This window comes from Bombyx mori, chromosome 13 (assembly GCF_030269925.1).
Source record: "Bombyx mori chromosome 13, ASM3026992v2".
In the NCBI taxonomy this organism is placed as follows: domain Eukaryota; kingdom Metazoa; phylum Arthropoda; class Insecta; order Lepidoptera; family Bombycidae; genus Bombyx; species Bombyx mori.
Genome location: NC_085119.1, coordinates 9,613,646 through 9,755,853, shown reverse-complemented (window position 1 = coordinate 9,755,853; position 142,208 = coordinate 9,613,646). Strand labels below are relative to the sequence as shown.

Below are 142,208 nucleotides of genomic sequence, written 5' to 3'. Positions count from 1 at the left end.
GCTGGAGTCCCGCAAGGCTCTGTCCTCTCACCCCTCCTATTTAGCTTATTCGTCAACGATATTCCCCGGTCGCCGCCGACCCATTTAGCTTTATTCGCCGACGACACGACTGTTTACTATTCCAGTAGAAACAAGTCCCTAATCGCGAAGAAGCTTCAGAGCGCAGCCCTAGCCCTAGGACAGTGGTTCCGAAAATGGCGCATAGACATCAACCCAGCGAAAAGTACTGCGGTGCTATTTCAGAGGGGAAGCTCCACACGGATTTCCTCCCGTATTAGGAGGAGGAATCTCACACCCCCGATTACTCTCTTTAGTCAATCCATACCCTGGGCCAGGAAGGTCAAGTACCTGGGCGTTACCCTGGATGCATCGATGACATTCCGCCCGCATATAAAATCAGTCCGTGACCGTGCCGCGTTTATTCTCGGTAGACTCTACCCCATGATTTGTAAGCGGAGTAAAATGTCCCTTCGGAACAAGGTGACACTTTACAAAACTTGCATAAGGCCCGTCATGACTTACGCGAGTGTGGTGTTCGCTCACGCGGCCCGCACACACATAGACACCCTTCAATCTCTACAATCCCGATTTTGCAGGTTAGCCGTCGGAGCTCCGTGGTTCGTGAGGAACGTTGACCTACACGACGACCTGGGCCTCGAATCTATACAGAAATACATGAAGTCAGCGTCGGAACGGTACTTCGATAAGGCTGTGCGTCATGATAATCGCCTTATCGTAGCCGCCGCTGACTACTCCCCGAATCCTGATCATGCAGGAGCCAGTCACCGTCGACGCCCTAGACACGTCCTTACGGATCCATCAGATCCAATAACCTTCGCACTAGACGCCTTCAGCTCTAGGAGCAGGCTTAGGGACCTCGGTAACCGTACTCGTCGAACTCGACAAAGAGTTCGCCGTGCAACCTAACCCATGAATCAGCTCGCTGAGTTTCTCGCCGGATCTTCTCAGCGGGTCGCGATTCCGATCCGGTAGTAAATTCATTCGCGAAGCAGCTACTCTTGAGTTGTTAGGTCTCTTTCGGAGGCGCTCGGGTAGCTGTTAGCAAATCCCACCCCTCCTGGCTGAGCCTTTGCTCGCCCACCTGTCCTGGTGAAACTGGAAAGGCCTCCGGGCCACCAGTAATCCTTCAATCATAAAAAAAAAAAAGAGAATTATAACATTTACAAATAGCTTATTAATTTTTATAATTGATATGTAGATAAATAAAATCACATTACATGGTTGTAATGTTTTGATTTTCATCGGAATTAGATACGGCGTTGGTGAGTTAAATAGATTCGAATATTTTTTAGATTTTTCGATTAGGTATTCGTAAACCATTTTAATTCAGTCAATGATGATCGACATAGCTTTACAACTGTCACTCTAAAGTTGGCTGATCTAAAGGCACTCTAAAGTTGGCTGATCTAAAAGCACCCTAAAGTTAGCTTGCATCAGTGATGGTGCGGCTGGTACCACTGGTTTTATTTGCCGAGGAAGTGCCCTAGGTCCACACGTTTGCAGTAGTTCCTTCACCAACTGCAGTCGAAACTCACGATTTCCAATGACTTGAGTGCGGTTGTGGTTGAACCTAACAAATGAATTACAACACATTGACCAATCGGCGGAAAAGTTTTTTATACCATATGGTATTTCTCACTCTCTCCATGGGGTAGGCTTGCAGCATTTGATCTTTATGATCTATAGAGAGAGGTTGTAGCCGATTTGTACTTGGTGGAATGTGGAGATCATTGCCATTACGTTCTTGTCCATCCACACAACTATACTCAAGTCCTTGGTCGTGCTGAAAGCCACCTCTCCCGCTTTCATGCTTTTTTTTTGGCCTTTTTCCTTAAGCCGTCTGGAACAAACTCCCTGGTGTGTCGGAGAGTGCCTATCGAATCCGTTTTGTGCTTCACTTTGAGGATCCGAGATAAAAGTGGCGCGTTATAAAAATTGTCCATGACTACTGTATGGCCTCTATTAAATAAGGGTCTCATTAAAGTGAGCACAATTTTGGAAGTGGCACTATCTAGCTCATCCCCTTCCTCATGCTCTTCAACCGGTTCCTGCACACCCACCTGCGCAGCATGAACGTGCCCCTTACCCGAGTAAACCTCCATCCTCCACAAATAGCCGGTCCTCGACTCGCACAACTCATAGCTCTTTATATGTGCTCTCGCTTTTTTAGTGGCAATTTTTTGGGAAAAACTGAGTCGCCCCTTCCATAAAAGGAGTGACTCATCAATTGCCACATTTTGCTCAAGTATGTATAGAGAGCTAAATTTTTTATTTAGGTGCTCAATGATGGGAATAATTTTGTCGAGTCTGTTGGAAGGCACGGGCAAGGAGGCGTTGTCTACAAAATGTAGACAATATTTCATCACCAAAAACCGGTTGTAGGGCATGATGTCCCCGAAATTGCCAATTCGGAGTTCATCCAATTTGGGATACCAATACTCCCGCTCCACGTTGTTGGTTACTAACGAATGCAACATAATTATAGAGAAAAAAAATTGATAACGTCATCGGTGACCTCCTTATATCGTTTCAGCCTGGAGATAGGCTTCTGGTTACCCCTTAACATTTCTCCACTATAACGATTAGTCTCACGGACTATGTGGGCGATAATATCGGCATCCCAAATTTTCAGAAAGACTCCCAAGGGAGTTAGCTCCGCGCTTTCAACGGTTGGGCCAGTAGACGGAACAGTAAATACCTCCCTGACTCCCTCAAAATTCTCCGGATCGCATCGCCAATCAAAGCTGAGCAAATCTTGATCGGGTCCGGGATCTATAACGGTCCGAAGGGCTGAGTCGGCTTCAGCATCGATACTGTTTATCGCCTCAACTAGCGAAAGGGCCGCTAAGCTGTCACCGTCCACCGGAAATTCATCGACTTTCCTTGGTACCACGTTAATATTTGCAGGATATTCTTCAGGCTCAACATCGCTGCCTTCGCCAGGCTCTTTGAAGTCGCGCTCGGTATCTACGTCAACATCTGGGGTAAGCAGGTGAAGAAATTTTAATGAAATCATCTTTTAGAGGCGACACATTCAATGCAAATCATAGTCTAACTTACCCAACTCGTAAGCGCTCCTCCCAGAGCCAGGTGCCGTTGTTGAAGTGGTAGAAGCTGAAAAATTCATAAATTTTAGTGAAATTAGTCAAGTCCAAAAAAAAGAACTTTTAATATGATACTAACAAGGTGAACCCCAGAAGTTCTATCTCGGCCACCAAAGGATTTTCAGGTAATACAGTACTCTTTATGATCCCCGTCGATGGCGTGAACTGGATTTTGCGATTTCTGGGAATAATAAATGGTGGAAACAATAAATTTTGTTTACATTTTTTAGAATCGTCCTCATAAACACATTCTCCAGTCGGTGAAATAGAATATCCTACTTCTTTTGAGGCGGGGTTCTCACAGGACGTACGGTCTCTGACTCCGCCGTTAAAGACCCCGGGATTATAACGAGGGGAGGGCACATCTCCTTGGTAACATCGATGACATCTGGAATAAATAAATAAAAGAACTTAAAGTATTGCGTAAGTCAGAGCAAAAAACTGATTACTGTTATAGTAGGAACTGTTAATCTTACCCATGACAGGTTTTCTGAGCGGTCCGTGCAGGCGTGCCAGCAGACAGCGTGCAAGAAAACAGACATCCGATGAATTAATGCTGTTTGAACAATTTAATATAATAAAGGGTAATTATCTTGAATTTTACCGCGATTGTTCTACGGACGGGCCTGGAGTAGGCTCCACAGCCACCGCGTTTCCACTCGCAGAACCAAAAATGAAAACGAAATATAATGACAATCGAAAGAAACAAAAAAAAAAAAGTAAAAAAGCTTACGTCGAAAAAGACAAATAGCGTGCACAACGTGGCTTACAGACTCGAACACCTCCCCGAACAGCTCCCCGACCACCTCCTCGACCAGCTTCGCAACTTACTCTTCCTCTTGCCATTTTTACAGCACTTGCTACATGCAATACAAATAAACAATAAAGCGAAGAGTGAAAGACTATTTGGTTTAAGCGACATTTTTGCCACTATACAGGAGATCCAATCGAAGTTTAAATTTTGGAAAAAATATCATAACAAAAAAACATATTCAGCTATTTGATTGGGGTAAACTTAATTGAAGTTCAAATAAAAATATCGAATTGTTGATGCTAAAATAAAACCAACAGTAAAAAAAAAAAACTAAAGTCCAAAAAAATTTTACTCTTTTTGAAATTCTTAAATACTTTATCTGCTTTTAACTCTGTTTCTATGCATCGGAAGCAAAAAAATACTGGGGCGATTTTTATGGCTGCAATGAGATCTACAGGCTCAGCCCAAAAAAAAAAGAAAAAAAAAAAAAAACGATTTATATAAAACCACCAAAAAAATACACTCATACGCAGTTTTCATAGCCAAACGTAACATTTAAAAACGCGTACAAAAAATTCGGTTCGAAAAACAGATCTCTCAGAGTGCCCCAGCCTTAAACTGCACCAACAGACACTTCAAATTTGAAATTCAACATTCTTAAAAGTTAGTTGACATATTTTTTACTATTCCGGCTGATAATTAGTTGATCTAACATATTAATCGCATTTAGTATGATAAAACAGGCAAAAAATAACAAAAAATGAGAGTAAAATTATGGCGTCAGCAAAAAAAGCAACCGCCAAAATGTATCAGGTTTAGAAAAGGCTACATTTTATGTCTCATGCTGAAACCTTTATTTCTATGTACTATTAGTAGATAACTTACCTTATAAATAACAAAACACCACGTAAATAAACTCACCAAAAGTATTAAAATTATTTGAATTAAGTCACAATACGCACGCTACTCTCAAATATATTAAGTGTATAATCTATGCACGCTACCACTCACTGCCGCGATTCGACACCGCAGAACACTATTACTTCTAGTTCGACACAGACTAAAAATTTCAACATCTGTTTCCTTTTTTTTGGCGCGGAAAGGAATAATGTTTTTGCGTAGTTTGGTAGATAATTTAACAGAGAAGCAAGATAGTTAAATACAAATAGACCCTAGACAAACAAAGACAGGCAAATTTCAATAAAATAGAGGGTGGGGGAGCAAACGGCCCATGTCAACTGGTAGTTGACACGGGCATTTGTAGTATAAAATCCATGTCAAGTGGTAGTTGACACGGACATATGAGCGGATCCATTCCAATTCCAGTACCCTTTAGATGAATAAAATAAATCGTTCACCTCCATGCAATACATAATAATTTTGTACCACAGCTTTTTCTGTATTTTTTTGTTGCGAAGATGAGCGAACGACCTCATGGCTCACATGATTTTATCATCAGCTGGAGCCCATAGACATCACGACACAAATGCCCCTTGATTGTAGTTCCTACCCATGTGCACTCACTATATGCACTACATACCGCCCCCCAAATTACTCAAATTATAATTTTTATTGCACTGAATACAGATCCATGACACGATAAGTGCAGGACGATTTTGAAGTGATTTTGCGGAACGAGACTTGGCGAACGAGCTGACTAATGTTAACGATCTTACCCAAGTCTAAATACATTGCTGTGTGGTGTGTATTACACCGGCCGACATATGAAAATTTTTTGAAAGTTGTTTGTATTTGAGCCACAAATATCACCAATTTATACTATTTTAAACACAAAAACACCTACATATTTGCCCTATCACATCAGATTTTTTTATAAAAAGGAAAAAGCATTTTTTTCAAAATTTAACAAAAAAATCAATAATCATATTACAAAAACATATATTTGAACATTTACAAAGAAAACAATGAGTCTAAACAATGCTGCAGGACTATTTAGAGTGACATCTTTTACGTTTCGTGACAAAATTACGTCTGGGTGTAGTTTTTTTGTGAGTTTTTTTGTGAGTATCTTCAGTAATATCACGTGTCAGTGACCAGCAGTAATCAGCCATAATATTCACATTCCATCGACATTGGTACCTTGTCTCCATAGTTTTTATGTCCTGGTGAAACCTTTCTCCCTGCTCTTTACTGTAATCACCAAGATTATCAGGAAAAAAGTCCACATGTGAATCTAGAAAGTGGAGTTTTATGTTCATATTACACCCCAATTTTTGATACTTATCCAATAAGTTTGCAACCTTATTTTTATAGTCGGGATGTTTATTATTTCCTAGAAAATTGTTGACAACATCTCACGCCAGCCAAGCATCTGATTCAGTGTTATTCATTGTGGCATCAAATTTTTCATCAGCCATCAAAGATCTGATTTGCGGTCCATCGAACACTCCTTTAATTTTTGCATCAGATAATCTTGGATTTTTTTTACACAGGTATTCAAAACTAGCATTGTTTTTATCCAATGCTTTAACAAACTGTTTCATCATACCGAGTTTGATATGAAGCGGAGGTAGTAAAATTTTTTCAGGACTAATTAAATTTTTTTGTATAACGTTTTTTGTTTCTACTTTGAGATTTTTACGAGGATTCCATTATTTTTGAACGTAGTGCTTGTCTCGTGCTATACTGTCCCACACGCACAAGAAGCATGGAAATTTTGTATATAAGTAAAAAAAATTAAAAAAATATATATAAGTACGAAACGTAACGTAACGTAAATAAACACACTAATTTCAGTAAAAAGTTTATGAACAAAGGTTTATTTGCATGTAACCTGTTTCGAATGGGTGTGTCGTTGTTGCAACTAATATATTTCCTCACGAGAGGTCGCACGATTCGAGAAAAGAGCGCCAAAATCTAAAATTTAATTTATTTTAATCAAAAAATTTAAAATAGCCAATGTCTTAATTTTTTTTAAAACCTGATGTGATACGATAAAATGAGGTATAATTTCGTGATCAGCACTACCAAATTAGTGGAAAAAAGTAATCAGAACTTGAACAAGGAAAATGATGTCGGCCGGTGTTATTATTGCTTGTGACAATGGCATTGACAAACTTGTATATAATATCAAGTGTATTATATATGCTACTCAGCGTTCGTTTAATTTTTAAAATCGACTTTTTGGCGGGAACGCAAGGAGTGAAATTGTGTGATTTGTTTTATTTTGTCTATTTAGTGTTTCTTCAGATTTAAATGTGTGTAATGAATGATTGAATGTCAATCTGTCATAATATGACAGATTGACATTCAATCATTCATTACATGTGTAGTAATGGTGGTTTATTAACTGTTTAGTATCTGTGAAAATGCACAAATGTAGGAAAATAAAATAAAGCCACTAGACGTAACTTCTCGGGATCCTCCAAAAAGTCCACTGAAAAATGACCACCATTTTACGGAGATTATATTTCATCCCATATGATCTCATCTCATTTCATTTCATTTCATGCCATGTTTCATATTAATCGACTTCATTATATTTCACTTCATATTGTCATTTTTCATATAAAATATATATTTAAACTAGCGACCCGCCCTCGCTTCGCTTCGGAAACATTAAATTTTATTATTGACAGGCGAGTCCCGCCATGTTACGCGCGGTACGACAATAACTGCGGGTGACACCGCGGGGCGATCCTAGTCTAAAAAAAGTAGCCTAAATTACTCCTTATATCATCAGCTACCTATTAATGAAAGTCTCATCAAAATCGGTCCCGCCGTTCCAGAGATTAGCCGGAACAAACAGACAGACAGACAGACAGACAGACAGACAGACAGAAAGACAGACAAAAATTGTAAAAAATGTTATTTTGGTGTATGTACCGTATATATGTATATTTCATATGCATGTAGTAAAAGCGGTTATTTCAATATTACAAACAGACACTCTAATTTTATTTTTTGTATAGATATATAAAATTAGGCGTTATGGTATGACATCCTTGCCTTTCCAGTTGGAAAAATAATCTTACCTACTCTATAAAGTTTTCTGACTTCTGCTTTCCTGTCATTTATATACTTTAGTTAGTTGTTGATTATTTACAATTTTTAATACCCAGTTTGTTTAATATTTTTAATTCGTCGGTCTCAATTATATTTATTTAAAATGAAATCTAAATCAGGTTTAACTCGTTTTCACAATTGTTACATTCTTCGTGATCGTAAAATTATCAAAGAAGATTTATGGATACGAGATGGAAAAATCGAAAATCCTGAACGTGTTTTTTATGTGGAACAACTTGAATCAGACATCACAGTTGATTGCGAGGACCTACTTATTGCTCCCGGGTTCATTGACATTCAGATAAACGGTAAAAACTCAAAACTATGTCGTAAACTTATATTTACTAGAACTCTAATGTCGAAGGCTTTAAAAAATGTTATAATGAGAAGTAAAATGATCAATCAATAGGCTTACAGAAGTTATAAGTTAATGAAGCTATAATTAAATGTTGTATAATAACACATATTACGAAGAAAAAATTAGTTTTTTAACTTATAACTTTGAATTTTGAAATCTAATTATTTTATTTATTATTTATTTGCTGGTCACGTATATATTATTATGTTTGTCTATTGTATAAATAATATTAGATACACATTACAAAATTACACTACATTTTAAATATTTTTTTAGAAAATAATTAATTGCCTTCTAGCCAAGTCTTCAGTTTTGCATGAATAATATTCAAGTCTATATCACCTTAAATCTGATGAGGTTAAGGGCAGATATTTTCCTCAAAATGATTTTAATGATACATTTTATAAAGCCTCCAAAATTATTTAGTTTAACCATTAATTTGGGATGAATACCTTAGTAATTTTTTTATTGCCCGTGTAGGCTGACGTGCATACGGCCCACCTGATGGTAAGTGGTTACCGTTGACTATGGACTTCAGCAATGCCAGGGGCAGAGCCAAGCTGCTGCCTACCAAAATCATTGTGTTGTTGAAAGAGTAATTTGAAGAATGTCAACAGACTTGTGATCCTGGTGTAGGTTTAAGAGGCCCCTATCAATTTGCATTACGCTCATCTCCATTCTCCACATTCCTCTCCCTGCCTAGCCAAATTTAATAGGGACCTGCTAGTCATTTTGATCAAGTATAAAATTGTATATGGAAGTTCTTGACAAGCCAAGGACTTTTAGTAGGTTATAAAGAGATTTTGCTGTTAACATCTCACCTCCACTATGGCAGCATATAAACTAACCACAAATTCAATTATGATTAGGTCATGCGTGAAATTATAGTATTTGTTACTTTTTTACTGTATTGTTTTAATTTTATTCTTTCTGAAGTCACAAATATTTTTATACAATTAGAGAATAGTTAAATAAATAATAAATATTTACTAACAATCACGCCACGTTAACTGGTCCCGTGATAAGTTCGTAAAGAACTTCTGTTACAGGTACCAAATAACGGAAATAAATGTAAGATTTTTATTATACACATACATATATATAAGATACATCCATAACCCTGGAAAAGACATTTATGTTTATCATACAAATATCTTCCCTTGGCGGGATTCGAACCCGCGACCCCCTTGTGTAGTGACCATGTCACTTACCACTACACCAGACGGCCGTTAGTACAATTGATGATAAATAACACCTTATCTGTGCTAAAAAAATTAAAATAATAAACATGAGATGTCTTTTAATTATATCTATGACCCACAAAAATAAATAAATTACTTTAGTTTACATTTTTTGCAATATATGTATAGTCATACAATTCATATTATCTGACATTTTACAAAAAAAAAAACCTTATTGAGTATAGCTTATATAGATGCTTAGACTATTATGTATTCCTTTATTTATACAATTTGCAAAAGCGGATACCAAATAACATTTTAATTTCTTAGACATTATCTAAGAAATTAAATTTAGTTACATAGTTACATATATTAAACTATAAGTCAAGAATTCTTCGGAGACAATTAGGTAATTGAAACATATTTTTTCATGAGCCTTCACATAACACCGTAGCTTAGTGACATTCCAACTCCAACAAATTCCAACATATCATATGAACATACTACAGCACACCTGATCACATATTCAAACTATGCACATTACACAAATAAATACTCCCTGCCATCTTATTAATTAATAGTCATTAGCTGTAGGGTCTTTGAGATCCTTTATGCTTAAAAATAATGTTATTATTTTTATCTGGAAATATGCTATGTATGCAATTGTAGGCTTTTGACCAGATGTACCAAGGCTATGACAGTACAATGAATGCAAAAAAATCAATCTTACCAGATTTACAATGCACTATGCAAAAGTCTATCTATACATTTCATCTTTAACCACTAGCTCCAAGGACAACTTTTACTAACAAAACAAAATGACAATTTGGCCAAATTTAAACTTATTGAAAATGACTGCTTAATAGAAGAGGCTAGATTTGTTGGTAGTTGCAAATGGTCTACTACTAAAACAAAAACAACTTCATTAATTTTCAGGTGGATGGGGTGTTGACTTCTCTAGAGATTCTGATAACATTGAAGAAGGCGTGGCTAAAGTTGCAAAGAATTTGTTAGCTCATGGAGTAACAGCATTTTGTCCTACGATGATTACATCAGATCAAGAAATTTATAGGCAAATATTACCAAGAATTAAGAAAACCCAAGGAAACAAAAATGGTGCTACAGTACTTGGAGTACATTTAGAAGGCCCATTTATAAGCCCTACCAAAAAGGGAGCTCATGTTGAGTCCTATATAAAAAATCCTCATAGGGTAAATATAATTTACATTTTACGATTACACATATAAAATCATAATATACGAATATGACATTGTTCATGATCAATACTCAACTTGAGTTTCGTTAGTTCAAGTTCTATAAAAGAAAATAATTTAATCTTCCGTCCTTTAACGTCAAGCCATCATTAAGATCAAAAATATCATTCATCATAATATATGTACTTAAAATAATATTTTTTGCATATATTTATTTAGTATTTCATTGGTAAAATGTATAATTACATCCACCAAACACTTGGTGTAAATTCCATACAAGGGCCTGCAGCAATTCATGTAATATCATAAACATTGAAGTCGTCGTGGCCTAAAGGATAAGACTTCCGGTGCATTCGTGTTGAGCGATGCAACGGTGTTCGAAACCAATTTTTCTTCTACGTACTTAACAAATATTCACGATTGACTTCCACGGTGAAAGAATAACATCGTGTACAAAATTATAATTTGCGTAATTACTGGTGGTAGGGCCTCTTGTGATTCCGCACGGGTAGGTACCTCCACCCTGCCTATTTCTGCCGTGAAGCAGTAATGCGTTTCGGTTTGAAGGGTGGGGCAGTCGTAACTATACTGAGACCTTAGAACTCATATCTCAAGGTGGATGGCGGCATTAACGTTGTAGATGTCTATGTACATCGGTAACCACATAATACCAAGTGGGCTGTGAGCTAGCCCACACATTAAAGCAATAAAAAATATTAAAAAACAGGCAGTCCTTCATAAACCAATATAAACCCATAGACAACTAAATATGAAATAAATGAATAATATTGCTAATTCTATTTTTTTAAACATTTACGAATTGAAATTTGTCATTCATTAGTGGAATGGAGATAGTTGTGAAATCCAATAACACAGCATATAAAAGTACTGAAAAAATGGGTATATAAATTAATGTATAAAATGATAATTCATATCATGTTTACGCATATCTGACGTTTAAGTGTATGTTACACAAAGGCCAATAAATATCATTATCACTAACACACTTTGAATGCTATTGAACTTTTACTAGAGCTATTGAACTTATTACATCCAATCCTATTTATTTATGAAATAATAAATAATATTATGTAAAACTCATACATGTATTAAACATAGAAATAAATCTTTAAAGATGCCATCATTACTTGAAGAATGAGGTGCCTGTGTTATTAAGCCAAGGTGCCAAGTTATGCTATTTATATTGGTATTCAGCTTTCAAGATATTTTCCAAAGAAATGTGCACTTAACAGTTGATAATAAACGAGTTCCTTAATAATACCACTGAATAAAAATCAAAATGCCAAATAAAAAAGAACAATTTGTCTCAAAATGGACTATTCCTTTATTCAAGGACAAAAATAATATTAACATTTGGATTTTAGGGTATAGATACTATTAGAGAAGTATACGGTTCTTTGGATAATGTGGTAATAATCACACTAGCTCCAGAACTTCCAGGTTGTTTTGAAGCAATCAAGGATCTCACGAATCTTGGTATCAAAGTTGCTCTTGGACATTCCATTGCCAGTTTGGCAGAAGGCGAAAAGGCTGTCGAGTGCGGTGCTAATTTAATAACTCATCTCTTTAATGCAATGCTACCAGTAAGTCATTTAATTAAACATAACCTTTTTATAGATGAGTCGACTATTATCAAAGGCGGCAATCTGACTTTTGGACAATGATTGGTAAATCAGAAAAACGAATTATTGACTTTGTATTCCATTGGCAGTCACAAAACTCTTCGGAACGACATCTTAGATAAATAACAGGTTATAGTGAGGGGTAGATCTCAGGGGTATTTAAAACTATGGGTTAGTCACCAATATCGAATTTCGAATTTTAATCTTCCTTTATCACAAACAATTTTCAATTTTAAACAATAATTACATTTAGACGCGGGCGCACGCTATTCACACTCAAAACGGAAGCGCCCGGAACATAGATTATACACTGTTACAAGATTGACATAGATACTAACTATGTATAGCGAGCGGGCATACGGCCGCGAGAGTGACGTACCGGTCGGTTTGCTACATACTCCCCCTCTAGTCCTGGAGGACGCCCTCGCTCCTGGACTAGCATCTCATTACTACTGGGCTGAGGGACAGGCGCAAGACCAACCATACCACCAGCTGCGGGAGAAAGACGTGGAGCTTCAGCACATGGTTCAGCATGCCGTGTCGTCATATGCCCTGGAACTCGAGAATCTGTTTTAACATTATTTGGGGGACGACCACGTTTCTTTTTAGGCATCACCGGCCGCGGAAGAGCATCACTCTGATTCTCACGGTATAGAGTGAGATCGTTCACATGATATTTCCCTAAAACTTCATCAGGTTTGTCAACATGCGCGACGTGGTAAGTAGTAGGGCTGACCTTTTTAACGATGCGATACGGACCATCGCGTTTTGGAACAAACTTAGAAGCAAGGCCATTAGCGCTCTTACTGAGGACATGTGATTTGATGAGAACCATGTCACCTTCGTTGAATGTTTCAATGGGCCGTCTCGAACGATCAGCATACCCTTTAGCTTTATCTTGAAGCGTCTCTACACGTTCGCGCACCGCTGAAAAGGAGTTAACAAATTTCCTGAGATAGGGAGTTATTTGGGGAACAAAGTTATCTTTGTCTAGAACAGCACGAAGGTCATGGGTGACTTCTGTGGGGGACCTCATCTCTCTGCCAAATGACAAGTAAGCAGGTGACATACCTGTGGTGCGACATTTAGCGTTATTAAGAGCGAATCGAATCACTGGTAACATGTTTGGCCAGGAAGTGTGGTCACATTCCACGAGTTGTGCTAATAAAGTCTTAAGATCTCTGTTTTTACGTTCGGCGGGGTTTGCTTCTGGGTGATAGAGAGGGATAAGGTTTTGCTTTATCCCCAGGATGGACATGCATTGACGCATGACTGCCGAAATAAATTGTACGCCATTATCAGAAACTAGTCGGCGTGGAAGACCAAACCTCATAAAATACTCCTCTATGAGGACATGTGCACACGCCTCAGCAGTAGCTTCCTTTAATGGGAAAAGTTCTGTCCACCTCGTAGCAGTATCTTCTATAAGCAAGATCCAACGCTCCCCCTGTTTTCCAGGTGGCAACGGGCCGAAAAGATCAACTGCCAAGACTTCGTTGCGCTGGTTCATCACCGGCGTCTGCAATAGACCTGGAGGCTTGGTATTAGCAGCCTTATAGCGTTGACAATGGATACATGCCTTTACATAGTCGGTTATGATTCTTCTTATTCCTGTGAAGTAGAACAGACGTGAGACTTGTTGGTAAGTCCGGTCAATTCCTGCATGTCCAGCGGTAGGGGCATCGTGAAGCTCTTTGAGAACGTCGGTCACTTGATGGGCAGGAATGACTAATTGTGGGGCCTCGGCATCAGAATCCGGATTAAGTCGATATAAAACACCTTGTTCCATTAGAAATCCTCTTTCTGACCATCTTTTAGCAGCAAGTTCATCCACTCCTTCCAGTTCTGTGACGATCTTCTGTATTTCCGGATCAGTCAACTGGTCTTGACGTAACTGGGTAGGTGACTTGGTGGGCAGGTCGCAAATGACAGAACAGATGCCGCAGTTATTTTGTGTTTCGTTGGAACAGATCGGTCTACTTAACGTGTCAGCGACAACGTTAGCTTTTCCTGGGGTGTACTCGAATCTGATGTCAAATTCTTGGAGTTTAAGCGCCCAACGGACCAACCTACCAGCAGGAGACTTTAAAGAAAGCAACCAACGCAAGGGTTGGTGATCACTGCCTATAATAATTGGTTGGCCGTCGAGGTATGGCCTGAAACGCTCCACGGCCCAGACTACAGCAAGCGCTTCCCGTTCTGTAGTAGAGTAGTTGCGCTCCGCTGCGGTGAGTAGGCGGCTAGCATACTCGATAGGCCTTTCGTCCTTGCCTTCCCCTTGAGCTAAAACTGCGCCAAGTGCATAGTTGCTCGCGTCGGTACGCAGTACTAAGGGTTGTTTAAAATTCGCTTGAACAAGTACGGGCGCCGTGGTCAGCAGACGCTTCAATTCTTTGAATGCCTGTGTTTGTTCAGGTCCCCAGCTCCATGTGTAATTCTTCTTGGTCAGTCGAGTAAGCGGTTCTGCTATCTTTGAAAAGTTTGGAATAAACTTCCTGAACCAAGAGCATGTTTGGAGAAAAGTTTTTAAATGTTTTAGGTTAGATGGTTCCAGCATATTAAGGACAGCACTGACCTTCTCAGGGTCAGGAGACACACCGTCTGGAGTGATGACGTGGCCCAGATAACGGACCCTTTCTTTGGCAAAAGTGCACTTCTCTCTGTTTACGTGAAGTTTAAATTCAGACAAACGACTAAAAACAGCTTCCAGATCTTGTAGGTGTTGCTGGAATCCTTCTGAAATAATTAACAAATCGTCTAGATAAGCAAGTACTGTAACATCCTTCAAAGCAGCACAGGAGCGTAGACGATCAATAAGCCTTTGGAAAGTCGCCGGCGCATTCTTCAAGCCGAACGGCATTCTTTTAAAACGGTAAGTGCCTAGGGGGCAGACAAAAGCTGTTTTGTCTCTGTCTGCTTCTCGGACCATAACTTGCCAATATGAAGAACGAAGGTCTATTGTGGTCATGTAACAATTCTTCTTCGTACTCTGGAGAAGATCATCAATGCGTGGGAGTGGGTAAGTATCCGATTTGGTTACTTCATTTAAGCGCCTGTAATCCACGCAGAATCTTACATTACCATTGGACTTCGGTATCATCAATGCAGGAGAGCACCAGGCGGATTCGCACTCTTCAATGATGTCATCTGCCAGCATCTTCTCTATTCCATTCTTCATCGTCTCCTTCTTGGAAGGGTTAAGGCGATAGGGCGGCACAGCTATCGGGGGGTGATCTCCGGTGTCTATGCAATGTTCTATGAATGGTGTCGGACCTCCCCCTGCTGTAAAAATACTTTCATGCCGAATAAGGAACTCAGACAATGCTTGGCGCTCAGCTGATTGCAAGTGCATGCCTTCATCATCCCGAAGCATGTTAGTAGAAGCTATGCACACACCACGAGACATAGGTTCAAAAAGTAATTTATAATGCACCTTAGCATCAGTACTAAAATACCATTCATGACGATGAAAATCAATAATAACTTTGGCAGCATTAATAAAATCAATACCCAGTAAAGTTTCATTATCATTAGAATCAGGGAAGATTATAAATGGAATATTAATCACTATGTGTTCTAACCTCACTGGTAATATGGTTGTCAATACATCCATATTCCGAACATGCCCATCAGCAAGTTTGACTCGCCTAGTGGAGGGAGTAAGAGGGTGACCCTTATGCAGAAGGAGAGCATACAGCGTGTGACCAGCAATACAATGCTTAGCTGCTGTATCTATAAGTGCAGTACCCTGTTTACCGAGAACTTGAATTTTGAAAATAGGCCGTAAATGCAAATACCTATCATCACTCTCACGGTCGTACACGGACGCTACAACACTTCCCTCACATGTACAATAATTAAAATTCAGACAATTATCAATTTCCACACATTCGTTAATTTTTCCAAAATTACACTTACTGCCTTTTGTGTCACAGTCATGGTTAGTTGAAAATTTTAAATTATTACAATTTGGTTCAATTATTTGATTATAAGGTAAAAATGAGTTCTTACATTTAGGTCTAATTCCCTGGTTAAAACAAATATTTAAATTTTTACACTTTGTCCGAACATCCTGATTATATAAAACATGAGAATCACAAAAGGTTGGCATCTCATTATTACTAGTGCAATTACAGTTAATATTCTTTGACACAGAATCATTACAGTCATGAAAATAAGATTTTCTGGAAGTAGGGCCTCTGTTAATGGTAGCATAATTAATATTTGCATCCCGGTTACAAAAATTTTGACATTCAAAATTACTCAGAAAATTATTTTTGTCATGCTGCTTAACATCATACATTGCATTCTGAACAGGTAAATTAGAACTAATTGTGTTAGTATTATTAACATTACACTGAACACTGTAAAACGCATTATTGTCATTTTGCACACCCTCGGAAAAGTTAGATTGACTTTGCTCACCTCGGTTGTTTAACTTACGGCACTGTTCCCGTGCATGTCCAAACCGTTTGCAGTAGGAGCACACTGGACGCTGTTTCTTCGTGGTCACGAATCGCTCTGCAGAACCTGGCACAGCAGCGGCAGGCGTGGCAACGGTAGGCTGGGCGACAGCGACAGGCACAGCGGTAGCGGGCACGACGGCCGCGGCGGAGTTTGGAAAGCGCGCGCGCGGCGCCGGGGCACTCGCACGAGCGGCGCACGGTTCAGGCAGACTCGCAGCCTGGGCCGGCTGGGCACGGATCGAACGCACACCACTAGTGGACGACACTGGTCTCGATTGAGTCTCCTCTATCGAATCTTCTATATTCCGAGCATGGTTTAATAATGAATTGAAAGATGTGATTTCTTCACGGCGCAATCTTGTGCGTATTCTATTATGAAGCAACCCGTATATCATATCAAGTTGTACTTTTTCAGTAATATCATCCCGCGGTAGCTTTGCCATAAGCGCACGAATACGAGCAACAAACTTGTCTGTGTTTTCGTTATCCTGCGGGGAAGCAAATATTTCCAAATATATTCTATGTGGTGGAAGGCGGGTGCCATATGCATATATTAAATTTTCTTTGGCTTCGTTCCAAGTGGAGATGTGATGCTTTAATCCTAGCCACCACGTAGCTGCGTCAGCAGACAAAAGCATGGCTAGGCCTCGTATGATGTTAGCGTCAGATACTTGAACGCATTCTGTATAGCTTTCAATTGCATCTATAAAGGCCTCAACAGATTCACCAGGTGCACCGCTGAAAGAAGCTCTGCAACGCGCCAAGGTACCATCTACGTTCACTGGGGGCATCGGCGGAGGTGCCGGAGTCGACGATCTTTGTTCCATCACGTACGACATAATGTTCTTAAATGTTTCGGCCTGCGAACGTTGCAGCGAGGCCATCAACGCTGAAACATCATCCAAGTTGAACGTAGAATTGTTGCTACGTGATTCGGCGTGGAGGCGATCATGGGGGCTGTCATGCTCCTCGTGATTTTCGTTGGCATTTGCATCTGCAGCAGGAATAACATCGTCTTCGCGACGTTGCTGGCGATCTTGATTTCTAGTTAAAGGCATTCTTTACAATTAAGCACCAACAGCATACAATAGTTAGCAAATTTTTCACAAAAGCGTGCGCGCCATTTTGTTAGTCCAAGCAAGAAAAAAATTAGGAAACGTTGGGCAGCCAGATATAGTGAGGGGTAGATCTCAGGGGTATTTAAAACTATGGGTTAGTCACCAATATCGAATTTCGAATTTTAATCTTCCTTTATCACAAACAATTTTCAATTTTAAACAATAATTACATTTAGACGCGGGCGCACGCTATTCACACTCAAAACGGAAGCGCCCGGAACATAGATTATACACTGTTACAAGATTGACATAGATACTAACTATGTATAGCGAGCGGGCATACGGCCGCGAGAGTGACGTACCGGTCGGTTTGCTACAAGGTTAACTATTAACCTTTATTTAATGCAGGTTTTGAACCGTATTCTTTGAAGGAGACGATTATATTCAAATAAATCTGTATTGACATATCAATAAAAAATTTTTGTCCAAAGGTACAGATTGCCACCTTTGATAATAGACGACTCAGATATTAATCAAACTTTTTTTATTAAAATATGTATTATCAATATTTTTTTTATAGTTCCATCATCGTGATCCAGGATTAGTAGGGTTACTAGCTTCTACGATGAAAAAACAAGTATATTATGGTATAATAGCTGATGGTATCCACACTCATCCAGCAGCGCTCAGAATAGCAAACAGAACTAATCCCGAAGGTAATCCCCTGCTTCGCTGAATAGCCTAGTAGAGCGTGATCAATTATGCTTACGCAATGTAAGCACCAGTTATTTTCTGGTGTTATGCCTTCAAAAGTAGCACGAGCATGCGAGCTATCAGATAGGTTCTTATTTATTTATTGCATACAAAAATACTTTCTTAAATATATGCGTAATAGTAATTCTTCTAGGTCTGCGGATTACTCTTACTGCTAAAACCAGATTTTCTTGACTCACCACCCTGCCTATTTCTGCCGTGAAGCAGTAATGCGTTTCGGTTTGAAGGGTGGGGCAGCCGTTATAACTTTACTTGAGACCTTAGAACTTATAGCTCAAGATGGGTGGCGCATTTACGTTGTATATGTCTATTGGCTCCAGTAACCACTTAACACCAGGTGGGCTGTAAGCTCGTCCACCCATCTAAGCAATAAAAAAAATTTAAAAAACTAATATTAATCATTTTGATGTCAGGTTTAGTACTAGTAAGTGATGCAGTGCCAGCGCAGGGACTACCGGATGGTAACCATCGCATTGGACCGCAAATCGTGACGGTAGAAGACGGTTGCGCTTACGTCACTGGAACGAAAACCCTCTGTGGAAGCACTACTGCCCTGGACTCCTGTATTGTGAAATTTAAAGACTCGATTGGTAATTTAACTTTCATTATTAATACACCGCTGATCCGACTAAGTCGCGGCCTATAGAGTATTAAGAGATCATTAGAGTTATTCTAAATTTTTTGTGAATTTGAATGAAGATTATAGTCATCTAGGGTTACGATGAGTCCCTCGGTCCGGGGATCTAGGGCGACCCGCGTCTCATAACAAAGGATAGTGCAACCGGGACGCAAAGTTATTTTAAATATTGTAGTTGTAGAATTCGTAGAACAAATTAAATCTCACGATACCAGCTTACAACGTTGTGCAATCGCGAAACAATACTAGTTATAATTTACAGAGTAATTTTTAGAGGTGAATCGAAACCACGTGTTCCATTGAACACGGCTGCCCCATGCTTCAAACCGAAACACATTACTGCTTTACGGCAGAAATAAGCAGAGTAGTGATACCTACCCGTGCGGACTCACAAGACGTCCTGCCGCCAGTAAATACGAAAATTCAATGACAGGACAATATATTACGAAAATCTACGAAATTAAGAATATAAAATATGGAGTAAAAATTCACTTGTAATTCCAACTCGCCAAACCTAAAGACCGCAACCACGTTTATATTTTTTTCAGAATGTAGCTTGGAATATGCATTGGAAGCAGCCTCATTACATCCGGCTAAGGCTTTAGGAATTGATGACAAGAAAGGGAATTTAAACTTTGACAGTGACGCTGACTTCGTAATACTTCACCCTAAAACATTGAAAGTTCAATCCACCTGGATAGCTGGAGAATGTGTATATAAATGCCAGAACTAAGACATGAACAAAACCAATATATTATATTTTAAAAATAATATCAGTACAATTGGGACGATGATAATTTTGAGAAACGTATTTCTCGACATTATACGAATGATATCATATATACGTAATAACATTTAAGTTCTGAATAAAATTCCCAATTGTGCTTCGTTTCAATATTTTCAGTGTAAAATTTCTTTAAATGTTCTATCGTCGATAGTCGGTGGCTAAAATGTCTTACGAACTATGAAGCTGGCGAAATTTCTGAACGTTAGAAGGCTAATTCTAATTATCCTTGTAATTTTTTACCGAACGCTGGTAAATCATAAGGCATTATTATTTAAAATTTAATCTCATTGGAAAAAATGTTATAAAATGTCAAAAATTGGATTTTACGAATAATGTATTTTTATTGCTGCGTATATAATTATTTACAATACAAGCAAACAGTAACCTTAAGTTGAAACGCACACATAGTAGCGTTTAATGAAATATTAATAAAAAAAAATGAATATGCCATGTTTTAATATTTTGAAAAGTAAACATTCCCAGTACAAGTACTGTATTATCACTCAGCACTTGCAATTTGTTAATAATTAAGTGTGTAAAACTATCCATAGTTACATTAGTATGGTAGGCAACGGCTTGGCTGTGCCCCTGGCATTGCTGAAGTCCATGGGCGACGGTAACCACTCACCATCAGGTGGGCCGTATGCTCGTCTGCCTACAAGGGCAATAAAAAAAATGAACATACTAGTTAGGAGGAAATGTTACTTAAGTTTTTAACTTACAATATTGTGATAATCTGATATACATACATTATAAAATTGTGATAGTTAGTGATACTGAACGAGACAATTACTACCATTAATTATATAATTAAATGTGATTTTTTTATTTACAAAAATTATCTTTTGAAATAAATATCATCGTTATATTTTGTTTTTCTGTCATTTTCCTAACATTAATTTCATAAGTCAGATTTCAAGCTTCACTGCATAGCTAACGGCGCCTTTAGAGGTGAATGTTGCCGCCCACCTTTAAGTTTAACTTAGATCTTTCAATTCTTTTAATAAGAGGTCCCACTTAAACCAGAACAGCTGCTTCGCTACCAAACTAGAAAGGAAGATAGTGGCTATTTAACCGTGCACATTAATCTGATAAGAGGTTGGACCTGCTTCAATCCTCTTACTCGAAATTTAAGTTTGTACTTAATACAAATTTGACGTATTGAAAAATTAGTATAATGGAATGAACCACGGTCTACATAACTTTTAGAAAATTCCAAAAAGACAGATTGTATATGAAAATTAAATAAAAACCAATGATAGTGGCATGGAAAATCTTTATTGAAGTAAATATATTTATAAAGTCAGTACAATTTAAGTTCAATAGTTTCCAAAAATATTAAAGTGCAGGTTGCTGATCACCTGGCAATGTTAAATATGATTATTTCTTAATTAAAATACAAGCTAATATTGAGAAAACTGTAATATGTGAATAATAACATGTATATACCTAAATAAAATCATGACAAAAATATATTTTAGGCAGGCTCTGAATTACACTGCTGTGTGTTGTTGTTCTCCTGGCCACAGTTTGCATTATATAAACTTAGAAATACTTATAAACCGCCAAAGTTACATGGATACTGCACCCAACTAAAACTAAGAGTGCACTGAGACAAATGTCTTTCTTCAAGTAACTTCAGAGGTCATTTAATTTGGTCAAAGTAAGATGTACAACCAGTTAAAAAATTTAAATAGCATTTAATTTTCGTCCACTAATAAAACTTGTAGTTTGTGTTTAAGACTACAACTAACCGGTGTAATACTCAATCGACGGCGCCTGAATTCCTTCAAAAAGCGCCGGTACGTGGACAAACCAGTTGGGCATCTTAACTTTACAATAAAATTAACACCAAATTACAAACCACGCGATGTATATTATGTATACAATATTACTAAGTGTATGTATATAATGTAAATACATTTTCATGAACAACAAAAATAATATCGTGGAATATTCAAAGAGCCAAAACATTTGAGATTAACTCTACCTTGATACCATTAACTTCTAAGATCTAGGCACAATGCAGCAGAGACTCCTGTATGGATTACATAACAATTTTCGTTGACTGTGGGGCAACATTATCCGAATGGCGCAGTCAACATCACCACACTAGGAATACTGAAGACATTATCTAAACTGCACTTTGAATCGAGTATTAACGTATTACCTACATCAAATCTATTTCTATCAGTTAAACTGGACCAGTGTGCAAAGCTTTAATTTGTGGTGATATCGAAAACTCTTAATATAAAAACCGCAGTATAGTATAATGGTTTCAGAGCCAAACTATCCTCTGTGCTGATGCTGCTGGAGCCCCGTGCAGCTTGCAAACTTTAGCAAACTGCCATAAAGGCGAACAACTACATCTAATAAAACTTCAACTTTTACAATTTATATATTCAAATATTTACGGAGGGTATTGTCTGTTAGATATAATTTCATGTTTGCAGTCCACATTTTTACTAAACACGCGGACTACTCCTAAGTTTTAAAATACTTTTAACAGAATTAAATCATTGAGCAATATATTCTTCAGAGAATATAGTAGAGACTGCTCGGCTGCACCAACTCTACAGAATAAATTCTTTTAATTCTAGGTTCGACTATCGAATACCGATGCATACACACTCCACAAAATGTCATTTTCGAGTACTGGTGATACGATATAATTAGTATTATTAAATAATAAAGGAATTATTGAAATCTTTGGATCAAAAATTATAATACGTTTTTGGAACTTGCACCTTTCACACTAAACATTACAATTTAAATTTCAAATTTGAACATAAATTGACAAAAAAAAAACAAAAAAGAACATTGAAACTTAAAAATATACTTAAAATCTAATTTGAAACAAAAAATAGCCATTTTACCACACACTTAAAAAAGAAGAAAAGTACAGGAGTTGCATTCTAAGTGAAATAAATTGATTCGTATGATATGTTTTGTTATCTATACTGAAAAATTTGTGGGGTAGGAATCGTCGAAATGGCCGCTTAAAATGAAAAAATTATGCTTATAGTTATAGAAATTAATTAAAAATAAGATCACTACAATACGTACCCAAGAATTGTATATTAAAATATTTGTACTTTTACTGACTAAAGGAAAAAACATTGGCAACTGCTAATAATCCTATAATTGTAAAAAAAATAACTTGTATAATGTAGACTGAAAACGGTTATCTCAAATTCGTTCACTCTAAGACGTGGAATGCAATTAGAATTCTTTAACAATATTAAAAGGTATAATAATATATTAAATTTTAATCAGCTCAACAATGTATAATATAATCTATAATAATTTAAAAGCCTAGATCCAAACTGTGATATTATTGCACAAGCACACATGTGGCTTTAAATTCCAATGGGAATAGAGCTCACAACCTTTTTATTCTTATTTTTGTTGTTTCGGAACAGTGGAGACTAAAAATAAGAAGTATTAATTAAAAAAAAAACTTTGAGCACATTGTCACAAGGACACTTACAATTTAATGGAATAATCAATTAATAAAATGTTGAAATTCACCCACAGTCAATATTATGTGTTAATTAATAATTGCGAATAATAATATGAATGCCAGAAATAATAAGTACTCCACTTGAACCCAACATCCTGTGCTTGGTGCCACTAATAGGCAAAACGCCCACCTCCAATAGGGAGAGTTAACATTAGAGCTCACCTTGTGCGCTGCGAACCCTACAATTATCACAATACTTGGCATCAAGATTGTGAACTGCCTGAATGTATTCCAACAACTCCCCCTCTTCAATTTCCTAACAATTCACAAAACGAGCTCTAACATACAGGGAATTCACAAGCGCTAATACCACGTAATGTGACACTACACAACTACAGAAGTAATTTATTGCTGGATACATAGGAAATATAGATTCAAGAGAAATATATATTTACCAAAATTGCTTTTAAAGTGTATATAGGTAACTTTTACGATCCCCGAAAAAGGCTACAGTAATGTACTCTAATGATACAATTATTATCGAATAATGTCGATGGACAAAATACCTTCTGATCTGCTGTTAATCCACCACCACACCGCGACAAGGGCTACGGCAAATTAAACAGCCAAGCAGACGTGACGAATACGCGCCACGATCCGCGCCAACCGCTAATAAACATCTCTAAACAACATCACCATACAGGCAAACTTGTGATACTGTTATTTGTGTGTGTATATATATATATTGTAATAATATCAATTGAAAAAGACTAATTTCTACAAAACCTTCTATGCTGATCTCTAGATAAGATGTATGGCAAGAACAGAGGATTTTTTTCGATGAATATACCACCAAAATAAATATAAGAGATATATAGTACAGAAGAATAATACTTTCAATTATAATATATAATTACGAATGTCATTGCAATTTCAATAAATAATAATATGAGTAGATAATTTATTGACATTTTCAAATTTTAATATTGGAAATGACACAAAATAGTATAATTTGTAAAATTATCCAAAACTTATCACACCACTTTTTATTTTATGCAATTCTAAAGCATCAATATTAATAGCGTTAGACGCTCCCTTTGGGGCAATAATAAGTTCTATTTCGGTTAATTTCACTTCACTAACACTCAATAATTTTGATCAATGACAACGAATAAAATTGAACATCATAATATTAAAACCCTGAATATTAAAACAAAAATTGGCAACAATTATTAACTAATTTTATACATATCATATAGTAAAATAATAATTACTATGTGCATGCACAAATATCGTAAGAAAATAATTTGGCAGTAAAATTCGTAAATCTAAAGGCCTTAAACACACTGGCCAAATACTATTAATACAATAGGCCCCGAAATATAATAAAACAAAACAATAAAACGATGAGAGTATTAATCACACGTGCTCTGCTCCGAACAGCGTGTAAGACTCATTTATACCTAGCTAAAATAAACAAAATAAAATTCCCTAATACTATGGGGACAAAAATCCTGAAACAAATAACTTAAAAACAATATGAAAAATAAACCCAAAAGTTACTCACTAATCAATAAAGGATTCAGACTCAAAAGTCAAATTGAACTTATCACTGGCATCCCTCAGGCCATTATAGCAACAAATACACTCATGTCTTTAAAAATATCGAGTCATGCAAGTCTTAGATTGTTGGATAATATAATGTCTCTCTATTATTGCTCATATCACATTAAATTTCGCATATCGAATAATGTAAAACTGTTCCAATACACAACAAATACATAAAGTAAACACCTATTGCTAATTAAGTACAAACATTAGTGTATATAATAATGTTTTAATATAGATAATTTTTATCTTTAATAAGTAAATGACTCAGCAAATATACGAGGTGAAATTGCTTTTATTTATATAATATATTTATTTAAGTGTAATATTTTTAATTTATATTGCTTTACATGCACCACACAACTTACATCAATTTTTCAAAATATAAATGAAATTGAATCCCAAAAATAGAGAGCAACACATTTTAAACCAAATTTTAAATAAAATATCACACTAAAAGGTGGATGTTATTAAGTACCGATTCGTTTTAGAATATTGATATTGACAACACAAATGTAATAGCCATACTACATAGAAACCATACTACAATATTAGTCACAGTTACCACTGCTTAATGAGATGGTGAGTCAAAAATTTGAACTGCCAAATCAAAAACAAATGGTGCAATTGTAGTTGCTATTCATATTATAAGTGCAAAATAATGGGTCATTACATTTGGTAAATTACAATTCAAACATCTTTTACTAAAAGGGCTTACTTAGTCCCATTACTCAATATAAAACAATTTACTGTATTGGACAAAATCTAACTTCCTAAGATCTAAAGAGTTTATAAACTGCAAAATTGGTTATTATTAAGAACAATACTACCATTATTATTATTTTAAGAAGGTAGACTCTAATTTTAGTATGCTGCATACCAATAACATACCATTTGTATATTATGAAGGAGCATTATTGATTAACTTGAAATGATTTTATGGGTTTCACTGTTAACAATCGTGTTAATGTAGTAAGCGTGTACATGTGTTAATAGTGTAATAGGTAGTTTTTAAGCGAAAGACTAAAATAACTATTAAACATACACTATTAGCTATAATTTTTATGGCGGTCAAAAAAGCTAAAACGGTCAAATAATTATATAAAAAATTAAAATTCACTGTTTTCAATATATAATATTGATGTATATATATTTATTTATTTTTAATTTATTGAGATTGCTTTATATCTATGCATTGCTTCTTGAATCAATTCACATTAGTTTCATAAAATTTTAAGTTTTCTCAACAATTATTACTATTAACCAAGACATGTGAATTTTTAAATGTTTTCTCAATTTCTTTCAAATACGTAAATAGTTTGCTCTCAAAACAAGAGTACGTGAAAACACTTTGTATAGACACAAGAATTCTGTAAATGGTAAATATATTATGTTCAACGGACAATATATAATATTGTATACGAGATTAACCTAAACTAGATGGCACGTTAGTTTAGTGTCGTCCCCTCGGTCATAATATTATACAATTTTCAATTTTTTTCAAACTCAATTGTGCGTAATATTTGTTCAAGCAAACACTAATCTCACTAATAATTTTAGTATCCTTTAAAACGTACGTATATTGTTTCTAATAAAATATCTTTTTCGTATATATTAATTTTCGGGACGACACTCACGCAATCCCCTAATTGACATTTTTTTTTATCTTCACTCGAACTAGGAACCATACCAGCTGCTAAATTTAGAAACGAAATATAGCCCTGCCGATGGGAACTCGTTACGTTAAATTTGGTTATGGTATTAAAAGTTTCACAGGGGTCTTATTAACTCAACATTAAATTCACCTAGATCTAAATATTTGAAGTCTTCACTTTTTGTGATGATGGCGAATGAAATATTATATTGCGACTTCAATCCTAGTTCAGATTCAATGATGATGAAAACAGACCTTCCATGACCAAATATAACTAAACTTGAAAAAAATCGACTTATTTAAAAATATATAATATTATACTAACCTTTGGATTTCTGTTACTATAACTAAATGCAATCATAAAATAATATTAGGACTTGAATCAACCCAAACACGCAAGAAAATATTACTTTGAATCAACTCAAACACGCACGAAAACATTACTTTGGAAATATATGACTTGTCTCCACAGCAGTGAAAGAAACATCGAAAATTAATACATTGCGAAAACTGTAATAATTATACATTATCGAAACATCTTTTTCGTACTCGTTCACTGCATGTGGTCAGTGTTAAATGATACTAACATGAAATTTAACATAAAATAACAAAGTAGTCAAATACTGGTTTAGCAAAAAAATTTAAGCTTTGTAAAACAGCAATTATTATAAAATATAGGGAATAAATGTGAGATCTTGTAGTATGCAGACTTACAGCCAACGACTTTCTCCTCAAACAATGTAAAGGGTGTTGAGGACCAGAACGTGATGATTATTCTTAGCCAGAGTAACAATGTATCCTTCAGAAGTTATTTTCAAACCGCAGCAACGCGAAACCTTCGAACGAAAACAGATGTCTCTTTAGTACATACTTTAGAATACACTTACTCCCTAAATATGTTTGAAAACGAAAGTTTTTTTCATTTCCTTATTTATTAAATGCAATTTCAAACTTTATAATAATTAACAGGTGAGACATCTTATATTATTTACTAGCTGACCCGGCACACTTCGTAGTGCTTCAATCGACAAATAATAAAAGAGCAAAAAATTTGAATAAAATAAACATAAAACAAACAAAAGGAATCCGTCCGACGAGGGACACATCAAAGGAAAAACAAAATTGTTATTTTTATTTCATTCCGAGGATTTTCATATTTATCTACCTTTTAAACCTTCTCTGGACTTCCACAAATAATTCAAGATCAAAATTAGCCAAATCGGTCCAGCCGTTCTCGAGGTTTAGCGAGACTAACGAACAGCAATTCATTTTTATATATATAAATTACCTTTACATAAGGGCATTCAAATTCAGTGACGAGCACGCCAACACGAGAAAATACAGCAACGTGGAACTTATTGCCGTGCGAGTCTCCGATCAGTACATCTCCTGCGTCCGAAACGTCGATGCCGTTCGGGAAATTGGTCACGTTCTCGCAACCGATACGACGTAGGAAACGACCATCCTCGTCGAATACAACAACGCAGTGACCTTTGAAATCGCAGACGTAAAATTCCTTGCCTAGAACAGATTGCATCACCATTTATATATTTTAACATACATATTATATCACCACTCACTGGTGGTAGAACCTCTTGTGAGTCCGCACGGGTAGGCACCACCACCCCGCCTATTTCTGCCGCGAAGCAGTAATGCGTTTCGGTTTGAAGGGTGAGGTAGCCGTTGTAACTATACTGAGACCTTAGAACTTATATCTCAAGGTGGGTGGCGCATTTACGTTGTAGATGTCTATGAGCTCCAGTAACCACTTACCACCAGGTAAGCTGTGAGTTCGTCCACCCATTTAAGCAATGAAAAAAAAAATCTGTAGTCAAGTTATCATGTCTTGTGTTGATGAGGTCACAGTTTAAGTTACTTTACTACACAACTATGTTAAAATGTTAAATGTCATTCTATTAAAACCGGGACAGAGAACTGTTTAGCGGCACAAATAGGCCGGCTGGTGACGACCTACCTACCTATGGATGCTTTTAATACGCACCAAACCCAAAGATAATTTAAGGATATCATTACCACAGATGATCAATGGAAAAACTCTAATGGAAACTTTATAATGCCAAGATGGCAAATCCACATCTCATCAGATTATTTTGACCAGAAACAAAATATTCATAGGCATTTTGTTGCCTATATTGATATGCTATTATTTGTATAACAAATATCTTCTCATATAATATGAAATGCACATTGTCTTGTCTGTTCATAAATATAATTATATATTCATGTACCTAAATGATAACAAATAATTGTTTTAAATAAATGTTTACAAACATACCACTGATGGCAATATCAGATGGTTCTCGCATGCACTCACTGCAATCAAACCAACTCATGAGTTCACCCTCTTCAGAAAGTATAAATACAGTTGGTGTGACACTGTCAACCGCGACAATCAATCCTTCAGCAGTAACGGCCAAACCAGCGACGATATCGATGAACCGCACCTACACAAAATCAATAGATGAAATGATACCAAACTATCTATCGATCTTAATTTTTGTACTCGCAAAATTATTAAGACATACCGCTATTTTCTTCAGGAAATGTCCATTTTTGGTGAAAATTTGCATTCGCGACCTTTCATTACCGCGATCGCACACAACGAATTTTCCAGTTGCGCGAACAACTGCTACTTTTCGGGGATACCATAATTGACCCTCTTCCTTGCCCGCATTGCCAAAGTTAAACTTGTGAGTGCCCGACTTATCGAAGACCTAAAAAGATAAAGAGAATCGAATTTATTAAAAAGCCTTAGGAATTTATGTCATTGTTCCTTGTGTTAGACCTGATTGCAGATATACTAATTTAAACATTAGGAAGCTTTTATTTGCTCTTTCTTTGACAACTTGAAATGCATACAATAATTTCTATACAGCACGTAATATACCGTAAACTACACATAACAGAATCATTTTGTCAAGTATAACCATAAGTGCGTAGATGTTTATCTATATGTATAAAAATGAATTTCTGTTCGATAGTGTCACTAAAACTCGAGAACGGCTGTACCGATTTGGCTAATTTTGGTCTTGAATTATTTGTGGAAGTCCAGGGAAGGTTTAAAAGGTAGATAAATATGAAAATTCGGATTCCTTTTGTTTGTTTGAAGTTTATTTTATACAAAAGTTTCAGTATTTTATTTATCGATTGAGGCACTACGAAGTCTACCGGGTCAGCTAGTTTAAGATTTTTTTTTCTGGTTTTATGTCTCATAAACATCTGTATAACATTAACGACCATCCTACGCATTAAAACGATACACATGACTTCTCTATGGTTTAGATAAAATCTACAATTAACAGCTATACTGTTCTCATAAATATGAAATTTTCTAAATTATTTCAGTGCATCGTTTAGCGGTTCATGAGGCAAAGATACCCGTGAAAATAGACAGATTGATTACCAACTCTTCCCCAAGGTCCAGCAATATGTCTACCTAACTTCGGTAGATCTACCATAAGTGGACAAGTAAAAAATGTAAAGTATATTCTGTACAAAACAATAAATAATAGTTAAACTAACTATGTTTTTATTTATAAAATTAGAACACGCTCCCCCAATTTCACAAAATACTATTAACAAAACAAAAAAGATGAATTATTTTCTTACTGTTATGCGGTGATTGTTAGTGTCGGCAACAATAATATCTTCATCGTTTCCGAGACAGAAGCCATGAGGCGAATTAAATTGTCCTTTGCCACCTCCGAGTTGTCCAAATTTAAATCTGATATGCATAGGTGTAGCTTTGGTAGCACGAACTAGGGGTGCCGGGGGCGCTACAAGTGCAGCTTCCTCAGCAGGTGTCAGCAGTGGTCTTCCCGGCGATACGCCTCGAGGTCCTACGCCACCCATTCCACCGACCCCACCGACTCCGCCTACACCCCCGAAGCCATTAACTTCTAAAACAATTAACGCCAAATATACCATTTGCTGAACACATTTAATATTTACATTAAAAATACTTACCAGTGTTCAAACCCAGTTTAGCAAGAGCTTGAAGATTGTTATATGCTTGAGAAGAGTTCAGATCGCCAGCTAATAACTCGGCCAATGTAAAAGAAGGAGCAGGTGATGTGTGCTGAGGGGGTGGTACGTCTTTTTCAGCTATACTAGCCAACTGTTGCAAATTGTACTCAACCATAGAAGTGAGAGGAGGAACACCACCAACGCCTGCAACGTTGTTGAGATTAACGCCTCCAGGAATGACGCTTGTGTTAGTGACACCCACTCCAGGCACTGGTCCCACGCCCATGCCGCCCACTCCAACTCCGGGAACGCCAACCATGCTACCGACGCCAGACACTCCAGTCACGCGTCGGACGCCAATGGGAGGGAAATCATCGAAAACGGGCGCGTTCGTTACAGATACAGCAGGTGAATGTGAATTTGACGGTATGGATGCAATGGCAGAAGATTCACTGGCACGTTTTCTTTCTTCAGCTATAGTTGCTTCGGTACGGAATGTGCCAAAAGTGTCATTGACATTCGCATCAAAGCTATCCATTTTGCTAATGAACTCCACTGAATAATTAACATCAAACTCAGGTGCGCCTTCCAATAATCGTGCAAATTGACTGGTTACAGTTTTTTTCAACATAACAATTTCAGTGCCATCTCCACAATGCAAAAGTCTAGCTGTGAATTTACATGCACAATCAATTCGTTGCACAGTTTTGTCTACACGATCAAAGAGATCCATTACTTTCAACTCTCTCTCTTTGTGTAGACGTTCAAGCTCTTCGAGAGCTTTATCTCTTCTTCTTTCAAGAGCTGTTTGATAAGCACGGAAAGCCTCGTTGATAACACTCTCGGCATCATCACGCTGACGTTGCAAGTCCCCTAATGCATCATCAAGTTTAGCAGATGCACTACCAGCTGTGGCAGCGCGAGTGTTAGCTTCGACGATGAAATTTCTTAATTCTGCGCGAATATTTTGTTCCGCGTCGACAATACGTTCGCAGCGATGTTCTCCCACTTTATGGTCCACTGTTAAACATTCAGTGCAAGCACCTACTTCACACTCACAGCAATAAAATTTAAGACTTTCTCCAGCATGTCGGGTACAGAAAATAGGCTTGTGAACAGCCGTTTTCTCCTTAGAAGATCTTAGGGCATCAAATGGCACAACACGATGGTTTTCAAAGCATCTCATAAATTCATGGGCAGAATTACAATTCGAGCAGAGAAAATGCGAACAATCAGTACACCTGGCAACTGCTGGTTCCTTACTCTTGCAACAAGTACAGACGACCGATTGATCCATGGTAGAAACATCCAATATGTTTGTGAGGACATAGTCTGAAGGAAGTGAAGCAGCTCCACCACCCAACATCTGATCAGAAATAAGGGTTATTAAACAATATGCCAACTTGATTCAAAACCACAAACAATATGTCAAGAAACATAAAAACCTTTGTTTCCTGTTTACATATTGGACATTCTACAGCCAAATCAAATTTAAGTGAATCACCAGCTTCATTAACCATCAACTTGTCAATGCAGGCTTCACAGAATACATGAAGGCAAGACAATACACGTGGACTGCACAACTTATTGCTGCAAAAACATACAAAATTCTTGGTTAATTAATTACTAATTTGTTTTGTCAAGCAACTGTAGTATACAAATATAAAGTTCTCAAAATATGAGGGCCTAAAGTTCTACAAACAAAAGACATTACTCTTGTTCAGGTTTAAAAAAATCAGTAACATTTATGGGTTTCTTAAAATGTTACTGTTTTAAACAGAAAGCTTGTAAGTGGATAATCATAAAAAAAAATTATTTATTTATTTATTTGAGGGTAGTTGTCGATCTGTTACTGTGAAATTTATTTATATAATTTCATAATAAACAGTGTCATGTCAAATCTCATTAAATCTGAAATTAACTCATAGCACTGACTAGCCAGATACAGACTTGAATTTAAGTACCGAACATTACCTAGTGGGATCAATTAAAAAGAGGTATCACAGACAGTAAAATTCCCAAAAAAAAAAAAAATCCAAAATATCTTATTTTGTTTTGCATAATTAATTTATTAATGAATGTCATTTTATCACCGGCAGGATAAGCAAATTGACTTTTGACATTAATTCTGTTACAAGTTTTTAAATTAAGGACTGTAGTTTTGTTATTAATGTTATAGTTAGTATCTAGTCATTCACTTTGACCCCAAATGACGTCTAATATAGTGGAAGTTTCAATCAGTTTTGAAGTTTACATAAAATAGCAGGGATCTATCTGCCTTTGTGCTCGCATCACACAAAATGATAGTTTTCGAACTTTTTGTCAAATCACGAATCAGTAATTTAGTATTCGATTTATTTATTGTACTGTGTGGGCGAGCTGAAGGCCTGTTCCGAGTTTATTTATAAGACCGCACAAAAATCAACTATGTATATGATATAACAGGAGAGGGTAAGCAGGGGGAGGGGTCACTGGAGTCATGAAAAACAAAAATCCGAATTAGTGATCTAAACCTTATGTTTTGGACACTGGCAATTTGGTTATCATCTTTCTTATTTTTGAATCAAATTTAGATGAATTAAGAAATTACATAGTTTTTTTTTTATTACTGTCACTAATATCCTCTTTGCTTTCTTGATGATTTTACTAGACAACTATTCGTGGCCTTAATCTCAATGTGATCAAGGGCCAATTAGGCTTTGGTGTGATTAATGTAAGCTCCCACTACGGTAGCAAGGTGATGAGTTTCGCGAAAAGCATATCTCTCCCTGCAACCCTACTTTGTTGACAGAGACACCGTAGTCGCCGGCGCCAAGACGACCGATATTTTTGATCGGTGAGCTAAATATCCGAATCCAGTTTAGAAAATGTCGCCAGCTACTATTCTCGAGAACTGATGGATCAGAACCAGCGTGGAAGCAGAAATTGCGTTAAATAATCATACAGCTTAATACCCTGGCTAGGTGAGGCATATACTTGTCATCATAAACGGTCATCATAAGCTTGTAAAGTTATTAAATATTTTTGGTAGGTGGTAGATGGATGGACGAGCTCACAGCCCACCTGGTGTTAAGTGGTAACTGGAGCCCATAGACATCTACGACGTAAATGCGGCACCCACCTTGAGATATAAGTTGTAAGTCCGTGCGTTGTAATGCGTTTCGGTTTGAAGGGTGGGGCAGCCGTTGTAATTGTACTGAGACCTTAGAACTGATATCTCAAGGTGGGTGGCGCATTTACGTTGTAGATGTCTATGGGCTTCAGTAGCCACTTAACACCAGGTGGGCTGTGAGCTCGGCCACCTATCTAAGCAACAAAAAAAAAAAAGATATAAGTTCTATAGTCGGATTTTTAATTAGACGAAGCCAGCTGACAGTAGCTAATGTCACTTTGTGAAATAATGTTGCTATATTTAAAGTAATAGTGATGCGTTCAGTTCTCGTTCAATCACATGAATGAACAATGAGTGTGAAGAGTTAATCATTAATTTCAAACTATAAAAGAATATTATTTATATTTTACAATAAAATTGTATTAAAGTGCTCCAATATATGTTACTAGTAGTACGTAACTACAATCAGTTTTTTTATTTTCATTACCTACCCATAATTGTTATATTTTATACGTCTATAATTTCACCTATTGCGTTATTTTTGTATAATTTCAACTGTATTGGAAATAGGACAGTCTTACAAGCTTCCTCGCAATGTTTTTCTTAATGTTTAAAACACTCGGTATTCAGTACAGGTAGATACTATAGGAACATAATATTTCGTCGAAAACTCGTTGGTATGTACAAAGCACGCCTAAAATTCGAACCCCGTACCCGATATCGGCAATTCGGCACACCAACTATTCACTAGACAATCCAGGCAATTTCATTAATTCAGGAGTTTTTTAAATCGTTCACTTTGTCACAGCACTATTTTTATTTCATCAAAAACTGACAACACAGTAAACGTCAGTTGACTTCGTCTAATAAAAAATCCGACTATAAGGTCTCAGTATAGTTACAATGGCTGCCCCACCCTTCAAACCGAAACGCATTACTGCTTCACGACAGAAAATAGACAGGGTGGTACCTACCCGTGCGGACTAACAAGAGGTCCCACCACCAGTAATACTAGGAGCATGTTATTTGGTTGTCGCTACTCATAAGAGACATCAAAACCTGAATTTAGCCATTCACCTTGAAAATGAAATCGAAGTTTTTATTGTATTGTATGCAGGCTTTCCCACCCTTACGCTCAAAAAAGATATGACTGCTTCGCGGTAAAACTAGTTTTTGGTCCATCTTTTTTTCATTCCGTGGTAATCTTGACTTTGTTTGTTGTTAGTTTTTTTCATTTTTTTTGGTGATAAACGGTCTTGATACAGTATATTTATTTATTTTCATTTGATTTAAAAATAAGAATACATTTTAAAAAAAATCCCAAATTCTGGTTTCTGAGGTTTTAAAAAAATATAGACACAAAAATACTTACTCGCAAATTTTGCAATCCTGCTCATGTTTACCGTTATCATTGGATTCCAAAGAGCCCTCATCTCCAAGACTAACTAAACCATCACCATAAAGCTCCCCGTTCATTTCCTCCATTTCTACTATGAGAATGGATCAGGATTTGGTTTTTTCTTCAGTTTACAACAACCTGAAATAATAATTCATATCATGTTGAGTGTTGTATTATTGATTTTGTTTTAAATTTGTTATTTTTATAATACAACTGCTTTTTTTTACGACCTATTTTGGTAACCTCAAGGGGTTATGCCATCTTCACATAGCGAGTACATGAGCTCACTGGGTTCTAACCTGACGAATTTACTATCTAGTCCTAGCGAGAGCAGTGCTTCGTAGAATCTACCACCAAATCGAAAACGCGACCCACAGAGAAGATCCGGCGACAAACTCAGTGGGCTGTGTCTGAGGGTCAATTTGTTGCCCAAGCCCTTCGTCGCAAGCGACGGGTTCGACGAGAACGATGACCAGTGCTTGGGGTACCTAAAAACACCGATAATGGATTAAGAGGATCCGAAATGACGTGTGCACAATTGCATAATCTGTTGATACCAAGGTACTATTAATGAAGTTGTGATTTACGAGAGACTAATAACTATCACTACAGACCAAGTTTCTTCCATTTTTTTTATGCATTAACCAGTGAACGAACTCGCACCCCATCTAGTGTTAAATGGTACTGGAGCCCATAGAAATCACAACATAAATTATAAAACATTCTTAATGATATGTTTTATCCAAAAACTTACGAATATGACTAAATGCATTCTCAAACATAATTTCTGAGTGATAGTATTTATAAAATATATAAAGAGCAAGAAGGTACAATTTGAAAATGAGTTTTATTCTTTATTATTTTATTATTAATATTAGTGAGTATCGAAGATGTCTTTGATAACAATTTAAAAAAAACCGTAGAAATGTAGTAGCAACGCCCATTGCTACTTTCAAGTTTACTTCGCTTCTGTGTTCCGTCTAACACATAAAATAAAATTTTCAAAGCATGAAGGAAAATTTTTAATGAAGAGCAACATCTCAATTTTTAAGTCTATGAAAATATCACTTTTAAACTAGAGATTTTTTAGAATTTTGTTGAGAGTACATGCTCTATGTGCTTAGTGCGAGTTTTTTAAAGTTCTCAATATTGTAAAAGTTAACTCAAATTTGTATGCCGTTGAAACAGCACTCCGAATAGCAAACATAACTCCATACAAATTTGAGTTAACTTTTACGTTATCAAAAACATAAGAAAACTCACACTAAGCCCAGTGATGTCAAATCCCTTATAGTTTGCGCCTTTAGAGGATGCCTTTCCTTTTATTTGAAAAAAAAAAAGAAATTGCGTTTATTCTATTTGCGATTTCTTTTAATTGCATTTCATTAAAATCAAGTTATTCCTTTGTAAGGGGATGTCCTTTACACTTGACCGCTAGTTCCACTTCTAAGGAATTAAAAAAAATTAATTATTCTATTTGGCACTTGTAATGAGCGCAATTATTCTCTTTGAGAGGAAGATTAGGGTCTCTGTTGGGTATTACGGTACTTCCTAAAACTACTTTGAATTAGAAACCAACATTAGGAACTTCATGCCCTATAGAAAAATCCGTGGTGTGGTAGAAATGTGGTGCCTAGACCACTGCCACTATCATAACCAGACAGATTCCAACGGAATTCCCTTTGAAATTCTAAACATTAAATTATACAGTTGTGTTCAAAACTCATACGTATTCTGTAAGGCATGTGCAGACTTGAAGTCTACTTTATGCAAAGAAAGTTGCTATGATGTGAAGAAATAGTCAAAATGCCAGAAAAAGATTCCCAACAGAATCCTTTACTCAGGATCTCAAGTAGATAATTCATAAACTTGCTGTAAATAAAATAAAATTTACAAGAAATACTACTTGGTTCTTCTTTTATAAAATATCTACAGGTAAGAACTAGGATGTATCACACTGGATAGGAAGTGAAGAGCTTGTTGACAGTATAGTATATGCTAATATGTTCAATATGTTCGGATAGTCTCAACCAATGAGGATGTTGACTTTTTCTGACCTTTATATTATCCAAAAATCTAAAGTGAGATTGCAAATAATATTTTATATCTTGGTGGTCATTTTAGAGAGATTATGAAATGGTAACAGTAGTCACCTTTTTACCCAATTTAAAAATAATAATTGGCACATGATTTTACTAATATCATAATTTTAATATTATTTTCATAAAAAGGTATAAAGTGATTAATGACATTCACTGTTTAATATAAAATGCATAACAAAACACAGTCATAAGCATCATTCATTGTTGCATCATAAAAGGTATGCTTATATTACTAGCACATGACAGAATCCTCAAGTTGTATTCACTATGCTTGATATAGGACATAAAGTGGTGGCTCTTCAAACTACTAATGCTACTGACCCATTATTATCAATAATAGTATAAGCAGTTTATTATGTAACCCTTAATTTCATTCTTTGTTCATTATTGATCCTACTACACATGTATGATTTAAAAGTAGCAAATCCTTTACTAGTGCAACACAAATTTTATTTTTAGGTAAGCTTGTTGAGGTTTTTTAACAACTATGTACTTTATGTATTTTAACAACTATAAACTTTTAGAATCTGTGGAAAGTACTGAGGTGATTTTATAGAATTTAAAACTCCACTCAACCATAAACTTATTTTCTATTTTTTTTTGTTATATCTACAAGACCATTAATAATTATTTTTTGGATCAGCCACAATAGAAACAGGCAAAACAGTACAATATAAAAATTAAGTATCAATCTCTAATCTTAAGGAGGCTAAAGGGTTAGCAGTTTTGAACTATTGGATATTAAACTTGAAATTTACAATAAGGTTAGAATTTAAATGCGAATTAAATTTGTTTTATTTCAAACCTTAATAAAAAGGTAATTCTCTTTTTTATGTTTGCTTTTAACTTTTTGAAATTACCAAATTACTAAATTATTACAACTAAAGTATTCATTTTCCTAATTTAGTAATAAAGTTATTTTCCACTTCCAAATCAATATTCTAAAATATCTTAATTGACTATGATTGGAGGTTGATCAAATTACTGCATTATTACAGATACATAGCTATATATAATCAGTTTTCAAGGCAACATGAAACTAAATTAAAATTCAAACAGTAAAACCTCTTACAGAAACCCAAAATATATAACATTCAAATTGTACTTACGTATGTTACATACCTACTTTAATTTTATAACAAACGCAATGCACCATGCAGACAATGGCGAAGGTCGATAGTTCATTTACACCCGATTATTTTAATAAAGCCCCAAATGTATAATGAGTATGCGGAAAAAATAAATTAGATTAAAATGAGCGTAATTACTAACCTTTAACAGCTTATAATTTGCAGCAAATCTGATAAATACACGCGCAAGTTGTTTTACCACGCCGTAACTATGAGAATACTCATCACTTTGTAAATAAATAAAAAATGAGCATCAAATCCCAACAGATATTTTTTCAAACAAAAATGGTTTCTTCGGTGAATTAAATAATGTTTTGTCACGTTCTCATTTTAAAAAGAGGAATACATCTCGGTTTATTGATTTTCTGCGTAGCGGTTGCGCTGTTTTAACAATGTTGCCAATTATCAAAGAGAATCAAACATTCGGTAGGCAGCGGCTTGGCTCTGCCCCTGGCATTGCTGAAGTCCATGGGCGACGGTAACCACTCACCATCAGGTGGGCCGTATGCCCGTCTGCCTACAAAGGCAATAAAAAAAAAAAAAAAAAAAAAAAAATTCGAAGAGAATGTTTTTGGTTTTGGCGAATACGGAATATTTGAACTTTGAAATAGGAACAGTACATAAATGGAGCATTATAGTTTAGCTTTAAGGTCAATTGAAAAATGAAGTGATTTTTAACAAATCTGAAATTTTAAAGCAAATGGAAAACTTTCCCATGAAATAATTTTACTCGATCTCTACAATGATTAATGTTTCTGATTTATTAACGACTGCCGTATTTATCTTCCAAGTATAATAAAAAAATATTATATTGAAATAAACGAAATAAGGTAATCCAATAAAAAGCTTATAATAATATAAATTCAAAATTGTTTGAAATGATTCCATTAGCTCGTTTTTACCATCGCACCGCCTGCCACCGGAGTAGAGTTCATCAATACTACCTGGAGCCGCTGCGTTTATCTACAGCGAGTTTCCAAAGATCTGTTTTGGCACGTACCATCCGGTTTTGGAATGAGCTCCTCTCCACAACGTTTCCCGAGCGCTATGACATGTCCTTCTTCAAACGGAGCTTATGGAAAGTACTTAACGGGAGGCAGCGTCTCTGCCCCTGGAATTGCTGAAGTTCATTAGCGACGGTAACCACTCACCATCAGGTGGGCCGTATGCTCGTCTGCCAACAAGGGCAATAAAAAATAAAAATAAAAATAAAATCCTCGGATATTGCTGATAATGCGGCAATAAAAAAAGTCGCAACTGTTTCTTGACTATTTGGACTCTTTCGGGAGCGCTCGGACAGTGGTAAACAAACCCTCTCCTCTTGCCCAATGCCTTGAGAGCAATTCGTAATATTCACATGCCAGGTAATGGTACGTCCTATTTTTATGCGATGCGGATCTTATCCGCAGTATATACAGGGTATGGTTATTTTATGCATAAAATAACAAATCGTAGAAAATTAATTGCAAAAAAAAAGACCCGAAAAGTCTTCCAATTTAAAAACAAAAATTTTTAAGTGGACCAGGGCGAAAATTTTCGAAATCTTAGAAAAAAAATCATAACTCGAAAATCGCGGAACATACATGGGGGTGATTCGGATACCCTACGACACAAGAGACCTAAATTTTTTTTTGGACCTCAATGTTCCGGCCACCCTGTATATTTAAAACAGCATATTATTTGTATTCTTGTAGAGTTTTTTTTACATTTTAATTTAGGTGATATTTTTTATGGTGGAAGTAATTGTGGGAATTCTTTTTTATTTTTTATTTACCGTTCCTTCTAGTGTATGTAAATGAGTAGCAAGGGTTACTTATTAAACGTAGGAAAAATATTAAAATTCTTTCAAAAAGCCCGCTAAAATGGCAATAAAATTTCCACCATTGTACTGAGGCATTATTACATCTGATCTCGTCTTCTCATCTGATATTCAATTTTGCTTAATAACCTTTATAAATTACAGGTTATGTGTGCATCTAGCAACAGTGGCATTGCAAGAAACCAATTGCCTTTTTGGCGGGAACCGTAGGAGCAAAGCTTTGTGAATTATTTTATTTTATTGAAGTTTTTTTCAGATTTAAATGTATTAAAATGATGGTTTATTAACTGTTTATCAAAAACAAAGTTACTAAAATCAACTTCGTCTCATTTTACAACATATCATATCATTATCAGAATACAGTAGAAATTATGTTCAAGCTAGGTTTTAAGATCTTGTGACCGTTAGCCATAAGTAAATTCTAACGAAAGAAGCAGGCTATCATACCTACTGAAAAAAGAAGATTAATCCAAAGTCAATGCTCGGTCTACTGCGCGTATTGTCAGTGTACTACCTAGGTACAGTCCGCGCGCGAGCTCCGAGGATTTTTAAGGAATGTTGACGTAATGAGCTAGTGTTGTAATTAGTCGATATTGCGCTATCGATACTAACACATCTTAAGCCTCCGTGCGAGTGTAAATTATAAAATAGTTTTATGAGGGTATTATGTACTTGAAATAAAATAAAAAATACAACTGATCACGTATGAATTTAATTTAATGAACTGATACTTATTGAACAAAATGAACGTGAAATCTTATTAATTACTCTCGCAATCAGATTAATCAGTAGTTGAAGAATTTGATGTACACTCCTCTTGATGTCACTCTCCTCACGTACTTCAATAATAAATGATTCGACAACATCCGCCATTAAGCCATCCTTTTGCTAGTAATATTCCTCTAATGCTAAGACATGGTTATTATGCTAGTGCTCGCCATTCCTTTCTCATCAAATCATATAGCTATTTGTGCAAACAAAAATACTTAGAAGTGTAAGACTATTTATACTAAAAACACACGTTATTAACATTGCTATCGCAAAATTAAAAACGAGTCAGTAAGCGCACTCTTATGTTAAGGTCGACACTAGTAGTGGGAGAGTGCGGGGTATGAAGCGACGGTCGGGCGCGGTGCACGCCCGCCCGCTTCCTCAGCTCCCGAATCCTCGGAGCTCGCGCGCGGACTGTACATACCTAGGTACCACTCTAGGTACCTATTCAATTGCGAATATTTCTTTGAATATTTTTTGGCCTGATAATAAGACCTTTGAGTCAAAGCAATTATGATGCTATTCTCAAATATCAAGGTTATTATGGCAATGTGATCCGGATTTAAAAGAAATCGATATTTTTTTTCAATTTTATCTTTTTAATTATGTAGTATTAAGCACTAATTTTGTTTTGTGGTCAAATTGAAAAATACTAAATTTCTCTAATCATATTAGAAGTAATCACAAACCAATAATGATAATTCAAAATTTTATATTGAGGATTTTTGGAGATGATCATGGATATCTTTTTAACTATATCACTACCAGCCACCGAAACAAATGCTATTCTTTCTATGTGTAATCACTGTATGTGGTTGCTAATGGAAGTTATCCATGGAAGTCAGCAATGCCAGGCGCAGAGCCAAATCGCTGCCTACCATTTTTTTACCACCAAGTGAATTCGTCTGACTTCTATAACAAGAAATTTCAGAAATCGTCATTGTTCATAAAGAAATCTCCTACTCCTGATTTTTGTTGTAGTCGCCATTAGTAAATTTTATGGAATTGCTAATTGTCGTCACTATGAACATCATCGCTGCAAACTTTATGTTTTCCTCGAGTAAATAGCTTAATTTAATTTGTTAAAGTTAGATAGTGGTTGCTAAAGAAATGAGGGCTCAGTATATGCATTAGTTTTTTAAAATCGATTCTTTTAATATTGCAAATCGATTCTTTTGATATTACAAATCGATTTATATACATTTTGGTTAATTTCACCTCTACGTAATAGTTTTAACGTGTTCATCTGAGCAGGTCATTGAATAAATAAATAAAAAGAGTACATACATAAGTACATAATTAAAATTCCCTAATTATAATTTAAGCGTATATCCAATCTGTAATTAGTGTGTGCGCCGTGCGTATATAGCGTATTGTTCAGTACCTACATATTCGGGGACTATTTTTAAAAACATTCCTAGGTAAAATATGTTTAATGCTATTTTAATTATTTAAGTACACGTACAGAAAATATCCTTCAAATATGTTGTTTCTTTTACAAATTAATATATTCAAAACATAAAAATAAATCTTTTTCCAGAGTTTAGGTTATATACAAATTAAAAAACACTGGAACGTTTACTAACTTTTATTAGTATCTTATTTCAGTGAATAGTCAATAATTGGCCGTAATGACTTTTGTTCCAAATTGGGAAGAGTTTGAGAAAGCCGCGGAAATGTTATATCTACAGGATCCAATAAATACTCGGTACAGTGTTAAATATTCACATTCAAAAGGTGCATTTAATGTCAAAATTACTGACAATAAAAAGGTTAGTGCCTACTTAGTAATTTAAAACTTAAGCATTTATCACATGATACAAAATCACAATGAATACATAATTATTTCACTTTAATTAAATGATTGTTCCATTAAAATACTAATGGTTTATTTAAAATATAAAATTTAATGAGAACCTTTTAAACTTTATACTTTTGTTAAACTCATCTGACAAGCTGGCAAGGGCAAATTATTTCATATTATATCAAGAGGCTGATTTTTATTGTACAGCAAGCTTAGTTAGCATAACTTAGTTTAGTAAAATATTTAAGGAACTAACTTGTATGTTAGCTAAGAATCTTAAAGTTGCAGTGTATCAGTAATTTAAAAACAAACAAAAAAAATGTATTAATTTATAAAAAATATATATATTAATAACCAAACTAAGAATTAACAAAATATTTAAATTTTTTTTATACTTTTGATACTATTTTTTTTTTGTCAGGATATAACAGAGAAGTAATCAAATCATAATGTTGAGATTGATTCCTGATATGTGTGCAATTTTTCAAGTGAGTCAGACATCTTGCGGTCTGAAAATGATGTTCGAAGATTCCATTATATTATTATACAAACATATACATTCCAAGCTAAAAAAGCATATTAAACACGTGTGTCTATTCTTTGCATGAAATTGAACTTTCAAGAAAGTGCTAGAATTATTGTCTATATATTTTTGTTCAGAATGTTGTTTTGCTTCAAATTTTTGGGTACTGTATAATTTTGTAATAAGGATGTAGTACAAAATAACTGAAATTATTGAATTCCATTATTTAATTTAATAATGTTATTTATTTTTTTCTAGTGCCTTCAATACAAAACAGAAGTACAGCAAGATGTTAGGAAAATAGATAAATTTATGTCAAATTTATTAAGACACATGGCATCAAATGATAACTAAATAAATGTATTTATAAATTTACTAAGTTTTTTAATTACTTATTTGTTGTATTGTTTTTTTTCAAGAATAAATTCTTTGAATTCAGATCAAAGTAGGTTATATCATCATATCTGGATAATGCCTACCTGATTATATGGCTGTATAAAGTCCTTGAAAAGAAATAATGAAAACTACACTTTCCGCCACGTGCTAAAAAATGTCTTCCATTCAAATATTGAATTATAATTACATATATGAAGCAGGTTTTTAAAACTCATTTATATAAATATATTGTGTTCATGTTCTCTTTTTTTATTCACATTTACACAAAACATACGGCTGATTCTTACTTTTAGATCTTGATTAAAGTTGATTTAAATTTCCATTTCATTTTGTTAACCGCAAATAACATGCAGTTATAATTAACGCCATCTAACGACTATATACAAGATTTATTACAATCAGCATAGGGGATAGAGACATTAAGGTGAGTCTAGACCAGCGGCTCCCAACGTGGGGCCCATGCCCCAGAAGGTGGTAATTTGCTAATTAAACGGGGGCAATCACACTAAATATAGAAAATTTGTATTATAATTATTTTGAATCTTAATTTCAGTTCTTTATTATGTTTTGAAATATTACTGTGTTTTGATAACAATTTCATAGTGATTTCTTCTTAAAACCTATAATTTATGTTTCTTAAGTGGCACAAAAAAGCTGGGGAAACACTGTATTAGACCATGTGAATCCTAAATTTGTTGAAGTGGTACCTACTTTAATGTTTCAACCATACCATCTAGTATCTATTTCAAGTACACCCCCAATCCCATCATGAAAATAGCACATGATCATCTAATTTAAAATACACAGATCAAACCCCAGCGACCAAAACAAGAATCATCGTAATATTTTACTTACAGGCACTGAAATAAGGACATACATATTAATACATACATACATATTATATGTATATAATTTAATTGCAGTACAATGAGGAGTAAAGATAGGTATGTTCTGAGCCACGCCGAAGTGCCACTGCAGTGTAACGAGGACACGGCGGAGCACACACTCGCGTACTGCCCGGCTTTCGCAGAGCAGCGCCGCGTACTTCGGCTCTCTCGCAAAAATAGGTTCGAACTTGTCGCTTCCGCGCGTCATGCGACAGGCCATGCTCGACTTCTGCGAGCTCACCATCTCACAGAAGGAGGCGACGGAAAGGAGCGGGAGAGCTCTTCTTCCCTCACGGCGCCGTGCCTTCGCCGTCGAGCCGGGGGTCGGAGGAGGGCGTTCGTACAGCTCTGGCCCCTGTGCGGAGGCAGTCTCCTCCCGGTGATGGTCACGGGTCGACCTGAGAGGGTTGAGGCTGCACCGCACGCTATCGTCACCTTAGGCGCGCTGGCACCAGGAGGACGAGACGACACGTCGGCAGCTGCGGCCTGCGATGCGGTCCGCATTGTCGTCGTCGCTGTCGTCGCCGAAAATACAATGGAAGAGCAACCCGGTCGACGGTGTATCGCGTTCCAACCCGGCAGGCTGGTTCTGGCCCAGCGGGGTATCCCGGAACACCAGCGGCATCGCCCGGGCGGCCTGGTATGGCTGCCGTACCGCGGAGACCGGCGTCGTTGGTCGTCGACTATCGCCTCTATTTATATCAGTATTATATCAGTATTTTTTTCCTTTGTTTTTCTTTGATATTAATTCAAGTTACACCTTTTGAGCGTGGTGACCGATAAGAAAACATTTTTTTTCTTTTATTAAATAAATGAGAAGTTAATATTGTTCAAAATATTTTTATTATCTTACAATACATGTAGGTTATTCAGGAGTATTTATCATTGAAACTATAAGTTTATGGTAACTGAAATAAGAAACATAAGTTTGAGATTTGATATCTTCTAAATATCTGGAAAATACCGCGTCAATGGTGGTGCCATATTTTGTTGTGGATTCTTGTGGATCATTATTCATTTTCAAAGTCAATATTTTCGAAAGAAAAGTTGTCAACCGCTCTGATTTTTTATCAGCGAAGTTGATATTGAAATCGCCAGCCAAGATAAGTGGAAATTTATTACCATTTGTATCAAGTATTTTCGACCCTTCTTCAGTGTACTCCAGTAAAGTGCGATGAATAAAATGCTCTACCTCGTCTAATTTTGGATTCGGAGAAATGTCAATTGCTACCATGACTATGTGTAGGCCATTTCTAAGTTTGCATAAGTCAACATATACAATTATTATCATAATATTTTTGTTATAAAAAAAATTCATTAAATTGTTCGTTTATGTCTCCAAGTTAAGGCTGAGAAAGGTTTTGTTTGTTGTCAATAGATGGCGCTGTATGTATTTCTAAAATATCTAAAGACATGTGACAAAGAAAAATACAAAAACGTTTCGTCACATTTACGAAGATATTCGTGAACACAAATGTGTTAGGTACATGTTACTTAGAAGGTTTTGGCGGTTCGCATGGCGAGGCTCAATAAAATAATACAAATCATGCTGCGCATGCAGTGTGACATCACGCCACGCGCTTATTCACAAACACTACACAAGCGCAACGTGTGAATGTGTTGAACGCAAGCTACATGGTAGGCGGAGTGAGGGGTGGAAGGTTTTTTTCGTTACGGAATTTCATGATTCCGCTCTCAAGCCGCGCTCAAGGCCTGCGATAAAATCTATGCAATAGCTTAAAAACTTTATGACTGGAACTTTACTGGTGGCCCGAAGGCCTTTCCAGTTTCACCAGAACAGGTGGGCGAGCAAAGGCTCAGCCAAGAGGGGGGGGATTTGCTAACAACTGCCCGAGCGTCTCCGAAGGAGACCTAACAACTCAAGAGTATCTGCTTCGCAAATGAATCTACTACCGGATCGGAATCGCGACCCACTGAGAAGATCCGGCGAGAAACTCAGCGGGCTGATGCATGGGTTAGGTTGCACGTCGACCTCTTTGTCGAGTTCGACGAGTACGGTTACCGGGGTCCCTAAGCCTGCTCCTAGTATTAGAGCTGAAGGCATCTAATGCAAAGGTTATTGGATCTGATGGATCCGTAAGGACGTGTCTAGGGCGTCGACGGTGACTGGCTCCTGCATGATCAGGATTCGGGAAGTAGTCAGCGGCGGCAACGATAAGGCGATTATCATGACGCATAGCCTTATCGAAGTATCGTTCCGACGCTGACTTCATGTATTTCCGAATTGATTCGAGGCCCAGGTCGTCGTGTAGGTCAACGTTCCTCACGAACCACGGAGCCCCGACAGCTAACCTGCAAAAGCGGGATTGTAGGGATTGGAGGGTGTCTATGTGTGTGTGGGCCGCGTGAGCGAACACCACACTCGCGTAAGTCATGACGGGCCTTATGCAAGTTTTGTAGTGTCACCTTGTTCCGAAGGGACATTTTACTCCGCTTACAGATCATGGGGTAGAGTCTACCGAGAATAAACGCGGCACGGTCACGGACTGTTTTTATATGCGGGCGGAATGTCATCGATGCATCCAGGGTAACGCCCAGGTACTTGACCTTCCTGGCCCAGGGTATGGGTTGTCTAAAGAGAGTAATCGGGGGTGTGAGATTCCTCCTCCTAATCCGGGAGGAAATCCGTGAGCCTAACGCTTTCTTAAGGTACTTGCGTATAGGTTTTAGATTTAGGTCGTCGTGAAGATCTACATTCCTCACTTACCACGGTGCTCCGATGGCTATCCCGCAGAAACGGAGTAGGATGACCTGGACAGAGTTGATGTGGGTACGGCGCTTTCTTAAGGTACTTGCGTATAGGTTTTAGATTTAGGTCGTCGTGAAGATCTACATTCCTCACTTACCACGGTGCTCCGATGGCTATCCCGCAGAAACGGAGTAGGATGACCTGGACAGAGTTGATGTGGGTACGGTCCGCGTGAGCGATCTTTACACTTGCATAGGTCATAACGGAACTTATGCAAGTTTTGTATGGTGTCACCTTGTTATGAAGGCAAAACTTTTTTTTATTTTTATTTTTTATTTGCTTAGATGGGTGAACGCGCTCACAGCCCACCTGATGTTAAGTGCGCCACCCACCTTGAGATACAAGTTCTAAGGTCTCAAGTATAGTAACAACGGCTGCCCCACCCTTCAAACCGAAACGCATTACTGCTTCACGGCAGAAATAGGCAGGGTGGTGGTACCCACCCGCGCGGACTCACAAGAGGTCCTACCACCAGTAATGACGCAAATTATAATTTTGCGGGTTTCATTTTTATTACACGATGTTATTCCTTCACCGTGGAAGTCAATCGTGAACATTTGTTGAGTACTTATTTCATTTGAAAAATTGGTACCCGCCTGCGGGATTCGAACACCGGTGCATCGCTCAACACGAATGCACCGGACGTCTTATCCGTTAGGCCACGACGACTACTGAAACTGACTTCGCTTGGAAATTATGGGGTAGAGTCGCCCGACTAGGAACTCGGCTCAGTAGCATACTGACTTAATTAGGGGCCCGAATGTCATCCCTCTGTCGAGGTCTTGGCCTTCGAGGCCCACCGTCTTGACTGGCGAAAGATTTTGATGGCAGGAATACAGTTACCGCGCATAATTCTGAATGATATAGGTACTATTAATAGTGTCGGGAGGTATCTACTATAGTAGAATTATTTTGTCCATGCAGTTTGGGTCATAAAAAATCGGAGCGGTGAAGCGAGTATTTCGCTCTTTCTTCCACTCACGAGCCTCATGGACGGGCATAGTGATGCGCATTATTGTTGTCGATAAGCGTTGTCGATAGTGTATTTAATTTTGTCATTTTGTGGGTTAGTGATAAAAATCAAAGAAAAAATCACTAACACCACATATTGCAACAAGTTAACGTGAACGGCAGACATTAACACTTTGTTACTTTTCGGGAACTATTCTTATTTCAGTGAAAATTTTTAACAAATTGTTGATAACAACACGTGCAAATATTATTTTGAATAAATTCTGCCGTTTTGATACAAAACAAAGGAGTAGCCACTGTGTCACTAAAAAAATTCAGAGAACGAATGCATAAAAGCACATTTCTCTTCGACATAATGTACTATAATTTGCAGGCAATATGACAAATGAGTCATAACATAACAATGTCTCACCACCCTTCGTATACCACCCCGCCGCCGCACAGTGGGTCGATACTATGATTTTAGTGACTTAGGGACCAATTTTGTTTTTTAAGATTTTTCTTTACGTAGATAGATAGAGCTCGTTAATCTCAATAATAATTGTTTTGGGCAAAAATTACAAAAACTTTATAGTTTGGTCAGAAAAATGTGTTTTGTGATTTTTTTGTATGGAGCGGGTCACATTAAATTAAATTCCTGCTAAGTACCGTGAGGTCCCGCTTTGAAACTTTATTTTTCTTACACCTTGTCTAGTCTACTATCATTTAATGCTTTGAACATGTGCATAAAGTTGCAACTCTGCCAAATAAATGGATCGAAAAAAATTTTTAAATACATAGAATAAAAACCTTTATTTTTATTTTCGTAAGTGTTTTTAAGTTAAATTTGATATGGATTAGTAAGTACAAGCACGCAACAATACCCATAATTACATAATACCTAACAAAAATACATTTAGTAGGTCTCTAATTAATCAATCTCTGTAATTATTAGGATAGTTAACATTAGTTACTGAGGATAATTAGTTAAGCAGCCATTACTGGGTAGTAGAAAATAAAGTAAACATTTGTGTCTCTCTGGAAGTATAAAGTAATATTTATTATATACTAACTAATGTTCGTTTATTCGTACTACTACTAACATCTTGTGATTGTCGTCGTGATCTTCCTTTTTCCGTTATAATTGATAATTTTATTAACAATTTAGGATTATTTATGATTTTAAGAGAGCAACTACAGTCACTGTCTGATAATAAAAAACTTTCAATTCCTACAAAATCAAATGAACGTGACCGAAGAGAAAAGTGTTGAGCCCAAAAATTCTGTACGCACTTTTGTTCAAATATAAGTGCAATATGGAAACGAAGTAGTCGCATGTTAGCACAGTTTATAAGAAAAAAATGTGATTAGTTCGAATGTGCAATAAACTGGCCCGAAGGCATGATACCTGAAGATATCAACACTGTACAGGAAAAGCTCGAGATTTCTAATACTGAAGATGTTGAAAATGTACCACGCTCTAATGTACAGGGTGGCCCATAAGTCCTTTGATATGAAAAAAATTTATTAAAATAAAACTAATTACATTATGAATTAAATTTTTATTTACATAAAAAGCTTAAAAAACGGGAATTATTTTTTGAAAATAACATCTCCTAAATGTAATCCGTTGCGATCACGGCACTCTTGCAAACGACGTCTAAAATTGTCGATGACTGCGCGGCACGTCACTGCTGAAATGCTTGTCATTTCTCTGCGGATGTTTTCTTTTAGGGCCTCAATTGACCGCGGGTTTGTGTCGTATACTTTAGCCTTAAGGTAGCCCCACAAAAAAAATCCATCGGGGTCAGATCTGGACTACGTGGAGGCCAGGAAATGTCTCCTCTCTTAGAGATAACTTTGCCAGGAAAAAGTTGACGGATAACGGGCATAGCAGTGTTAGAGGTGTGAGAAGTGGCCCCATCCTGTTGAAACCACGTCCTGGCATTAAAGCATATGTAAATCTTTCTTCAAAATCCGTTGTAACGATGTCTTGGATACGTTTAATGCTCTGGCGCGCTTACGAGTTGACTGTGTCGGATTTTCGCGAATAGACTGTGTCACTGTGTCTATGTTTTGTTCCGTACGTGACGTCCTTGGGCGACCCAACCGCGGTTTATCTAACGTCGAACCGGTCTCCTCGAACTTAGCAACCCAGTTCTTAATCGTTTGAAGAGTTGGAGTGTCGTCAAAGTTGTGTAAACCTTTGTGTTCTCGAAATTTACGCCGCGCAACGGTTGCCGAATTGTCGTTTTTATAAAACTCGCGCACACAAAACGCACGGTCCGCTCCGGTAAAACGCTCCATCGCGACTAAATTCCCAGAAACCGAAGTTACTCCCCCCGCTTCCCCTGCACCGCTCACGCGCGCCCTGTTCGTTTTATTCAAATTTTACTTTTCAAAGGACTTATGGGCCACCCTGTACTACAGAAGCCTCGACATCTACTTTTACACCTCGAAAACCTTTTGAAGAATTGGGATCCAGGCACATTGAACAAATTTACCAATCGCTTTCGTTATCTCCGGATTAAATGAAAGCTATTACAGTTGCTAGTTTGAGAAACACTGGAAATGAAGATGTAGGAGAAATAATGAACCATTTGTCAAATCACCCCGAAGATCTAGAAAAAGATAAGGAGTGTTTAAGTACAAGTAAAGTGAAAAGTAGTATATATTCTCCCGATAAGGCACTACTAGTTTCACTTAAATTAAGTAAGGGGCAGTATATAAATCTAAGAGAAGCAGCAAGTGAAAATGGGTCTGATTTATACCCTTCTTAATATAAAATTAAGCAAGAAAAAACCAAATGTTATCCAGGAAAAGACGAGGTAATTATTAATGAAGAAGGAGCTGCTATTAAAATGCAAGCATTACTAAGCTTGGCAGTATATAGGCTTTTAAATGTGATTACTTCGGATTTGGACTCGGCAAGAGAGCTACTGCTTATAAGCAAATAGGCTTTGATAGAGCCCCAGGTCAAAGTAATTATAAACAAAAGACTGAAACAGAGTTTGATGATTCATCTATTTTCTTGACCAGTCTAGTTCCTATAAGGTTTCAGAAATTTGATGGAACAATTGTTTGGGAAAACGACCTACCCTCATCAACTTTTTGTTGCCGTCCAATAATGTTAAAATTTATAAAAGAAACGCAGTCAACAGTGGCAATTATAAAAGCTAGCATAACAGAAGAAATAGAAAGACTTCAGCCATAAAAAATCAAACAAGTTAAAGTTAAGCATCAATTGCACATGACGATGATAGACGGCAAAATAACCTCATATTTTTCAGAAACATTTTCTGCTGTCTGTGATATTTGCAAAGCAAAACCGTCAGACTTTTTTGGAGTCACTTGCTTATCAAAGAGAAAATAATGAAGAAATATTCCAGTATGGAATGCCATCTTTACATGCCTGGATAAGACGCATGGAGTGTTTACTTCATATCGGTAAATATAATTTTATTACTTCACAATTTTTTCATCCTATGTAGTTTCCTGTGAGATTATTTTTTAAAAGACATTTTTTTGTTTGCGTATAATCGTTTGGACTTCAAGAAATGGAGTTGCAAGGGGCGCTGACTAAGAAAAAATATCAATCAGAAAGAGCGCTATACCTTAAGCGTTTAAAAAGGAATACAGTTTACTTATAGATGTTGTCAAGCAAGAAGTAGGAACAACCAATGATGGCAATACTGCCAGAAGATTTTTCAGGAATGCAGAAGGAACAGCCCGCATAACAGGAATACGTAAAGATTTAATAGAGAGGTTTCACGTGATTCTTCAGACTGTTGCATCTGGAGAGCGCGTGGGCCTTTCCAATTTTTCCGAGTTTTGTAGATATACTGCAGAATTGTATATTAATTTATATCCCTGGTATTATATGCCTTCCAGTATTCATAAATTGTTGGCACATGGCAGTGATATACAATAATAAAAAGCTTTGCCTTTCGTGCCATTCCTATAGGTAAACTGTCGGAAGAGGCAGCGGAAGCTCGCAATAAAGATTTTCGGAAATATACAGAGAGTTGTTATTTTAGAAAGATAAGTAGACTGCCGACTAATGAGGATATTTTACACAATCTTCTTTTGGCTTCTTATCTAAAGATCGAATGGTGAAGCAAAATATATAATACTTAGAGAGATTGATTAATTAAGATCTACTAAATGTATTTTTGTTAGGTATTATGTAATTATGGGTATTGTTGCGTGCTTGTACTTACTAATCCATATCAAATTTAACTTAAAAGCACTTACGAAAATAAAAATAAAGGTTTTTATTCTATGTATTTATTAATTTTTTTCGATCCATTTATTTGGCAGAGTTGCAACTTTATGCACATGTTCAAAGCATTAAATGATAGTAGACTAGACAAGGTGTAAGAAAAATAAAGTTTCAAAGCGGGACCTCACGGTACTTAGCAGGAAATTAATTTAATGTGACCCGCTCCATACAAAAAAATCACAAAACACATTTTTCTGACCAAACTATAAAGTTTTTGTAATTTTTGCCCAAAACAATTATTATTGAGATTAACGAGCTCTATCTATCTACGTAAAAAAACTTGTTAAAAAACAAAGTTGGTCCCTAAGTCACTCAAATCATAGTATCGACCCACTGTGCGCCGTGTACCTGCCTTCGATGACTCATTTGTTTTTATCGACAATGGCGTTGCGCTCGCGCAACATGCTCACCGCCCTAGCCGGGCTATGTTTTATGACCCAAACTGCACGGACAAAATAATTCTACTATAGATATCATTTTATGTCAATGTGGACGTAAAAATAAAAGAAGGTAATTAATTTAATTGTAATTATTATGCTATAAAATAAGCTTTACGACAAGAATAAGATTTAGGAGTTATTTTGATGTAATGGTTTAGGGCGTTATCGGAAGTGAGATAGTTAAATAACACAATTGGCATGCTCGCAGCATTTATTCACAACTGAAATTAAAAAGTAAAAAGCAACGGAGCTTGCGGGCGCAGCCGCTTGTTATGACTACGAACAATTTTGTTTACATAACAAACTGTGTCCCTACAAATAAATATAATAGAAGATAATATATTAGAAAACATAAAAATACATTCATCGACACATTTAGACAAAAGCAAAATATTGGCTTACGAGCAATTAATACGAGTGACAAATATAACTTTTTATTATTATTACCCTTGTAGACAAACGAGCTTACAACCCACCTGATAGCGAGGGGTTACCGGCGCTCGTGGATGTCACCAATGGGGGGAGCTAATTCTAAAGTCGGAAGGTACGTGGCAAAATCTAGAAATACTCTGGATGGACACAGTGGTTCTAGGTAGTATGGATGAATGTTACTCCGATGGCAAACGGTGTTATGATAAAAACGAAATGATGTTATCATCCTAAATAATTCTGCGGAGCAATCTTCATGGAACACGCGGTACAAAATAACGAGAGAGCTGAAGTAGTTGGTATTTGGGAGCCTCGGCCCATAGGTAGGAGCAATAATCCACCCGAAGCCAGACTTGTGTTTTGTAAAGCAAAACTCTTTGTCCCGGTGTGACGTATCGCTTCATTCTTGAGGACTCCCTGCATTTTAGATGCCATCTTGGTTTTGTCCTCTCAATTATTCATATACTGGACATTGTTCGAAACGTCGACTGCACATTTTTAGGCATTCCAAGCACCGGTCATCGTTTTCGTGGAACCCATTGAATGACCCATGTTCGTTGTGAAAATTAACCCGCAGACACAGTCCTCAGTGGTTTCTCGCCGGATCTCTCAGTTGATCGCGATTCCAATCCAGTGGTACATTCAGCGAAATATTGTCCTTGCTAGGGCTAGTGTTAGCTAGTTTGATAGGCTGAAACCCGTGAGTTCACCTACACGTTCGGTGAAGCTAGTATAACCACTCAAGGCTACCAGCAAAGGTAGGTAAAAGAAATTATTTACTTTAATCCTGATTTATTAAGCCTGATTTATTATTTACTTTAATCTTTTTCCGATTTTAGTCCGCATTATGACAAATTCAAAATATAAATATATAATCCTTCGATCAACAATAGTAACTAGATAAAGGGATACGTACAAAATTAAAGCAAAAACTGTCCGCGTGAATGTATACTTATATAGCTACATTCGTTTACTAACAAACGGAGAAAAAAGTTTTAAAACACTTTTACGTTCAAACTAATTACAGCTATGGCACCTAGTAATAAAGTCACAAATCTCCAAAACATTATCTAATACTTACGATCATTCGTCACATAAAACGAGCAAAGCAATAAATTACTCCTGTCACTTACCAATAAAAAGACATATTTTAAACAACTTTTAATGTTAAATCAATCTTAAACAACAATAAATAAAGTAACTTTTCCCTTAATTGCTCTGAGAACTAACATCGTTTTGCTTTATTTATTTTTGCTTCTTGAAATGCCGATTTCTATTTACTACAGGAAGTAAGGGAGTCGCGCTTAAAACTAAAATAATTTATTAATGAATTAAAGTAAAACTTTAGTTGTTTACTTTTTATGTTTTGGAAATGTATGTTTGTTAGTATCTATACATTACTTATTATTTTATTAGCGTTACGTTTTTGTGTAATATTTATTTTTAAGTTTTCGCGACCAGTGCACATAATAAAACAACGTTTAAACGGTTTCAAGCGCGGTATTTTTATAACAAAGTTTCGGCCACGTTTCAGTAGCCGTGAGCACGGAAGGCAAAGATGTCCAGTGTCAATAAGCAGAGATCTTAGCTGGCTTATAAAAGTCATCTCTTGTTTCTCTGGCGACAATCGAGATCCATTCTGCACACGTGATTGCTAGGAAAGCTAAAATAAAAATGGAAAGCTAAGTATCTAATGAGAGTCCAACAAACAGACACAAAAGCAGCATTAAACAATTTTAACCAACTAATTTTGAAGTACTGCTAACAAATTTTAAAAAATTATTACAACACAAATCTACTCCATGCATTTACTGTTCTGTTAAGCAAAAGTTTGTCCATGAGTTGGCCGAGCCTTGGCCAACATTTGTAGCGGTGGCTAAAAATCGGTAATTTTCTTCAAAATTTAATATTATTTATTAGTTTAAAGCCTAAAATATAGTTTATACTTCATGTACTTACCGAAAGTAAGATACTTCAGCCGTTAAATTGCTTTTTCGGGCATTATTTTTGCAACTTTTGAATACACACTGCGGCATTGTGAGACGGGTTGACAGTGGCTGTGTTTGAAGTGAACTAAACAAAATAGCAGCTCACATTTCAAGTGAGCTGTTATTTGACGAGACGGATTTTCTGCACCGACCGTGTATGTAGTTACTATTGTTGATCGAAGATATAATCATTAGAATTAGCAAAGACAACACACAATTAAAAGTTTACTATTTTCTTGACTAGTTTGCTTTAGATTTCATTATCTACAAAAGTAAGAAAAGTAAAAATGGAAGACAAGAACTGTCAAAAATGTTGATGGACATTGGACATGTTATTTTACTGTCATGCAGTGTGAAACATAAATAAAGCATATTAGTTTTTCGAAAAATCATGACTTAATACTCAGGCCTAATCTACTATTATGAAATAATTTAATTAATTACATTACTGCCACTTCTATATGTGTTTTAATTAATGACATTATGGATGGTTTAATTCACGCGGCATTGGAAGCTGAGGTATTTCGTTGCTTTCTTTTATTTACCATGCTTACTTTTAATTATAAACTGTATTGTTAATTAATTCTACTTATTCGTATTGCAGGTAATTCTTAACCGGGCAAAACATGTGAATTCAAATTTATCACAATTTGGCAGTGGTGTCACAGAGCATAAAATGACTTGGACCCATGATAAGATGCATCTTGCAGAATCAGTGGACGATACTAGAATGAAATTTCAGAGAAATTCGGTTGGTTCAGCATCTAAAGCTACTGAAAAATTTGACCTGTTCAAAAAGCTCCATGAACTTCACAATGAGTTAAGCAGAGATGAATCTTTGCAGGCCAACTATGTAAGTTTGTAGGGTTTCTAATTTTTCATTCACAGCATTCTTCTGTAAATTAAGTAGCAGAAATTCAAATGTATACCTATTTACTTAAATCCGTGATGGTTTCATTTTAATGGGTTTGTGATAAATAGAAAATTTGGCATTAGATATAAGCTTGCATGCCTGTTTTATTTCACATTTGTGTATCAGTAAAACTGATTTTTTTTAAACTATACAACGATTTACATTTCATTTATGTTTTTCAGTATAATATTTTTGTAATTAATTTTTATACTAAATTATCTTTGAACTAAATGTATTTCATTATATTTTGACTCTGTGGTGCAGTAGTTAGCACCCCTGACTGTTGTGTTGAGAGTTGTTGGTTCGATTCCCACATCAGGCAAACATTAGTGTGATGGGCAGGTTTGTTAGCTCTTTATCTGGGTGTTTATTATTTATGTATGTATACTGGGTGTTAGGAGACTCTTTCCGAAAACAAAGAAAGACGATAGTACTAATGACATCTTTGATGATGGGATGGAAAAAAAATCAATTCCGGTTTAAAAAAAATCATATTTTTAAAACATTTTATTAGCATTATTTACGCTCCATCATATTAGTACAGCTAAATGAAACAATAGTTTCATAAAAAATACATTACTTTACTTAAAAAAAACCAGCAATGAAACACAAAATCGAAAACAGCTGATGCTCGGATCAATGAACGCCCGGGTGCGGCGTTTCTATTACACCCACATCGGTGCGGCGCGGCGGGGGTGCTGCGCTCATACCGCAATTCCGAAAATTTACAACATTGTAGGTACAAAATTTTGGTTTTCGGAAGCGGTCTTCGAACACCCAGTATATTTAAACATATGACAACATATACACGTTTATCAGTCTCTGATACCCATAACACAGGGAGTCTTAATTTGGGGCTGGATGACCACACATTTGTTTCCAATTATTTATTTATTAAATTTATTGATTAAATGAGTTATTCTAAACTAATAATGTCAAAACATACTTATTTAAGATATTTTAATTCCACAGCAAGGTCTTAAGACAACATCTTATCTATTGGAAAAATTATTAGCCAATTACAATTTAAATACACTAATAATCAATTTATACCCTGGTAATAAAGGGTATTCATTATCTCTGAAAGTTAATGGAAATATGCAGTGTTTGAACCCACCAGATGGCCATGTAAGTAAATACATTATTACCATATACCCAACTATTTGTAGCAGATATGTGTATAATATATATTGAGGCGTAAAAGGCTATTTCATTTCAGTTACATTTTTTCTAGTTTTAGTACTAGAAGATGCTTTGAATAACCCTTGACAGCTTCCATTCTTTGAGTGTCTGCACATGCAAATACAGTTCAGAATAAAAACTGTTGTTTTAGTGTATAATCCATTTACGTAACTAGCCATGGGGCTCATACCATCTGCTTTAGTATCACCTTCTTCCATATATCTAACTTGAACAATCATAGAGCAGACGAAAGTTATGATGAAACCAAATATTTCAAGGTTGACATTCACTATGGTGCTCATGGATTTTGCTTACTGTTAAAAATCAGGTGGGCAGTGATCTTGCCTGCACATTCACATTCCAGTATGATAGACATTCTATGCAAATGAACTTAATCACCCATTACAACCCTGGGGGGGTTCAGCAGGGTTTTTGGGAATTAAATGTTTTTGTTATTCTTATATGGTGTATTGAATATAGTGCTCTTTTCGGATTCATCTTGCATTCATGTTGTTGTTGTGTAATCCACAAATTGGTGAACGGTCATTATTCATCTGCTAGTTGACAAACATTATCTTTTATACAAAGATCCTATTTTATTGAATTGTATCAATTTTTAGTCAAAGGTGTCTGATGTCATATTGTGACAGTGTAATTAATGTAAATTAAAAATAAAACATTGATTTAAATATTATTTTTTTTAAATTTCATAGCATATCAGATAAATTTTTTTAAATTTCATAGCATATCAGATCAAAATAACGTAATAAAATTCAATAATTGTGAATGTGAATGCACTCAAATAAAAAAAGGGTGCGTGTACTTATGTACGCGCGTAAGAAGTTAGTTATACTTTATGTTTTTTTTGTTTTTTTCAATATTAAATAATTAATAATAAATATTTTACGTTCATAATTTAATAATATTTGGTTTGAATTATATTAAATAATAATTTTGTCATTTATATTACTAAAAAATTAATGCTAATAACACTTTTTTTTACGAGTGTACATGCGCGAAAGTTCACTTGCGGCTATATTCAGACACGCCAAGTTACGTCGGTCGTTTTGTAATGAGCGATTTAGTGGGCAACTTCATTCTGTTAATTTTGTGTCACGGTGCCCGCGCATCGTAAAATTTCACTCTCATAAATTTTTCATAACGCGCCTAAAGAAGTATAACTTCAAAAAGTTTTTATTTATTTTTTCATTCTCACATGACCAGACTTCAGCGACTCAAGATGAAACTTTAATAGAAACTCCTCGATGGCCATATGAAGAGGAAGAGCTGTTAAGTTATATAGACAATGAAGAGTTACCTGTTATGCTGTTGGACTTGCTGGAATCAGAACACTCCTGTCTCTTTTATTCGGGATGTATCATAGCGCAGATTAGAGATTACAGACAAGCATATCCCAGTTTTCTTTGTGATACACATCATGTACTTTTAAGGCCCACCAACCAGGTAACTTGTGCTTTGTGTTTTCAATTCGTTTATTTTAAGCTGGTACTTTTAAAAATAAAGATCGCTGTTGTCCTTTGAAGCTTCTACAGTACGAGAGCTTGATTTTTGTTTGTGTCCTTTGGGTTTTACAATACTGCAACAGTAAACAATAATAACCGAAGTTTCAAGATTTTAATTATATCAAAATAATGGCTTCACAAATTATCAATGTTACTAGCTGACCCGGCAGACTTCATAGTGCCTCAATCGATAAATAAAATACCTAAACTTTTGAATAAAATAAACTTAAAACAAACAAAAGGAATCCGTCCGACGGGGGACATATCAAAGGGAAAACAAATATGTTATTTTTATTTAATTCCGAGCATTTTCATATTTATCTACCTTTTAAACCTTCTCTGGATTTCCACAAATAATTCAAGACCAACATTAGCCAAATCGGTCCAGCCGTTCTCGAGTTTTAGCGAGACTAACGAACAGCAATTAATTTTTATATATATAATAATATGTATAGATAAGAGCTAATCTAACTTTTTTCTCATTGAGATTCTGTTCATAGTTTCTATGTTTTGAATTTAAATGCATTTTTTTTCTAGAGCATTATAACTGATGCTATGTGCATCGGAGGTCGATGTGGCTGGTCAGGTGAAGAGCGGAGTGCATTAGAGGCAGTAGAGGCGGCCTTGGTGCACGCGGCCGCGCCCCCCTTGTGCCTCGACCCGCGCCCCGCTGTCGGCTTGCTCGCCGCTCGGCTCCACGCTGCCCCTAGATTATTTAATACGCCTCGAATAAGGAGACAAGCTAAAAAATTCTCACAGGTTCATATCAATCTTTACTAAGTTATGCTGATGTATTTTTTAAGAGCAACGTAACTATACTTGAGACCTTAGAACTTATATCTCAAGGTGGGTGGCGTATTTACGTTGTAGATGTTTATGGGCTCCAGTAACCACTTAACACCAGGTGGGCTGTGAGCTCGTCCACCCATCTAAGCAATAAAAAAGAAAAAGAAAAAAAAGAGCAAAAGATAAAAGTCTACAGTTCGATTTTGAAATCTGTTTATGTAATTCCACAACATAAAAGTCGAAACAAATCTTTTGTAATAATTAATTTGTTTTATCTATAAGTTCACAGATTACTAAATTAGCGTATCTTCAATGATATTCTATTTACAGGTAGCAGTAAATAGGAAAAGAAAATTAGATCAATTTACACATTACCATGGATTAGAATTATTAGATTTAATACATCGGCAAAGAGCGAAAAGCAGTAGACAATCAGTACCTCACACGCGACTTACATCCAAATATCCTAAGAAACCACCAGAGGTACAAATCAAAGTGAATCTTTTGACATTGGTCCTAATTTAGAATTAATAATAATAATTTTCCATGTATTCCAGGTGTTCAAGCCAATAGAGCCTCCAAAGATGGAGCCTTTACCTTTAGCGCTGCCATCAGAACCTAGTAGTCCGCTTCGTCTTGCTCGTGCTTACGAAAGACCTCGGGCGATACCTGACTGCCAACCTCAGCTAGTCGAAGAATATATCCTGGAGACTGAAAAGACATCACCCCATGCAGGCGCTGGGTACTTCCACATAAAACTCTCTATACTACAAAGGCCGTCCGACCAAGAGTTCCTAGGAGAGCTATACGTGGACAGAGACCACGTTGAAGGAGAGAGAAACGGCGCAGCCTGCCGATTTACTTTAGGTACTTAATTATTTTATACTAGGACTAGCTGTACCCGTCTTTTAAAATTAAATTAACATTTAAAATTAACATTCTTATTTCTCACCCCCACAAAGATTCTCATCATTAACGCCCCCGCAACTGGTGTAGGGAGTCCAACACTCATATAAATATTAGCCTATCCATTAAGTACATGTATTTTCTACATGGAAACCAAGTTTCAAGTCAATCGGATGCATGGTTCAGTAGTTATAACGGAACATCCGTAAAAACCACTGTAGATTTATATATTAGTATAGATTTAATGTGGGGTGACATGTACCTAAAATCGTCATTACTTTGAAATGATGCTGTAAAATCATTTCCTTTTTACAGGATCCAGAGTACAAGCGAATAAGTATATACAACAGTTTACGGAGATATTTACGGAAGAAGGTCGAAAATCTGTTAGAATAAAACATATTGTTCCAGGACAGTTACCGAGAGTTTCTTTCACTGGAGGCATGAGAGAATTGGTAAAAAAAAGAAATTTATTCTTGCATAAGCGAATAACACAATTATAATACATTGAAAATGAACATGAACTATTATGAAGCTGATCAATCGGCTCACAAAACCGTCATTATTTAATGTCGTATCAAGTCGTCGTAATATCAAGTCGTCGTAGCCTAAAGGATAAGACGCCCGGTGCATCCGTGTCAAGTGATGCGACTATGCCGGTGTTCGAATCCCGCAAGTAGGTACCAATTTGTCTAATGAAGTAAGTACTTAACAAATGTTCACGAACAATTTCCACGATTAAGGAATAACATCATGTAATAAAATCCAAACCCGCCAATATTATAACTTGTCGGATCGTTAGTTCCAGTGATACGAATCGGTCGGTATACGATACGGTTTCGATCGTAACCGTTTTGTTAGCTTGCTCCCATCTAGATGGAGTTAGTTGTACTTACTGGTGGTAGGACCTCTTGTGAGTCCGCACGAGTAGGTACCATCACCCTGCCTATGTATGCCGTGAAGCAGTAATGCGTTTCGGTTTGAAAGGTGGAGCAGCCGTTGTAACTATACTTGAGACCTTAGAACTTATATCTCAAGTTGGGTGGCGCATTTATTTCGTAGATGTCTATGGGCTCCAGTAACCACTTAACCCAAGGTGGGCTGTGAGATCGTCCACCATTCGAAGCAAAAAAAAAAGTTGTTATTGTTGCGTGCTATTCGTTAGTGCCACTATTCCCCAAACTATGGCTGTCGTTGTTTTCGATATCATCTTATATAATATTATGTAATCGTGAAATATTATAAATCATCAATGAATGTTAATAAACATAGCTTGAAAGGTAATTATGAATTAACAAGATTAAACATCATTTCATGTCGCTTGGGAATATTTTGTGTGATATATTTTGTATTGTTCTCCAACTGACCCGATATTTGAATTTACGATTTCAGTGTTAAAATCACATAATATATATAGAGATCAATATACAGAATCAGTAGGAGTTCGCTATCCCAAAATATATACCTAAAAACTTACAGTACTATAAAAGGATCGATATATAAATTTTAATCTAATGGGATTTTTTTTTAAATGATTAATAAAATAATTATAGCAAAGAAACGCAGCCGCCGCAGCTGCAGCCGCTGCAAACAACGCCACCGTGCAAACGCACACCGCAATTGTTCCGGTCGTGTAAGTCGACACATATTTTTTTTCTCCAGTGTGCTTAGTGCGAGTTTTTTAACGTTCTCGATAGCGTAAAAGTTAGCTCATATTTGTATGGAAGCGCCCCTAGGGGCGCTGTTCCAACTGCATACAAAATTGGGTTAACTTTTACGCTATCGAGAACGTTAAAAAACTCGCACTAAGCACACTGATCTACTCAGCGGGTCGCGATTCTGATAGTATATTTATTTGCGAAGCAGCTGCCCAGGAGTTGCTAGGTCTCCTTCGGAGAGGCCCGGGCAGCTGTTAGCAAGTCCCATTCCTTCTGGCTAAGCCCATGTCCGTCCACCTGTTCCGGTGAAAAAAAAACAACATTTTTTTTGTATTATTAGCCACGGTGCAATAAGATGGACCATACAGTAGAAAGTGTATTTGAGTTTCTCATACAAAGATGGCAACATTTTAAAACAACTAACTAATTAATGTATCTTCATAATAATTATAATTATATTATATTAATATATTTTTATAATGTGAAGACGTTTTTGGAACTGATTATAATAAATAGATAACGAATTGGCACGAAAAAGTTAGAATTAAAACGAAGATTATAATTAAAAGATATAATTGAATGGATTAAAGTGGTTGCAACATTGTATGCGGTCTGATAATGTAACTCGCGGGCTAAAGGTTGTTTCGTGTTAATCGAATATTTGTTAATAATTTGCAGTCTCTTTTTAAATTGTTCAAACAACCTTATTTCTAGTACAAGTATCATCGTTTTTTATTATAAAAATTTCTCTAATTTCTGTAATGTCCATCAAATTATTTTTGATATTGAAAACGTAGTGTAGTATACTTACCTAAATAGAGTTATACTATATTTATTTATTATTTTATGACAGAACCACAGCTGCGTCCGCAACTACAAATACTCACAGCAATGCCCGAGCTCTTCCTATACTGGTGAGTCGCGGATTGATCACACCGATTATTTCGTTTTATCGTCATACGTATAATAATATGTCTGGCATATGTGATATTCAGTTTGAAATGCACTAAAATTAATAAATTAAAAGGTCGTAAGCTGCTGTTCGCAATTACTTTAGTTTTTATCTACCTATATGTATTGTATTGTATATACGTATGTATAGTTATCACTGTTAACCTTATATTTTGACAGCAGGCACAGTTACAGCAAGCTGCCACCGTAAGCGGAGTAGGAAACGTCGTGGCCAGTGTGGGCACGATAGGAAACGTGGGCAGCGTTGGCAGCGTGGGCAACGTTGGCAATGTTGGCGGAGTTGTGACCAACGTGGGCACGGTTAGCGGCGTCGTCGGTAACGTCGTCGGCTCCGTGAACACGAATACAGATACCGCATTAAAACAACAACCATCTCCTACAACGCCCCGTTTGTCACCACAGGTTAGATAGAAAATACATAGTATTAATAATGTAATCTTTCCGTGATTAGTATAGATTAGATTAGTGCGTAGTAAAATGTGAAGTCGTCGTGGCCTAAAAGATAAGGCGCCTGGTGCTTTCGTTTCAAACGATGCGGCTGTGCCGGTGTTCGAATCCTGCAGGCAGGTGCCAATTTTTCTAACGTAATATGTACTTAACGCGTATTTGCGATTGACTTCCACGATGAAGGAGTAGCATAGTGTATTCAAAATCAAATTATAATTTACAGAATAAGCTCATTGTTCGCGCTTCCTTCATTGTTGTTTTTACAATTTGCGGATTATACAATTGAGACCCAATTTCTATATTCGCGACTAAAAAAAAACAAAAATCCTTTGTAAATGCGTCGTCAAATGGACTAAAAAAAGGAGAAAAAAAACCTTATTACAACCACGCCTAAAGTATGTTGTTAAATGACATCGCCGCTGTATTTGTTCCGCCTTTGACACAAACCACCATCGCCGCCATCGGCGTTTTTGGGAATGTAAACAAACCGAACGAAATCACCCTTATTACTCAATACGTATCTCTTATAATCCCATATATGTATGTATAATACCATTCCTATGTACGGTTTTTGTATTCGCATATTTACGGAACGTACACCCTGCGAATAAAGAGCTTTTACTGTACATAATTACTGGAACTTACTGTATATAATTATTGGAACTTGCACGGGTAGCTACCACCGCCCTGCCAATTTCTGCCTTGAAGCAGTAATGCGTTTCGGCTTGTAGGGTGAGTCAGACGTTACAGAATTTGTTTCACAAGATGAATAGTGGCTTTACGTTGCTACATCAAAGAAAAAGATTGTGATTTGCGTATTTCATTTGTCAGCAGGCATCAACGAATCAGCTATTAGCGCAACAGCTAACGAACCCCCCTCAGCCGCTCAACACGCCCAAGATGCAGTCAGCAATAATACACATACAGCACCCTCTGATGTCAACGGCGAGCGCTACTCAGGTGCCGAACTAAACCAGCGAACCGAACGAAGCTATTCTCGTTCTGTGGGCTTAGTGCGAGTTTTTTAACTTCTCGATCGCGTAAAAGTTAACCCAAATTTGTATGGAGTGGGACCCATAGACACAGCCTACTGAGTTTCTCGCCGGATCTTCTCAGTGGGTCGCGATTCCGATCCGGTGGTAGATTCTGTTTAGCACTGCTCTTGCTAGTGTTAGCCCGTGAGCTCAACTACCCGTCCGGGCGTATTGGAATAACCTCATAGGTCAGGGAATAGGTAGGGAAAAAAATTGAGTTAGAACAGCGCCCCTAGCGGCAAACGTAGGGAAGCTGTTCAAACTCCATACAAATTTGAGTTAACTTTTACGCGATAGTGAAGTTAAAAAACTCGCACTAAGCACACTGTTTACAGAATGTTTAATTACCAAGAAATGCTTAGCGAGAGTAGCTTAGCTGGTTTTAAATGTAGCGTTAAGTTTCGACGTTAGTGACATAGATAAATTCTAGATTTTAATCTTTCTAAGTCAACCTTGATTCTAATCTTAAGTATAGATTTCATTAAGTAATGTATACAGAGACATATATATAGCCGAGACTCCTAGAAAAATACTCGTATCTGTATAGAAGTTGGGCTTTCGATAAGTAGAACCGATTTATCGATAACCGATTGTCGTGCGTGTCTGTCACGCTAATGGTTCCATACTTAACGCAAATCACTTTTTTTTTTAGTTTTTGTATAAGGGCTATTCTATATAGTAGTAACCTAATAGTAATTTTGTTTTATTGTGTTTGAAACGAATAGTGAGTGATCATCGATTCCGGGACACAGCGAAGCCGCTGTTTACTCCTATTTTCATTCGCCATTTTTTGGTCAGATTAATTAAATAACTTCATTATTATGTATTCAATTTTAACAAATATAAACACGTTCAATACGAGTTTTTTTTAGTAGCGTAGTCCATTTTTTTACAGGTACAAAATATTCAATACACGAACACATCGACGACACAACAGAAGACGACCGCCGCTAAACCAAGAACAACGAATCCGGCGATAACCGCTCTCGTAACTAGTCTAATGAATTCAGCACAACAGTACTGCAACCAACAAGGTATTCTAATGTTTCTATTGGTTAGTATCTTACGGTATTGCGTTATAAATCTCATTGAAGTTATATGCGAGTTCATTTCGACGATTCCATTATACAATTCATGGTCATTCGAGTAACTTAATTTTTTTTTATATCAAGGCAGTAGTTTATTACGGCTTCGGAAACTGGTCCCTTGCGCTATAATAATAATCGTGCATTTCATTCATGAGATTTAAATTTATAAATCTCACTTTGCCGTCTACTTGTGCTCTACGGTTAGCTGATAGATAATATCTCTTCCTTAAAATCCTTTAGGTTGTGTTTACCTATAGTTTATTTGTGCACTGACGAGTAATTTATTTATCAATAAAATGAGAAGCTAATGAGAAGCTTAATCGATCAACGATTATCGATTAACGATATTACCTCTATACGAGCCTCTCCATTTAGTTATAAATTTTAATAAAATGCGCGGACGACTAAGGTTATTCTTACTGCGAGCCTACCACGATTAGTCGATAAAGTGTTATATGAAAGTGACGAAACTTGTTCGATTGTTTTCAGCGGCAGCCAACCAGAACGCGGCTAAATCAGTTGTGAGCACGGCGAGCAGTAACCCGACGATACTGAACCTACTCAACAGTGCCCCGGCGGCCATGACCCACGTCACGTCCAGCACCGAGAACTCGATAGACGCCCACAAGCTGCTCGGCAGGGTCTCCCTAGCCGGGGCCAGGCTGATAGCCGCCACCACTGCCTCGCACACCATACCTACTTACACTCAGCAGGTCAGCCTCTATTGGTTTGGAAGGAACTGACCTTATGGTTTTTTTTTATTGCTTAGATGGGTGGACGAGCTCACAGTCCACCCGGTGTTAAGTGGTTACTAGAGCCTCTACAACGTAAATGCGCCACCTACCTTGAGATATAAGTTCTAAGGTCTCAGTATAGTTACAACGGCTGCCCCACCCTTCAAACCGAAACGCATTACTGCTTCGCGGCAGAAATAGGCAAGGTTGTGGTATCTACCGGCGCGAACTCATAAGAGGTCCTCCCACCAGTAAAAGTGGCAGTTGAACATTGAATAAAAAGCGCTCAGTGAATCAAGGTTCGCTCGTTTGTATAGAAATTCGATATCGCGTGTAACTTTAAAATCATTGGTGGTTTGGCGAGATAAAATTTCGTAATCTAAACGGGGTCAGTACATTTCTGATTACATTTTGTTTATTGATATTTTTTGGCAAAATTTGCCCAAAAAATGACTACGTCGATTTTACTAATGTGTTTTGCTTATTTACTGATATAACCTTTTGGAATACCGTAAGTGTCCGCACCGTGTAATCACCTACCGAACTTGAGCTGCGGTTTCTACGTCACGCTTCAAGATCTACACACATAGTGGTGAAGCTTACGTAATTTAGCCGGAACATCAAATATAAGTTTGTACACAATAAAAAAATAATTTTTCAAAATATACATAATGTTACAGGGAGTCGGCGTTCAAGTAATGAGTGGGTATACCCGGGACAGCGAAGCAATTAACGTGTCGAGTAGTGAAAGCGCGTTATTAGAACGGTTGATAGGATCAGATGCACCCAACGCGTCAGCCTCACAACCTCAACCTGTTTGTCATTTGCAGGTCGGTAATACTCATATATAAAACTCATTTATAAATTACGATTTGATCAAACATTGGCGTTGGCTAAGTTAAACGTTGGCTAAAGTTCGATGGGTTCTTAGGACGGTATGGAGATATATGGAAATTATAAGGAGATTTAGTTCAGTATTCGGTTATAAAATACCTCCAAAATATACTCATAGTGTTAGATACATGCAACCTCACGTTGCTGCCCATTTAACCCCAATGAACATTGTACGAACGTTGGCAAATATCGCTCAACACGAGTTCTGGTAACCAAAGAGACAAAGAACAAAACGTTGCGCGTGCAAATTGATGCACATGAAAGAAGTGAAACTTCTTATGCGCTATGTAGTATTATGGTTTTCTTCATTTTTCATTATTAAATCAACCAATCGAATTGTACTTTTCCTCTCCACGTTCGAGTTGTTCGTGAGACATATATTTTCTCGTTCTCGCTCGTCCTAAATTGTATCTTTTCTCTCTAGCCATAAACGAATCTGTCGCGATTTAAATTTTACTCTCGACTCGCCTAAAGAAGTTGCACTTCAAAAAACAATCGTCTTCATTTTCAGGGTTTAAGTTTAGCGTCCTTACAAGGCTTACAAGGAATTCAAGGTCTACAGAACGTTCAGGTTCAGATCCCGGGTCTCTCGGCGCCGATATCGTTGTCATTGAACGTGTCCGGGGCACCCAGCGGCCTGCTCGTCTCCGTACCGCCCACCACTTCGGTCGTGCTAACGAATCAACCGTCGGTACTGTCGCTGCCAATCGGTGAGTATTGTCAGAGTGTTAGTACCATTGGAAAAATGCGCTTTTTTTGCCTACCTATCTGTCAGAAGCCTTGAGGGGTTATTCTAGTTTCACATTGAAAGAATTTGTTTGAAGCAGTGCTTCGCTGGAGTTATTATCACCGGAAACTAAGCGGGTTAAGTTGCCGTCGAATTGGTCACCGTATTCGATGAGTGACCAAAAATCACTTGGAGGGGATGGAGGGGTTCCGAAATGACATGTCTAAGGCAATGGCAAAACTCAGTGGGTTATGTCTGTGGAAGAATTGCTTAAAGTACCGTACTGTAGTAGTATAAATTATTAGCCAGTAAATTAGTTGTGTGTCTGGGGTTATTAATGAGGGTAGTTTTTCAAATACACCATAGACCTATATAGTAGGGACACGACATATTGTTCTACACGTACAATTGCTTATATAAATAGCACCCATTTTGAAGGCACATACATAAACATATATCTATCTCGTTCTTACTCAGCACTTTAACTCGCAGGAAAACAATATAACAGTATTTCAGTGCGTACATAAAATGAAACATGAATATACGTAAATATCTCCGTCTCCGTCTAATGAGGCCGAAAATCCGCCATGTTTAGCGCGCCAAATGTCATTGTCACGTCAGTTCGGCCGTCTGTTTTGGGTTGTACATTATTTATTGACTTTGATATCGATTTAATATGATTGATTATATAAAATTTCATAATTTATCATGCTTAAAACATACAAAAATAATAATTAAAACGTATTTTATAGGATCTCAAGAAAGTCGATGCCCTAAAACTATTATCTATATGTATTTAAATTCATTATGGAGCCCTCATCCGAAAAATCCATTTTTCGGTCGGAATCTATTGATCATGACACTAATCATAAATACCACTTTAAAATATGTCATCAAAACATATTTAGACATTCTGTTTAGATATTTCGGGAAAAAGGCTACCGACAAAATCTCTTCGGAACTATTTAAATAAAATAGTTTTATTCCGCAGTGAGTAAAACACTATTGTAAATTTGTTAAATATTTAATAATTAAGTGATTTTAGAGAGGAAGTCACAAGGAATGACGTTTGTAATTAATGAATAAATGTTCTGTAGGTGTTTTTTTTCACGCGGTCCCTTGATAAGTTTAAAATTTGAATCACTCTCAAGCGAAAGTGATTCAAATGGTGCGGCGCACCTTCCTTGGGGTGCGCTACGGTAGTATGTTACGGACTTTAGAGTCAGGAAAACAATTAAAATAGATTGTAATAGTCTAAGAAAAACACGTACTCAAAATACGATAACATTTAGCATGCTAGAAATGGGCTGATGGCTTTGAACTACGCCATATCTTTATGTTTTGCGACAAACGACAACTTTATAAAATCAGTGTAGCAACTTTTAAAAATCATCATATCGTTTACTTGGCAAATTCGAAGGACGAACTTGTCTTAGATTTCACCCATCTAAATCATATCATATTTGCACATAACAATATACCTACTTACTTCCCATTAAAGTATAAATTCTACAAATAAATAATACTCAACAATATTTAAAATAAAATGAGCCAAGAACGTTTATCGATAAAACCTGATAACATTGAAATCTTTTGTACAGCACTAAAGCCGCCATGTTTTGTGGCCAGATGACGTCACACTGGCACGAAATTTTGGTTGACGTTTCATTTCCATAGGTTTCCTACTTCATTGAAATACACCCGATATGAAATTAAATGACTTAAATGCGTCATTACGTCACTGAATCGTATTGTAATACTTTAAAAAGCATCTTTTTCGAAACTGTAACTGAAATTTTCGTATAATGTAAGGAAAGCATTATCTACTACTGTCCCGGCAGTTTTGTACTGAAAAACAATTCGTGAAACTTCAAAAAGCTCTACTTATCTATTTTTGATTCAAACAAATTTATCGGTTTAATCCTGCTTGGTCTGTCTTTTGTAACGTCACATGTTCGTGAACAGACTGACTCTCTTATAGCAGACTTCTAGACATCTTGTGATTCAAACGAACTGTTTTTCAATTAATTTAAAATTTTAATACCTACTACTGCAATTGTATGTGCATGTAAATAGTATATTTTAAAAAGTATGATTTAAACTTAAATTATAAACAAGGAGAAATAAAATGTTACAATTATGGAGGATAATCATTACGTAATCAAATAAATAGGTAACACTTTCTTCATACGTCAATCTTAATAACTAAGCAGAGCAAAATAATATATTTAAAACGAGGTTTAACATTGTGGTATGCTTATTGTTAATGCTTATTTTTCCCAAGCAATAAAATACGCATCTATTATTTAGCTATAAGAAGGTGTACTATGGGTTTTTTGGCGGGAACGCGAGGAGTGAAGCTGTGTGATTTGTTTTATTTTGTCTATTTATTTAGCGTTTCTTCAGATTTAAATGTGTAATAACAGTGGTTTATTAACTGTTTAGTATCTGTGAAAGTGCACAAATGTGGAAAAAACAAACAATGCCGCTGGACGTATCTTCTCGGGATCCTCCAAGAATTCCACTGAGAAAGTCTCAGTAAATGACCACCATTTTACTGAGATTATATTTCACCCCATATCATTTCATCTCATTTAATTTCATGCCATGTTTCATGATATTAATCAACTTCATTTCATTTCACTTCATATTATCATTTGCAGAGTTTTACTACATTAATCAAATTACTTTTCCAACCTAATTTAATAATATAACGTCCCCCACTGCTAATTTAATTCATACTTACACTGATATTATGGCCAACATGGACAATTTCCTTCGTTTTTTTTATTATTATTTATTATTTATTTATTGCTTAGATGGGGGGAAGACCTCACAGCCCACCTGATATTAAGTAGTTACTGGAGCCCATATACATCCACAACGTAATGCGCCACCCACCTTGAGATATGAGCTCTAAGGTCTCAAGTATAGTTACAACGGCTGCCCCACCCTTCAAACCGAAACGCATTATTGCTTCACGGCAGAAATAGGCAGGGTGGTGGTACCTAACCTCGCGGACTCACAAGAGGTCCTACCACCAGTAAACCAGTATTAATCATAAACTGTAAATAATTAAGACGCCGAATTATAAAAATCTTATTACTTGACACTGGCTAATGCACAAATCGTGCCGGAGCCGAATAAAGTAAAAAAAAAAGTACTATGTATGTATGTATGTATGTATGTTGCAGCTCAGCTAATGCAAGGCGGCGTGAAGAGTGCAGTCCGCGGCGGCACCGTGCAGGTGGTGCGTGCCGCCCGCCCCGCGCCCCGCCCCGCCCACACCCCTGCGCACACGCCCGCGCACACGCCCACGCACACGCCCTCACACACGCCCACGCACACGCCAGCAGGTAAACATACCAACATAGTACATACTTTTGAACTGTATATCGAATAGAGTACGAGCGCCATCGTTAGAAATTTTCTCTGGGTTCATTAATAAAGAGTATTCAAGCGGAAACTGGCGTTAGTAACCATAAAATTAAAACTTTCGATCTCGACATTTAAACAAAACATACAGACACGGTCAAAGAACAAGGAAATACGATGTAGATTTCGAATTTTTCCTTAAGTTTTTTCAGTCCGAACCGCAGTGCTCTCTTCGGGGACGTTTGACAAATCAGACCAATGTAATTCGAATTCCTCCTCAATATCTTTCGGTACCCAGTTTCCTCTTCAGCGTGGAATTTCAGTGAGAGTTAGGGTGATGACTTATAGATATACCTTTTAATTACATACGAATGATAAATTTTGTAATATTGTTGCAGGAACCGCTCAGTTCATAACGCAGGCGCAAGCGCAAACATTAACGGCTCAGCAGGTCCGAAGAAAATCGAACGCAGACAGTTCATAGTAGTGAATGCGGACTTTCGGACTTTATGCCCTAGTGAAATAAAATGTTTACCTAATTAATAGATAAATTATTGAAAAAAAAAGCGAAAATTCGCTTCGGACTAGTATCTCACGCACGTACCTATCGACTGCGGACTGTAATCCACCAACTACTTAGGTAAATTTATCCCGAGGATAAATAAAACGTAGGCTTGTCAAAATGTTTATACGTAGGCGACTGAATAAAAAAAGTTAAGGTTTCAATATGTAACTAATTATATTATGTGTATCGGAATACACAACATCAATAGATTTTGTGCGTCGAACGCATGCGTTTGTAGATCGTAATGACTGACATTCTTTTAATTTAAATAATATCGAAATAGCTTTTTTTTTCATTTTGATATACCAGTATGACGTCACTTCGAAATAAGGTAAATATATTTATTTGATCTTCGTAATAGCGCAATTACATATAGTCTGGAATGTTCTTCATGAAAAAAAAAACAGATTTGTTTGAAATTGAATTTAGAACGTAATTGGCGCGAAAAAAAATATATTAATTCTAAATTTTAAAATTGTTGCACAACCATGAATTCGTATCGTAATCACAAGACAGATGTATCGTTTCTACATTAACTAATATCAATCATGTGTATGTATTTATTGTTTTTAAAAGTCACAAATAGTTATTTATGTATGTAAATATATATATATCGGTTGCGTAAAGATTTTTAACATAACATTGACACTGAAGGAATTTTATCATGACATGAAATGTGTTTGATGCGAGCCCGCGTTGGATGTGGTAATAAATTAAGGGTCGAAACTTATGTTATTATTGGCGTTGTTCGTCGTTGTTTATGTGTAGTTGATTTTTGTTGGTTAGTCTTCGGAATTTGTTATAAACTGTTCGTTTTTAAAAACATTAATAATAAGGTGACTAAAAGTTCATAATATGATCGGGGAACAGAAAATCATGCTCTGCATTAATAGACATTCGTGATCAGTATTAAATCATTGCACGCAGAGTATACCGCAACTGAACAATGAAGTACAATAATAATTCAGTGATCAAAGAATCTACGTTAATTATATTTTGTAAATACTGTAACATATACTAACTACTAATATGCATCACATTTACGTTGAGTGAGTATGTGTGAATGGAATACGTGTTGTTTGTTTTGCTATTACAGGGCGTAGGTATCGAAGGAATCCGTCTTTTTAAAAGTACTAGTAGACTTCATTCGGAGAATACAAAATTTGAGATGCACACATAAATATATCGACGCTTGAAAGGCAAACGTGACTAAGCGACAATGCGTGAACTTTACAGCAGACTAATTTAATGTTGAAATACCTGAAAAAAAAAAAATTTTAACGAATCTAGCTGCAGGATTGAAATGATTTTAATAGACCTAGAAATTTTTTTTTTTGCGCGTCGAATATGGTTATTGCCCATCATTTATGTATAAAGCAGTTATTATCGCTTAGTCACGTGCCTTTCAAGCGTCGATATGCAGTGTAATACAGTTCGACAACGAATAAAAACAAGTTCCTGACTACAATAGTACAGTTACTATTTATTGTTTTATATTGTAATAGTGTTGTTGTATCATCGACATCGGAGCCGAAAGGTCGGATTGCAATCTCTATTTCAGTTTGTATTGTGGACTGGAAATGACTCAATAGGGATTATATTAAATATTGTAATATTTTAAATGAAAATAGAACATACAGTTGAATTAAACAAAATGTCGTAGTATTTTTTTGCCTAATTCAATGAGCATGAGTTAATAGGAAAAGTGGAGCATAGGAAATATATCTGGCCATCTCTCATGTACGCACTCAATCTAATTGAAATGACGATTTTGGCTTTTTTTCTGTTATACAACTTTTAATCACTCTGACCACCAGATTAATAAAGATCTTTAATTTAAGATCTAAAAGGATTTAATAAGTTGTAACTTATCTTTTTTATACGATAATTTTACGTCATTCAAATATACAGTAGAAAATCGATTCGGTCAGATAGGCACGGGCGTTATCATATCTATCGATAAATTGGGATGTGTACCAAAAATGTAATTTTCATAGTCTTCAGGTAATTAAGTATATGATACGCTATATTACCCATGTATGAAAGCATCACATAATAAATAGATCCGTAGAAGATATATTCATGTTTTTAGTCACTGCTAAACATTGAATAAATTTGACCAGTACGCGGTATGGTTAGCTAAATGACGTATGCAATAACACATTTTACCCCTAAACATTTTTTATATAGCAAAGCGATGACAAACTAAAGTATGTTTTAGTACAACAGGTCCTTATTCTGGTCGGATTTAGGTTCATTTTACTAAAAAAAAGGATTTAGTGGTTTGTAGCGTTCAGTTTGAAATCCTGAAATCGACCTTTTGGCTTTTCAGCCGAAGTTATTATTTTACTACAATTCTGTACGTATCGAATGACGTTTGAATAGATGGATATATTGTCATGTCTGTGGAGTTTCCGTAGCGAAACTAAAGACCTTATGAGATGATTGGGATCAATGAATAGTTCACAATTTATGCTGAAGGCGTTTCAACGCTATTTAGTTGTAAGGTACGGCGTATTCCATGCTCGACGAAGAAACGATTTTGTTTTAAACGTATTCAGTTCTAGAAGGTTCTTGTAAAAAAAAATGACTTGATGTTAAACATTACTTTTCATATTTCCTTTTGAAAAATAGTCATTGCTTTCATTAGGAACTTCGTCCGTTTTGTCGTCTCTACGATTTGCACAAAGTTTTAGTTTAAATGTCTATTAATTAATAATAAAATAAAACTATTAGTAAATTTTAACACATCGATATGTTAAAAACAACGTTACCCGATGTAATAACAGCAATATAAATACCGATCGTTCAATGTGCACTTAGATATTTAATTTCGAGTTAGAGCATCAATGTGTTTTTAATATATTTTTATTTAATCGATGAGATGTGTTCATAATGGCATCTACGAAATGCCTAGTGTTAGTGGTAGATGAACGATACTCTACTACTACTCTATACTCTAGGTGTGCGATAGGACGCGCGAACGTAGAGCCTCGGATCTATTTATCGAAGGGCACATCGTCGCGGAATGCGTTGTGGCAGTCCGTAGACACGGTCTGCGGTGAGAGCGGGGGAGCACACGATGCTTTGCGGAGCCGCAACGCAAAGATTTCACCGTATCGGTGGGCACATGAGCGGTGCGGCGTCGCAACGTTGCTATGTCGGCGCCCCAGCAACTCTGGACAGTCTGTTAATAATAATAATAATAGACGATGACCGAGCATTGCCCGGTTTTTTTGTATAATGCCATCTTGTTGTGTCTTTAAAGCGGTTCGTTGCCCTCAATTAAGAAAAATAGTATTATTATTCGCCAATAGATGTCGGGAAGAGTTGATTATTGAAAACACGAATAAAACAACATTTTCTGAAAATAAATCGTAGCTAGATCCATTTATCGCCCCCGAAATCCCCTGTATACAAAATTTTATGAAAATCGTTGGAGCCGTTTCAGAATTGCTCGTTTAAAGTTATAAGAAAGATAATAGGCGGTGTCACTCCAACGTCGCAACGCATTCACCCCTCCCCAGCTTGTCTCGGTAATTGCAAGGCCGTAGCGCCGCCGCAGCGCATCGTGTGACCTCGCTGTGAGATACGCAGCACGACGCGGCGCTGTGCGTTTCCTTCGACAGGTCGAAGCATAGCTTTGGTGTGCACCTCACGTCGGTATGTAGGTGAATTGTGCGAATTGTTGATCTCATTTGTTTATGGACGTTTAGCTCAATGTGTAGATGTTTTTTTTTTTTTTTTTGTAAATAAAAACTTTATTTGAAAATACGCGAATGTACCTATATTTTAAGAGATAATAAAATTATTACTGTATATATTTTGGAATGGAGATTTTTATACATAACCGATATTATTATTATTATTAATATTATTTTCAATGGTTGTAATGTTTCAGTGTCAACTTCTTGCGTGTAACATAGTTTGTAAATATTAATTTAATTGAGATGTGATATGCATTCTGACGTTTATAATATTAGGTGTACAATAAAATTTATATGATTGCGTTGACATGGAATTTGTGTATAAAATTGATATTGTAAAAAAATAACATGTGTACGTTGTTCAGAGATTGAAGTTTCGAACATAAATAAATAAATTTTACACGAATCGATTGTTTTTGAGATTGACTGCGAGCGTGATTATTGTGTTTCCATGTCTGTAGTTTAACTTATTACTTTCATTTCCCTGGACCACTCTAACTTAAATGCCAACACTTACCTCGAGACATATCGTATAAGGTTGAAGTTCTTTCTATATTGATTGGTAATCGGAAATTCTAACTGACTGATCACAAGTATTTCATCTTATTTCTTATCTGTTTCTTCTCTTTATTTCTTTTTATATTAGACCTACCTTGAGAAATGTGATAGTGCCCGTTGCAAGCACACACGGGCTTTAGTACCGCTAAACTATTTCAATTACGTTCTGGTCTGTACAGCGTTTTGTTAACACTATATGTGTCTATGGATTTCGGTATGTCCACCTATGTGAATTAAAAAGTATTTTTCCAATTCAAATCTGAACGTCAGTTTGAAACTCAACGACTGTAAGTGTATTGTCCTTGCGTATATTTGAATATCTTAGTTTTCTTAGAAGATTGTTCATTTATGAAGGGATTAAAACAACACCTTGGTTAAAAAAGTATGCCTTTTTATTCTTCAAATAGTTTCATCATCTAATTTTATTATAAGAACATTGGACACAATCGAAGCTTTTTACGATAAATAAGTATAAATAATTTTTATATTCACATAAATCGTCTTATTTATACATACATTACATTTATTTTTAATATCAGTCCTCTCAAAAGGTCCATTCTCTCCCTGCAAATTAAATATATTATTTACACAGCGATAGGGATTCGCGTCTACCGTACATACATCAACAAATAACAATTAATAGAGACTATTTACAAAATACATTTACACAGGTACCCGCGCGGTCATTCTTCACCGTTCACTCACACGTTTTGTTCACAATCACGCTAACATCATTTGGCATATGGATGGCGGCACATCACTAGCAGAGATCGTCCCAGGCGAGCCACCAGGGCGCTCGACAATCCTCGCGCTTCCGTCGACGGCGTTCGGCTCGGTCTGATCGTTTCTTGACGAATCTAATATTGTAGGGGTCCTCGGCTAATTCTGGATATCTTGCAACGTCGTGGACGTATTCTCCCTCGTAGCCAGATACTGAACCAGATTTCTGGATCTCATCCAGTTCGGCAGCAGACCATTCAAAGGAGCCGCCCATTCCGCTTCGTAGGGCTTCACGCTCACGATGCCACGCCTTGCGCACCGCGGCCGCCCGAGCGTGATGCAGCAACCGCTGTCTCTCCCTCTCGGCGCTCGTTCCATAACGAAGATTTACAATACTGGTTTGTCCGTGAATCTTAACGTCTGCATATGAGCGTCCTCCTTCAGATACCTCGTGGAATGTAACATTTAACTTGCCCTGCATACGTTTCAGTTGTTGTTTGTCGTCAGCGGCACGCCACGTTTCTTCCTTTACAAAGTAAAATACGTCCTGTTGGTCGCCATGAACGACAAAAGAGAACGGTAAAAGATGTGATCGATTGAAAACAGATGTATAAACATCGCGATAGATGGCGTTGGCGGATGGAACGGCGGTGACGACAGCCCTTCCTCGGGAGTTTCGAGACACCAGAATGCCTCTTCCGAAGGGTGGTTCAGAATCGGAGCCGATGCGTTTTGGAGCCAGATCGAGCGCATCTGTTTTCAAGGCAGACATAGCTGGAATCGATAAACTTCTGAAGTCTGCTATTCTTTTATTTGACATGTGAGATAGGAATCCAGATTCAATTGTCACACTAGGAAGCAACGACATTCCAAATGGAAGACCAGGACTGCTTGCAGTAGGCGCAGTACCCCAGACAGGTCGTCCTTGAGGGATGCTGGGTAGTACCGATCCACCGGGAAGTTCATCAGGATACAATTGAGGAGCCAAGCTTTTAGTCTCATAGCCCAGTAGTTTTAACCATGCCAAGTGATCTGAAACAAGTGAAAGTTATATAATTGAAGTTAAAGACTCACCGACATGGTGTAAGAAAGAGAACAATAAATAACATAATATGATGCCTTCAGTTCCCATTTGAAGTACTGGGGGTAGAATTTTTTATACGTTATATGCTGTACATAGCGGCAGGCGCGTTTTGGTATCTATGGTCCCCAGTAACCGTTTCACATCATCCTTCAAACGCTGCTGCTATACTGCTGTATAGACCCCCAATTAATTTCGACATAATGAACTCTAACGCGCTGCTATCTAGCTGATTCCTGCCTTTTTCAACAGACCGTTTCCATTATTCAAACTACATCACTGAATATTGTTTCAAAGGTACCAATAGCAGTTTATGAAAAATTTGAAGCTGCTAAACTCACCTGTTGGCTTCTTAAATTGTGGCCTAACGTTGATTGGGTCATTTCCATTAAATCTGTACAAATGTAGTTCAGTTGGGTTATGAATCCTTTCTATTAAATTTTCCCACAGCGGAGACATCCACTGCCCAATAAGCGGATCGTATACTTTTCCGTTGGCCATGTGTACTAATGAAGTTACTTGATCTAACAACCCTCCACAAAAGTCAACGGGTAAATATAGATAAGGATTAGAATCGTAAACTATGTGCCCGTATGGTGATCTCATTATTTCTCTTATTCCTTCGCCGTACTGATTGAATACCATTACTGGTGTTCCACATTGGTCAGTTGCAATGTAATATTTATGACGCGCAACCTGCAAAAGTTTTTTTTTTGTAATTGTGTTTTGTCAATTTTATTCTTAGATCTATTTATCATTATGTTACAAAATAAATAGGGATTGATTAATAGTAATTATAATATATTAAGAAGTTTACCTGTGTATAGATTAAATGTCCTCTGTCATCGTAAACCAATGTCATAAAACGATTTTCTCTCGGAGAGTAAATATGGCTGACTTCGTGAGGTTTTTCTTTGTTCGTGTAGAAGAATTGTGTAACATTACCGAAGTTGTCTTTTCTTGTTGAAAGTCTGTAATTTAATAAATATGTTTACATCATAACGGGTCAAAACGGTATACAAAACTTCGTCATAACAAATGAATGAATTACCTATCCAAATGATCATAGTAATATCGAACATCAAATCTTCCTCGCTTCGTTGCCCTAATCAACAAACCCTTTGAATTGTATTGGAAGCGTTCCTCCCTGGCGTTTTGAGATACGAGGCCACGACTGTCATATCTGTATTGTCCCTCGCCGAATTTGATAATACGGTCCATGTCGTTGTATTCCATAGGGATAGTGTTTCCTCTGTACGTCAAAGATAACATATTTCCATTATCATCGTATCTGAATCCCCAAGGTTCCTGGGCTTCAACTCCAGTTAGTTGACCATCACAGTCCCATGTATAGTTCTTAACGTTGGTGTATGTATTAACTCCTACGTTTCTAGTGTGAGTACGCGTTTGAGAAATTCGTCCATGTCTATCATATGAAAATTCCATTCTGAACACTTCCATTCTATGAATATTAACAGATACTTCCTTTTCTAAGAATTGGTCATTTAAAACTCGTGAGAACATCGCTATCCCGTCATACACTGACGTCTCGTTCCATCTTTGTTTAGAAACAGTAAATTGACCTAATATTTCTGGAGCACCGGTTTTGCTGTTGTATACAATATGATACGGTATTAATGTTTGACCGCCAATGCGTCCTTGCACAGAAGTTATTCTATAGTTACTGTCATACTCATAAATTATTTTTGCATTGCTGAGACCGGTTTTCGCTCCATAATCTAATCTTTCTTCTGTCAGTAGTCCTCCTATGTAAGTAAATTCCCAACGATAATCTACGTCACGATCAACATGTAAAATTTCTGATGGAAGACCACTGTTTTCCGAATAATGTATTTGAGTTTGTCCGTCACCGTGAATAACTTCAGAAACTTTGTTTGTAGTGAAATAACGATATACAACTCTGGCTCCGTCACCCGGGAAAACAGTTTGTAGGAGTTCGCCTGTGTGTGAATAATGCTGCAAATATTTCTTTGATGAACCAGAAGGTGTATATGTTACTCTCAGAAATCCTATAGAGGGTTGTACGCTAAATGTGTGGTTGCTTCCAGAAGGTAAGATCACGTGAGTGAGTCCGCCCTCCTTATCGTATGTGTACTTAAAACTGCGTTGACTGGCCAGAGTTATTTTGGAGACAAGATTGCCTTCGTTATAATAAATAAATTTGGTACCATCTTGCGGGCTCGATATTTCTGAGAGCATTCCATGAGGATCATAGCTATAAGTTTCTTCACTTTCACCCCACTTCCATCCGTTGATTCTATAAAATCGATCATATGAAATATTTAGAGGCATACCAGCGCCATGGGGATTAAATGATAATGGCAATCCGGCGACATCGTACGAGATAGTAAAAAGCAGGTTTCTGTCTGTATTGAAAAATGTTTCTTTGCTCTTGAATTGATCAAATTCGATTATTAAAACTCGAGAGTCATTTACCCAAATCTCTCGATTCAATGTCTGTTGTGGATTACGTACATCGCCAACTAATGTATAGAGAGAATACATGTTATTAGTTAGTCCATCACCGAAGGTAGTGGTTTGATGTGACCACATATGAAGCATTTCTGCTTCGATAGGCAAAGCAGCTTCCAATAAAGGATGTTTGGCTGCTGCGATACTCTCAAGTTTACCAGACCACGGCGTATCAAGGACTAAAGTATTGTTCGTGAAAATGCGCCCTTCGGTTATTTGTTTGCCGTTATTGATTGTGATTTGTTTAAAGGATTGACCATGTAAGATATATTCGCATTTCTTAGCAACGCCAATAGGTATTGAGCTAGCGGGATTAGATACAGTAACCGCTAATCCATAATTCTTTGCTAGTCCCGAAGTTATAAGAACTTGTTCACCAGAAGGCATTATTATTTTAGTTACTCTTCCAAGTTCGTCGTAGTTATAAATAACAGTTTCTCCAGCCTAAAAATATAAATTAGGTATTACTATAAATTGTGACACTTTAACGGAAACACCTGATTGACTGAAAACTTACCCCCGATCTGCTGTTGAGTAGTCCCGTACTAGTATCATAATCAAATTCCATATCTGAAGTGCCCTTTTCGGCTATTTTGGTGAGATACCCGATTCCAGATATCTTTAGTTCAAGTTTGTGGTCTTGTGTGTTCTCTATAGAACTAACAACGTTGCTATAATCGCGGAGTAATTGTATTTTATTTCCTGAAGCATCTGTTACCGTTGATAGTTTACCGAAACTAGTGTTTTTCGAATATAAAAATGAGTATCTTGTTTTACTCGATGTTAGGTCTTTAGTTGTAATGTGTTGTCCATAACGATTAAACACATAAATTTCAGAAGTCGGTGGATAGGGAATTCGAAATTCACCATTCTCGTCATGAGAAGGTAGATAATGTCTTAGTGCTAGAATATGAAGAGAGCCTGGAAGAATTATTAGTTATTATAAATTTATGGTACAGTATTGTGCTTTATTCGGGAGAGAATATTGTTTAGTGATGCCAATCGCTTAGTTGTATGTACTCGTAATTAAATAGATCATAGCTAGCCGTAACACCTTTCTATGAATACAAAATTAACATTGAACTAAGTTTATTTATCTTTCAATTGTATAAGACCTATGATCGAATTCATAATGTAACACACGCAGGTCTTAAAGGGTTTTTGTGAAATGTGTGGAAACTAAACTTTTTTGACAAAAATAAAAAATGTTTTAATACATAATAAACCTCATAACGATTATGAGTAAATGTAATATTTGTTAAAGCGTTTTCTGTATCAATGCTTTTTTAAGACCTCTTCACAGTAACAAAACAAACACAACTATTTGGATTTTTTAACTTGATAATAGTATACTTGGTCCTCGTATAATATTTACCTTGATCAACGACGTTAAGAACTCCATCAGGGGTAACAGCTAAAGCCGATATTGTTTGGAATTTTGCATTAGAAGATAGTAGTGTTTCAGTGCTCGTCGGGGGTTCGTCTCCAGCAGCAACACTTAAACGACAAGGGCAACCAGCCCCTTCGTCTCTATTGTTCAATGGAACAGCGGTAGCTGACATCGTCATATTGCACTCACAACTTAATTCCTTCAGATTTTCCGGTAATTTTCCCGCAAAGTGCATTATTTTACCGGACGGATCAATCGTTTTTATAGTATTTGTTTTCTTGGAGTCAGATTCCGCAACATATAAAATTCCACTAGGTGCAAAAGCAATAGCTAAAATTGTACCGAGATTGGAGTCTTCCTTAAATTCAGTGTTCGTTTTATTCGTTGCTTTAGTTATTGGTTTGCCATCACTTGTTAAACGACAATGAGATGGTTGACCAGCTATTACTTTGATTTTCATATCAACGGTCAATTTCAATATTATTCTATCATCAATAAAGTATAAAGATCCGTCCAGTGGAGATAAGGCCACACCAGTTGGCCATTGTAATTGTGCTTCATAGGGTGGTATAGCTCCTCGACATGGAACAGGAGACCAATGGTTGTGATGACCGTGGTGGCCGACTAGTGTGTGAATGATGCCATTTGGATCTACAGCTCTTATGTTGGTTCCATCCGCGATGTACATTGTTCTATCAGCCGCTATCGCTAGCCCTTAAAAAATTGAAAAATTAAAAAATTTAAAACTAATTTCACGTTCTGGATAACGTGCTCTTAATTTCAAAGACGAACAACAATTTTATATTATTATACTACCTTTAGGATGCGCCAGCTTTGCCTTTATAGCAGGTCCTTCATCACCACAATTAGAATCATCGCCTGGTACACATCTATCACCATTGCCAACAACTGGTTCGGAATTAACGGATGGATCTCGAACTTTTTCTAATGCAAGAACCCTTCGGACTTGGTGTCTTTCTGAGTCTGATATGTATAGGTAACCATCAGCTGGTGATATACAGATATAGTATTGGTAAGCCATTTGGGTGGTTCTGAAACAAGTGACGATTTAAAAATATAAGAGATTTTTATTTGACTTGTAGTTATTTTAATTTATAATGTATTACTATGTACTTACTCTAACTTAAGAACAGTTATAACAACACCTTCAGGGGTGATGCGTCGTACAAGGTTAAAATCACCAACGTACAAGGAACCATCAGGTCCAGACGTTAGAGCCGTTGGAGTCAGTAAACGCGAATCAGCCGCTTTACCGTTACAGTGATCTGGACAATCTAAAGCACGTTGCAGTCCAGTGCCCATTACCACCTTTAAAAAAGAAGTATATTGAAAGAAAAAAAAACAGAACGTTAATTGCCAGTGCATACTTTAGATTTGCCAATTATTACCTGTACAGTTCTAGGGTATTGCTTTAAGTGGAGTAAGGCACCGTCTCCCTTTTGTAGTATACCCTCGTGGAAGTTATAATGGTGATGTATGTCTAGACCCCATCCTCCAATATCCGAAATATCAACACCAAATCCAGCAAGAGTAGCCGTTTGTGTTTCCCACACTATCGAGGCGCAAGATGAATATTCATAGCCGATTGAAATCTTGGCTTGTGCCTGACCATACACCTATTGTACAAGAGATGCATTGTTAAATAATAAAATGATTAAATTAAAAAAAAAAAACTTGTGTGAAGTGTTCACAAGAGTTATGATTTTCATTTTCTTTGTAAAGTTGTTCTTAGTAACATATATTACATAAAATATAAATGTGAGGGTTTCTATGCGCTCGTCACTCAAGCATAAAAAGTTCATAATTTAACGCAGATGAAGCCGCGAGGTCACGTCTGGTTTGTCATAACTCTAGGTATTTTCTTAGATTTTTTAGTTTACCTTTTGCTTATAAACATTTCTTTTGCTCCAAGCGAAAACATGAGTTAGGTCCGGATCCGCTTCATAAGTCTGCGTGTGTAAAGATCCTTCGATTTCAACTCTGACGTGTACTCTTGAGAGAGCCGCAGGTACTATTCGGCGAGTTAGTTGGATATGGACACAAGATAGATAGCCCGCAGCTTGAGAAGATCTGTATGTCAATTTAACTGATGAACCAGGAATTCCAATAGACTCGCTCACGATCTGTAGAAAAATATTAATTGAGTAAAATAATTATTGGTTATTTAATAATACTGCTGCACGTTTCTTTTAGATATAGTTAGATTTTTATCTCAAGAATTGAATCCGGCTTGAGAATATTATTAATTATCTATTTGAAAATTAACTTTCAGTGTAAATGTGAATAACGATGAAAAGCAAATCTATTAATTGCTAACAAAAAGTGGATGAAATAAAAGGAACACCAAAAGAAGTAAGTTACTCCATACGGTACGTTGCAACGGATACCACTAAGGATATAAACCAAGGAAGTTCACTGACGTTAGGCAGGCGGCTGGCCGTATATCTTATGACAAACCTCTGTGCAGCGTGATGAGAGGACATGCTGTATCGACCCGACATAATGTGGGAGAAGGGCGAGAAGAAGGAGATGAATAACGTATTTAATTCATTCTTATTTCGACAAATAACTACCGAGTCATTATTAAGTTAAGACTAACTCTAATACCACATCTCCATGGAAAGACGATGACGGAATAAGAAGTTTTATGAAAATGACATGGTATAAAATTTATATGTAAATGAAACATAAAATGTGACATTTGTATTGCATGTATTATGTACTCGTAGTTCAGCTCATTATGACCTGACGCAGGTAGATGTAATCAAACTACTCGCTTCTTTGTGTCGAAAAACTTATTCTTTCTGGTTTGAAGGGTATTATTAAGTATTATTTATGACAATAAAATTCAATTTTTTACCCCGTTTCTCGGGACGGTCGGACGGGTGGATGCTACAAACATTTTTTTGAATCTTTTAACACCAGATGGGCATGACTTCATTTGCCATCTATAGGAATAATGAATAGCGGTCTTACCTGCGCCTCCGGATAAATAACGGTGGTAGTCGTTGCTGAAGATGCAGCTGGTGCTGCCAGTGGTGGTACGGCTACCACTTCAGGTCTGAGTCGCTCGTGGTCATGTGCTGCACACGGTGGTGACTCGACTTCCCACCATTGAGGACTTGGAGACCAGTCGATACGCGGAGGAGCCCTAAATACGGGTATGTTCGTAGATATCATGATCATATTTTTTCTTTTATCTGAATGAATATTGATTAATTAAGTTTCAACACAGTAGCAATTATTACATGCTGAAATGTAAATTGTTATGATATAAAAATAAGATAAAAATAGTTTTACATCAGCATACTTTACCTTCAGCACTAGCAAATGTACAGTAGGTAATGTTAGTGACAAAAATGTCGGTAAATTTCTATATTACTCTTTTAAATGTAATGAATATGTTTGCATTAATGAAGAATTTTATTTTAATGGGACATGAGCAAACCTTGGAGTCGGCACTTTGACATTGTCGTCACTTAGTTCCATTTGCACTGGTGGCAATACGACTATTTGGTTCCATGGAACGAATACAGTCTTCCGAAGAGGCTTGAAAGGAGATCGCTGGAACTGCAGGGTCACTGCTCCTCCCCCGTTCACAAGTACGTCGAACCTGTTTTGTGGAGTCACGTTTAAAGTCATTTAACGATCCTCGACAAATCGATCTATTATAATTCCAATACAAAAAAGTTTTCTATCTAATTCAAAACGCTTTGTATCTTTATAGTAATCAATTCACTTATTGTTAGATATACAGTTAGTCCACATTTTTTGAGTTACGATAATTATTAAAACGTAAGCACATAAATAAAAGTAACTAAAAAAGATTAATTAAAAATTATGAAGCATTCATTTTTAAATTTTGCTAATTTGCGTTCTATCGTTGGCAGTTGTTTTATTTGACTATTGGACTCGATTAATTCCTTAAGAGGTATTAACGGTCAAATAGAAAGGTGAAAGAAAATGTCAATTATTTTTTAATACGCCAGGCGCATGCTCCAAGCAGGTGCATTGTAAGCACGCGAATGCGACTCGAGGTCATATGCCCTATCCCGGTATTATTTTGAATGAGTCGTTGCGATTGTATTTTAAAAGAGTTATTGTCTATAAACTATTGCTTAATTCCAGAATTTTACCGTTATCATGTATAGCGTGATTGTTATTGACAATGAAAGTTTCCCGTGTGCTACTTTGAAGTCGGATGGCCTTTTCATAAAATCACGACCAAATAAAAACCATACGTCTTCACAACTATAATAGATCTTAATGTTAATCGCATCATAGTTACTGCATATTTCAAATTAGTTACTTATCTTAAATGTATATAAGAAAACGCATTATGATATCAATTATGATTCATTGAAGATTTTAATCTTCACAATGCATTATTTCCTTAGAGTGATCGGCGTATTTACAAAGAATAAAGTGGTCCGTTTGTTTAATGATATCTTGTAGGCGATATTTTGAGTAGGCACGCGTAGGCCTACAGTATCATGGATTTATGGTAATCGATATTTAAATGCTTAAACGTGACATGTTATTTGATTACTTGTTCACATGATACTGGTTCCGTTCCGCCGTCGAGTAATTCGATTTCATACTTGATGCTTTTACGGTATACGTGCGTTGAATTCACGTAGACCGTGGCCGAAGCTTAATGACGATTGTATGTTAAATCAAACATTTTTTTTTGTATCGGCTGTTAAATTTTTCGTTCGAACATTTTCCGTAGTCACGCGATTTCGGATGTTTTTCTTTCGGTAAGCTTTTGATACGCATGCTTGTACTATTAAATAATAATTTTAGTGTTTACATAATACATACCGTTGAAATTTATTTTCTACGGTGTTTTTACGTTTTTATTTTCGAGTTTGCGTTAGTGAGTTGATGGTTTTGTTAGTTTATTTCTGAAGGAAGGTGACATGTTTTTGAAATTTATAATTAAAATTTTAGTGATAATGCATTTTGTATCTTGATAACAAAAATTGTTGTTTTTCCATGAGAAATACTATATTATATTTTAGTTTACAATTTAGGGGTTGACTACATCAAAATTTTTTATTTAATAAATAAATATCATTTGATCATTTGCTGAATTTTATATTTGCAAATAAACAACAGAAAATTGCTAAAAATTATACGTACCATCCGCCCTGTCTTGTGAGGGTAAATCCGAAGCGAGCCTCTCGATCCACGGAGACCCTGATGCCAATTATGCCGAGTCCTTGAGGTGACACCACCTGCCCTCGCATCACCGACACTCGGCTGCGCAGACCAGCTCACGTGAGCACGACACTCAGTGCTTAGTGCCATAACACGACATCCGGCGATAACGTTCCATTACACGACATTTCGAATGATCAACTTCATTTTAATATGACATGAATAAACTTTGTGATGTAGGTATGTGAAAAATTATCATTTTAAAATATAATAAATATTGAAAAAAATAAATTTAATTTATGTGATCGTGTGAAACATATCGCCCGATGACACCGAAGTCATGGAGTTTGAACCATGGTGTGCTTTGTTATATTTGATAGAATGAAAGTGAAATTATGAACATAACAATTTTGAAAAAAAAAAATGAAGTTTTTAGCATTGCACATTCTCGAATTAGGATCAGCTAATAAATTCAGGATAAATTTCAGTTTTACTTTAATTCTAGACATTAAATTGTATATGACAATTCGAATTCAAAACTGATATTTACCCAGTAATGTATGTATGCATGTAACAGCTGCCACATGGATCATATCCAATCAACGTTTTTATAAGTTTGAATGTTTAGTTAATATCGTATATTTTGTTGAGAAATTGGTGCAATTCCGATGTTATTTTGATTATCAATTTGTTTTAGTTTTAAGTTGAATTCTACATAAATAAAAACTAATTTCAAAACCGACTCCGGCTTTACATGACACATTTCATTTGACAAAATTTGTTGTTTGACTTATTGCAAGTTAGTAATCACATCATCACTTAAAACGGCTGATCTGATTGTCCGATAATTTGTAATCTTCGTAATTTTCCAATTTTTTTCGGAAAACAAAATTGGAAAGGTTCTTCGGGAAATTGTAATATTCACAAAACGATCTTAAAATTAATTTACATTCGGACTAGGCAATTTCTGTCGGTTCAGTTATTATTTTGTTAAGAGTCATTATCTAAATTACTTTAGTAGTAGAATTAGGATTAGTTGTTTTTTTTTTATCGTTGTTGTATATTTTAAAGCACGAGTTTTTAAATTACTAACAGAAATGTAACAATGTTGCTTTCAAATTATATATGACGTTGCTTGAAAATTTGCTAGTTTAGGCGGTTCAATGGCTAAATTCGAAACATTTACCATATTGCATCTCTCTCTCATCTAAACATCATAATTTAGGATATCTAATTATTTAATGATCTTTAATTTCCTATCAGCTTTCACAATTAAATTAGGAGGGATCTTGTGTTTTTTCACTAATATCGACTATCACGTATTGCTTATTGTAAATAGGAATCGAAAGGAAACTTAGACAGTAGCCCTATTACATTTGAACCACATATTACTAGAATATGAACTTTGATTCATTAAGCACCTTCGGATTACTAAGTGAATTGGAATTTATTACTACATTTCTATTATTAGTGTTCGAAGCTCCTGTTATTTCTTCTTGAGATTCCGAAAAACTAACACACATTTTATTTTTAACAGTTTCATCTTGTCAGTTTTATTACTTTAGAGTGTCTTGAATTAAAAAAAGCTCCAAGGCGCCCTTATTTTCTCGACATGACATTGAATAATGACATCCCGAGTCATTTTAAATTTTTTATTTTACTTAACCAATTCTCTTTTTAGTTACTGAATAAAAAAAGAGAACGTTCTCACGACCCACCTGTTGGTAAGTAGCTACAGGAGCCCACAGACATCACAACGTGAAGGCTCTAATCCACCAGGAGACATGACGTCTAAGTCTCAATTTGTAATATAACGACCGTAGTTTATTTGTGGTATCAAGAACCCTTCAAACCTGAAGACATTGCTCTACGCGGCGAAAATAGGTACGGTAGTGGTACCCGTGCAGGCTTACAAGTAAACCGTCCAGTATCTGTAAATAAGGCTACTATTTATCACTCGTCGAATTTCATTAAAAATGATTGAGTTTAAATAAACTGCTGAAAAAAGGTTGTGCTGTCTTTTAAGATTAAATGTGTTTTGGTACGAATAAGAAGTAGCAAGAATCTTGTTTCATAATTTTTAACTAATTTCTTAATCAATTATATAATATTGTTTTTGTTTAGTTCACAACAAATTAAACAAAAGTAGAGTATTTGGGACTTTGGCTTTTGCTTCTTTACTGCAGGAGCCGAGATAGTTCGATCGCTTATTTATCTCATACTCAACGCTTATTTAACTCATATTTAACTCAACGATCGCTTATTTAACTCATACTCATACTCATACTTTAACGGCCGTCTGGTGTAGTTGTAAGTGACATGGTCACTACACAAGGGGGTCGCGGGTTCGAATCCCGCCAAGGGAAGATATTTGTATGATAAATATAAATGTCTTTTCCAGTGTTATGGATGTATATTAAATATATGTATGTGTATAATAAGAATCTTACATTTATTTCCGTTATCTGGTACCTGTAACACAAGTTCTTTACGAACTTATCACGGGACCAGTTAACGTGGCGTGATTGTTTAAAAAAGAAAGAAAAAAGAAGAAAGAATTAATATAAATTATTTTATTTTTAATGTTTATACCCATTTCCCTTTTTGTATATCTAGGCATGTTTATATTTTGATACACACCGTTAAGTTTCGACGACATTGGATCGCCTTGGTGATTTTAACTAAGAAAAATTTCAAAATATATAGAATTATTTATATTATATAGTCATCGGTGAATTCGCAATCTGTGACAATGTAGGTTTTAGTGATAAATAAACCTGTCTCAATACTATAAGGTACTGTTTAAATAGTATTTATGATTGCTTCACTGGTGATTAATATATCCTAAATGCTTTTATTAATAATGGTAGTGTCGTTAAACCAAGTCTGTGTCAACACCCATGTCAGTTTTCTATATTTCAGTATAATATTACATCTCATTTCATTGTAAACTGGTGTTTTAATCAAGTAAATAAGTCAATAAACAACAATGTTTATTGATATTTGCTGTAGGCACATTTATCAAACCGATTACAGTCTGAATATAAAGTCTCCTCTATAATTCTTGTAAATTTAAAATTAAATGTATTATTAAAATGCATGCAAGATTCAATCTTATAAAAATCGATCTTATAAAACGTGAGTAGGGTGAATGACGAAAAACATCCAACCCTCTTGTAGTTTAAGGACCGTCTGTTGTGCTTTATTAGGTGCATTCCACACTGTATGAATCCGCAGTAATGATGGTGCCATTTTGTAAGAAGCTGTTACGATTTATACGGGCACTAGACCACCAAACAATTACCTCGAGTTTTTTAGGGGTATGTTTTCGTTTGGATCATTACGTAGGTGCTGAACCAGGGTGTAACCAACATGATGACTGATTACGATTAACAAAAATATCAATTTTTTTGGTCTGTTGAGCAATGCAAGGTAACCCTTAATGCATTCGTCGCCCCGGCGATGGTTCAGTTCGTGCGGCACTCACTTATCAAGTTTTTTACCTTTCCAATTTGACTAAAACGTTTTCTTTTTATGATTGAAGGATTACTGGAGGCCCGGAGGCCTTTCCAGTTTCACCAGGACAGTTGGGCGAGCAAAGGCTCAGCCAGGAGTGGGATTTTCTAACAGCTGCCCGAGAGCCTCCGAAGGAGACCTAACAACTCAAGAGCAACTGCTTCGCAAATGAATCTACTACCGGATCGGAATCGCGACCCGCTGAGAAGATCCGGCGAGAAACTCAACGGGCTGATGCATGGGTTAGGTTGCGCGTCGACCTCTTTGTCGAATTCGACGAGTATGATTACCGTGGTCCCTAAGCCTGCTCCTAGTGTTAGAGCTGAAGACGTCTATTGCAAAGGTTATTGGATCTGATGGATCCGTACGGACGTGAGACTAAAACGTACCAATATTGTTTTGATGCTAATGTTGAAAGCTGCTAATTCACCGGTAGATTGAGTATCGTCAGCTTCCACTATAGCCTTAAATTGGTTGGTATTGACATTAGTTTTCAGGCGACCACGGGGTTTATTTTGTAGATCAAATTTCGAAGCGTTCAAACCAGTAACGAGCCGTGTGTTCGTGTATAATGTTCACTTCGTACACCTCATTAATGTTGTGTACCGTTTGTGTGGCATGCTACCGCGACGGAACTCCTATTATATAACTACTTGTATTTGTTATCGTGTCCATATTGATGAAAATAATACAAATGTAGTGAAAACAAAACACCAATCAATACAAAATTTAATAAAAATTAATTTGAGTTTAGAATTTATTCCCAGCGAAATTACGTTTTAATTGGCCGGTATTCTAAAACTGCAACTTCAAAAGTAAAGACATTATTATTGTTTATTACTTTTCAACAGAAACTTAAACTTCGAAGTCGTCGTGGCCTAAAGGATAAGACGTCCGGTGCATTCGTATGCAGCGATGCACCGGTGTTTGAATCCCGCGGGCGGGTACCAATTTTTCTATTGAAATACGTACTCAAAAAATGTTCACGATTGACTTCCACGGTGAAGGAATAACATCGTGTAATAAAAATCAAACCCGCAAAATTATAATTTGCGTAAACCCTGGTGGTAGGACCTCTTGGGAGTCCGCACGGGTAGGTACCACCGTCCTGCCTATTTCTGCCGTGAAGCAGTAATGCGTTTCGGTCTGAAGGGTAGGGCAGCCGTTGTAACTATACTAAGATCTTAGAACTTATATCTCAAGGTGGGTGGCGCATTTACGTTGTAGATGTCTATGGGCTCCAGTAACCACTTAACACCAGGTTGCTGTGAGCTCGTCCATCCAATCGTATGATTACCCGATCTCAATAAAATATAAACTTATTTTATTGATATATTATATATATTTTATCGGGTAATTCTATACTATATTTATATATCTATCTATCTGTATTATATAACTATACCTCTGTTATTATACTCCAATTATTTAATTGTACCATAATAGCAGAGGTATAGATAAGAGTGTCGAACTCAAGTAAAAAAAAGGATTGTGTCAAATTATGTTATGATATATCATTATTGACAGGAATACATTTTATATTATTATACAAGTGCCATCACACATAATCTTGTCCAGATTATTCTTGATTAGTTATCAGACGCTTTGACACTTAAGCAGTTTTTATACCGTACTTTTAATCACTGTTCCAAGGGCTTATATATTATTTTAAGACAGCGTTAAAGCATACATGAATAAACAATCACATATAATCATCTGGCTCCGAACTAGAGGTCTCTATACTAAAGGAAGCTGAGAGTGATATACAAAGTGTGTATTTACGTTATATACAAAGATATTAAACCACTAGGATTTTTTAATTTTTGTTTTATTGCTTAGATGGGTGGACGAGCCCACCTGGTGTTAAGTAGTTACTGGAGCCCATAGACATCTATAACGTAAATGCGCCACCCACCTTGAGATATAAGTTCTAAGATCTTAGTATAGTTACAACGGCTGCCCTACCCTTCAGACCGAAACGCATTACTGCTTCACGGCAGAAATAGGCAGGACGGTGGTACCTACCCGTGCAGACTCCCAAGAGGTCCAGCAGTAATTACGCAAATTATAATTTTGTGGGTTTGATTTTTATTACACGATCTTATTCCTTCACCGTGGAAGTCAATCGTGAACATTTGTTGAGTACGCATTTCTTAAAAATAATTTGTACCGGCCTGAGATTTGAGCACCGGTGCATCGCTCAACACGAATGCACCGGACGGCTTATTCTTTAGGCCACGACGACTTCAATCTGTCCAAATCTCTCTCTGAATCTCTTCCAAAGGCATCTATTTTAAGACAGCTTTAAAGCATAAATGAATAAACAATTACACAGTCATTTGGCTCCGAACTAGAGTTCCATATACTAAAGGAAGCTGAGAGTGATATACAAAGTTTTTATTTACGTTATATACAAAGACGTTAAAGCACTAGGTAAATGACAAATATAGCTTGTTCGTGATGTGAGAATCGCACCCACGACCTTTCGGGCCTAGCAGTCAGTTGCGTTAGCTACTGTCCCACCAAGTCAGATATAGTAGTAACCTGTAGACATCCGGAGAACCACAGCCTACGATCCATTTTTTTTGTCTTGCTAGTCTTTCGTAATAATACCTCATAAATTCCGTATAACTGCTCTCCAGCTATAAATTACTAATATATTGATAACTTTGAGTAATTATGTATCACGTTATTATAATAAAATAAACAATATTCATAAATCTGCGACTGACTCGGTGGTGCAGTAATTAGCGGCCCTGACTGACTGTTGTGCCGAGGGTCGTGGGTTCGATTCCTAGAACAGGCAACATTGTGTTATGATTAGATTTGCTTGCTCTTTGTCTGTGTGTTTATCACCTATATATGTATACATTTAAACATATATAAGTATGTTAATCAGTCTCTTGTACCCATAACACAGGGAATCCTAATTTTGGGCCAGATGACCGTGCGTGATTTTTTCCCAGTTATTTATTTATTCAATTTAATTTTGCGTAATTATCAATGATAGCGCGCGTTGTAAGCACCACATCCTGTTTGTTTTCTGCCGAGAAATAGCAATGCCGGTTTGAGATCTCCGTTATACTTTGACATCAAGTTTCAATGCGGGTGGTAGTAATCACATTGTGTTGTCTATGGACTCCGATAACACAACACCATGTGAGTCGTGAGCTCGGTCACCTATCCGAGCTATAAAAAGTCCGGAATTTAAGGTAGTGATTCTGTACACCGTATCAGCTTATCTGTGGATTGACTGCAGGTTCATAAAATAAAGTAGACGATATTTTATATCGTTATGTTGTACGAGTATAAATAGAATACGGGCCTTTCAGCTGCATGGAAACCGCAAACTCGTGTTTACATCAAGAATTTCTAATAATTTATACTTTCAAGAATAAGAAGTTATAAAAAAAAAAAAAAAATCCGCGAAGAGAGTATGAGTGCTTATTTATTTAACGTCTATAATTATTTGTGATGTTTTTGTTTTCTTGGTCTAATTTTCTCGGATGACGGATATTTTAATAAATAATCTTAATGATTAGATATTTTTAGAACGATCATAGTTGTTAATCTATTGCATAGCTTTTATCGCGGGCTTTGAGTGCGGCGATCGAATCAAGAAATTCCGTAACGAAAATAAAACCTAACACCCCCACTCCGCCTACCATGTAGCTTACGTTCGACACATTCACACGTTGTGCTTGTGTAGTATTTTGAATAAGCGCGCGGCGTAAAGTCGCACTGCATGCACATCATGAAAAGTCTGCCCATCTCTCTCTCGCGCGGTCTAGCTTATGAGTGTGAAGGGGACAGTTAATGTTTTGCTTTTGTTTATGTTCATAAATATAGCGTGGTCTTATTTTATTATTGTTTTAATATTAAATTATTATTGTCTAATTATAATTGGATAAGTTGATAAAAAATGCTATGCCGCGGCAGTTCCCGAGTACCACACGTGCTTTTTACCTTGGTCTTAACCGCTAATGGTAATACGACCTTAATGAAAACCGAATAGTTCGACACTGTTGCTTTGGTTTACAATCCTTGAAAACAAAATGAGTGGTAGCTCGGAGTGGTTTTTCCATTGTTTGTTTCAGCAAGGTAAGAGACAGGATATATTTTAGGTATAAAAAAGTTATCTTGTGGACTCTGTGACCTATTGACTCCATAATTGACGGGATTGACCCTCAGTCCCAGTATCTTTGTTAGAGATATCTTTTTAAAAGGTAAAAATAATCCGGTATCTGTTTTTAACGTGTGTTAAGCAAAGCAATTATATAACTACTTTATATTTAGATACAGAGATTTAGAGATTGAATGATTGATTCGGCGTGGGTTCGATTCTCTCTTCGAGCAGCAACATTTGAGTGCGAACAGGTTTGTTTACTCTTTCTCTGACTGTGTAATGTAAACATATTTATTTATTCAAAAATATATCAGTATATATCAGAGTTCCGGGTTCTAGTAGAACAGGGAAACCTTATTTTGGGCCCATTATTGATGACCCATGATGATTATGCCTTTAATTAATTATTAGACATAAAAACAGGAGACCTTTAAACAATTTATAATCTTCTAATCCTCGGAGAACCTATGGATTGAGCAGCTTTTTGCTCGATTTAGTTCAACATAGTCTAACATTACCTCGTGTTCACTAAATTTAATTGTAATTAAATTAATTTGTTTGTACTGTTTTTCTTTGTTTTAAATCGAGGATCGATTTTATCGGTTCATAACGATCAGTTTCATAGCTTTTACACGACTTTTCCTTAATTATATCAGTCATTTTTGTAACTTCTCCATTAAGAGATACGACTACATGTTCTCTCGAGCTATGGGCTACGGTTTGAATAAAAATAAGAATGAATTATTATAGCATTTATCTTTTATAAAACTTATGCTAACATAAAATGTGAAATTACGAAATGCAAAACGGAATTCTACAATCTTTCATCGCCACGTTCATTTCATGATTTATTTAAATTCCTTAATAAAGATTACGTTGATCTTGATTTATCTTTGTCTTTATTCTAAATTTATTCGGCTGCATGTATTTTGTCATTGAATTGTTCCTAATCAACTGGATTACAAACAGCCCAATGCAAAAGGTCTTTGATTGCCCATGACGGACCTGTCAGCTATTACGAGTAGTTATGATCGTTATTAAAATTAAGTAAAGTAAAAGAAAGGAATCCATTTCTTGTTATTTATTTTACTTTAACCACTTTAAGAATTGTTTTAACGAGCAATGTTAAATTCATTTATTTGTTCAGTTAATAATTCAAATGCAAATGGCCTGTGACCCACATTGAAGTTTTTTTTTTTTTATTATTTCTAAATATTGTATTTCTTTTAGTGTCTGGTTGGAAATTTGTAATAAAAAGTTAAAAATTTTATTCTTAAAAAAGGGTTCCAAAGAAATATTTCCCTAACAAGTGACGAATGAGTTTATATTTTATGATATAAAGTCATGATTTGGTTGGCAATGGTTTCCCCTTAATACGCATCTTCATAGATTTGTATGTAATATAATTTAGCATTATAATTAAACTTCGATAGAATATCTCTGTACTATTCTTCCAATCGTCCTTTATGAGTGAAAGCTTGTAGAACTGCGCCCAGTAGCAATCAGCGTAAACCAACACAATTCCTTATTCTAAATATGTATATTATCCTTACCTCTTATTGTTCTCACTATGGAAAGATACACGTTTTATGATTATTAACATAACTATTATTTTAAAAAAAAGTTATAATGATAATGACATAATAATTGAACGGTTATTGCACCAATTTCAGTGTATTGTCGTCATGTGAGAAATGAGTGATGAGTGGAAGCAATGATGGTAAAGTACACTGTCGATCATATTGCTGTTGTTGTTGTGAAGTACATTCAAATAAGTTGTGTTAGTCACTGGGGGGTGAGGATCTAAACACATAAAGAGCTTGGGCGAAGGGTAGGGGGTTGGTTAACAGATGAAAGACGCAGACAAAGGGTAAGGAGCACATAAAAGGGTAAGTTTATTTGAAGCTTAATTTGCGTGTTCGCTGAAATTTGCTCAATTGATAGTATGCGAATCGCGTCTCGATTTGATATTTTACAAGCCCTAAACCTGTCATTTGTGTTTTAGACGTTTTGCGTGAAAGCGTAAATGATTTTCCTAAGTTTCAATCAGATTAACAAAAGTTTAACACATACATGTGAACTATATAAGCACAATTGACGAGACAAATAAATATTACAAAAATGTGAACGTGACTGCGGCAAATGATTTCATTTATAAAGATTTTATTGCGGACGGCCGCTTACTACTATTGGCAATTGAAATGAGTTTTGTCGCAGTCACAGGATAACATTCAAGACAAACATACAGATGTTACATACACATAGAGAATGAAACGAATACAGACAGAGGATTTAACGAAAAAAAAAAGAAGCGTTGGTGGCTAGGTCGCGTGTCGTCGAAAACACGCGAGCATCGCCGGCATCACACACATAATGCAGGAGTTGCAACCAAAGGAAAGAAGGTGAACAGATACTGAACACAGAGGGGCGAGGGCGGGCTGACTGACACTTACCATGGTGTAAAGGAATTCCAGAACTCGCTAGGAGTGGCGGACACACGGCGGCACAGGGACACAGAAAGACAGGACAGATTACTACACAGATACCTACAACCCTCAGTGCAACCCCACCCCGGCTTCGCAACCGCTCCGGCCGATTGCACTCGTCTATGATGGTTACCTTGCGTTTTAACATTCGATTTTAATTGTCTTTAATTAATTTGCGCACCGATTGAGATACGAAGCCCGTTTGCATTAGAACAACACCACCACAATTAATTTATGATATAATAAGATCGAAACAAAATTTTGAAAAATTTGGATAGAAATGGATGGTTGCACCAAGATTTTATACGAAATAACAAAAATAAAAAAATCAACATGCTGGATGGTGAATACTTGAAGGAACCCGTCATAATTTCGTTTAGAAAGGATGGAGTAAATGCCACAACGCAATATAACCACTCTAGACTTGAAATTAAATAAAATATTGAAGCGGCTCGTGTTTTAATGCAAACAAACTTTTAGAGGCGCCTTTGCATATTAAGCGAGGTGGGTTGTCTACTTTTATTTTAAATTTGCCTTTTCTTATTTGTTTACGAGAACGATCAGAGGTTTGTCGACGCACACGATAGATTTAAATTTGTTTAAACCGTAAACAGCACTCAGATTATGAAAGACTCCTCATAATTTCCAGTTGTTCAGTTCCAGATCTATTAAAATATTGAGAAAACGCTCAAAATTCCAAATAAAACGTCTATAATAATCGGAGTGCAATTTATTTAGTAGATTTAATTACTTTTCAAGGAAGCTATACTATTCGATGAGAGGACAAACCCGTGTTTAAGCTTGTGAGCGATATTTTTTTGGTTTATTTTATTTTTCGTACAGCTAACTAAAGACGCATTTAGTTTTTTTTTTAATTCAGACAAACAGGAAGGGTTAGACACACACAAGGGATAAACATTAGACAATACACAACACATCGGATCTGGTGTGAAAAAAACGTAACAAAAATAAAATAAAAAGGTTATGACAATTACATAACCATGCTGGGAGAGCAAATCAATTATTTCAAAATAATATAATACACATGATAAAACAGAGGAAAATCAAAACACTTCCACCGGATGGTAAAATAAAGAGTTGTAATCGATAAAGTTGCTGGTATTAAGATAAATTAATAAAATAACCACACCAAATCCTCGGAGAGGTTTAGGAAGATGAGCGGGATAAACAATGGTGAAGGTGCTAGAGCCTACTTAATTTGTTATCATGAATATTGTTTCTTCTTTTAAAAATATTGTACATACATAAATTGTACGGCGATGATATCACGGATCTAAAATCATTTAAACAGTGCTGTTTTTATATAATTTAATGAGTTGTGCATAACCTATGTATTAATCAATCCTAAACTAGCACGGCAAAAGATATCGTTAGAATTTGAATATATTCTACAACTTTGTGGCTGTCGGATTTTTGTTGTGTAGATACGATATCCTTTACGCTATGAAGTGATTTGGTGTCAGTATACAATTTTAAGTATCGATATAGTTTTTCGATGACCTACCTTTCGGAATATTCGTCCATGTGTGCGTAGCTCTGCACCGAATTTTCTTCGATGAGGAACTTAACTCGTTGATAGAAGGAGGCCGTGACAGATGGAGGTTGCTTTCGTAGCAGAACTTCTACGGGGTCGTTGGAGGCTAGGCACATGATATGTTCAGCACACTCCGGTCGGCTACAGCATTCAGAGTCCGAGCAGTCCGTCATGCCATCTTCAAAATTGAGCCATTGTGAGATGATGTAACGGTGTTGAATGTAACTTTTTTTACATAAAAGAGACGTGAAAAGCTCCTGAAAATGTTACCTTCATCGTTGTCTTCGTTGTCGTTACACGAAAGTTCGAGAGCGATTGAGCAATCACTTCCAGCCCAACCTTCAGCACAGGAGCAGCGGTAGACGCCATCTTCCAGCAGACATTGACCGTGACGTGAACATCCATTTGGACAACCCGCTGTGTAATCGATTTGATTTGATGAAAACATAATCGTATCGTAATCAACATATTTAATGTTGTAATGGAAAATAACGAATGATATTCATTTAAATAAACCGTATTAAATTTCGCCAGAATATTCGTTCATTTGTGTATCAAATTTATACTTTTAGTACATACAATAAACTAGTAAAATCTAGAAGTAAACTTACGCAAAGTACAATGTCGACCGTTCCAGCCTTGAGTGCAAACACAAGTTCCGTTCTTGCATTGACCGTGCTCATGGCAGCGGGAGTCACAGGGCCTTTGATCACAAATTGCTCCAGTCCATCCTTCGTCGCATCGGCATACACCTTCAGCGCAGACTCCATGAGGACCGCAGTCCAGAGAACAGACAACTAGGAATGAAATATAAAAACCTTCAAATGGAGTACTTAGTTTTTTTGGATAATTAACATAGGCTAAAAATATGTGTGGACGTTCGGCCCGGAACCAGAAAAGCCTTAAAAAAGAAATATGTTTAAGGTATTATAGATATATTAAACGAAGATACTAACCTTGTGAACAATCGTCGCCTGTATAAAGTGGATCACAAACGCATCTCCCCGCATCGAGGTCATAGATTCCACGTTGCGAACAGGCTGGGAGGCAGCGTTGAACACGCGCATCTCGCTCAGTACAAGCAGCGCCACGCCATCCTGCACGGCATACACACCGACCGCGAACACACGAACCATGACCTCCACAAGTCGGATCCAGGCAATCCTCTAAAAATATCCGAATGCTATAGATTTATCTTATATACTAGGTGTGACCAATTTGATTAGAACCAAGATCTACTGTTTACTAACGTTACAATCTACAATGTACTAATGACATTTCTTGAAATTTAGTGAAACAATGTAGTTCAGTATACAAATAAGTAGTATATTTTCTTTTATTGAAAAGATTAACATAAAGCTGAAATTATCTATACTAATATTATAAAGAGGAAAGATTTGTTTGTTTGTTTGTTTCGAATAGGCTCCGAAACTACTGGAACGATTTGAAAAATTCTTTTTCCATTAGAAGCCGACATTGTCCCTGATGAACATAGGCTACTTTTTTTAATTTTTATTTTATTTTATTTTTTTGGTTTCATGTGTGTTTTAATGTTTCCGAAGCGAAGCGAGGGCGGGTCGCTAGTATATAAAAAAGAGAACTATAAGTGGAAGAGAGGATAAATAATGTGACGTAATGGTCTTTAACAAATAATACAAGATGATGCGTGTAGCTATTGGTGATTACGTTGCGCAGTCTGGTCTATGTATTTATATTTTTTTGTTTTGCCACGATCGACTGAACTAATAGCCACGATCTACCGGTTGGCCACCCCTGTTATATACTTTTAAAGCACATAAAACATTTAAAAGTAAGTTTTTTTCACCTTCATCACACTTGGGCCCTTTCCAACCAGCTTTGCAATGGCATAAACCAGCTATGCATTGTCCACGTCCAGAGCAATCTGCAGGTTCGCAATCATGAGCTGGTATATCACATTCTGAACCTTTCCAACCTTCGGAACAATGACATATTCCACCGGCATAAGTACCGTGTCCTGAACACAATACTGGACAAACACCTAAAATATGAAAGGATTAGTAGAGCTTCCTGAGGTGGTATGTTTAGTTTTATTTTATTTTGAAACCCGACTTACTTTTAGAACAGTCGTGTCCCTCATAACCATCTCTACATTCGCATTTTCCTAAGTAACATGATCCATGATTAGAGCAGTCATCGGGACAAGAATTTGTTACTCCTTCCGCTTCAGAAACTATCATTTCTACATGATGCGGTTGTAGCTCATCATTATATAGAGATATAAACCATCGGCCTGTATCTAAATACTGCAGAATACTGACGTTGACTCTCATATCAGTTGATCTCTTATTTATAGTGTGATTCCATTTATGATACGGATTGATCGTGCTCAGTAATGCCTCCCAGTCGTTTAGTTTTTGTTCTTGTGGTTCTGGTACATATGGACTTCTCCTTCTTCTAAATCTATGGTCTACCCTGCCACCGCGTATAAATTCGACAAAATCATATTGTGTAACACTAGGTGCTACATTTCGTCTGCCATAAACGGCAAAATTAGCTCCCCAAGGTACAGTAAAATTTAGACTGACATAGGCAGGCTGTTTGTTCCTAAATTCTGAACTCCAAAACTGATAGGCGGGTATTGTGGCACTATGCAATTCATCGAATTCTCGAACTTCTAATGCTGGAGACCATGGCGGAGGAGCTGCTTGTTGTGCTTGTTGAGGTATAATGGCTGATTCGAGTGCTGACTCTGCTGTTGTGGACCATCCACCCAATGAAGAAGTTGACAATGATTCTACACAGAAGCAGTTTCGTTATTTATATGTAAGAGACTTTAAATAAAGTATATATCTATAAATGTTGATTTACACAAGCTAAGTAAAGAGGAAGAGCATAACTAATAGTAGAAGCTCAAAAATCTAGCAACGTTTGAAAGACTAAGTCAACGTTAAAACGCGAGTTTTATCGGTTTCAATATTTGAAGACAATAAACTTAGAAAAGTATTCTCACATGACATAGTCGCTTGTATAAATCAGCCCTTATTTTAAACATAAGGAAGTATTTACCATCTGATGGCGACGAAGTAGATAATGAATCTCTGATTCCCTGTGCGTGTGTCACTGCTTTCACATCTTGTACCAGAATGCAGTTTGAATTGTCTATATTACTTTTAATTGACGATAGAGCTGTAAAATAAGAAAATTAAAATAAATGTAGTTACGAAAAATTATTTATTTCTCTTTATGTATTTAAGGAAGTAATGCATTGAATCTTGATTATAATCGAAACCTCGTTAAGTTTAAACTTATCGATAACTCGAATCGATAGTGCCCAGTGGTTCGACTGTAATCCTATTATACTTCTTAAGAGCGACGTTTCACTTGGCCGGTTTGTATTCAATAGAATAATAGATGTCGTCCGAAGGTCTGAGACGTGTGCGATAGGTGACATGAAATCCCGTCGAGGTTTTATTAAGCAGAGCTTGGCTGCGCAGCATTTCGTAGTAGTATGACGAAACGATTAGTTTCGCTCCCGCGATCCGGGTATCTGGTAGGCACGTAGGTGGTTCGTCGGCACCCGACTATTTCTTGCTCAAAAGTATGCTATTGTCTACCTATTATATGACAGTTACGGGCGAGCGAATCGATCATAAAGTGCCGTGCTACGCGGGACAATTGGACAATTCTCCTCGGTACAGATTAAAAATACTACGGCATTCTGTGCCACGAGTCTTTTTATTGGATTTTTGTTTAAATTAAACTTATTTCAAAGTCAATTTTGGGATCAACTATGTTATATCTTCTAAAATAAAACTCTTATTTGTGGCTGGTATTTATTATACGAGTATGTTCTATGTGTGTTGAGTTAAAATTTTGTACAACGTATAATTTTCTCGTATTTTTGAGGATTTTTTTACATAAAATAGACCGATCAAAAAATGGCCGAGCACATCTTTATAAATATAACTATCTATTAATTAAACAGTGACCAAGTAATTTGGTCGGGACTTTGTGTCATTTAAGATAGTGGTCATGTTTATTCTGTAAAGATGTGTGCTCTCAAATGTGTTAATGTTATTTATTGAAATATGTGTGCAGGATATACGCTCAACATGTTGCATGCTCGCGTAAAATCTCGTAAATCACTACGTTTTAATTAGCTGTTGCAGCAGATATTTAACGTGTCTAATTAGTGTTCTGCACACTTCACAAATCTGCCACAGAATCTCTGACAAAGTAGCATTGTTGACATTGTTTTTGAGGATTAATTTAAAATTTATTGAATCTAAATTAGTTTTTAAAGGTCATGCCTAATTCAGACATCTTCTAATATAATATTGTTCACTTTTATTATTACGATGGCCAATAAAAATTAAATACTATGTTGGGATAAACAAGAGTAAAGTTCCCTTTGCCACGTTTTCCATAATTGCTGCGGATAACCCCAGGCGGTGTCAGAGCAATTAACTTATCTATCGTGGGTCGGCCAGTCTGGGAGCCATCCCAAAGATTTACTCGGCGATAAGATTTCGAAGTGTTGACGCCATTTGGCCGTCGAAGCTTCGGATTGCACAATTAACATTGTGTATGTCAAGAGGGTAAGAATACCTTCATCGACTGAACCGTCGATAGTTTAATAAACGATTCAATTTCATTTGAAAAAACTATTTTACTCAGTAGAGTAATTCTATTGTAGCCTCTGTTTAATACGAAAATGAAATATCTTTGAAATCGCACTGAATTTAGCTGAAGCAAAGCAGGTTATAGTTAAGAAATTATTGGGTATAATAATGCTATCAAGAATATAAATCTGTTAGTATCTATTAAATTATATGTCATTTGGTGATAAATTTTATTTAGCTATTAGAAATACGTAATACAGGAGAGTAATCAAGAATTTCGGCCATACCATATCAATTTCAGCAGATAAAGTTTATAAATGACACAATTTCCGGTCGTAAAAATAAAATATGGCAATGGGTGGTAAGTCGCGACTTTTCTGATGATCCCTCGTAAAACCCATAAATTTTCGACATAGAATGTTCGCGAATAGGAAATGGAGGGTGCTCCAGTTGACGTCAGTCTCTCTATGCATGCAGCGATTGTGTGCAGATGGACGATGTTTGCTATCTCGACTATTTTTCGAGTTAATACAATTTATTGTAATACGATTCAGCATAGATTGCATCGTATGTTGGGGGAGCGAAACTCGTTTGATGGAGTCCCGAGGGATAGAGACGCGCCGTCGCACGGACTCGGTATTAGTCACGTGATAAATCTTTGTATCCCAGTCTGTTGCGCCATCTCCTTTCATTATATAATTTACATCATGTTATTTATTTCCCGTGAATATCAAAAGTATTTGCGGTTAATGCAGCAGTTTTTGTCACATGCTTTTTTTTATTAAATTCAAAATGTTGTATTTAACAAAGATTAACTTTAAAGATTAAATTTAAAAATCAACGAGCTCTTTTTATTAATTTTTGTGCAATTTTTATTTATTTAACCCGCAATACTCTCTCTATAGTGTGACGAGATCTGTGCAAGAGCGTTAATGTTCAACAGTGGGTGAACTTTAATAAAACATTTGGGGTCCTCGCAACTTCAATTACATTAAAAATCGACGGTCCCATATTTGTTCCATTCATTCTGCACCATGGATGTAATGAAGGGTGCAACAGATGGTACATATTTTTTGATTACAATACTAAAAACACCGGCACAAACCAGGAGATTTATGTCGGATTAAATTGTAGAACCATTTTGATTCGTTACATATCCGGAACGCCAGGAGGTGTGTACCAAACACTATTGTATTATATTTTCATAGCCCTTGATTACGGACCATAAAAATAAATTTCTACCCTTTTCATGTTTATTCTGATAATCTCGAAAAAAAGTGAAATAAGTCGCATTATTTAGATATCGGCTATCTTGAAATCTGTGAATTCGGGACGTGCGTGATGTTTCAAAGAAATGAAAGTTTTACGTTTTTTTTTGGGTCGCTATTGCCGGTTTATCGATACGTACATGAGTCCCTTATCTCTCTTTCCTATAATTTAACGGGCGTTCTAAATGAAGTGAGATCCGATACGATAAGGCTCATCGACCCAAGACACCTAACATCGGTCGCTTCATTACATTACTTTCAAGAAGCATTCAATGGATTTATTTTATTGCCTCTTTATAACATTGACTGAATTAGAGTTATCTAACTGATATTCATGAATGTCGTTACAAAGACCGTATAGTAGTTTTATGTGTCGCATTAGGGTGGAACAGGAACTGGTTTTAGGATTTCGTTCGAAGACTGGTTGCCGAAAGTGGTGAACTTGTTAACTGCTCAAGTAGCGTGCTCGAGGCGTATTATTTAGTGCTAGCTGAAACAGTTTAATGAAGCTACGGGTTAAGTTAAATTGAAACGCTAGCTTAGACAAGCTACCCTGAAGTGAAGCAGTTACTATTATATTTGGATTTACGCTTATAAGCTTAACGTGAACACGAGAACTAAAGTAGGGAAACGTTCGCTTCTTTCTGTTCTTTGTTTTCGTTTTATCACTGAAATAACGAATTCTTATTGAATTAATTTATTTGTTGTTCGATATTTTAATTAATTAAAATATTTACTGACTGCGCATTTAATGTAAGCAATTTTGAATAATATTTGCACGCCGACCTGGTAGAAACACGCTGTTCTATAAAATAACTATCAAGTATCAACAACTTTGTAAACCGTGTTTTAGCTAATAAAGTTTAATTTGATTTGATTTGGATTATAAAATAAAAAAATGGATACGTAAATTATAAAGCTTTTGTTTGATTTCGCATACGACCCGTGAATACTCATTCACATTACAAGCTGATTGTAAAAACAACAATTTATCACTTATGTTTCTTTTTGATGATCCAGATATCATGGGTTTGTTTGAGCAATAACTATTAAAATTTATTGGTCGAAACCTAAAATTGATGTACTCATACAATAAATATGCAATTCTAATGTGTCTGTTGACATTTCAATGCATTGAAATTTTAGTGAACTCATTTTATGTTAAAGTTGAAAACGGCAGTTTGTTTCAGTAAAAATGACTTTTTGCTGCACAATACATTGTTCCTACGAACGTTTCGCTGTAAGCTAGGGTTTGAGTGACAACGGAGTTGGCTGACTCATACCAACGTATTTTCCAACTTTACTTTTTGATGACTTTAACTTGTGTCATTAAAGCTCATTATTGATATGGACAATAAAGCGGTAAAGTTTATCGCTTTTACGGATTTTAGACGAAAGCGTGATGTCTAAATTCCTAGGTAAGGATTCAGGATAAGGCCTCAAAGGCCATTCAATATGTTATTGAATTTACACTTTATATTACGAATTTCAAGGATCAATTTCACTTCTTTGTTAGTATGACATACTGCAAAAACTTTTTTTTGAAAAAGGAATTTAACTTAGAAATAAATTTGATCGGAATTGCCGTTTAGCTAACAATCATCAATGTCTGGTGGTAGGACCCCTTGTGAGTCCGCGCGGGTGGGTACCACCACCCCGCCTATTTCTGGCGTAAAGCAGTAATGCGTTTCGGTTTGAAGGCGGGGCAGCCGTTGTAACTATACTTGAGACCTTACAACTTATATCTCAATGTGGATGGCGCATTTACGTCGTAGATGTCTACGGGTTCCAGTAACCACTTAACACCAGGTGGGCTGTGAGCTCGTCCACCCAATCAAGCAATAAAAAAAAAATCAGCATTAAGGTGAAAACAATTTTAGTCCTTCAAATACACGAAGAATGCCATGTGTTAGTATTTATATCAAAAACCGCGATGAGATCTGGCTTTATTTCAATAAGTGATCTCGAGTTTGAAAATCGAGTTTCTGTAGTATTACGAACTGGGCTGGGTAAATGCGCTCTTCGAATATAGGCCAGAGGTATCACTACCATAGTGTTCCGTGTCGACTTTGATGCTATTTTTGTGATACCTTATGTGTCTGCGGTAGAATTTTATAGCCAACAACTTGCTTGCGGTTGATTGTACAGTACTAAAGAACGAAGTAGAAAGATTTCATTTCATTCGAGTTTGTTTAATGTAATTCCATTACTACTAGGTGATGTCGGTTATAGTTCGTATCCTTTTGATAACAAAACATTTTATACAAATAAATCGAAAATTTATTTACAATTTTTAGACTTATTTCTTTTTTATTTAACCTGTAATTCTTTTGATAGTAATATGTATACTATGAAATACATCAGTTTCCTTCTACATTGAATCAGCGTGTCTGAATTAGTGCACTAACCATTTTATAGTCGAAATTGAAACGTGAAAGACATTCTTTGAGAACTCAAATATTTACTTTGAGCTAATAAATTTTTTGATCACACAGATGCTCGTGAGTATAAATTACATTAAAATTCGTTACTTCGTTTTAAACGAAGCCGGGATTTGTTTTCGTTGTTTATGCACGTTCGGTATGCGTGTATAAATTATGATTGGTCGTTTGGCGCATAGGCCGGGATTGCGAGCTTGATGTATCCCTAGTAAAATAATATGAAACGCAGAAGTGTAAGATAATTTATTACGGGGCGAAAGCGAGCTCTCACGGGCCGCGGCACGCAGCACGCGTTGCCTTAGGTTAGGCGCATCATTTATATTTTTCTGATGTTTGTTTAGTTTTTTTTTATGAGGCTCGCTGTGAAAGCTCGTGAGATTCAAACAATGAATAGTAAAAGACTAATGGTAGATGTCTGATTTGGCCGAAACGACAATGCTTAATCCAAACATTTCTATGCGCGATGTAGATTTCAACAATTTATCGTCTTATCGTTATTGAATTTTGATGTGATGATTTTTCCCGTTTGAAAACGGACACATATCGAAAATTTACATTTTAATAATATTTTATTGACTTGCGTGAAATGTAGGACAAAGTAAAAATCAACAGCGGAACGCGGTGAGTGCATATCAGCTGTGTTCACATTATGTTACGGGTCCACAAAGTATCTACGAATTTATGTCAGCTAAAAAAAAAATTATTATTCTTCATTTATTCAGGCTATTAGTTTATTCCCGTCGGTTTCTAGAAGGGAACTGCTTACATGTGATACTTTGTCTAATTCAATGAGCACGCAAAAGAATAAGATTAACTTAGAAAAGTAAAAAGGTCTTGTTCGTACAGATTTATCATCGGAGTTGGTAGTGGATGACTGGAAAAACAGTATTAAAAGTAATTTTCAGTACATGCGATTAGTTCTATAGCTCAATACCTCGATTGCAACAAAGGATAAAGCGATATTCATTTTAATTATACTCTGCAAATATAAACGTTGTGGAAAACTCATTGCTGATATTTTTCGTATTGAATGGAATCCTTGCAGGGTTCTATAATCCTACATAGCTCGAAGGCTAACCTCTTGGCTTCCAATCACAAAACTAGAGCTGCGCCTTAATTGGAGAGAATCCACTGCTCGGGGCACGACAAGGCTTAAACCAAGGATAAAAGGGATGCAGAGTAATGATTTTCAAGATTTGAAATAAATTCGATGAAATTTTCTCTGAACGATTTCGCTTGTTCGGTTCGATTATTTTGCTGAATAAACAAATGTTTAATCGATGCGAGTTATCGTTCCGCGTATCAACGTTCATTGGCCAGATATGTACCTACATCATCATCATTCATCATTATTCAGCCTTCTCCCAGTCACCTGGGGTCGGTGCAATATGATTTCTCCTTCTATACTCTTCTATCATATACCATTTCTTCGCTCACTCCCCTCTTATTCATGTCGTCTTTCACGCAATCCATCCATTTCTTCTTAAGTCTACTTCTTCCTCTATATCCTTCCACATTCATAGTTAATATTCTCTGACCTACCTCATTTTCATTTCGTCTCATCACATGTCCACACCATCCCAAACGCGCACTTCTCAGCTTCTCTGTCACAGGTGCCACTTTCAGACTTCCTCTAACATATTCATTCCGTATTCTGATTGGTAAGATATGTACGTTAGAGAAAAATATTAAGTATGGTGATTGGTCTGAAAGACCAACTTGTCATGTTGCCGTTATTTCAATTACAATTAAATATTTTATAAAACTTTTGTCTCCAGCATGGCCCAAACGAGCTTGACTCACCAAGCTTAATGGATTGAAAGAAATAATGTTATGAAAATTTTAATCGGCATTCCAAGGGAGTTCATAAAAATACTATCTTAACCAAAACGACTAACGAGAGCTCAGAACACCCGCTGTGTTTTTATGAACAAAGATATATCAGTAAAACAAAAAATTCAATGTTATTAATCGATGATACAATGTATTAAGACTTTGTCTTTATTATGACTTTCTCAATGATCTTTTGAAGATAGTGTAAGATATAAAAAACGGTAACATTGGAAATAGTTCTTTTTTTGGATTATAAATTTAAGCGGTAATGTATCCATACCCTGTCCTTAATATTGTCTACGTGCAAAATAGTATCCACAAATCGTCCTTTACCCTTGAATACACTAAACTGTGTTATGTTAATTTTAAATGAGACTTGTGAGTATATTGATTTTATGGTTCATCATTATTAATGGTCATTAAAATACTCACCTATAAAGTAGGCAAGCATCGCTGCAAGTATGACGCATAAGCAGATCATGGCTATCGCGAGGCACTTCCACGTGCATCGATGCTGACATCTCTTGTCTATGTGAAAGCGAGACGGAGAATACACAGGAACAGGACTCGGCTGGCTCGCCCGTAGCGGAAACACCGGCATTACCAGAGGCTGGTTCGCTAGCTGACAGTGTCCGCTGCCTAAAGTCCCACCACCCATGCCGCTCGACATCGCGGCGCCGCCCAATCTGCAACGGAAAAATGAAATTAGCATTTTCGTCATAAACAATTTTTTAAGTACGCGGAGTGACTGGGTCATTATCAATAACAACAATATTTTTATATTCGTTAGAGTAAAAAAAAAACACACACACACAAATAGAACTTTCTTCGTTTTCCTCGTCAGTGTCGTGAATGGTTAATAAATTTCTTCGTATTGACAGCGGATAGTAATAATGGTAAGCGTGTTTTTATTCACACAAAATAGACTCTCTTCTAAGTTTCCACAAAAATTTCAAGTCCGCGTCATGTGTTTTTATAATTAAATAAATCTAATCGCTGGCGAAGCGAATCAATGCGAGGCACCATATGGCCAGCCTTTTATTACGAACCCATGAAGACAATCAGAACATATCATTAGCGGGGATTCCGACAAAAAACGATGATCGGGGCGTTTATATACGTCCGCCCCGAAGAACATTAATCAGTTATTCGAACTTGAGTGTCAGGACGAAATTTTAAAGGCCAGAGAACATATGGTGCATCGGCAGCTCAACGCTAGCCAACTGACGCCATTAAATTATATCTTGCACAAAGAAATGAACGTCCCGCAAAAACTGACTTGAAATAATTGGAGCTCAGCGAGAACCAAGCGTGACTCTTAAAGGGTTTGTTTCGAGGAGGCTTTCTACTGTAATTTTCTTTTGAATGGCGGCCGAGGAGCCCGAGAAACGCTCCGAGGAAGGACGAATTCATTAAAACGTGTACAGAAATCACAATGCCCGGGCACGCAGGCTTTGCCCTTAAGTGGCTTTTAAAATGTCCGGCTTCTTTGTATATTTCATTTCACTTTGAACTTACAGGAAAAAAGTTATATTCTGACTCATTTAAATGTTCATTCCTTTGCTGTTAATATAAAAGTATTCTCTTTTTTTGTGCATAATGCATAATATTATAACTGCCTGTGCTATTTTATTATTTATGTATGTACATGTTGCAATAGTAGGTAAAGTTTCGCTGCCGGTTACCGATGTATGTGGGTGCTCATAACCTGATATCCAACACCGATTAGATCGGCGTTTTATAGCTGTACACAAAATTGAATTTTTAAATCCATCATCGTGATGATGATGGATTTTATTGTTTGTAATCTCATGTAAGCACCATTACCGGCCAAAACGTATTGAGCGCGTTACGAAAATGAGGGCTCACATTTTATCTTTGTCGGAAGAAATTGTGCGGTGTAGTGTAATCAAATATTGTGCAATACAGTCAGTTTATATCGGTTTTTCTATAGAAAGTAATGCCTGTTTAGTACATATTGTGGCATTAAAATAGAGCTTTAGAATAAATTAAATTGAAGGAAGGGGAGTGACGGCTTTGTTTTACACAATTAACGGGGCTGATGACAACATTATTGTAAGACAATACAGCGATTTTTCAAGCCGTCGACGTCGTGGACGGACGACGCGTCGACGTTTGGAAAGATTTTGACAGACGTTTTTCGTGAGAGAGCTCTTAATGAAGCGGTAAATAATGAGCAAAGGTGTTGCGTTGCGCGAGCCCGTGTCTAATTAACACGAGACGAACCACGACGAGCCAACAAACGTTAAATTACACTTATCCGGGCCGTGATACTTCATCTTTTAATATCGATGTGAAAACGTTGTTCGAACGGAAATGTAAATATAACGGTCACACAGAAAATGTAAAGGGAACAAGCACTAACAAAAACATTGGCAGGTAGCCGAGATCGTTAATCGTTGTTCGCTGCTGTCGAATGATTTTTTTTTATCGTAGTAATTGCGCGTGCAACGGTCACTATCATAGTCCCGGAGCGGATGGCTTCGACCTGTAACTCGGAAACCAGAAGGAAAAAAAGAACGAGACAAGCACGGGCCGTGAGAGCGCGCCTTCTTCGTCGCGCCTGCTACATACCGTCCATTTATCTTGCACGGTCGTGCGGGAATGGATCGGACAGCGATTTACTTTTATTGGATTGTGTCCTTGAAAATTGTCTTCGTAGGACATCACAAAACTTCGGTCTAAAACGATTGACTTCTTCGGAATTAATGAAGATGGACAAGTCAGACATTCTTAATTTCCCTAAACTGTTCATATAATACGAAATAATGATATTTCCCCAAAAATTTTGCATTTAGTTAGTTACACGTAATACCCGTTTTATCCGAACAGTAAAATAATTTTTATAAATACATTTACTGTATAATAATAAAATAAATATTCCCAAAAATATATCCTCTGTCTGTTTCTCCGTTTATTTCTTCTAAGCGACGCTAGTTATTTTAATGCGGTTTTTATATTTAATTAGATAGATAAAGGAGGAAAGCTTAAACATTTTTTACATATTTTGGACAAAATTATTGTTGAACTGTGACGGTATATGTTAAAAAAAGTTTTTTAGTACGCTTACATCACTAACGCTTGGAAAATCTTATGAGAAAGTGTGGTCCACACTAACGAAGCCACATCTAGAAAGCGAATATAAATAATAAACATAATCATAACTTAGGCCGAGAAACCTACAAAGTTGTTTTAATTTATTTATTGTTGATTTGTAGAGTGTATATACGTTCCATAACGCGAGGGTTCTTAAAACGGTTGAGAGATCCTATCGGCTTTCGTTTGAATGAAAAACATTTTGTATTAATACTAAATTGATTCAATTTATTCAGTCGTATCTTCGGAGTAATTGCCGTGTAGGTTGAATTTTATGTAGAACAAAGAAACGTTCATAATGTAAAAGAATTCAATGCGGGTGACCATCTCTAAGAGGATTGCATTGTAGTACACGTGTTGAGCATAAATGTATACACGTAGTCTAACAGTATAATATCTCTCTCTCTTCTCTCTCTTCCCAGCTATTTATCCCACATGGTGGTGGGGTCAGCTTTCCTGACTTTACTCCTCCACTTCGCTCTGTCTTCGACATCCTCGTCAGCAACATTGCATTCTCTCTTGTCCTTCAGCACTACGTCCCTCCACCTTATCTTGGGTCTGCCCAAGCAAGGGTCGAGCAGTAGCGCCAAATTTCCGACGTAGTCAGGTGGCTTCCTTTTCACGTGACCATACCATCTCAGCCTACTCTCCTGCATCTTGTCGGCGATGTCCCGTACACCTAGACTTGCACGCACATACTCGTTGCGGATTTTATCGAGCCTAGTCACGCCGCACATCCACCTCAGCATCTTCATTTCAGCAACTTGAATGGTATGCACGTTTGCCGCCCTTTTTCGCTGCCATATATAAGAACAGGCTAACAGTATAATGTCCACTCGGATTATTGAATGATTATTGATTAAATGATGAAAGAAAAGTTCCTTCTTTAAATTGTGCAACAGAAAATTGTAAAACTCGGAAACAAAATATGGAAAACGTTAAAACGTTTCGAGCACGGAATTCTCCGCCGGTCACCCTCTTATACCAAGTCATGGGTGTAAATTCAGGAAAGTTCCCCAATTTAAAACGAACTGTGTAACAATAGCCTTGCCTCGCTTCGCCAATTTCCGCCCTCGGTAAACGATTTTCGTATTAAAAAAAAAAATCAATTGAATTATCACCTACAGTCGTGTTCGACTGAAATAAACTTAGTTAGCGGTAAGGAAATCATTGGGAGGCTGATTTATTCTAGTTTTCATATAAACAGAAATCTGTATACACGCATGTGTGATGGCCATACATCTCTCCGGGTCGGCAGACCGCCACGCCCGGAATCTGTTCACTTAAATAGCTGTTTTATACGACGCCAATCACACCCGACGGATTAATTAAAAACATTTGTCAAGATTGCATTTTAAATGGGTATCGTCCTTTAGACATTCCGGGTATAATTTGAATCGATTATCTTATACTTCTGTTGCAGACTGAATTAAATGGAAAAAATGAAACATTTTAATTTTATTATTTACTTATTACACTTCATGCCCATTCCACCATTGGTTGTTAAATTATAAGAAAGAGAATGTTGTTATATATTATACTATGTTTACTGACCGAGTATATAATTACATCAAATACAATTATCATAATGTTAATATGATCATGAAATTCTTTTTAGATATTAAATACGATCTTAATAGGTTATTTAGAGAATATATTACTGTAATTCCTGTAGTAGTTTATGTAAATACTAGATTTTACTGAGATCGAAGCTCATTATAGGTTTCATTGAACTCGCAACATTTATTAATAACTTTCATAGGTTAGCGTGCAGTTTGTTTTGGTCGTATCGTGTCGTACGATGGTTAGGTTAGGTAATACTGAAGTTGATTCATGAATGAGAGCTACACTCGCGACTAGCGACTTGTAAATATAAGTACGTGCCCACTCGGTTATATTTAGCGTAAATAATTTTCCTCGAAATATACCAAGCGACGTTAGTGGCGACATTTCAATTTAACACGAAAACCAAGTTTTATGAGGAATATTTGTATTAGTTTATTTAAAATAGAAATACGCAATATTAGAAATAAAATGTATTTTTAGTATTATGTATTGATTTGAGCTGATCTGTGTGATTTTTTTTTGAAAATGGAATATATGTACATATTTCCAGCAGTGTTCACTTTTTATGCCGTAGATCAGCTTACCGAATGCAATTGTGGTGGGGTCTATAACTAACTATGTTATTTAGTCCTTTATTAGTATTAGAAATGCTTGGGTAATAGGTTAATGACCCCCGGTTATAAAGTGCGCTTAGATTTTATTCGTATCAAGTCTATAACTATCGCTAAAGCGAAAAGAGGAGCGTCGGAAAATCTTAAGTTATATGTATCATGAATTTAAAAGATTTATTAAATCTCATTAAAGTTAATATTTTGACTATAAAGTTTCAAAGTAGTATTCATTTGGTCTCTGTGTCTGTCTATTTGGAATTGGAAGCGCATTGTCAACTTCTGTGTTAATCATATACGATGGGCCGTCGGCTTTTTTGCTTTCGGTGATAATAGTAAAACAAGAAAATTGCCAATATCTATTGGGCTTTTATCTACGTATCGCTTCGTAGGTTCCACGCTGAAGGCACAGTCACTTTTGTGACTACTGAGTGATCGGTATTTTTCAGCTGAACGGCAAAACAGTTTTGGCACGAAGCATATCCCTTCGTAGACGCTCGTATTTCATCCCGAGTTCAATATTATTTCGACAGTCGGCCGCACAAAGAGGCGGAAGGCTCGCGCCTACGCCGCGGGCGCCTCTCGCGTATCGTTCCACAATATTGTCCTCCCGTCTGCTGCCTCGGGTTACATTGTAAATAAATATTTTTCGGCGGTTGCCTGATTGAAATTTTTTATCGCATTCCACCCCTGCCTCCTTCGATAATGGATTGTGTTCGATTTTAGGTACCCATTCGTGTGGCTTCTGTCTAAAGAAGCCAGTCTTCCGACAGAATAAGTACACAACAGCATATGTGAGTGTGGGATACATGTGCTTATATGAGTTATAGACAAATGAATGTAGGACGCTGTGTTCCCATAATCACTCGTATTAAAGCTGACCTATTTCATCGGCAATTTGACGGTTTTTATTTCATACTAGCTGACCCGGCAGACTTCGTAGTGCCTTAATCGATAAATAAAAGACCTAAACTTTTGTATAAAATAAACTTAAAACAAACATAAGGAATCCGTCCGACGGGAACACATCAAAGGAAAAACAAAATTTTCATATTTATCTACCTTTTAAACCTTCTCTGGACTTCCACGAATAATTCAAGACCAAAATTAGCCAAATCGGTCCAGCTGTTCTCGAGTTTTAGCGAGACAAACGAACAGCAATTCATTTTTATATATAGAGATATTATACGTTTAATTCAGAAAATTACAGCTGCCTTAAAATGTGAGGTGTGCATCTCCTTATTTCATCAATTGTCTTATATTTTAAAACAAGTCAATTATTTTTAAAGAAAACTCGAGCTGAACTTCAATTCTCTTGTGTACTTTTAACGCTGAGCCAAGTTATAAAAGTAGATAAAAATTGAAGTTCAGAAGAACTTATATGCACAGAAACGTGGGGACAATGTCTCACTAATTATATTTGTTTTGGGCAGCTACGAAGCGTGAGGATCGCTTGATGCCATTATTTAAACAGAGGAAGATACAAATGAGGATCCATTACCGAATTTCCGATCTGAGTCTAATGAAAGACAAATAACTTTGAGTTCATAGCTATTGATTAAGGGAATTTCCTTCAATTTGATCTATTGGACTAAACAGCACTGAACGTCTTTACTTCATTTTATAAATGCCAAAATTGGACATCTTCATTATTCAGGCATGAGAATAAAGGACACACCGCAGGTCGTTAAAGCAATAAATACAAAGTAGTCGAATAAATTGCAGCAATGAAACAGGGGGAAATAATTGGTGCCACTGTTACCAGTAGCGTTATTACATATTTTTAAATTCGAAAAAAAAAAACTTCAATGCTAGCGATATTACTATAGATTGTCTATGGCATGAAATTGTTATACAACATGGCCGATGCTATAATAGGGGATTTGCTATTGCGCGATCAAACCCTCTGCATACATTACACCGGAATTGTCATTTTGTCTCATCTACATTTTTTGGTCATAAACCGTCACATGGTTTATAATATTTACTAAAGGATTTCAGCATGGTAAATGATTCATAAATTAAGTACAGTGGGTTTCAATTTTCGATTTAATTCATATGTGATTGTATCCAATGCATTTTATGAAGACGACAATCGTTTATTTATTATAATATAACATATCGTTATCGTTTGTACGTTCCAATTCATCGGAAAACATCATGTAATAAAATAAAACCCGTACAGTTTCTAAAATTGCGTAATTCTTGGTTGGCGCAGGGCATTTTGGTCCCGCACTTGTCGATGTCACTGGTCTGCTTAATTTAGCCACGACGCAGTCATCGGTTCGGTATGAAGGGTGTCCTGGCCGTTCCCATGAAATTCTAATTTAGACCTTATGTCTTAAGATAGGCAGCCGATTTCACGTTGTGTTGAGTGTGGGTTACCGTACCAGTTAAGGACTACGATAAGTCGCAAATGAAAAAGATTAGTTTCTTTTTAAAGAAATATACCATTTGTAATCTTCTAAATTCAATTTAGAAACTAAAATAAAATGCAGTTGTTAATTTTATGATCGAGAGATAGTTCAAAATACATTTACTTGATAGGAACTTAATGCTTCACAGTCCACTAGTCCGGTCGATAAGGGTCATTCATTTCCTTGCACTGGCTGCATTGAATTGCAAAGTAATTTACCAGCACATAGGAGTATTTACTTGTCTAATGGCTGTAACGTTAGTTCGGTATGTATGAATGAGCTTGGCATTTAGACTTTGTGAGAATACAAACCGGTTCTGTTGTTCTGTTTTTCGTTGTTTTGAAAAGAAATAAACGGTGAAAACAGTCTTACCACTAATCAAGGGCCGTATCCAAGGTTTACCAAGTTGCTACTTACCTTTTTAGGAGGAGGAAGACATTTCATGTCACTTAGGAAATTAGGATTTAGGAGCTATTTTAGTGAGTTAATATTTTAAATACCCACAATCGAAGAAGTACATCGACGGGCGAAACCCGCGGCTCCCGCCACTTCAGGTCGAAGACTTTGCACGTCAGCCGATATCTTCCATTTCAATACTTTGTGTATACAGTTTCAAATATTCATTAAATGTTATAATCATTTAAAAATGATTTACATTACTTGATGAAATAATCAAGTATAGTCATTCGTCTTTCCTTTTAAGAAAGTAATTTCGTTAAACAAACTAAAAGTGAACGAAATGAGTTGAATCTCTTTTCACTTCATAAAAATATCTACAAAGCTCATTAAACATTCAACTATGATTACAACATTTAAGAAAAAAAGTGTTCGCTGTCGTAGTAATAATATATTCAACTTTATGGTCAACATAAACTATAGAGTGGAGAGTTAAATAGGCATGAACAATATTCACGATTTCAGTATATTTCTGTTGTGACTATAGCTTATAATTTTTAAGTTTAGGTATGCTGAATAGGTTAAGAGCATTTTATTCATAAAAAATTCGAAATTTATGTGTATTTGAATGATTTTCCGTGATTGATGCGATGATTCGTTTTATGATTATCGCTATTCGAGAGATACGAATACAAGAATTTCTTTGAACAATATCAATAACTCAGGTACTCGTAGAATTTATTATAGATTTATACAGTTTTAGTTATAGTTATGGAATTTATTAGACTAGCAATGATATGCTGCGAGAGTGAGAACTTTTTGTTGAATTAGGTGGATAGACGTTACTGTAGTGTGTGGTCACCCGAAGTAGTAGACATCATGAAATGAATACCACCGCTTATTTTGTTAATCGAGATAGAAGCCACAGTGGCAGTATAGTTTGGCTGTGAGACCGAATGGTACGCGACAGATACGAATAGCATGGCGGTACTCACCGCTCTACCCATAATAGGTAAATGCAATAAAATTAGGGTCGCGATAGAAATAATTTTGAAAGGAGAAGGTAATTAAGCAGAGGATGCCACTACAACGGATGGATTAAGTATAATGTATATCTCAATAAGTTTCAAGTGGAATGTAACGAAATTAAAATATTCTATTTTTCTTTTTCCAAAACATTTAAAAAATCTAACACATATTGTTAATCAATTCAAGTTCTATAGCTGATGGTGATGATGTAAACAAGCAATGTTCGCATTTGAATAAAGTGTACATCAATAGTTTGTTTCAGTGTGGCCGAAATAAAACGAGACTTCCTGATTAAAAATATAAAATAAATCTTTTTACCCGTTAATTGAGAAGTTTGAATTAATTACTTTCATTTTCATTCATAAGAAAATAACGATGTTTAGACATGCCCAGTGTGACCGGTTCTCGAAGATGAAATAGCCTTATTTAGAATATTTATTGCTAATATATAAGCTACCAACGTTACACGCGATTGCTATTTAGGTAATTTATATGAATATTTCCAGAGAATCGTCATTCCGAATCGCCCACGCGGGGACATTGCTTCGTGATTTGTCAGTCAAAGTGGTCTCGGAACATTTATTTTATAAGTAATGTACCGGTGGAGAGTATAAGGATCAGCGTCCCACAGCTAGTTAAGTCGTACGGTACACGCCCGGTACATTAACCCTACCGAATCAAAAAGGATTAATGTGTTTCGAGTGTTCCGTGTTAGTGGTGTTTCTAATTACGGGAACGGTACGACGAGAGTTATGGTAATGTTCGGCAGCCTCCGTAGACACTGGGCTCCGCTGTCGCGTCACTGATACTTACGACTCAGAATTTAGGGTCTGTAGGGCGAGCCATTCGTTAGTCACGCCCGGTGACGTGTACCTTGGACAAGACCAAAACTGTTATTAGAAAGATTTTGTTGGAACTTTCTGGACGCTTGTCGTGTTCCGTTAAATGTTTTTTTTTAGTGTTTTTAAACAGTGTTGTTTAAAAAGAATACACATTAATTGGTTAAATTTACTTTTCAAATAGTAAAGTGTCATCATTAAATGAACGTGCAAACTAAATGCATATATTTCCGGACAAACAAAGGCACTTGGCACGCAAAGCATGCAGTTCTGTGAAGCCTGCAGGGTAAAAAAGACGTTTCGAAGTAAAAAATGAGTGAGGGGCAGCTTTGTTTGTATATGGCTCGCGTTAAGTGTTTAGATAAGTGCAGCTGAGAGCCGCGGGTACGTTTGTTATCTCGCGTGGAGCATACGAACTCTGACAAATGGAGCCACCCCGTGTGTGGTCTGTTATTCTGTAGACTTTCACCAAAAATATGCTATTCTATCTCTATATTAACTTTATTATGTCTGCTATTTAAGTAAGAACTAATGTTAGTAAGCTAATTTTCTTAATTTTGTTCCTATTCTGTATGGTGATTTATACTTTTTTTTTAATTATTATAAATGCATCTATTTAAAATAAAATTGCTCAAAAGAAAATGTGCATTCAAAACTTATGTTATTATTTAAAATTTATTTATATGGTCAACTATTACTCCTGGCTTCGCCTGCGTGATCTAAGAAACTGTCATTGAGGTTTCCAGTGGGAATGAGATTTTATTTCGGGATAAAAGGTAGCCTCTATTGACCTAATACTACGACTTTTCAAAATTAGTGTCAATCAATCCATTGCTTCGTTTCGACGCGAAAGAAATACAACAAAAACACACAAACAAAAACCCTATCACATTCATAAAATTATATAGTAAGTATGGATGTTTACTTCATTCCTAAGTAATGAGACAGTTCGTCCATCTACATTATAAAATATTCAAATAAGGATAGAAATAAATCTACCCGAGGAAATGTCGACATTACATATTACTGCAGGAACGCGAGCCGTCTATTCATTGCGTTTATTTATAGGAAGCAGTGTCAAAGTGTGGCTTGTATTTATTCGAACAAGCACAACGGCTTATTTATTTTGAAATGGGTTAAGCAGAAATACTCCTATTCTGGATATGCGTCCGGTGTGCGACGAGAATGTGCCACGGAAATAGTCAGACCCGTTGACGCTGATCTCCCTGATACAGTCCGTGTCACTGATCCAGCATGCACTGTCTTTACAGATGACGAAATAGAAAATTCTATTATTAGACGTTGCGTCAATCAATGCGTTCTCTGAACTGATCAATATTACGACGCGTTAAGTGTATCAAATTATTTTTTAATTTGAAAATCAAAAGAATTATTAATGAAAATATTACGTTGTCACATTTACAACAGGAAACGAATTTCGGAGCACAGAATTTGTCGTCATACATAGACGAACGAACTCAATCAATATCTGCCGGAGACAATAGGCATCTCTTATTCAAAACGGAAACTATTACAGTCTTGCTATTGTATTCATGTCTCACCTCAACCAGTATATTATTCAAACCAAAAGTGGTTTGTTTACAAACGAAAGGATAGATTAGTTGTGGGGAAGACAGACGGCGACAGAAGATTATGTGAGGGTACTTTAAGAATGCTGGCTGTCGATCGATGTCACCATAAAAGATTTATATCTGACTGGGTGACTGAGTTGTCGCACAGACGATCCTGTGTAATCCTTTGTTCGAAACGGAACGTCATTCTACGATAAGATTTGGTGAGGTTTTAAATAATAGATGACGAAAAGTCTAAGAATAGCGTTTGTATTATTATTTTCCTAATTGATTTTTGAACATTTTGGTATTTTAAATAGCTCAATAACAAGAATTTATATTAGACTACTAAAGTGTATACTTGGATGCATCATTGTCGTGAATTATAATTTCATTATGACTTCAAATTCATGTTATTAAAAGACAAAATAATTGGTCTCGTCGATTGAGCCAATTATGAATGATTGAATCTGCAAGATTCATTTTAATGAAATGATTGTGTCGACATTATGTATTAAACTCAAAGGAAGATAATTGAACTTCCTGCGTTGGGTAGCGATTGGTTTGAAGCGACCGCTACCGATGAGTATTCAGTGCCCCTTTCATAGCAAGGAGTCACCGACATACGGTGCTGGTTTGATGGGGCGTTTCCTCTAATTATACAAACTATTAATAAAACGCTGCTCGACTCTCTATAAACAATCGATCACTGTGCTCAGTAATGGATTCGTAAAAGGTTTGAAGAGCTGCCACGTTAAAATTTTAAGGATAATTTCAGTTAACTAAATATAGAACCAGTTGAGAATAAAATTCTGTAAACATTGACTTGATATAGAAGTTTTTAAATTATTTAATTCCTAACTTTAAACATTATGAAATTGAATGAGTTGTAAATGAAAAAAAGTTTTAAATTTAATGCAAATGGTTAGCTAATCAACGTATATTCAACATAATATTCAATTGCAAATGTAATCTTAATACTTACCTGTAAATAGGCATTTTGGAAATAAATACATTATTCAAAAAGCAAGCTTCCATTCGTATTATTTAATAATAAGTTGAATCGCGGTGTATTGGACTAAATGCAGCGAGTCTGAGCCAATTGAAGCTGAAGCTATAAACACATAATACAATCAAAGAACGTGAGTTCAAACAAACCCTTTATTCGGAATCGTATCTGTTTCTTGTATGTTGAGAAATACCTATATAAATCAATTAGTTCATGGTTGTATGGACAGTTCGAATTTAGTAGCGATGCGATGTTGAAAATTTGAATAAGGGGAATCGGTGTATTGAATGGGTTACGTTTGCATTATCTGAACGCTATTAACTAAGTTGTAAGTTTGTGTAGGAGTTTGATGGGTGAATTGTGTTTGCGCTGTCCGGGATCGTATGAAAATCATTTCTTGCTCGAGCGAACTTCCCGGCACCATGTATGCCCAAATATTTGCCGGAAGTTTGAAACTCCTAGAGCAATTCGGCGATCGTGTCTTCGCAAATATAATACGCATTTAACGTTCTGTTTACGCGAAGCTATTAATTATAGAATCTTTGAGAAGTCACGTTTGTACGACAGTAACAATTTTTTTTGGAACGAAGGTCCTTATGGGACGATGCGGAGGGATACCGGAAAAACGTCCGTAACGTAAGATTTTTATTAGTAATGCACACAGTGTACGACTTAACTTTGTAATAATGTACAAATTAGTAATGCATACAGTGTACTACTTAAATTTGTAATAACGTACAAAAAATTACATATTTTTATTATATATTTTTGGGGGTTGGTGCTTCCCGCTTCCGTAGGTTTAACCCGCGATTCCCTACAAGTGACCCCTGGGTGGTGCTAAACGGGAGCCGAAAACATAACCGGTGGTAGGACCTAGTCCGACTGGCTGGCGACCACCCTCCAACTAGAGTCCGCCGCCAAATAGCCTAGCTGTGTTCCGGCGTGTGGGTTGGAGAGCCAGTTCTATCCCTTCCCTTTCCCCTTCCTTGTTGGGGTTGAGTCTTGGTGACGACTGGAACTTGCGGAGCAGACGTGCGTGCGAACTCACGGGGCGTGATTGTTTGACGGGGGTATAGGGAGACCCAGTGAAACGGTACCCGCTGCCGCCCGCCGGTCAGTAGGGGACCTGAACCCGGGTGTCTCTACTAAACTCCGCCCCGGGAAGCTGTCCCGCCAACCGGTGTAAAATCCTGTCGTGCGGTCGTCGTGCCGGAGTCGGAGACCGGAGTGGATCCCGGCGATCGCACGCAGAGTGGACTGGGGGCCCTTCCATGCCCTGCGTCAGTCTCTCACGCAACCCGTGGTCGAGCACGTACTATGTTCCGCGCTTCATTCAGGTGTTGCCTCGATCTCACCTCCAACATCCTACCTCTCCTTATCCTACTCTCCGAAAACTAAAGAATCATGAAGACGACAAAAAAAAAGAAAAGGGTTTCACAGGCGGTCCCCCATTCCACATTTAATGTGGATTTCAGCAATGTCAGGGGCCTACATAGCAACCTTGACGCCGTACACCACCACCTTGAGACGGCGCAGCCTGCCCTGCTTTTTTTAACGGAGACGCAGATATCTGCTCCGGATGATACCTCATACCTTGAATACCCCGGCTACGTATTGGAGCACAACTTCCTGCGTAAAGCCGGGGTCTGCGTATTCGTCCGGGCTGATGTCTGTTGTCGCCGTCTTCGGGGCCTCGAACAACGGGACCTGTCCCTCTTGTGGCTGCGCGTAGATCATGGGGGCCGTAGCCGAATCTACGCGTGCCTGTACAGGTCCCACAGCAGTGATGCAGGTTCAGCTCTGTTTGAGCATGTGCAAGAGGGGACTAACCGCGTGCTTGAGCAGTACCCATCTGCGGAGGTGGTGGTTCTTGGAGACTTTAACGCTCACCACCAAGAGTGGTTGGGATCCAGAACCACTGACCTCCCGGGTCGGACTGCCTACGATTTCGCCTTGGCCTACGGCTTCTCCCAGCTGGTAACACAGCCCACCCGTGTCCCAGATATCGAGGGGCACGAGCCTTCTTTGTTGGACCTTCTGCTGACCACAGATCCGGCCGGATACAGTGTGGTGGTCGACGCTCCGCTTGGATCGTCTGATCACTGCCTTATTCGTGCTGCCGTACCACTCTCTCGTCCTGATCGTCGAACGACGACCAGGTATCGAAGAGTTTGGCGGTATATGTCAGCAGATTGGGATGGATTGCGTGAATTTTACGCATCCTACCCATGGGGGCGGTTCTGCTTTTCCTCTGCTGATCCTGACGTCTGTACGGACCGTCTTAAAGACGTGGTGCTCCAGGGGATGGAATTGTTTATTCCCTCCTCTGAAGTGCCCGTTGGGGGTCGCAGCAGACCCTGGTATAACAATGCCAGCAGGGATGCTGCACGCCTCAAGCGGTCCGCATACGTGGCATGGGATAATGCCAGGAGACGTCGGGATCCTAACATCTCAGGGGAAAGGCGGAAATATAACGCCGCTTCCAGGTCCTACAAGAAGGTAATTGCCAAGGCGAAGTCGGAGCACGTCGCTAGAGTTGGCGAGCGATTGAAGAGCTATCCCTCCGGGAGCCGTGCTTTTTGGTCGCTCGCCAAAGCTGCAGAAGGAAACTTCTGCAGGTCTAGTCTCCCACCACTGCGCAAGTCCGATGACAATCTGGCCCACAGCGCGAAAGAGAAGGCTGACCTTCTGGTCAAACTCTTCGCCTCGAACTCGACTGTGGACGACGGGGGTGCCACACCACCGAACATCCCCCGGTGTGATAGCTCCCTGCCAGATATCTGCTTCACACAGTGTGCAGTCAGGCGGGAGCTCCGACTCCTGGACGTCCATAAGTCGAGTGGGCCAGACGGCATCCCCGCAGTGGTTTTGAAAACGTGCGCCCCTGAGCTGACACCTGCGCTAACGCGTTTGTATCGCCTCTCTTATTGCACTAACAGGGTTCCGTCTTCATGGAAGACCGCCCACGTCCACCCTATCCCCAAGAAGGGTGACCGGTCGGACCCATCGAGCTACAGGCCTATCGCGATAACTTCCTTGCTTTCCAAGGTGATGGAGCGAATTATAAATACACAACTCCTGAAGTATCTTGAAGATCGCCAGCTGATCAGTGACCGACAGTACGGTTTCCGTCACGGTCGCTCAGCTGGCGATCTTCTTGTATACCTTACTCACAGGTGGGCTGAAGCCTTGGAGAGCAAGGGCGAGGCTCTTGCTGTGAGCCTTGATATCGCGAAGGCCTTCGACAGGGTCTGGCATAGGGCACTTCTATCGAAGTTACCATCTTACGGAATCCCCGAGGGTCTCTGCAAGTGGATCGCTAGCTTTTTGGATGGGCGGAGCATCACGGTCGTTGTAGACGGTGACTGTTCTGATACCATGACCATTAACGCTGGCGTTCCACAAGGTTCGGTGCTCTCCCCCACGCTTTTCATCCTGTATATCAATGACATGCTGTCTATTGATGGCATGCATTGCTATGCAGATGATAGCACGGGGGATGCGCGATATATCGGCCATCAGAGTCTCTCTCGGAGCGTGGTGCAAGAGAGACGATCAAAACTTGTGTCTGAAGTGGAGAACTCTCTGGGGCGAGTCTCCGAATGGGGTGAATTGAACTTGGTTCAATTCAACCCGATAAAGACACAAGTTTGCGCGTTCACTGCGAAGAAGGACCCCTTTGTCATGGCGCCGCAATTCCAAGGAGTATCCCTGCAACCTTCCGAGAGTATCGGGATACTTGGGGTCGACATTTCGAGCGATGTCCAGTTTCGGAGTCATTTGGAAGGCAAAGCCAAGTTGGCGTCCAAAATGCTGGGAGTCCTCAACAGAGCGAAGCGGTACTTCACGCCCGGACAAAGACTTTTGCTTTATAAAGCACAAGTCCGGCCTCGCGTGGAGTACTGCTCCCATCTCTGGGCCGGGGCTCCCAAATACCAGCTTCTTCCATTTGACTCCATACAGAGGAGGGCCGTTCGGATTGTCGATAATCCCATTCTCTCGGATCGTTTGGAGCCTCTGGGTCTGCGGAGGGACTTCGGTTCCCTCTGTATTTTGTACCGTATGTTCCATGGGGAGTGCTCTGAGGAATTGTTCGAGATGATACCAGCATCTCGTTTTTACCATCGCACCGCCCGCCACCGGAGTAGAGTTCATCCATACTACCTGGAGCCACTGCGGTCATCCACAGTGCGTTTCCAGAGATCTTTTTTGCCACGTACCATCCGGCTATGGAATGAGCTCCCCTCCACGGTGTTTCCCGAGCGCTATGACATGTCCTTCTTCAAACGAGGCTTATGGAGAGTATTAAGCGGTAGGCAGCGGCTTGGCTCTGCCCCTGGCATTGCTGAAGTCCATGGGCGACGGTAACCACTCACCATCAGGTGGGCCGTATGCCCGTCTGCCTACAAAGGCAATAAAAAAAAAAAAAAAAAAAAAAAATAAATCATTGTGAATAAAATTAAGTTGATAACTTTGTAAAGTAGTTTTTTTTATCAATAAATAATGATAATAAAAAATGTATACCCGGAAAATTATTTTCTTTATGCCTCGAATAGAACTTAAAATTAATATTTTTATAATAAGGATCTTCGTTCCTATCCGGTATCCCACGACACCACAGATTTTTTGTATTAATTTTTACATATCTTAACTTTGTATATTACATGTTTCATGTATTCTGTATGTGTTTTTGTTCATTTTATACTTTAATCCATTACGGATTATTTAGCATAAATGAGCAGACGGGCTCTATGCCCATCAGATAAGCAGCTATTTTTGTTAATATGATCAATAAGTTTGATGAAAATTTTTGTTTCACTTGAGTTGTTTAATGTTTCGGTCATCTACATCGTGTTTTTTTTTAATAGAATGAATAGTTGTCTGGTTTTTTTATTGTCTATTGTGATTAATTTCCTTCTCGAAGCGTGGCGGTGAGTCGTCGACAATCTAGTGGTAAGTTACCGAGGGGCGCCTCGCGATGCTATCTGTCCACCAATGTTGCGTGCACTTAACCATCATATTATGGTTTGCCTTGTTTCGTTTGGCCCTTGTTAACACATTGTAAAGGAAATTACATTTTGTATCCAGAGTTAACACACGATAAAAAGGACTTCTGTTGAATTTTTTCCATCTCATGCCATTGTGTATTGTAATTTTTGTAGTGAAAGTAACAAAACGTCCATCTGTATATATTAGTGATATAATTGCAATGAAAATATACATAGAAATTTTTTTTTATGTTTCATGTACAAATAAAACACATACATACTAATGGAAAGGTACAATTAATATGTAAATAAATCAATGTCACCGTGAAGATATATAGGTAAAATGTAATAAAAAGTCGATATCTAAGGGAAATTACGAAGTCCTTAAATGTTTTCATCTTCAACAACAGTTCTGACTTTTGATTTCTTTTGCACTTAAATAGCAATTGTATTGTTTATGCAAATTCATTTTTTGTTTTTTTATTGCACAGATAGGTGGACGAGCTCACCGCCCACCTGGTGTTAAGTGGTTACTGGAGCCCATAGACATCCACAACGTAAATGCGCCACCCACCTTAAGATATGAGCTCTAAGGTCTCCGCACAGTTACAACGGCTGCCCCACCTTTCAAACCAAAACTGCTTCACTGCTGGAACTGGCAGGGTGGTAGTACTTACCCGTGCGGACTCAGAAGAGGTCCTACCACCAGTAAAGATCAATTGCAAGAAAGTAAGTCAAACTTATGTTGATTACAGCAAAAACTTATAGTTGGAACTTGATATTTATTTTCTTTTTATTGCTTAGATCAACACACAATCAGTAAAGTGATTACTGGAGCCCATGGATATTACAAAGTGAATGCCACCACACACGTCGAGACATGAGTCTGAAATCTCAGTTGCACCGACTGTCCCAATCCTTCAAATCTCATGACTACCTCGCGGTAGACTGGCAGGACGATGGTACCCACCTTTGTCTACGTAAAATTAACCCAACTAAATGCCTACCAGTTTTTTTTTATTGCTTAGATGTGTGGACGAGCTCACAGTTCACCTGATGTTAAGTGGTTACTGGAGCCCATAGATATCTACAACATAAATGCGCCACTCACCTTGAGATATAAGTTCTAAGGTCTCAGTATAGTTACAACGGCTGCTCCAACCTTCAAACCGAAACGCATTACTGCTTCACGGCAGAAATAGGCAGGGCGGTGGTACCTACCCGTGCGGAGTCATAAGAGGTCCTACCACCAGTATTATGTTCAGAGGATGCTGCTGTCCATTCTTCGGTGATTCCCATAGCCTCATCTTTTACGATACCTACAGGTTGAAATCGATTGGCACTATTCTAAGCCGACAGATATCATACAGCCAATTATAAAACAAAATTTGTTTTTTACAAAAATAATTCCTTTTAACACATTCATTGGTCACATCGCACGTATTGAATTATTATTTTATTCTTATTTGTAATTTTATATTTAAATAACCAGGTAAACCTGTGCTTTCCAACATAATATCTAGAAATTATTTAAACAATATCCTTTGAAACTTTGAACACAGCTGCTCTTGAAGGGGGCGGGATGAAGACATACATACGTACATGCATATATTGACTAGACCAATAGTTATGCGAATAAGCAGCTGTTATTTTTAATAAGATTAATTTTCATATTTAATAATTTAAATCATTTTAAATTTTTCTTTGGAAAATTTGCAGAGTTTTTCTTAAGAATGTTATTGAAAAAGTTACATAATTTTGCATTGGAATCTATTAAAACTATGTTGAATGAAAATTGGGGTGTCACAGGTGGCACTAACTGCTCATCTTTACTGCATGTCTAGAGCGTGCCTTATTTATAAAATGTGTTTTATTAACGTGCACGTAGAGTCTAACTTCCGGTGCGGATCAGTACAGGCCATTAGCAGGCACATATCGTTTGCATGCTGTTCCGTGTCCCTTACTCAACGAAACGTTTGAAATGGGAAATTTCTTATCAGAATTCCGAACCAAATCCCAAAGGAGAACCCGAATAAGAGCAACAGAATTAGTTTTGTGTAGTGCCATACTTTAATAATGTTCTGTGGTCTTTAGGGTTCAGTGCGGTCCGTGTTTATACGTATGTACCGTTGTATGAATTGGATATTTTCAGGCTTCGGGCTCTTTATTATTAATTTGAACAGCGAATATTAGGGGTGTGTCGAAAAGGGTAACAACTCACAGACCTATACTTGGTATAATGAAAAATATGTTCTTTGTTGAGCTATTATTACTTTTGATTTAAAAAAAATCATTTTTACAATCACCACTAGTTAATTAATCGAACATAAATTTTATTATTCAGATAATTGTTTCTTGTTCGATAAGGTGTTAATATAAATCTTAACTTGTCACTTTTTATAGTCATCTATGGAGCAGTGAGCTTTCGGTGAAGTCGGCTTTATCAAAAAGAATATAATTTATGTGCGACTGTTATAGGACGTACTAAAGTGTTTTATATTATTTTGAGTTTCAGATTTGTTTTCTTTCGTCACGCTCTTACTATCTAGCAAAGATAAACTCAGGCCCACCTACTATTAAGTGGTTACTGGATCCGATAGATATCACAACGTATGTTTCGCCACCCACCTTGAGGCATGAGGTTCAATTATATTGACTCATGACTGATTTGCGTCAAACTTATGCAACATTTTTGTAAATTAACTGTTTTTCACAACTTTGTCATGCGCTTTTGTATTATATTATTTGCCGTTAAAAGGAGACTATGATTAGTAAAACCTTCGAAGCTTTTTCGAATAAATATAAAATAGATATTATGTGTAGCTTAAATTAAATCGCATTACTAGGATTCGATCATAAATTCAATTATATATTATACAATAAGGTTAGGTATTAGTAAACTTACCTGCACGATGTTAGAGAAGGTAGCCGAGGGTTATTACTTACCTAGGGTCTACGAAGGGCTCAGCGTATATATTTCGTACTGGTTGTCGACGAGGTAGTGGAGGTGGAACGGGGCTGAACCCCTCCATCATGTCCTCGCGCTCACTGTACTTCAGCGATTTCATTGTCATCCTGACTTATAAAGTTCACTTCACTACGCTAAATCAACACACTTCTAAGGTACATCATTTCACTATCGTTTTTCTCACTCACATAATTTTACACATTTTAATCGTTCGTGAACATAACGAAAATTAAAGACAAAATCAGTTTGTATCTAATTGTTACTAACATTCATGGTAGGTTGCACATTTTTAAAATTTAAATTTCGAACTGAAACATATAAACAAATATGAATGTGACGTAAGAAAGTAAGCTTGGAACGCGAGAGCTTACTTAAGCTTTCCGTTTGCACGTGACCGTCTGTCGTCGGTGACTTCATCTGACTAACGGCCCTCGCCCCGACCCTCGCTCGCTTTGAGCTTCAAACTTTTTTTGCGCCCGCGCCGTCGAAAGCTTGTGGAGTTATTAGATTCTACAAAAAAAATATGTGAACCATACGCGAAGAATAATACAACGGACCTGATGCAACTTAACAGAAAAAAAATTCTACTACAGAGTACACGCCGCCGCGCCGGTGCGCAACATGCAGAGATGTGGTTAGATTCCCTTTTGTATTTTCGTCAGTTTCAACGGTGTTAGAGTGTGAATAGAAACAGTTCTGTACAGAATTCTAAAGAGGCCTTTTGTATGTCGCCGCATTGTTGAATATTACTTTTCATTCAATTTTGTTACGACTGAAGAATCATTGATAAAGCGATTAAGCTTTATCAGATCAAACGTATTTATTTACAATAAATGTCTTAACAATAACATTTCAGGAAACTTTTAGTTACATTAATTTTGAATATTTCGATTTCTTTAACAACGACTACGTTCTTAATAATTGTATATAATTATGTACTGTACAAAATTTTAACGTTAAACTTAATCACATCGTATTTTTTTATGTGAAACATCTATAACCGCACGTAAAACCGATTTCTGGCGTGGCGACGCATGCCGTGGGGACGCGTCGCCATGCGCAATCGACTGTGCGATTCTCTCCCACTCGATCCGGCATAAAACCATCTCTTTCGCTACACTGAGCTCGGATACCTATAGTGTATACTCCGTAGTGTATACAGTGTTGTTTACTACAGTACGCATAGCCTGTGTTTTACTTGAAAACAAATTATTTTGTCGTAATATTTTATTTTATCATTATGACATATTTAGTTCCTATCACAATCTGTTCTTTTCTGCATAATATATTACTTTTACAAAATAATGTCGATGTTTCATATCTGACAGGCGTCCCGTGACGGCTCACATTTTTTTATTACATAGACCGGTGAATGCGCTTACCGCCCATGTAGTTACCGGATACTACTATTAAATGATTACCGAAACCTTCAGAAATCACAACGTGAATACTGGCCTTCACTTTGAGACATGAGGTCTAAGTCTCAATTGTGGAGTATAATGGCTCTCCTAACCTTCAAACCGGACTGCATGGCTGCTTCGCTGCAAAAGTAGACAGAGTGGTGGTACCAGCCTGCTAGGCCTTACACTACGCTGTACCAGTAAAAGAATAACCAATGATTACACTTTCTTTTTATCAACTGCAATATTAGTATACTGTATTACAAATACGCGTTTCGCATGGATCGAATGGTGAATAATAATAACAAATAATAATAAATAAATATTTACTAACAATCACGCCACGTTAACTGGTCCCGTGATAAGTTCGTAAAGAACTTGTGTTACAGGTACCAGATAAGGGAAATAAATGTAAGATTTTTATTATACACATACATAATATATTTAATATACATCCATAACCCTGGAAAAGACATTTATATTTATCATACAAATATCTTCCCTTGGCGGGATTCGAACCCGCGACCCCCTTGTGTAGTGACCATGTCACTTACCACTACACCAGACGGCCGTTAATATAAGCCCATTATAATTGAACTTCAGTTAAGAAAGTATTATAAATGTCTAATCGATACATTTATAGGAAAGACGAGGGTTCGGGTCAGACAGAGCTGGTCGGTTCGTTCGACTAAATTACTGTCAATGATAAGATATAGGCAGTTCTTACTGATCATACTATTTCATCCGTTATGCGACGGCTATTACGAGTATGTGTAACGATATGCCCTCATATAAATCCATACCATAAAAAACATTGTTTTTAAGTTCCTTTTTTGTACGTATGGAACTTTTCATGGTTATTGTATTTTTTTCACAATCTGTTCACAATCTAGAACAGCTGATGGTGACAGGAAAGGTAGATGGCAAACGTCCCAAACGAGTCGGACCAAATACGATCTTCTCTAAACATCAACTTCCACAATGCCCTTCATGAAGCTAAGGATCGCAGCAGATGGAGGGAAATCGTACGGGAGAAACTGATGCAGCGGGGTAGTCTCGACCCTCAGTAATGAGGAAAACGACGCGAGGAGGAGGTATTTTTTTTCTTCGAAATATTACATTTACCTCTAAAGGAAATTACAGTCGTGCGCGCGGCTGTTATAAAACCGGTTAGATATCCCTTCAAAAACATCATGGAGACTGGTCGATCATAGTACTTTGCGTGTATCCGTCTGATTGTTAGTTACCCTTGCGAACAAACAGCTACAACCGCACGCCCGCTTCCCTTTATGTTCTACAAACGATTTTAAAATTCTTTGCCCTCCGAACAACTTTATATTTATGATCGCGAAAATTGTATTATTTCTTTTTTGATTTATTGAATGTTTATTAATTCGGCAAGCTCGGTTTCGTGTGACCAATAAAATAACGTAAAAATATTCGGCGAATACGTCATTTCGATAGAAAAGGCTTCGGTAAAATTATGTAAAACCTGTCCTATGGGCCCGAATTATCCCGCAAGGATAAGGAATAAGAATATAAAAGAAGCTTACAGTTTTCCATACGGCTTTTTCAAGAAGCAACGTATGCAAGATTTACATACTTACACGCGGGTAAACATGTGCGATGTCGAAGACGTGTCTTCTAGTACCTTTATAATAAATTGATTTAAGCGCCTCCTGACGGGTTTAAGTATGTTTTGACAAACATTAGGGAATCCTGAAGCCCCGGTGACTAAACTTTGTTTTGTATTTCTCGAGCAGTGACGATTGAGACAGTTACGAAGTGAATTTACGCCGAATCTTCGGGCGCTTAAACTTTTTCTAAAGACAAACTTGTCGCGGTCGATTTGAATAAAGATAATAACGTCGCGAACTTGAAGTTATCTAATTTAGAATTCTATAAAACTAATTCGACCTAGATGTATTTAATGAATTTGATCATTGAAATACTTCTTTAACTGTTCTTTGAATGGCTTTACTTAAATATATGAAATCGTACCTAATTAATTGATTTATTTTAGATTTGGAAAACTATTGTTTGGTAAAATATTTTAGTTTACTGACTTGCTGAGTTGGAAAATTGTTTCTGAGTTATTTTGTGTAACGGAATCTCATAATTATCTTAAAATCGTTATGTATAGATCTCGAACGATAGTGTGTTTGCTATAGCCGTCGGTGCATAAAAAGTATGTAAATAGAAAATGGTGCGTGGTGTGTCACTGCAGAGTTTTCCCATAGTCTATTATATTATGTATGTAGTTGAACCAAGAAGTGCTCCTAACGTGATCCACGATTTTAAGGCACGTTATAACGTGACTGTTTTAATCGCAATCTTGCATGAAACCTCGATATTGTTGATGACCATTATCGGCATTCATAATATTATAAAGCTGAAAATTTTGTTTGTTTGAACGCGCTAATCTGGTCCGATTTTAAAAAATTCTTTCAGTGTTAGATAGCCCATTTATCGAGAAAGGCTATGGGCTATATAACATCACGCTAAGACCAACGCAGGCGTAGCACCAATAAATAATGTTTCAAAATCGGGTTTTTTTCCTTCTGTGAGCTTCCACTGCGTGCGTTGCGAAAACGATTAAAGTTTCGCTAAAGTAATGTATGAAAGAATCATTTCCCTTTAAAAGATCTAAAAAAAGTCCGCGACAGAATATGTTAAGGTTGGCTCACTATAACGTTTTTTATGCTAACCAAATTTGTTCTAAAATAAAACATTATTTGTGAACTATTCCACGCGGACGAAGTCGCGGGCAAAAGCTAGTGTAGTATAAACGCTCCAATTACGAGCATTGTTTGTGTTTCAAGAGCTATATGGCGCTCTTCAACGATGCAGTTGAAGACCAATAAATACATTTTACACAGTTTATATTTACATTAACATTAACGAGCGGCGACCGTTCGTTTGAACCGTATTAATCTTCGCTTCTGGCCCAAACGAACGTCGTCCGTCAGGCGGCTGCATAACAAAAAGAAACTCAACTATTTTAATTGGAGTAAAAATCAAATGGTTTTCGTGCGATAAAAACGTCAATATGCTCACTGTAGTGCACGTGTGTCTGATCTAAATTCTCTATTGTGTTATAGTAATTAATGAACTTTTTGGAATACTAATAAAGTTTGAAATTACACCAAAATTGTTTGACTAGAATAGTGGTGTTTAGCGTACCCACGATGTATAGTCAAACAGAAATGTGAGTCACGCTCTTTATAATTGAATACAGAAAACTAATATCTCGAGTTAAGAGTAGGCTTTAATTAAATCTCCCGAATTTTAGATAGCGTGCGAACAAACACGTGCGAGAGCGAAGAAATTTCGATTAATTAACGCTATCTGCCCTCGTGTTTATTCATTTTATTCTCACGTGGCAGCCCTGTGTGCGCTTCGCAGTGTGCTCCCGATGGTGTTATGGTGTGCGTATGTCGAGCACGTTCATAAGATAAAAGACGATATTGATTCCGTGACGAGGCGAGTGCGGTGCTGTGGGAAACGATTCCTGTCCATTTAATAGATGCCCCGAGGAGTTCAACAATCAGGAGTTTTAGTTCAATCTTCTGAGAAGTTTAATACGCTTCGACTAAAAGTCATTAATTTCGATTTTCCATTGTTTATGTTGTTGCGAATATATGTAGTTGTGCGAGTTTAATGTGTTATCGCTTAATCTTAGGTGAGCCGTGGAGTTGTGTGAATCAACTAAATAATGCAATTGATGGATTAATTTCATTTTTTTTTTATCGCCCTTGTAAGCAGACGAGCACACGGCCCACCTGATGGTGAGTGGTTACCGTCGCCCATGGACTTCAGCAATGCCAGTGGCAGAGCCAAGCCGCTGCCTACCGAAAATCGTATCTTTAAGAACTACATACTGTCATTTAGTGATATGGTCGGAACCACGGAACCTAGCTGAGCCGCAGAACTTGTCACGTTCTCGTTTGATAATTACGCATGATCAATAAAATCCCAAGTCCCGCACGTTTTAAGCCTTTTTTTATAAAGGTTAATTACGTCATTTGCTACTATTATATCATCAGTTAGGTATCACCGTGAGAGCATTCTTCGATGGGCAGACGGACTCACGTGCGTTTTGTTGTGAACCATTTATCGAAAAACAAAAAGGCATTAAAGTGAATGCCGCCCACCTAAGTCTGTAAGTTCGGAGTTTTAATGGTATTGGAATTACTATCCTATTCCTCTACGTAAGATTTTTTAGTTGCCGCAGTGGGTCTCAGCACAAGTGAAATGGTGAATTCTGAAATTTAATGTAAAAATTTAGTTTCTTAACAAAACGCCTTGATTAATTTATTTACGAGAGTATTAATTATGAATTAAATGAACAAGCTTTCTAAAACGGGCCGAACTAAAAATTGAGATAATATTTCTGATCTTGATTTTAAGCCGAGGTGACAAAATTAAGGAAAAATATAATGTTGGTTTGATCGGCTCTAGCCACCTGTGAACATTTTCAAGTTCGTCATTTGATGACGTTCACACATTTATTCCAAAACGACAATTTCATTATTATACATGACATAAAGGTAACTCGACTTACAAAGTACGCGTTGTCGGTAAAACAACTGAAGATAAAAAACTTTCGTCACATTTTGTTTTTTTTCTTACTCTCGCCGTTCCATGAGTTTTTTTTTGTTAATTTGTCGTTGGACTAGGATCTGTCAGCACTTGTGACTTCAACGCTTAAAAATTAAAAACAGTTTGTCGGTTATAATCGACCTAATAGAATATTTAAAAATAACACCCCTAATTTCAGTGAAAGTTTTTATATGATAGCTTTTTTTTCTACTTTTGCTGGTAGCTTCGAGGGGTTATAATATCACCTAACGTGTAGGCGAGTTGACGGGGCTCAAACAGCAGAAACCAAATCAAATATTAAAATCAAAAACTTTTGGCTGTCTTCAGTGCTTTTATTAAACCAGTTTTGCGGGAAGCTACTTAGTAACCAATCTGATACGTTACAAGGAGGTGTAAACAAACTCAAACTGAAAAAACAGAGAGATACAGACATTTGATTAAAGCTGATGGGCTGATGGGAGATGCAAGAAAAGTTGCAATCAAGCCGTGTTAAATTTATTTATTTATTTATTTATTTATTAAGTTGCACCAACAAAGTGATCATCAAATTTATCAATATTATGTTATATTTATCATCGTGTTATATTTATCATTTTAATAGTTATCAATTAATGTTTTATATTTTATTGTGGCAAGAATTTATTACTGTCTTAAAATTATTAATTTAATTTACGGAACGAAATGAATTTAGAACTGTTACAAAGTCGAAGTAAATAAATTCAAATGGCGTCAAGTTAATTCAGCATTTTAAATTATAATTGGTAGCTTTTTATTAAAAACACATTTTGGCACTACGAAAGTAAATCCTGTTTTTAAAGAATATACATGTTTGTACTAATATTATGGCTTTTTATTGCCGTTGAAAGCAAATAAGTTTATGACCATTCGATTTTAAGTGGTCGCCGTGGCTCAAGCCAATCTTTTACCTTTTTTTTATTGCTTAGATGTGTGGACGAGCTCACAGCCCACCTGGTGTTAAGTGGTTACTGGAGCCCATAGACATCTACAACGTAAATGCGCCACCCACCTTGAGATATAAGTTCTAAGGTCTCAAGTATAGTTACAACGGCTGCCCCACCCTTCAAATCGAAACGCATTACTGCTTCACGGCATAAATTAGGCGGGGTGGTGGTACCCACCCGCGCGGACTCACAAGAGGTCCTACCACCAGTAAAAGGTACCTATCGCTAAACGTCACGTCACTTATCGTGTATAGGCAAATCATTAAACTTCATTTCGTTATTATAGCATCTAAAATTTAACCATTTGTGAGAACTTAAAAGTACTGTAGTGTATCCTGCAATGGTTGTACTTAAATCATAGAAATGTGAACAACAGTAATTTATATTGAACGAAGCATTGCGACATCATTAATGCTAAGGGAATTGTTTCTGGCGAGTAATGACGGTAAGGTGGGGTCGGACCGGAAATTGTCCTCTTGTCGGTCATGCTCGCATTAGGTCTTAGCCAGCAACGATATTATGTGCGTGTCGTAACATTTGTGACACGTGAGGTGTCACCGATCAAAGCCACGACGACATCTGACATGAAAAATAGACGGTGATTCAACAAAATTATGATACAATGCCTCATATATATCTTTGTCATTGGAAAATTTTAGTCACTAAAGTGAAAACGGCTAGTGGTTGGCAGCGATTTCGACTTATCTTGGGCATTACTGATCACCACGAGTGATGGTTCCCGCTCAACATTTTTTTTATTGCTTCGATCGGTGGACGAGCTCACAGCCCACCTGGTGTTAAGTGGTTACTGGAGCCAATAGACATCTACAACGTAAATGCGCCACCCTTCAAACCGAAACGCATTACTGCTTCACGGCAGAAATAGGCAGGGTGGTGGTACCTACCCGCGCGGACTCACAAGAGGTCCTACCAGGTACCTACCCTATATATGGCACGTTTGTTCACATTCTTTAAACGTACTTAATAAATAAAAAATTAAATCAATGAATAGCATTTTCACATCAAAACTACCGTGGGCAATTTTCTCGGCGATCACACTGATCACTTTTTATTTTATTTAATTACAAAATAATTGTATAACTGTATTACGGCGCTAAGGTAGTCGTGTGCACCGTGTGAACATTCAGCGACCTCGGTCATGTGTCATGATCAAACTTAGTTGAACCATTAACGACGAACGAATCTTCAAGCAATTTAGTTTGAGCACATAATTGCGAGAACAAGTCGAACCTAATTGATGTCCGAGCCCCGGTTCAAGTTTCCGTTCATATCTACACAACTATACCGGCTTTACTAGTTTTATTATTATTTAAATTGAAATGAATATGTGTGAAGTGCTAAAGTTCCATGTCTCTATTGAAGATTTTAGTTGTTTTAACGTAAATAACAAATTGATGAACAATGCCTAGTATTTACGATACGATTTCGAAGTGATATAACTATATCCTAAGTTGTAAGCCATTTGCTAACCTGAATTATTTGAAGAGGCATTTGATTTAAGCAAATGGCTTCCGCAATTTATACTTTATATTGCAGTTAATGGTAATAGCTTCATAATGAATACACACGAAACACAGCTATAATGGAATATTGAAAGTAAATTTACCACAAAGTGTAATTACGTTAAGATAAGCAGATAATTACAAAACAAACGGCTCGTACAAATCGGCTGGAGTTAACATCAAAAGGCGTAACGCGTGTCTATTTCGGAGAATTAATCCTTTGCTTAATATCGACTTATGAGTGGAGCGTAAACTCATAATAACATCCATTTACATCGAGCGGTATTAGTATAATGTGGATTTGTTCCCAAAAGCTGCTTGCATCATTAAAACGTACACATATTCATTGAGAAATTTGTTTGTCATTTACGCAGCAATGTTTTCGTTTATATTATCAAATACAATCTGTTAACGTTTACGCTTTGGTTAGTACTAATCTCCTCCCTTTCAAATGTACTGTTTCAGATATGCTAATGTTCTTCCATTACGTTTCGCACGGGTCAAATTCTGCATAAATTTTCGATACTCTGCCGCGAATAGTGAGAGTGCCAAGCATTTAGACGGAACATTTTTTTCTGTATCTTTTATATTTAAATTTTATTAACGTAATAAGTAAGCGAGCACACGGATCATCATTCTGATAAAAAGTCATCCCTCCTGAGCATATATCTCATAGTTGGGCCATTATCAGACGCGAAAATCAGATCAGATCAGACTTAAAATACATTATATGTACGTTTTAAACTGTGTTGTATATTATTAACATTTTCTTTAAATTATTGCAATAATAGCCAACTAGTAAATTTAGTTACGACTGATGTTATTTTATATGTAGGGTTGAAATAAATTTCGAGGGTTCCAAGGACGCCGTTTCTATTTAGTCACCGTCATAAATAACATAGATGAAGGGACTGAGGCTTTTAAAAAACAAATCACACATATTATACTGTACGTATCAAGCGTAATACTATTGTTTGTACTAGAAAAAAGTACTGCGTTTTTAACTTATTTGCAATTTGAAAAACTTAAGCGTAATAATAGTAAAGCTATATCTTAATTGTCGAAAAAAAAAGAAAAACTAATGGATTTGGTTTTAGCTATCTCTAAATTTGCTTACAGAAGATTCAAGGCTCTTTTCATGTAGATGATGGACAGGCGTTTTTTTTTTAAATCACTTATCACGACAACTTGTGTAGTGGCGCTTTCATGACACATTTTAAACAAAACAAAAAACACCATAACAATTGAATTCGGACACCGAACAGTCGGTTATTGCTCCAATTACAATAATATTAAATGATATCACGCTACCGAGGGCTGAGGATACCTGCAGATGCATGTGGATTGTGGAATGTTAAGCGATTATCGTGGGGCTCGGGCCTTTAGTCAGATCGGTACACGCACTTATAGAGCAGAGGTCAATCGCGCTTCATCTTATAATATAGTATCGGTCAGTGACCGCACATTTAAACTAAAACCGAGCAGCGAACGCACCTCTGGCCGTTGTCGGAGGTGTTGTGACAAGTGACCGCGCGAGAGACAACGAGAATGCGCGCAGTCCGAACGCCCTCCGCAGGCGATTTGATGCCCTCCGCGCGACGCTTCTGCGCGCGCATTCTATTCCACCAGATAATGCCGCCCTGTCTTCTGTGGAGCTTATATCGAGTTATCCGCTACTGAATATCGTGCTTAACCCTGTCAGTTGTTTCAACATACGTGCAAGTTTGGATTCACTTTGGTAAAGTAATACTTTCACTAGAAACGAATTTTGCAACAGATACTTTTATTACTTTTCTTTTACATTCCGAGGCAAAAGTTTAAGATGTTTCACATAATTTCAGGAAATGATTCATTTTTAAAGTCCAAGTAAAAATAAAGAAGTTAATCGACAATAGACATCCCTAAACAGATTATAATTGGAGCATGCGTGGTACGAGGGTTGAGGGTAAGAGGATGACGACGACGGGGGTGAAGAGTGAGGAGCGGGGCGGTGCGGAGGGGTGCGCGTGTCACCCGCGGCGCCGCGATGTTACGACGACAACGGACGTGATCTTGACATCGCGTATGCACCTTCCAACAACACTTTAACACTACACATATTGCAAACATTGAATCTGTTATCTAAATAAGCCTTATCGATAAGTTAGGAAGTGTGAACTCAAAATAATAAAATCGATTCAAAAAGCCATTCAACTTTAAATAGTAGATAGTTTAAACATTGAAAAAATGTTTGAGAGCTAACGATTTGACAAGAATTTTAAGGTGGGATGGATTTCTGGTTAAAACAAAGATGAACCTACTTAAGCCTTTTTAATTGTCTCAAATTTAGTGAATTGGATAAATAAATAAAAGAAATAAACAATAAACAATTTATTATATTCAGATGCTTAAAAACTAATTTTAACTACTATTTATGGATGATTTTATTTATTCAAAAATCAATGCCAATATTCGTGCCTTTTGCATATTATAGCCCTTTGGAACACCGCTTATATTTTAAAACATATTATTTATGTTGTTATATATCGTAATTTTTACCATGACGACATTTTTTTGTATCATTGACATAGAAACATGAAGCTTGAGCTTGAACGACCCAAAATGCTGCGTTAGAAGCGACATGTGGGTACCATAGTCCTTGGCGCGTGACTTTAATTCACGCTCCATCGGGTTTAAGGTATCTCGTATCTACCAGACAATCTATGTACAACGTAAAAAGTCCATAAACACGAATACTTTGCGCGCATTCGGTGTAAGTGCTGCGTGAAATTAAATATTCAATACCTTTTGAAAAATTGTAACGTTTTAGTTTTTCTTAAATTTATTAAGGTTAAATTTAAAATTCAACTATATTGCATGCATTTTGTGAATGTTTTTTTTTGAAACGAAGTTCCTTATGGTACGATGCGGAGGGGTACCCTAACGGAGAAAAAACGTCCGTAACGTAAGATTTTTATTAGTAATGCACACAGTGTACGACTTAACTTTGTAATAACGTACAAAAAATAACATATTTTTTTATCATTCATTGACCACGATCTCAGAGCGTTCGTTTGCGCAATACACTAACTCTTATGCAAACAACCGTTAATGAAGTGTACCACAATAAGTTCGTACGTTACCGAATGACGATGGGTTGTTGCGAAAACTCCAGTTTTATTTTCTTTATACCTCGAATAGAACTTAAAATTAATATTTTTATAATAAGGAACTTCGTTCCTATCCGGTGTCCCACGACACCACACATCTTTTTTTAAGTTATAATACGTGTTATACATAGAAAATAACGACGGGAGTTATTGAATAGTATCAGTAAGGTTTCCTTGTGCGTTACAGAACGCGACCCGCAACGCGCAAAGGGGTTTTGTTTTCTTTATAAACAAGCGCGAAGGTGCTGCTAACGACCCTACGAACAAATACGAAATTTGATCTTCCATTACGCATACAAACGACTCCCCTTCGAGTGACTAGTAAAACAACCGTGCCGGTATTGTTTTCGTTTCAATCTATGATAACTGTTCGACTGACTGGTCCTGCTTTGTGATTCACGAAAGTATTATTTGAGATGTTAATCTATTCAAATTACGTTACTTGAGGGTACCTGCGTCTGTAGATGACAAGGAAATAAACACGTTCAATAAATTGAAGATTGATTTCTGTGAAAGTCTTCCGATGTTCTTATCGCAATATTGAATCCGTATTAAAAAGGAAATGAAGAGTAGGTATTGGTTCCACAAAAAAGTTGAAATGGCGCTATCGCTTTGATCTCGGGCTGCCATTGCGTTTAATTTTTGTCGAAGACATTTAAATTCGACGTTTCTTTAGGTATCTAACGACACCTCAGCTTCAGAAACTGGTCGGTCTTAATTAAGGGTCTCATATGAAATTTAGTCGTATTCGGATTGACTT

General features: G+C 36.8%; 5 protein-coding genes and 2 long non-coding RNA genes across 16 annotated transcripts; 5 read left to right on the top strand and 2 right to left on the bottom strand.

Moving 5' to 3' along the window:
• The first annotated feature begins 7,889 nt into the window (after positions 1 to 7,889).
• Positions 7,890 to 20,891, top strand: LOC101738216 (N-acetylglucosamine-6-phosphate deacetylase). Its single transcript, XM_004927781.4, has 6 exons — positions 7,890 to 8,213; positions 10,381 to 10,655; positions 12,044 to 12,262; positions 18,406 to 18,541; positions 19,013 to 19,189; positions 19,785 to 20,891. The coding sequence occupies exons 1-6, from the start codon at positions 8,009 to 8,011 to the stop codon at positions 19,967 to 19,969; spliced, it is 1,197 nt and encodes a 398-aa protein (XP_004927838.1). The 5' UTR covers positions 7,890 to 8,008; the 3' UTR covers positions 19,970 to 20,891.
• A 391-nt stretch (positions 20,892 to 21,282) lies between these two features.
• Positions 21,283 to 38,929, bottom strand: LOC101746148 (brain tumor protein). 3 transcript variants are annotated; one of them, XM_062671827.1, is made up of 10 exons: positions 38,621 to 38,929; positions 36,510 to 36,692; positions 35,220 to 35,384; positions 32,181 to 32,325; positions 30,736 to 32,101; positions 30,379 to 30,668; positions 29,295 to 29,483; positions 29,045 to 29,213; positions 28,037 to 28,269; positions 21,283 to 27,584 (listed from the first exon to the last, which is right to left on the bottom strand). In XM_062671827.1, the coding sequence occupies exons 3-10, from the start codon at positions 35,330 to 35,332 to the stop codon at positions 27,480 to 27,482; spliced, it is 2,610 nt and encodes an 869-aa protein (XP_062527811.1). In that variant the 5' UTR covers positions 35,333 to 35,384; positions 36,510 to 36,692; positions 38,621 to 38,929; the 3' UTR covers positions 21,283 to 27,479. The 3 variants fall into 3 exon arrangements, with proteins under 3 accessions (XP_062527811.1, XP_012547296.2, XP_037870680.1); XM_012691842.4 differs by lacking the exon at positions 36,510 to 36,692 and having other exon boundaries at positions 38,621 to 38,927; XM_038014752.2 differs by lacking the exons at positions 36,510 to 36,692; positions 38,621 to 38,929 and adding an exon at positions 35,546 to 35,770.
• Positions 38,930 to 39,112: 183 nt separating this feature from the next.
• Positions 39,113 to 40,999, top strand: LOC134199984 (uncharacterized). Its single transcript, XR_009974704.1, has 2 exons — positions 39,113 to 39,308; positions 40,442 to 40,999. It is a non-coding gene; the product is annotated as an uncharacterized LOC134199984 (long non-coding RNA).
• Positions 41,000 to 42,298: 1,299 nt separating this feature from the next.
• Srp9 (signal recognition particle 9 kDa protein) lies at positions 42,299 to 43,770 on the top strand. Its single transcript, NM_001098346.1, is given in 3 exon segments — positions 42,299 to 42,489; positions 42,677 to 42,840; positions 43,654 to 43,770. Coding segments are annotated over 2 exon segments (237 nt in total). The 5' UTR covers positions 42,299 to 42,489; positions 42,677 to 42,699; the 3' UTR covers positions 43,750 to 43,770.
• A 12,062-nt stretch (positions 43,771 to 55,832) lies between these two features.
• LOC101746295 (transcription factor SPT20 homolog) lies at positions 55,833 to 76,455 on the top strand. Of its 3 annotated transcripts, none has more exons than XM_021349173.3 (18): positions 55,833 to 56,057; positions 56,143 to 56,391; positions 57,424 to 57,579; positions 58,858 to 59,097; positions 59,694 to 59,915; positions 60,273 to 60,425; positions 60,500 to 60,809; positions 61,164 to 61,303; positions 62,402 to 62,481; positions 63,360 to 63,420; positions 63,638 to 63,880; positions 64,760 to 64,885; positions 65,855 to 65,993; positions 66,537 to 66,760; positions 67,462 to 67,611; positions 68,187 to 68,385; positions 71,597 to 71,758; positions 72,176 to 76,455. In XM_021349173.3, exons 1-18 carry the CDS (start codon positions 56,022 to 56,024, stop codon positions 72,259 to 72,261), a joined length of 2,976 nt encoding a protein of 991 aa, XP_021204848.1. In that variant the 5' UTR covers positions 55,833 to 56,021; the 3' UTR covers positions 72,262 to 76,455. The 3 variants fall into 3 exon arrangements, with proteins under 3 accessions (XP_021204848.1, XP_021204847.1, XP_012547412.1); XM_021349172.3 differs by having other exon boundaries at positions 55,834 to 56,057; positions 63,641 to 63,880; positions 64,757 to 64,885; XM_012691958.4 differs by having other exon boundaries at positions 55,835 to 56,057; positions 64,757 to 64,885.
• A 522-nt stretch (positions 76,456 to 76,977) lies between these two features.
• On the bottom strand, positions 76,978 to 139,882 carry LOC101746432 (teneurin-a). Of its 6 annotated transcripts, none has more exons than XM_012691829.4 (25): positions 139,794 to 139,873; positions 129,791 to 130,120; positions 119,251 to 119,310; positions 109,737 to 109,990; positions 102,207 to 102,326; positions 101,254 to 101,934; positions 100,984 to 101,178; positions 100,115 to 100,324; positions 99,770 to 99,955; positions 99,429 to 99,575; positions 99,129 to 99,336; positions 97,571 to 97,597; positions 87,458 to 87,577; positions 85,761 to 85,925; positions 85,289 to 85,463; positions 84,193 to 84,435; positions 83,701 to 83,928; positions 83,430 to 83,620; positions 83,108 to 83,343; positions 82,277 to 83,005; positions 81,419 to 81,822; positions 79,460 to 81,345; positions 79,226 to 79,379; positions 78,750 to 79,104; positions 76,978 to 78,359 (listed from the first exon to the last, which is right to left on the bottom strand). In XM_012691829.4, the coding sequence occupies exons 2-25, from the start codon at positions 129,916 to 129,918 to the stop codon at positions 77,368 to 77,370; spliced, it is 8,094 nt and encodes a 2,697-aa protein (XP_012547283.2). In that variant the 5' UTR covers positions 129,919 to 130,120; positions 139,794 to 139,873; the 3' UTR covers positions 76,978 to 77,367. The 6 variants fall into 6 exon arrangements, with proteins under 6 accessions (XP_012547283.2, XP_012547285.2, XP_012547288.2 ...); XM_012691831.4 differs by lacking the exon at positions 139,794 to 139,873 and adding an exon at positions 139,704 to 139,718; XM_012691834.4 differs by lacking the exon at positions 119,251 to 119,310 and having other exon boundaries at positions 139,794 to 139,882.
• Positions 139,883 to 139,928: 46 nt separating this feature from the next.
• LOC119629343 (uncharacterized) lies at positions 139,929 to 140,594 on the top strand. Its single transcript, XR_005245360.2, has 2 exons — positions 139,929 to 140,037; positions 140,141 to 140,594. It is a non-coding gene; the product is annotated as an uncharacterized LOC119629343 (long non-coding RNA).
• The last annotated feature ends 1,614 nt before the right edge of the window (positions 140,595 to 142,208 follow it).

Coding starts and splice junctions, on each gene's coding strand:
- LOC101738216 (XM_004927781.4), top strand. CDS start 8,009: ATGAAATCTAAATCAGGTTTAACTCGTTTTCACAATTGTTACATTCTT. Junction 8,214..10,380: donor CATTGACATTCAGATAAACG/GTAAAAACTCAA, acceptor ATTAATTTTCAG/GTGGATGGGGTGTTGACTTC. Junction 18,542..19,012: donor AAACAGAACTAATCCCGAAG/GTAATCCCCTGC, acceptor TTTTGATGTCAG/GTTTAGTACTAGTAAGTGAT.
- LOC101746148 (XM_062671827.1), bottom strand. CDS start 35,332: ATGGAGGAAATGAACGGGGAGCTTTATGGTGATGGTTTAGTTAGTCTT. Junction 32,326..35,219: donor CAGGATTGCAAAATTTGCGA/GTAAGTATTTTT, acceptor ATGTTTTTGCAG/CAATAAGTTGTGCAGTCCAC. Junction 27,585..28,036: donor TTGAATGCCCTTATGTAAAG/GTAATTTATATA, acceptor TTTCGTTCGAAG/GTTTCGCGTTGCTGCGGTTT.
- LOC101746295 (XM_012691958.4), top strand. CDS start 56,022: ATGGATGGTTTAATTCACGCGGCATTGGAAGCTGAG. Junction 63,881..64,756: donor CGCCCCGTTTGTCACCACAG/GTTAGATAGAAA, acceptor TTCATTTGTCAG/CAGGCATCAACGAATCAGCT. Junction 68,386..71,596: donor GGTACTGTCGCTGCCAATCG/GTGAGTATTGTC, acceptor TGTATGTTGCAG/CTCAGCTAATGCAAGGCGGC.
- LOC101746432 (XM_012691829.4), bottom strand. CDS start 129,918: ATGACAATGAAATCGCTGAAGTACAGTGAGCGCGAGGACATGATGGAG. Junction 84,436..85,288: donor TTATTTATCCGGAGGCGCAG/GTAAGACCGCTA, acceptor ATTTTTCTACAG/ATCGTGAGCGAGTCTATTGG. Junction 83,344..83,429: donor ATAACTGTTCTTAAGTTAGA/GTAAGTACATAG, acceptor CACTTGTTTCAG/AACCACCCAAATGGCTTACC.